This window comes from Phyllostomus hastatus, unplaced genomic scaffold (assembly GCF_019186645.2).
Source record: "Phyllostomus hastatus isolate PE091 unplaced genomic scaffold, TTU_PhHast_1.1 phas_contig_329, whole genome shotgun sequence".
NCBI classification, from domain to species: Eukaryota; Metazoa; Chordata; class Mammalia; order Chiroptera; family Phyllostomidae; genus Phyllostomus; species Phyllostomus hastatus.
In genome coordinates this window covers 5460786-5604964 of record NW_025333854.1, presented here as the reverse complement: position 1 = coordinate 5604964, position 144179 = coordinate 5460786, and the positions used below count along the sequence as shown (strand labels likewise).

General features: G+C 40.9%; 1 protein-coding gene across 1 annotated transcript; it reads right to left on the bottom strand.

Annotated features, from left to right (window-relative positions):
* Positions 1-34452: 34452 nt before the first annotated feature.
* Positions 34453-118078, bottom strand: FGF10 (fibroblast growth factor 10). Its single transcript, XM_045839959.1, has 3 exons — positions 116862-118078; positions 43660-43763; positions 34453-38892 (listed from the first exon to the last, which is right to left on the bottom strand). Exons 1-3 carry the CDS (start codon positions 117199-117201, stop codon positions 38695-38697), a joined length of 642 nt encoding a protein of 213 aa, XP_045695915.1. The 5' UTR covers positions 117202-118078; the 3' UTR covers positions 34453-38694.
* Positions 118079-144179: the final 26101 nt, after the last annotated feature.

Genomic DNA, 144179 nt, shown 5'->3' with positions numbered 1-144179 from the left:
ATCTGGGGGAGTTACCCTAAAGAAGTGAAACATCTAAGTCCCTCTGCAGGGGGCCAGAGATGAACTATATAGTTGAGGAGATGAGATCTTTTACAGAGAAAATAAAAACAGTAAGTCATTGATCACAATTTATAATTCTCCAGCTATAAAAGAGACCTTCTATTTTTCTGCATTGGTGAAATAAGGAGCTGGTTAAAATTCATTCAGTCAGTAAGATATGATATATCTCTTGCTGAGAACAGTGGTGTTTAATTTTTTTCTTGGTGATAGGCCCCTTTTGAATTTGATGAGCATTTGAAACTTTAGTAAAAAGAATATATTTTAGTTCATGAGATTGTATAATTAAATAATAAGACAAAGATGTATCTTCATTTTATGATACATATAATATATATAGACATATATGTGAGTACACATATACACATATATATATAAACAAAATAGTAAAAATATCTACTTTTAAACATGTTTTCTTAGAGATAGTGGAGGAACAGTCTTTAGTTTCACTGATGAGTGATAACTGAAGCCTAAAATATGAATGAAGTCATCCACGGGAAATAACACAAAGATGAATAGAAGAAGAGGAACCCTGAAAAGCACAATTAGCAGAGGGTGGAGAAGAGAAGCTCATGAATAACAATAAGCAGCAGTAGTTGGAGACAAAGACGATATGCCAGGAGAGTACTAGGACAGGGATGAGAGACTATCTCATCAAGGCTGGAGCGACTGATGATGTGAAGTGTCATTGAGGACAGGTAAGATGAGAGGGTAGCCATGTGGCTGGATATTCAAGAGGAACACAAAGTTCTCAAGACTTGAGGAAGTCATAGATTCATGAGAGTGGAGATTATGATTTTTTATATTGATTTTGAAATTCTCTGGGATAATAGCAGATTTTGGAGTGGAAAAAGTGACTGATTCAGGTAAGAATAAAAAGGAAATGCCTGAAATTAAAAAAAAAAACAATGACACTGTAATGGAAATGAAGAATGCCTTTCATGGATTAATCAGGAGACTGAGTGCAGCCAAGGAAAGAATCAGTGAGCTTCAATATAGGTAAATAGTAACTCCCCAAACTAAAAAGCAAAGAGGAAAAAACAAAACAGGCATCCAAGAATGGTGTGATAATTTTAAAAGGTATAACATATGTGTAATTACAATAACAGAAGGAGAAGGTAGAGCTGAGTAAAAGAAATATTTGAAGTAATAATGGCTTATAACATTTCAAAATTAATGACAGACACCAAGCCACAGATTGAAGAAGCTCAGAAAATACTGAGGGAGATAAATACCCCCAAAATGCACACCTAGGCATAACCTATTCAAAGTGCAAAAAAAAAAAAAAAGGCAAAGAGAAAATCTTGAAAGAAGCCAGAGGGAATGAAATATCCTACTTAGAGAGAAATAGGATAAGAATTAAATCAGATATATCATCAGAAACCATTCAAGCAAGAAGAAAGTTGACTGAAATATTTAAAGCATTGAAAGAAAAACTCAACCAACTTAGAATTATGTATCTAGCAAAATTGTCCTACAGTAGTGAAAGAAAAATGAAAACTTCTTAGGTGTTTTAAAACCACAGCCAAGTTTAGGTAAAAGTGGCTTATATTTCAAGAATATATGGAAAAATTTTCATAAATATATGTAGTCAAGGATTTTTAACTTAAATTTGTCCACAGTTCTTTCTCTTCCACTGGCCACTAAAGAGAATTCTGACTTTGTGAACTCAGTTTTTCCCTCCTCTTTCCTTCTGGGAGCATCCTACCTAACATGTAGAAAGGGAATGAAAGAAGTGATAGAGAATGAGGCTGGTTAACACTAAAAGAATTTTTCTTCTTTTTTTCTATCACATTTTTTTATTAAGAGAGAAATTAGAATGAAAACAGCAATATATGAGAAAAACTTATGGGCAGAGGGAGGAAATTTTAAAATAATTGTTGCTGTGGAGTATATCTTCTTTTTTAAAAATTTTTTTAAAATATATATTTTAGGATTTTAAATTTATTTTTAGAGAGGGAAGGGAGGGGGATGGAGAGAGAGGGATACACACATACACACACATCAATGTGCGGTTGCTGGGGGCGTGGCCTGCAACCCAGGTATGTACCCTGACTGGGAATCGAACCTGTGACACTTTGGTTCACAGCCCGCACTCAATCCACTGAGCTACACCAGCCAGGTAGAGTATATCTCCTTAATGGTGTTTTTGAGTGACAGAAGTAGTAAGTTGGCCAAAATGTCCTCATGGTTTTTTCCATAAAATAAGACATTTTTCATTTTCACCAATAACTTTATTGATTTGGATATTCTGAGTAATTTTGGCTATCTCCTGCTAGTGGTTTCTAGTGGGTAGAGGATAGGGGTGCTGCTAAATTTCATCTTCCAATGTATAAGACAGCCCCACAGCAAAGAATTATTGGCTAAAATGTCTCTAGTACCAAGAAAATTTGCAGACCCCTTTTGACATGTTCAATTAGATACAGCACCTTCTCCACACACTACACAAATCATTTTTGTGTGTTTCAGTTGCATTTTTACCTTTCTTGAAATAATAAAGTATACTATCCTGAAAATGTTTATCTTCATCCATCTTCAATATTAAAATTGGCTATACAAAAATTCACTAATTTTGATATTTTTAAATACCTGCTGATATGACTAACAAAACTGTTTTGAATGAAGTTAAAGACAATTAAGCACTACTAGAACCATCCTACAGAAAAAATGGACTTATGGGCCAACCCGATACATGAGTTTACTTATTGCTCTATGTTCTGTCTCTGGTTTAACATCAGTCCAGTGGGGTATGGCTTCAAGAGTTTGTAATAACTATATCTCCCATGACAGTTCTCATAAGATCTTCTCCAGGTTTGTTTGTGGAAACCACCATATGTTCATTAAGATTTTCATAATCATAGTGTGGGTTAGATATAAATTTTGCTTTGAGTGTGAATTTTGATAGATTAAAGGATGCATCTACTTGTTTTGGCAAGATCACGGTAAAAACATCTCATGGGAAGGGCTGCTTCTCTCCACTGGAATTATGATCTGTAGCATGTTTATCACTAGAATAATTTCATCTAAGGAAGATGTCAATAGAATGTTTTAAGTATTTCTAGAAAATTGGAGAGTTTTGAAAAACCATTTCACAAGAGGAAATATATTTTCATTTTAGCTGAATCAATTTGTTGTACAAGATTATCTGAAAGCTACATATATGCCTCTTTGATTCTATTTCTTCTCAAGGAGAAGATAGTGGATGGGTTGTGGGATTACAGAAGGCACTGGGATGATTTACCGTTTTGGGTTTGTAACTGATTTGGTCTTCTATTTGCTTCTCTTTGTGGGGGGAGGCAATTACGGAAACAAGAAGCTGAGTTCATTCCCTAGTGATAAAGCTTTTTCTTTGACTCTTTGTCTTAGCCATAGAGAGCAAATCCCTGAAAAGGCTACTAAGCTTGAGACAGGATGAGGGTTTGGGTCTCTGAGGAGGAATGGTGCAGTGCTGGAGTGAACCACATTGTAGTCATGGAGTCCTTAATCCAGATTACACCTATTCCCCCACAACTCTATGTAAGAGGATGGCAGAATCTGGGAAATCTGACCACTTGCTTAGTCTCTCTGCAGAGGATTAAATCATGTGTGGTGAAAGGCTTACGTACACTCATAATCCACTTATTTCCCTGTGGATGCTGAAGGGCATTTCAGTTTCCGTTGTTCTGGTGCACATGTGCGAAATTTCTCTAGGAGTAGAATTGCTGGGTTTTAAGGGATGAAAATGTTTTACTTTATAAGGCAGTGCCTAGTCATTTTCCAAAATGGTCCTAACAACTTTCCTACAAGTAATGGATGTGAGTTTATGTTGATCCACCTTACTCTCTAATACTTGGCAATATTAGCAAGTTTTTGCCAGTGTAGTGGATATAAAATAGTATCTCACTGTAATCTTAACGTGAATTTAAGTGATTACGACTGAGCCTGTGCATTTTCTTTAAGATTTATTCACATTTACATTCCTTTTGTGTGGAATCTCTGTTAAATATTTGTCTTAAATATTATAGCTTTACAGCAAACATTGACACTTTGTGGAGCACATCGTGGCATCTTTTAATTCTTCTTCACCAAGCCTTGATTATTCTTTGTTCTTCTACATAAACTTAGAATCAACTTGTCAGTTTCCTTGTAAAAACCTATTAGAAGTTAGATCAAAATTCAGTAAAAGCAAAAGTAAATTTAAAGAGTGACGTTTTTGAAACATTGAGGAGTCCTACCAAAAAAGGAGGTTGTCACATGCCATTTCTGGTGCAAATTGCATTGGCTTATATAAAATTATTTTAAAATTGTTGAGGTTAGATTATGTTTAGTGGGGTGGAATTGATCTAGATATTAAAAAAATTATATCAAACATTCATAATACCATTTGTACACAAATTTCCAGAACACAAAAGAGGACTGAAAACATACTGTTTCATAATTGTGAATTATTAAGTCACAATTACCCTTTTAACAAAATGAGACAAAGGTACTATAAAAAAAGATAACCATACACTAATATTTTTCATGAACATAGATGCAGAAATCATCAGAAAATAATTAAAATCAGCCATTAAAAAATATAATACTAATACTGAGTGGTATTTATCCAGGGTAATTAAGGCTGGTATAATATTCAAAGTCAATTCAATCAGTATCTCTGTGTAAAAAAAATCCACATGATTTTATTTATACAGAAGAACCATTTGACAAAATTTAGCATCCATTCATGAAAAAACTGTCAGTGGACTGTTTGCTGTCACCGTGGGGGCAAGATGAGGCTCATCAGCACTTGCTCACTCTTCCCCTCTGTCCTTGTTGACTTCAGAGAGAATTAATTGAAAACAAAGAGCTCTTGAAGACATCCAAGATGGTGGAGGACTAAGCGGAAGTTACACTAACCTCCTCCCTGGACCAATCTGGAATTATAACTCAGCTGTCGAGAAAGCATCCTGAGTAACCAACTAAACATGAGCTGGAGAAAAGCCTTATATCTAAGGACAGACAGAAGTAACCACTTCACCACAACAAGACTGCTGGGGAGTGCAGAGGAGGCACGAGAAGGCTGGCTGGGCTCCCAGGGGTGGCAGCTGAAGTTCTGGAAGTATATTTCAGTGTCTTGGGGGTTCCCCCTGAGAAGTGTGTGGTCAAAACCCCAAGCTGGGGTCCCCAGCCCACAGCACCAGAGCTTGAAAAAAAAAAAACCCAGGTAACACCCAGCTGTGAATAACAGCAGGATTTATGTCTGCTGGGGAGAGATGACTGGAGACACAGAGAGCCTCTTAAAAGGTCAATGCACAAAATTTCATTTGCAGCCACTTACCCTGGGCTTCGGCAGAGGCAGGGCAAAGTGGAGTAGAGATATTTGAGGAGAGTCTGGGGCTGGTGGCTCTGGAGAGAGAACTGAGGGAACAACCACCAGGATAGGTACTGAGTCATTCCCCACACTCCAGAAGCCATCTTTCTCAGAAAGCAGTCCTCTCTAAGTGGCATCAGCCAGAAGAGAAGCAATAGTGCCTTCTGCAGGAGTTATTCTGCCCTATCTTGTGGTGCTTAAGCTGAGCTGCTGATTACAGCTTAAGGTTATGTCATTGATTAGTTTAACAACTAAGGTGGAAGAATACAAAGAAGCAGCCAAAATGGGAAGACAGAGAAACAGAACCCCAATGGAAAGAACAACAGAATTCTCCAGAAGAAGAACTAGATGAAATGGAGGCAAGCCATTTACCAGATAGAGAGTTTAGAGTTATGATTATATGAATATTCAACAGCACAAAAAAGGCTTAGAAACCATAAAAAAGTATCAGTCATAAATAAGGAATGCAATATCTGAAATAAACAATACACTGGAAGGAATAAACAGTCACTCATATAAAGCAGATGATTGAATCAGTGATTTGGAAGACAAGGTAGAAAAAAACACCCAGGAAGAGGAGGAAAATGAAAAAATCTTTAAAAATGAGGAGAGCTTAAGAAACATTTTGGACAACATGAAGCATAACAACATCAGCATCATGGGAATACCAAAAGGAGAAGAGAGCAAGCAGAGGGTGGATAACCTATTTGAGGAAATAATGAGTGAAAAGTTCTCTCATTTGGTGAAAGAGAAGGACATACAAATCTAGGAAGCTCAGAGAATCCCAAACAAGTGGGACCCAAAGAGGTGGATACCAAGACACATCATAATTAAAACGACAAGTCTTAAAGACATGGAGAGAATCCTTAAAGCCACAAGAGAAAAGCAGGTAGTTACATACAAGGGACAATGAATTAGACTGTCATCTGATTACTCAACACATACATTTCAGCCCAGAAGGGAGCAGCATGAAATATTCAAGATGATGAAGGGCAAGGACCTACAACCAACGCTTTTTTACCCAACAAGGCTATCATTTAAAATTGAAGGAAAATTAAGGAGCTTTCTAGACAGGAAAAAGATAAAGGAGTTTGTTAACACCAAACCAGTACTGAACAAATGTTAAGGGCTTGCTTTAAGAAAAAGGAGAAGAGAAAGAGAAAGAAAAAAATAAAGAAAATAACCTAACAATAAAATGACACTAAATATGTATCTATCAATAATCACCTTAAATATAAATGGTTTAAATGCTCCAAACAAAAGACATAGAGTAGTTGAAGGGATAAGAAAACAACAATGAGGGAAAGAAGGGAAGGGTCAAGTCAAGGAACATGTATAAAGGACCCATGGACAAAGACAGTGGGGGAGAATTGAATGTAGGAGACTCAGGGTGGGTACGGCAGGGGAGGGTAAAGGTGGAAAAAATGGGGACAACTGTAATTGAACAACAATTAAAAAAAAGAAAATCTATATACTTAGCTGCCTCCAAGAGACCCATTTCAGATTCAAAGTTATACAAAGACTTGAAGGGATGAAAAAAGATATTCCATGCAAATGGGGGGGAAAAAACCTGGGGTAGCAGTTCTTATGTCCAACAAAATAGACTTTAAAACCAAGGCAAAAGACAAAAAAGGGACACTACATAATGATGAAGGCAACAATCCAACAAGAGGACATAACCCTGGTAAACATTTGCACACCCAACATAGGAGCACCTAAATATATGAAGCAAATCCTGATGGACCTGAAGTGAGAAACTGACAGAAATACAGTCATAGTTGGGGATTCTAACACCCCATAGACTTTAATGGACACATCTTCCAGACAGAAAATCAGCAAGGAGACAAAACCTTAAACGACACAAAGATCAAATGGATTAATTGATATCTTCAGAGCATTTCACCCCCAAACAGCAGAATATAGATACTTTTCAAGTGCACATGGAACATTTTCTAGGATAGACCATGTGTTAAGACACAAAACAAGTCTCAATACATTTAAGAAGATTGAAATCATATCAAGCATCTTCTCTGACCACAATGCTGTGAAACTAGAAATCAATCACAAGAAGAAAATTGAAAAACACAAAAAGACCTAGAATCTAAACAACATGTTACTAAACAATAAATGGGTAAACAATGAGATCAAGGAAGAAATAAAAAAATACCTGAAACAAATGAAAATGAGGACACAACAATCTGAAATCTGTGGGACATTGGGAAAGCAATCCTAAGAGGGAAATTCATAGCATTGCAGTCCTATTTAAAACAAAACAAAACAAAACAAAACAAAACAAAACAAAATGAGAAAAAGCTCAAATAAACAATCTAACTTCACACTTAAAGGAACTTCAAAAAGAACAACAAACAAAGCCCAAAGTGAGTAGAAGGAAGGAAATAATAAAGATCAGAGCAGAAGTAAATGAAATAGAGTCTAAAATAAAAAAAAATACAAAAGATCAATAAGTCCAAGAGCTAGTTCTTTGGAAAGATAAGTAAAGTTGACAAACCTTTAACCAGACTAATCAAGAAAAAAGAAATGACCCAAATAAATAAAATGAGAAATTAAAGAGAAGAAATAGCAACTGGCACCAAAGAAACACAAAAGATTGTACGAAATATTATAAACAATTTTAAGTCAACAAACTGAACAATCTGGATGAAGTGGATAAATTCCTAGAAACCTACAATCTTCAAAAACTAAATCAGGAAGAATCAGAGAATCTGAGTAGACAGATTATGCCCAATGAAATGGAAGCAGTAATCAAAAACTCCCAACAAACAAAAGTCCTGGCCTGGATCCTTACCAAACATTCCTAGAATAACACCCTTCTCAAACGATTTCGTAAAATTCAAGAGGACAGAAGGCTCCCAAACTCCTTTTACTTAGTCAGCATTGTCCTAATTCAAAAACCAGATAAAGACACTACAAAGAAAAAAAATTATAGGCCAATATCTCTGATGTACATGCATGCTAAAATCCTCAACAAAATATTAGCAAACTGAATACCTCAATGATATAAAAGAACATACACCATAATCAAGTAGGATTTATTCTGGAAATACAAAGTTGGTACAACATTCGCAAATCAATAAATGTGATTCACCACATAAACAAAATGAAGGATAAAAAACATATGATCATATCAATAGATGCAGAAAAATCATTTGATAAAATCCAGCACCCATTTTGATAAAAACTCAGAAAAGTAGGATTAGAGGGAATATATCTCAACATAATAAAGACCATATATGACAAACCCACTGCCAGCATCATACTCCATGAGTAAAAACTACAAGCATTTCCCTTACGATTGGGAAAAAGACTGAGATGTCTGCTTTCACCTCTCTTATTCAACATAGTACTAGAAATCCTAGCCACAGCAATCAGACAAGAAGAAGAAATAAAAGGCAATTTGGATATAAGTAAAACTGTCTTTACTTGCAGATGATATTGTACATAGAGAACCCCAAAGATTCCACCAAGAAACTACTAGAACTGATATGTAGCAGTATACAAAATTAATATCCGGAAATCAGTGGCATTTTTATATGCCAATAATGAACTAACAGAAAGGGCAATTAAGAAAACAGTCCCATTTACAATTGCTGCAAAAAGAATAAAATACCTAGGAGTAAACCTAACTAAAGATGTAGAAGACCTGTACTCAGAAAATTATAAGACACTGAAGAAAGAAATCGAAGAAGATACAAATAAGTGAAAGCACATGCCATTTCATAGATAGGTCATTAAAATGTCTATACTATCCAAAGCAATCTATAGGTTCAATGCAATTCCTATCAAGATAACAATGACATATTTCACAGAACTAGGGCAAATATTTCAAAAATTTATATGGAGCCACAAAAGGCTCCACATAGTTGGAGAAATCATGCTACCTAATGTGAAAATATATCGTAAGTTCATAGTAATCAAAACAGCATGGTACCGGCATAAAACCAGACACATAGATGAATGGAACAGAGTAGAGAGCCCAGAAACAAGCCCGCACCTTTAAGGTCAATTAGTATTCAAAGAAAAGCAAGCACATACATTGGGCTAACGATTGTTCAATAAATGGAGCTGGTAAAATTGGACAGATGTCGAAAAATGAAACTAGACCACCTTCTTACACCACTCACTAGAATAAATTCAAGATAGATCAAAGACTTAAATGTTAGGCCTGAAACCATAAAAATCCTAAGAGAACATAAGGTAACAAAATCTTGTTCATTGCTCATAGTAATATTTTATCAGGTGTATCTCCCCAGGCAAGGGAAACAAAAGAAAATATTAACAAATGGGACTACATCAAAATAAAAAGTTTTTTCATAGCAAAGGAAATCATCAATAAAATAAAAAGAAAACCATAGAATGGGAAAACATGTTCTCCCATATATCTGTTAAGGGGTTAATATCCAAAATTTATAAAGAACTTATAAAGCTTAACACCAAAACTGAACAACCCAAGTAAAAAATGAGCAAAAGACCTGAGTAGACACTCTCCAAAGAGGACACACAGATGGCCAATGGACATATGAAAAGATGCTCAATGTAACTCATCATCAGAGAAATGCAAATAAAAGCCACAGTGAGATACCATCTCACACCTGTCAGAATGGCCATCATCAATACATCAACAAACAACAAGTGTTGGCGAAGTCGTGGAGAAAGTACTCCACAGTACAACAGTACTCTTTTGCACTGTTGGTGTGAATGAAGATTGGTACAGCCACTGTGGAAAGCAGTATGGAGATAACTCAAAAAATTAAAAATGTATGTGCCTTTTGACCCAGTGATCTCACTTCTGGGAATATATTTGAGGGAATCCAAAACATGAATTTGAAAGAACATAAGCACCCCTATGTTCACTGCAGCATTTTTTACAGTCACCAAGATGTGGAAGCAGCCCAAATGTCCATCAGTAGATGAGTGGATAAAACAACTATGGAACATTTACCCAATGGAATACTACTCAGCCATAAAAAAGAAGAAAAGTTTACCCTTTGCAATGGTATGGATAGAGCTGGATAACATTATGCTAAATGTAATAAGCAGTCAGAGAAAGATAAATACCATATGATTTCACTCACATGTGAAATCTAATGCACAAACTGAACTAACAAGGAAAATGGGGACAGACTCATAGATAGGTAGCAAGGTGACAGCTAGTGGGGGTGGTTGGAGGGTGGAGGCATTGAGAAAAAACGAAAAAGGGCTCATGGACACGGACAACAGTGTGGTGATTGCTGGGGGGAGGAGGGTATAAAGGAACTAAATGGTAATGGAAAAGACACAATAAAGATTAAGTAAAAAGAAAAAACTAGGAAAAATGGTTACTTTTTCTCAGCACAATGAAGGAATATACCAAAAAAAAATAGAGCCAACATAATATTTATCTGTGAAGAACTGAATTTTTCCCTCTTAAGTTGGGGGAGAGGAATGTATACTCACTGTCACAATCACTAGTAGTCTAGGCTCACACAGTGATTTCAGCCCATCAGTAAGAAAAGTAAGTAAAAGTAAGTAAATAAAAGTAAGCGATTAAAGGTGAGTAAATTATGTAGAAGAAAGGCAGGAAAGCAAAAGTAGACAAGCAAATAAATGTCCTACAGAATGGAAAGAAAGGGAGATAACTCACGGAGGGCATGATTATCCATGAAAACTCTACAAACAGTCTACAAAAAGGGTGTTAGAACTTTTTTTTTCCCAAAAGTGAGTTGAACACAGTCACAGAATATAAGGTCAGAATACAACGATCACTTGTATTGGTATATACTAGTAATGAGCAATTGGATTGAGCCGAAAACCTAGAACACAGGTGGCAAACACAAGGCCCGTGGGCCAAATCCAGCCCTCCACCTTGTTTTATCAGGCTTGGCACCTTGGTTCGACCCAGCGACAGCACCGAGCTCCTTGCCCCTAGTTAAGGAGTGGTTACATTTATACAGTCCTAAAGTTACATCCAGCCCTTTGAAGGCAACCGCGAGGCTGATGTGGCCCCCGGTGAAAATGAGTTTGATGCCCCGGCCCTAGAACAAAGTTTAATGACTGGCCACCCATGAATTTAGTAAACTTAATTTAATTTTTTTCACAGAGTATGTCATGAAGATGTTTGGTCAGGATTTGACTTGGATGTTTGGAGCCCTTCAAAGAAGATAATTTCTCCCATGGATTGGACTTCTCATGGTTCGACATGCCCTTAGTGTCATTTCTCATCGCTGACGGTGCAGTCAGAACTCCTCAGTTTTATGCAACACAGACTGGCAGGAGCTGGTATTTTCAACAGTAGATCTGCATTGCAGCATCTCCTCACCCAAAATACATGCTTCCACCCTTATAAAGAAGAGACAGCAAGTGAAAGATTTCCTGAACAGGACTGTCAAAGGAGTCAGTTGCAAAGACCTTCGGATGTCTTGGAACCCAGCATGTCACTATGCATTTCATAAAAAAAAAAAATCTTTCTCAATTGCTTACAGGATGAACCTATTAATAGATAATAACTTGCAAGTAAAGCATAGATGTGGTCTGGATACGGTCAGCTTTTATTTCCTCTTAAATTTTCTTCAAACCATGACTTTAAGCATGGTGGGTTCCCAGCTCTTAATACAGATTTTTCAGCCTACGTTTTACAAGGTGCATGCTACAATATGACAGCGCCATGTTCAGAGGCTGCCAAGGTGTTTACCCCAAGCTTCCTTGATGATAGATGCGCCATCACATGTGTCTCCACTGCAGCTACAAGACATTGAAACTTTTCTCTTGGCCACATACCCTCAAGGCACTCAAAAGAGGAAATAATTATTTTCAGGCCACCACAATGACCTAAGTAGAAACAGCTGGCATTTCTACACCCACTCTTCTAGTAGAAAGTTAGCCACACTAAAAGCTATCCATTTGCTGGTTAAATAGTTATTTTAGGGGGCTTTGATATGTTCTATAATGATATGATTTTGTTTTCCTCAAGTATTTCCCTATAAATATTATTTTATTCATCTGTTCATTCATTCTTCAAATATTTGAAAACTTAGTATGTGTCCCACGCTGAACCAAGATGCACCAGTAATTGTGCAGAAAGCAGAGTGAAACAAGATTATACAGAATTATTTCTAAGAACTAGGCAACCCAGAAGAAATGAACTCTCCACATTCAGAGGCAATGAATGCTCAAATGAATTCCCTCTATTTACAAGTAAGGTTCCCTGTCTGCTGTCTGCCTGGGAGGGAATCGCTGTAAAAGACAGTTGTCCCGTGGCCCAACGCCATAGCCATTCTGTGACTTTGAATTTCATGGCCGATTTTATTTCCTAGTATTTTTTTTCCAAGAGGAATGACAACCTAAATATAGAAAACATTTAAAATATAAAATTTTGCCTGAAAAATAAAAGAACATGTAGCCTCCTGCAGCTCTGCTAAAAAATGTTTCAAGTACTGGGGCTGTAAGAAGGTGAGTCCGGCCCAAAAGTTCTGTTACCAGATTGTTTCTACAGGACAGAAGGGCAGCATCAGCTCGGAAACAGGGAAAGGGTGAGTCAGTAAGTGAAGTCGAAGTACTTCACGTCGGCAAGTCCTTGGATTCTGTTTACGCAAAGGAAAAACAAGGTCAAAAATCCCAGAAACATTTTGTGGGAAGCTTGTATAGTTCAAAACCAGTTTATTTGCTTTGGTGGCTAATTCCTTGTAAGCAAAATCTTATGTTTTTCCAGCCACAGTAGCCACACCATTGTTCAGAGGAGTGCACTCTCTGTATTATAATTTTAATAACGAGGAGTGAATAGTTACCACTAATGTGGAGAAGAAAAAACTTGAAGACAAACATATTTCTTTCATATGAGTGATGCCATTGGAAAAAGAATTTTGTGAAATCAAAGACAAGACTTAGTGCACATAGCTGGCATCTATTAGATTTTACAAGGCTGTTTTGAACTGACCGTTGACATTTGGGTGTCTCGTTAGCAGAGTGCATTATTAAAACCCCACGAGCTGACGATCTGGGTTCAGATGAAACCAGTAGAAATGGATGCAGATCCTTATAGGGTTTTACAGATGAAGTATTTGAACTGTCTAGCAGGTTTAAGCAGAGAATACCACTTTGCTGTTGTTTCTTTGGTGAAGGCTCTTGTGTGGCCAAAGGGGATGTATTTAAACCCCCAGAAGTCTTGGAATAGATGTGGGAACACGTTGCTGTTGAGTTCATTGAGTCTTTAGTAACAGCCCTTTTGGAATCAGCTTGAATGATGCCCTGGATCTCCCTGAACACAATAACAATTCTGAATTTCTTAAAACACAGAACGTGAGGTCACCATATCAAATTGTGAGGTTTCATTGGCCGTGGGAAGAAACTTTAGGAGGTATAAAATGTCTTATCAAAGAGTATCTAAGCTTAGGTAATTTTGCATTTCATTGACTCCTGCCAGAGGGTACGGCAGGGATAAGAAGAGGAGGGACAGGAAAGAGAGCGACGGAAGAGGTAGCTCCAGATGGGGTGATCGTACAATGGAGTTTGGGTTCCAGAGGTACGAGCTGTGGTACAGCGTAGTCAGCACAATGCAGTGTGGGTCCCAGGAGTACACGTTCTTGCTTTGGGAAGATATTCTGCCTTTATTAATACAGACTCCTCAGATGTAAAATCAAATGTCATGGAGCCTAAGTTACAAGATTAAGGAAAGCAGTAGCATATTGCTTTATCAGGAGCAGGGGAGACAGCAGGTCCCAGATAATAACCTGCTTTCCTGCTTCCAGCCATAGCATTTATTTTTTAATATGGTGATTGTATTTAAAGCACACTGGATTGTGAGGTCCTTGAGGAACAAACCATGTCTCACTCATATTTATACTCTCAGTACCTTATCCTATACCTGGTGGTAATGGAGTTCAAAAACATGAAGCAGAAATACAAAATTGTGCACAGGAAAACCATGAAGGGAAATATTTTAAAAATAAGAATGTTGAAAGTTGAGCACTCTTGGTAGCCTTGTAGTAGTGTCGGAGGGAAGAGAATCAGAAATGGTTTTCAAAGGATCTGGAGACCAGGGGAGCACGCTGGAGGAGGGTTGTTTGTCAGTCACTTAAGAGGTTCGTTAGTTCTCAGTTCACAGCCCTGTAAGACTCAAAGATGCGCTTGATGGTTTTGACTCCAGGTCCAACGAACTTGCCTTTTTCACACCACCACCACATTCACCATCAAGGTCATGGTCAAGACAGTCCAGTTGCAGAGTTTGTTGACACTGCCTACCAGGCACTGTTCTGGGCCCCAAGGATAGAGCTGCTAAGATGGCTAAGGTTCCTGTTGCCGTGTCACTGTCTAGTTGGGTGCCAGCATCAGGCTGAGACCTGATTAGTTCTGTTGCACTTGCATCAGTCTCGTCTCCATTCCTCTTCTTCCCACCCTGACCTACAGGGCCATGAAAAGAGAAAATTGTCACACACTCTTTCCACAGCACCAACCCTTGCTAGGAGCAAATGTCTGAAAGGCAAAGAAACAAGCAAAAAACTAGTACTGAGATAAGGAAGTAGGTTCTCAGTTTGCTGTTCTCAGTCCTATCACTCCATCTTTGTGTCACTTGGATGGATCAGTTTCAGGAAATTGAAATGAGTTACTTGGGCATCTTCCTAAATAGGAGTGGTTAGAAAAACTCATGAGAGGTAAGGGGTTAACAATCAGACAAAAACACTTCCTGGCAGTCCACGGTAGGTGCTCAGTTGCCACCTCCCCTACACAGTGGGTTGTCTAACTTACTGGCCTTTGGTGGACTTTCCTGTATTCACTGCATATTGCAGTGTGAGAGAGATGACAAGGAAAATGACATTTGTAAATTCTAACTAATGCACAGAATTGGTCCAGTGAAGTTGCAAAACTTGTGATCTAATTACCCTACAAGTTGTTGAGATGCAGCTGAATTCTTTCTTTTCCTGGGGGGGTGTAGGTCCAACTTTTGATGCAGTGACTTATAGTTGAGAGTTTTTGAATTCATTTTACAGGCTACTCATCTATGGTATGAGAGTTATGCACTACAAACATAAGAACAAAACCACAAAATTATTTGATAACCACCAAAGTTACTGAGTAACTTAAAACAAAAATATTCATAAAATTTCTTCACAGGGTTGAAAAACACCAGCATAGTAAAAAAAATTAAAAATCCACATGACTAAATTATTGCTGTGGAAATGATAATAACACATAGCATGCAGAAAACTAGGTTTTCCCCAAACAATAGGACTTCTTTGTTATATGAGTGTATGCATGTGTAAATTGAATATAAATTACTATAATTTACAGGCACACATACAAAGGAAAATCAAACCAGGAAGTAACAAAACACTTTCTCTAAAAAGATGTATTGACATAATTAATATAAAAAGTATATAGAAATTGTTTCTTCCACATCAAATACTAAATAAAATGAATAACTAATTTCATATTTAACTTTAATTAGCAGTATTCAAAAATTTGGGGTGAAATATAACACATTAAAAATTTTGGAAATATGAGTTCTATTACAAGATGCTGGAATCAGACTAGAAAGATGCGTCACTAGGTTAAACATAAGGAAGATATCAAAGGGACTAGTATTTTGAAAGGGAGGTATATGTGTGGTCAGTTTGAAGCCATCATCAATGCTACACATCAGCCCGTCATCTAAGGCACTCAGGGGAGCTTTACCCCTGATCCCTGTTTCTTTATAATGCCCCTTTGCTCATGGGGTAATACAATGTGTTTTCAAAGCATTTACATTATTCCCCCCGGAAGAAGCTCTTGGCGGTAAAGGTGAACCTCAGTGTCCCTGGAACAGAATTAAAAGCTTTGTTACGACCCCTTACATGGAATGCCTCATGGCTTGGAGAGGGCAACACCAGTCATTACTCAGAGTAATAGAAAACGTGTTCTCCAAGAGTCGGCGGGCAGTGAAGAACCAAGACGCTGTGCAGCCTTCCTTCTCCCCTTGGGGAAGCGTTTGAGTGTTCGGAGCTGAAGGATGGAAATGAAACACATTTGTGCCTCCGGTGTGGGGCACTGATTTTTCTCTTATGCTCAGGGAAGTGCTAGAGAATAACGTTGAACATAATATGTACATACAACACTTTCAAAATGGAATATCTCTGATATTGAACTCTACAGATGCAGACACACGGTAATGCCCAAAACGTGGAAATGATACACATGTTTCAAGGAGAAGCAAATGAAAACCAAACCCGTGTGTGAAGCGTTAAGAATCTCTCTTGTACTCTGCACTTTATGGGGGGGAAGGGCTCCCCTAGAAAATTACTTGGCCCTCAGAGGAGAAACTTTGTTTGTATGTAAAAAATGATATGAATGTACTTAAATAAGTAAAAATATTTAATTTGGTGTCAGCAGAATCCTATTGACTTGATTCTTTTATTTGTTTTTCTGGAAATTGCTAGTTTTTACTATTTTCATTGAAATGGTTAATTAAACACATTTTCTTTTTTATTTAAAATACATGTATTAAGTGTGGCAGAAAGACACAAATGGGTTTAATTCAAATACTGAATATATATTTATGAAAATAGTATTCCTAAAATATATATATAAAATGTGTAGTGGAAAGAATATAACTGTTCCCAAATGTGAAAGAGTGTAAAGAACAAACAAAAGATTCTGACAACTATGCCATTAATGTTGTTTTAAAATATGTCTTTAATAAAAATATCCATTGGAGCTTTGGACTCTGCGCATATTATTAAACATATGATTATTTCAAAAACATACATTCAGAATAACAGCTTTCTACGTGATTTTTGTCTGCTTAGAGTAATGAGGAAAGATGATAAAGTAAAATATGATTATGTGAAAACAGACAGGAAGAAGTAATTACAAGGATCTACCATCATATTTTAGTGTCAATATTGGAAAAATAATCTTTTGACCTGTAGAGTCTAAGGGAATCCCGAACCCATAACCTGAAAGATTGTTTGGGATAGAGGCAGTAAGGACGGGAAGAACTGTACATTTAAAGGCCTGGAGGCAACAAAGCTCATGGCACATTCGGGAACCTGATGTGAGCTCTCTGAGGCTAGAAACTCTGTTTGCCGGAAACCATTAGGAGCACTTCCCTTGTAGATACAGAGCGGGTAACTACGACCCCTAAAAGGTGATATGTAGGAACATCTTCCAGATAACATTAGTTTGGTTCTCAAAATTCTTGGTACCCTAAGAAAAATAGTAGAATCCTCCTGTAACATTATAATTTAATAGAATTGACATAATGCTGTTTGATTATTCATTTATTCATTAATTTAAGAACCAGTTAGAGGGGGAGAGGGATACTGTGGGAAAATAGAGGAACGGCCATCCAAGAACATGCATAAAGGACACACGGAAAAAGCCGAAGGGGGAAGGTTCAAGTGTGGGAGGCGGGACGGGTGGGGCAGGGAGGCATGGTGAGGGGGGGAAATGGGAACTTCTGTACTTGAACAACAATAAAAAAATGTTCCCTAATATCACATTACAGTGGAATAAGAAGTCAAATAAAAATTTAAATATATCAACAAATAAAATAAATAGTGATCGAGGACAGACCTAAAGCCAAGAATGACCTATAAACTTATGAATTGTTCATATGTATTAATAATCAAAAAACATAAGTCAAAATTAGTCACCATTCACACCACCAGATTTCTATAAATATCTTTTTTAAGTTCTGAAAAGACAGAGTGTTGGTGAGGAGGCGTTGTGAGCAGAACACCCCATGACTGTAATACTATCACTGTGAAAAGCATTCTCATTGCCTTGTAGAGTAGTAAATGCACCCAGTCCACAAAGCCTGTTCCTAGGTGAATGTGCACACTAGACAATGTCTATAGCAGCAAAAAACAGCAAGGAAAAGTAAACAAACAAAACCTCTAGATCCTTAATACTCGAATAAATAATTAGTGAAATTTTTATAAAACTATACAACAATGTACATAAATGAACTGCAACCTATTTATGGATGAGTCTCAAACCCAACCTTGGGGAAAAAAGTAAGAGGAAGTACATAGAATTTGAGTTTATTTATGTAAAGTTCAAAAGTAAGTTACACTAAACAAATTGTTTCGGAATACATTCATATGTGATAAAACCATCATGAAAAATGAGACATGACTATTCCAACATTCCTTTCCTGTTCTTCCTTCCATTTTTAATAGTACTATTAATTCTGCTCTTTACCTCTCTTTTCTTCTCATCTAACAATTACCTATTAAATCTTATCCTGTGTTTTTATTGTTATTCAAGTACAGTTTTCTGCCTTTCCCTCCATCCCTCTCCATCTTCCTCCCCTGTTTCCACCAGCCTTGTTATTATCCATATGTCCTTTATAATTGTTCCTGCAAACCCTTCCCTCTTTCCCCCCATTATCCCCTCCCCTCTCCCTCTGATCACTTTCAGCCTGTTCTCAATTTCAATGTCTTTGGCTATGCTTTGCTTGCTCATTTGTTTTGTTGATTAGGTTCCTGTTAATGGCGAGATCATATGGTATTTGTCTTTTATTGCCTGGCTTAATTCACTTAGCAAAGTGCTCTCCAGTTCCATCCATGCTGTTGCGAAGGGTAGGAACTCCTTTCTTTCTGCTGCGTAGAATTCCATTGTGTAAATGTACTATAGTTTTATGATCCACTCATTTACTGATGGACACTTGGGTTGCTTCTAGCACTTGGCTTTTGTAAATTGTGCTGCAATGAACATTGGGATGCATAGGTTCTTTTGGACTGGTGTTTCAGGATTCTTAGGATATAATCCTAGCAGTGTAATTGCCAGGTTAAAAGGCAGTTCCATTTTTAGTTTTCTGAGGAAAGTTTATACTGTTTTCCATAGTGGTTGCACCAGTCTGCAATCCCACCAACAGTGCACTAGGGTCTCCTTTTCTCCACAACCTTTCCAACATTTGTTGTTTGTTGTTTTGTTTTTGATGGCCATTCTGACTGGTATGAAGTGGTAGCTCATAGTGGTTTTAATTTGCATCTCTCTGATGGCTAGCAATACTGAGCATCCTTTCATATGTCTCCGGACCCTCTGTATGGCCTCCTTGGTGAAGTGTCTGTTCAAGTCCTTTGCTCATTTTTTAATTGGGTTGCTTGTCTTTTTAGAGTGGACACATGTGAGTTCTTTATATATTTTAGAATCAAACCTTTGGCCAAGGTAGCATTGGCAAATATGTTTTCCCATACAGTTGTTTCTCTTTTCATTTTAATGCTGTTTTCTTTAGCTGTGCAGAAGCTTTTATTCTGATGAAATCCCATTTGTTTATTCTTTCCTTTATGTGCTTTGCTCTAGGGGACATATCAGTGAAAATATTCCTGCATGGAATATCTGAGATTTTCCTGCCTATGTTCTCCATTAGGACTTTAATGGTGTCACCACTTATAGAAAAAATCATACACCATGACCGAGTGGATTCATCCTAGGGATGCAAGGATGACACAATATTAACAAATCAATAAATGTAATTCATCACATAAACAAAAGCAAAGATAAAAATCACATGATCATATCAATAGATGCTGAAAAAGCAGTTGACAAGGTACAGCACCCATTCATGATAAAAACACTCAGCAAAGTGGGAATAGAGGGAGTATTCCTCAACATAATAAAGGCCATATATGAGAGACCTACAGCCAACATCATTCTCAATGGGCAAAAACTAAAATCTTTCCCACTAAGATCAGGAAAAAGACAAGGTTGTCTACTTTTACCACTTCTATTCAACATAGTATTATAAGTTCTAGCCACAGCAATCAGACAATAAAAAGAAATAAAAGGCATCCAAATTGGAAAAGAGGAAACAAAACTGTCATTGTTTGCAGATGACATGATAGTATACATAGAAAATCCTATAGACTCTGCCCAGAACCTGTTCAACCTAATAAATGAATTTGGCAAAACAGCGATATACAAAGTCAATATCCAGAAATCAAAGGCATTTTTGTATACCAACAATGAAACACCAGAAACAGAAATCAGAAAAAAAAATCCCATTTGGTATAGCAACATGAAATACCTAGGAATAAACATAACCAAGGAGTTAAAACACCCATACTCAGAAAACTACACAACACTGAAGAAAGAAATCAAGGAAGACACAAACAAATGGAAACATATACTGTGTTCATGGGTTGGAAGAATTAACATCACCAAAATGTCCATACTACCCAAAGCAATTTATAGATTCAATGCAATTCCTATTAAAGTACCAATGGTGTATTTCACAGACATAGAACAAATACTTCAAAAATTTATATGGAGCTATAAACAACCCCAAATAGCTGCAGCAATTTTGAGAAAGAAGAGCCAAGTATGCAGAATCACATGATACCTGATATCAAAATGTATTACTAAGCCACTGTAATCAAAACAGCCTGGTGCTGGCATAAGAACAGACACATGAACCAATGGAACAGAACAGAGAGCCCAGAAATAAACCCAAGTCTCTACTGTCAATTAATATTCGACAAAGGGGGCAGCAGCATAAAATGGAGCAAAGATGGCCTCTTCAACAAATGGTGTTGGGAGAGCTGGACAGCTACGTGCAAAAAAAAATGAGACTCAACCACCAACTTATACCATACACAAAAATAAATTCAAGGTGGATAAAAGATTTAAATGTAAGTTGTGACACCTTTAAAATCTTGTCCTGTTTTAATAGTCAAATTAAAATGTCATTTGCCCATGATCCTCTTCCAGAATTTACCCAGTCTTGTCTGTAATATGACTTACATTGTTTGTCACATTATACTTTGTACAAGAGTATCTATTTGTCTGTGATTCCTTTTATATTGCTACCATCTCAGAGATCACCAGTCTGTAATTTTTACAACCAATTTTAAGTAATAAACATATATACTTTTCCACATAAAATTGTGTAATGATAGAAATATTTCCAAATCTCTATTTTCAAATTACTCTCACCACACAATGAATGTATACTTTTAAAAAGCTGTACTCTCAAGGTCACTGATCAAACTTTACTTTGAAGACATAGGCTATTTATTAAAAAAAAAACTACGTGTAGCTTACCATGTCAGATCAGATTGTTTGGCTACCATTTTGAACCTTGTAATGCAGCTAAAAGCTTGCTCTAGGAGTAAAAGTTCCAGTTCTGCTATTTTCTAGTTGTTTGCTTATGTTTCTGTTAGTAATGTTTTCCTTATTCTGACTATTTATAGAAGGCCTTAAAGCCAATTGTCCATGTTGTTAGGGTTAGTTTAATTAAAACTAGGTAATATAACCTGGGAATTCACTTAGTTGGCCATGCATAAATTCTACTGTATGCATAAAAGCAAGCAACTCTTGATTATCTCACTGTTTACCCTTCACTCTCCTTGGGTTGTCTCACCTGCATGGGTGCTCATGAGCATTGGACAAAGGACTATGAGAGGTCAACAGTCTCTTTGTGTGTTTTAGATATTAGGAATGTTTAAAATACATAACACAATTTTTCATGCAGAACACAGAGAATATTGTGGCTTGAACACCCCACTTTTGATCCTATGAATTAATCTAGTGATCGTCAGTGGAGGAGAAGGAGATGGAGAATCACCAAAGAAACTCACAGTAGACACACAAATATCCCTTCCTCTCCATGCCCCCTTCCTGGTTGAAGACCATGGCATAGAGTGTACTGGTCTTTTACTATGATATAAAGAAAAGAAAATTCCAGCTGCGTGAGTGTAAATGTGAACATATTTGGCTGTCCAGAATTTAAGACTATAAACAGCAGTCACTTCTCAACAAGATATTCTTTTCCTGTGTTTCTTCAACTGCATTTCTCCTTCCCCCACTTCTTAAACGATAGACTTAAAAAAACTGTAAAATTATATTTAGGTTCCAATTCCAACAAATAGGGAGAACTATCTATATGAAAAGAGATGGGAGGAATAACAACAGGAAAAGGAAAGTGGTAGGTCATAGAATTATGGATTTCATTTTTTATGAAGTCTTTTGTTATTATTCTGAAACCAGGCTGCCTGAGGTCATGTGCTGTCTGTCAGTTCCTATCTCAGGGCCTCTGTTTGATCATCACGTGGGTTGACCTAGTTGCTCTCTAAGATCCCTTCCAATGTTCACATTATTAAGGTGGATGTGTCTGGAAAATGTAGGGGCTAATCAGTTTTTCATTTGAAAGAATTATCAGTAAGAAATCGTTTAGGTTTCCTTTCAAAGTTCAGTCGGTTTTGCATGTATTGCACTTTTGCTGTAAACCAAGAGCTTTGCGAGGAGCTTTACTTGTTACGTTCAGATCTTTACAGCAACCTTCAAGAAAAGATTCTTAGTCTCCATTTTGCTGTAAGTAAGCTGACAATTGGGCAAATCAATGGCCGAGGCCGGGTTTGCGTGCAGGCATGTTGGGCCCCAATGTCCGTATCCTCTCCAAGGTACTGAGATTGTTGGGGCCAGTTCTGTAATAGGCCTGTGAAATAGAGCATGAAAAAATGTATTGTGTTATTTTACCTTTCGTTTTGTTGGATGGGTACGGCAACAATGAGAAAGGCCAGGAATGATAACGATTTTCATCCCTGTACAGTATGTGTTTATGTTACTTCAGGAATAGAAGGTAGTTCTTGTCTCAAACACAGATGGGGAATTTGAGGTTAAGCTCACCTGCATAACAAGTAACATAAAATCTTTTCTGCAGGTGTTTATTTTTAATTTTCCCAAATCTTTGAAAAAACTATTATGTGTGTGTGTGGGGGTGTGTGTACACTATCATGTATATTTATTCTTGAATATGTCATTCTACATAGGTGGCAACAAATCTGTTATGTATTTCATGCTCAATTAAAAAGAAATTTTACAAGATTTTTATGTATTATGGAAAAATCGGCATCTGTCCCCTATTTAACGAGGTCCATCCTGATGACGTTAAACAGGTTCTGGCTCCTGTTAAGGAAATTCTCTAAGTGTACATGAAGGAAACCTGGTTAAAAATAAGTTGTCAGCAAGAAACAGGAGAGCTTTCAATGCAGAAACTTTAAGAATAGCTTCACAGAGAAATATCTCAAACCTCAACGCTGAGACTGAATAAAATAGTAACCACCCCACCTTCACGTCTCCTCACTAATCCACACCAATGTGCCAATGAAACTTGAAACCAATCTTCTTTGGAGGCTTCTAGGAGTTGGTTCATTTTTCCTTCCTGTTCCTTTTCATTTTGGAACACCTTTCGGCCTCTGGGATCTGACTGGAGCCAGGGAGGGAAATGCCAAAATACTACAGGGAAAGCGTATTCTTGGGGAAGTGTAGATCTGATCTGAGGAAGCCAACTCTCACTATAAATTTTAAGTTAAAAAAAGCTCTGTCTGTAAAGTTTCCAGGGGGTTGAACACATGTAAGAATGTCCGATAATAAAACACAATTTAGATAATAAAGCAAAAGTAGCAAGTTGCCAAAAGCTTCACGGGGGTGAGGGGTAGAGTTTAAGCTACGGATCCTGATACTTGGGTTCTCTTTCTTGTTTTGCCATTCATTTTAAGATTTTTTCCCAGATTTTCCTCTGAATTTTCCTGACTTACAAATATGCAGCAGTGAGATCTCCCCAAGTCCAATTAGTAGGGACATACAGGCATTCGGAGGGTATGCACATCATTGTTTTCATTTGTGTGTTTATTCACTCAACAAATATTTCCTTGCCCAACTACACGTCAGGGGAGTTGGTCTAATTTCTGGGGACATAACAGTGAGAAAAATATCTGTTTAATGGGCCTTAAATGCCATTAGAGATGAAACAAATCAATGTATAATATGTTGGATATTATTGTGTCAAGCAAAGTAGTTAGGAAAGGACTTTCGGAAAAGTGACTCTTAAGTAAAGACCTGATGGAAAAGAGGGAATCACCCCGGCTGGCGTAGCTCAGTGGATTGAGCGCGGGCTGCGAACCAAAGCATCGCAGGTTCGATTCCCAGCCAGGGCACATGCCTGGGTTGCAGGCCATGACCCCCAGCAACCGCACATTGATGTTTCTCTCTCTCTCTGTCTCCGTTCCTTCTCTCTCTAAAAATAAATAAATAAAATCTTTAAAAAAAAAGAAAAGAGTGAATCACACAGACACCCTGGGGGAAGAGTCCCACAAGGTAGGACAAGCAAGTGCAAAAGTCCTGAGGTGCCCTCGTGTTTGTGGGTTTCATGAGTGGGGAGAACAACGTGCCGGAGGAGACTGAGCGGGGAAGAGAGTGGTGAGAGATGTGCTCAGCATGTAGGCCAGAGAGGGACCCTCCATTCCCAAGTCTAGGGTACATGCTTATACAGGAAAGGAAAGTAACCAGCATGTTCACGGGAACAGTTGCTGTTCTGTCATGATTTAGAAGGACAGCGAGGCTCTGCTACTTGAGTTTAGTCGAGTTCCATAGTCTTTCCTTCACCAAATTTGTTGGGACCGTTGGCTTGGATATCATTAAGAAGGAAGGAACCTACACAGACAAGAAGAAATAGAGAGCTTGTTTAAATAAGAGGAGTTAATTGGAAAAAATTATTTCCCCTAATTGAACTATGCATTTTGGATAACTTGATCAAAAATGCCAAGTGATGCTTTCAATTTCTCTCTTCTCCTCTTGCCTTGTTTCCCCTCTCCTCTCCCTTTGAAAAGTTCCATGTGGTATGATTTCATTATATACCATTTTTCAAAATGACAAGAGTATGGTAGTAGAGGACAGACTGGTTTTTGCCTGGTGTTAAGAAGAGGGTGGGGGAGGGGAGGAGTGGGTGTGGCTATAAAAGGCAACATAGAAATGCTTGGGACAAGGACAGCGCTCCACATGTTGACTCTATTGACCCCAGTCTCCTGCGTGGGATATTGTTTTATAGTTTTGCAAGAAGTTAGTGTTGGGGAAAATTAGATAAAGATATACAGGGCCTCACTGTTTATTTCTTTTGTAATTGCATGTGTATCTACGAGGATCTCAAAATGTTTAATTTAAAAGTTTAAAAGATGATGACCATTGTGATACCAGAGGACAATTGAGGCAGCTGAGCTCCCTCCTTCTTAATGCTCGCCCCTGCTAAAGCTGCTTTGGCAACGAATGTTCTATGGCATCTTTACTCCTTACTGTAGTAAAGAACATTTATCCCTTAGTGCTATAAAACAGCATTACTCATACTCTAAATTCCAAGCTGTGATGTTGCCCATTGAGAGCAGAAAAAACTCCCAACGGAACCAAAATGGTTTTTGGAGGAACAGGACAAAGTGATCTGAAAACTCACATCCAATAGAAAAGGGCCACGAAGTATTTGGGGACATTTTTGGTGAAGAAGGAATTCATAGGTTGCTCTCTTTTTTCTCCATCTGCCAAGAGACAGCAGTACAGAAGATTTTCCATTTTAACAATTTTCTGTAGCACTTGGTGCCATCAGAAGTTCCAGTCTTTTTAATTCTGATGGATGTGAAGTGATCTCTTATTGGTTTGTTTCCTTAGAAAGGTGTAGGTGTTCTGCATGCTCATCTTTCTCGGGGTTACGTGCTACAAATATCATCTTCCTATCAAACCTCACATGTAATACTTTTCTATGCTATATAATTTTGTCTTTCAGAAAATTTTATTAAAACTTGCCCCAAACTATCTGGCATTATGAAGCTTTAATCATGAAAACTGTGTGCTGTGGCTGTAGGAATAGACGTAAGTTTGAACAAACAAAACTAAGTAGTCAACAGGCAGACCGGACCCCCACACATATTTGAATTTCAGGTGTGAGTGACACGCCTGCGTGTCTCCGTTTGCCTGAGGCTATTCCTGCTCCAGCCTGTGCCCTGAGCCGATTGTTAGTAAGACCCCTTCCGGTTTCAAAAGCTTTTTGATTTGCTCAGAAAAGCTAATACTGTCATCCTATATACGTGACAGAGGTGGACCTAGAAGTTAAATAGGGATGGCATTGGCTATTCGTATTAAAAAGAATAAAATTTTATCCATATCCCACATCGTAACAAAAGTAAATTTCACAGGGATTGAAAGTGTGAACATGAAACAAATCTTCAAAACTTTCAGAAATGATTACAAGAGGAAGTCTTTGTATTAGGATAGGCAAGAACTTCTTTACAATGACAAGAAAGCAAATCATCTTACAGTGTTTTCTTTGGAGACTCTTAAAAGAGCACGTTGACAATATGTGGGAAAGTTGGAAGACGCGCATCTCTGGTTACACAGTGAAGAGGCCTTTTGACCCTTTGCACAAAGGGACTTCTGCAAGGCGCTTACCGCATCAGTGGTTACCAAGACTTAGAAACAACCTATATGCGCATCAGTTTGAGGATGGATGAATAAATTGGGCTATTTTCACCACATAAGATGCCGCGCAGCAATGGAAACAAATGCATGGACTGGGAAAGCTATGGGCCACTCTGAGAGAAATGAGCTTGCCTCAGCACTTGAGTGTCCCGATGCCGATGCCCAACCTGTACTGGGGACAGGAGGCCGCTGTCAGGAGAGGACATGAAGAGAAGGAATGGTTTCCTTTAGGTAAAGCTGTCACACAAGGGTGGGTTTACCTTCCTATTGCTTAGTCTGCATCAGAACATAGCATGCAAAAAACCAGTACGAGATTCAGAGGAAGGGGAGTGGAAATCTGTGGAAGAAATCTCAGTAATTTAATATGTATAGATGGTACCATTTGATTGACAGAGGTAGCAGTGATGTGAAACAACTTCTGATCAAAGTGAAAGGAGAAAACATCAAAGCAGGAGAGCACTTGAACACCAAGAAGACAGAACTCCTGACTACAGAAGAAATACACGACTTTCATATATGCAAGGGAGTCACTGAAATTGTTCAAGGTCATGCTTACTTTGCTTCATCATCCATGCAGGTGGAACCCAGCCAAGAAGTCCAGAGAAGGCTGAGACTCAGAATGGTCACCATGGAAGAAGCATTAGGAAAGGTCGCCAAGTGCAAAGCTGTGTCATTAGAGACCAAGGCTAGGATCATCCACACCCGTGTCTTCCCAGTCCCTAAGTACGGATGTGAAAGTTGAACAGCGGAGAAGGCTGGCAGCAACATTGATTGTTTTGAACGATGGTGTTGCAGGAGAGCTCTCCAGGCACCCTGGACCACCAGAAAGATGAACCGGCAGGTCCTACAGCACACGAAGCCGGAAACATCGCTGGAGGCGGAGATGACAGAACAGATGCTGTCCTACTTTGTCACATCATGAGAAGTCAGGGTCCTACGGAAAAGGTAATAATGCTGGGAAAAATAGAAGCACCAAATATGAGATGCACTGACTCCATTAAAAAAAACAAACCCCAAGCCCTGGCTGGCGTAGCTCAGTGGATTGAGCGTGGGCTGCGAACCAAAGTGTTGCAGGTTCGATTCCCAGTCAGGGCACACGCCTGGGTTGCAGGCCACAGCCCCCAGCAACTGCACATTGATGTTTCTCTCTCTCTCTCATTCTTTCTCCCTCCCTTCCCTCTCTAAAAATAAATAAATAAAATCTTAAAAAAAAAGAATGGATTTAAAAAAAAAGCCGCAGGTGTGAGGCTGCAGGAGCTGAGAGGGCTGTGAGAACATGGCAATATGGGGACCTTGCTCATTCATGGGGTCCGGGCTGACTCAGTGGCACCCAGCACACACACACTGAATACAGGCTTGCACAGAATCATAGAGGGCAGATCTTGGGCTTTTTCTCTTTAAATGGACTCGGTCACCTATTTCCTGCATTCGGCATACTGAGGCTGCTGAAGGCATATGAACACTTCAATGATTATTTTTGTGAAAGTGAATAAAGAGGAACATGATATACTTTTATATTTTAAGGTTTATTAGCAAGCTCAGAAATTAAAAAAACTGTTTATAGTATATTGTATTTTAGCTACCTAAAGTTTATAGGTAGCTTATATCACATATTTAAGTGGTATCTTAAATATAATGAAGATACCACAGTGGTATCTTATCTATAATGAGGTCTATCATTAGTATCACTGAAGAGTGAAAAAATTCAAGGATACATTTTAGAACTTAAAACACTTCCCCAATTTTTATCCTCTCCTATGTTAAACTCATGCACATTAATATAAAGCTATACTAGTCAATAGAATATTTTAGAGCCCCCAGAAAAGAAATATTGCACATTATAATGTGAACTGTGTATTATTTTTTCTTCTGTGAAACTGTTAGTTATACCATGTTGACTACAGCTAAGACTTATTTTCATCTAAGTTTATTTTTATATCAGAAGGCTTTGTAATCCCTATATCTATTTCTGACTTTGGGTTATTGAACTATTTCCTCTGATCCATTAAACCATTAAACTAACATTTACTACTGTCTCACGGAGGTTTGGGTGTCTGTCTCCACTGGGCTTGAAGAGGGTTTCTGTTTCTCATCTTCGGTGTCGCTGCCCGCCACTCCAACTTGACCGCAGCGTTAGAAGTGGGTATCTACATCTGCCCCGAGACAAATCATTTGCTTCCTGAAACTGGCAAGTGGAGGTTGATGTTGAGAAACCAGTCCAAGGACTAAGATTCAGGGATCTGGTGGTGCAGAGTATCCAAGGCGGAGGGGAGTGGTCTTGTTCTCTGGTCTGGCCTCATCTCGCCTTTTTATGCCTGAGCTGAGCATCTGTCTCCTTAAGTCCCACGTCTCTCCTTTTTGCCTCTTTTCATGCATCCCAGGTGGTAAAGTAGTTCATGGAGGGTGTTAGGTAGGCACGGATGGTGCTGATAAGTTATTTGGGGAGGCTAATTAAGGACGTATTTCCCTCTGCTTCAGGTTTTATTGAGAGCCTGGATGATATTGTTGATACTGTGAGTTGTCCCCTGGAGACCTTCTGAATAATTTCTTTAAAAATAGATTTCCTGTAACAATCACGCTTCGCACTTCATTCTGGGTTTCTGTGCTCATCAGAGTATAAACTGGCCAATACTAGCACACTGAATGACCACGCGGGGGCCCTTTGGCTTGTGAGAAGCGCTGTACCTCGTTTCTCTGACTGGCTTGTGCTATGTGGTAATTGTTCGGGAAACATCTGCTCACTGTCACATACTTCAGTATCCGATCTCATGGCATGACATTTTGTTCTGTGACATTTAGTTCCCGCTTGGGACTTGGAATTGGAAACCTAAAATTAAGTTCATTTTCCAACATAATAATAGGGAATTGTCCCGGCTAATGATGTTTGAGGTTCCCAGTAATGGAATTTCAACATAGCACTTTGGAAAAAAAAATAATAGCAAATTGTTATCAGTGATTTTCTTTATAAAAGACAAATGCTTAGGTCCCAGAAACTCTTTGGATGGGATACTTTGGAAGTTTCTTAGTTGTGAGAATATTAGTTTTTGACTTTTGGCCTCATGGTAAATTGCAGTGGGGTTTGTATACTTACACATGTCTCATTTACTATTTATACTGACTTTATTTTTCCTGTAAGGAAACATTCAGGAACTTTTTTTGTCTGTGTGTGGAATGTTGAGTATACTTTTCTAGCTTTGGGTTCTCCACAATGGGACTGTCTGTCACAGGCTCCCTTCGCTGGTTCTTTTGTAAGATCACAAGAGAAAGATCTCAGACCATGGCTGTTTTGCCTCTGTCTCATGTTGGCACAGCTCAGTGCCCACTGCCCTCGGTTCTTAGCCTGGCACTAGACTGGCGATCCCATTCTCACTTCCGATGCTGTTGGCACTTGCCAAACTGGTCCTCGGCGTCTCCCTTATTGGTCTGTTCCCTAGAAGCAAGTGTGTCCAAACTCCCCCATTGGCTCTGGAAACTCGTACACTGTTCAAGTTACAACAGAGGCAACCATCATTCAGAAGAAGGAATAGCTGGTTTGCTACCGTTTTGTCCAATCGTCCCCACCTTAAAAACAAACCGACTGCATGTTTGAGATGTCTCGGATCCAGTTCCAGAGGAAACAGACTCTGGGACGGAGATGGGCAGGGAGGAAGATGGCTGGAGAGTGCTTGGGGCACTCGGGTGGGAGTGAAGGAAGCAGGGTCAGGCAGAGGGAAGAGGGATGACCTGAGATGCAGTCCCAACTAATGTCTCCGCTGACCCCGCAGGGGATGACCCTGTGGAATTATCCCCGATTGAGCCAAGGGGCAAGGCTTTTCCACTCAACATGGAGCTGTGATTGGCTGTGGATCCACGGAGGGTAGGGTGGGTCATGCAACTTGCCTTCAGCAGCTGGGGAGTGAGTCCTAGGTGCTGAAAGGGGGTCAGGGCAGGGTGCCACCCACTTCTCCGCAGGATTCTAAGTGCCGAATTGCTCTCTTGGAAACAAAGATATAGGCGCACTTTTCCCTATTTCTCAATATGTGCACAGAAGGATCAAGAATTCAGCAGAAGGTGCCACACGGTGCAGAATGCACAAGCTCTCTCTGCCTGCTTTTTGCGCCCTCTATTCTTTGTGGGTTGGGCAATCACCACTTCTAATGTTGGTGAAAATGATGCTTTGTATTAGTTGGTTGAAAAAAAGGGCTGAGTCATTGCCAAACTGTAGCTCTACTGAGACAGATATAACTTTCCAGAAATGCTCATTCCTTCCTTTCAAGAGAATATGGTAAACCTCAGTCCACAGTCAATGCCACCTCCCTACCTGCAGTGAGAAAGCTGCGTCTAAGCCCGGGTTCTCTCCACGGCATGTCTGCCTGCTGTGTTCTGATGCCTCAGAAAGCCCTCCTTTCCAGGGGGAGCACTGTGGTTCAGACACATGCCCCCTCCCCTGAGCTGACCCTGAGCCCAGTATCCACAGTGCTAACCCACAGCAGGGGTTTAACTATGCAGTGATGGTCTAATTAATGGTCAGAAGAAAGAAATAATACATAAATTAAACCAGATATCTGTGTCACAAAGGAATCTCAAGTGAATGTAGAGATACTGAGAGCGACTCAGTCATGAGTTTGTCGCATTAGGAAATATTTTTTTTAATTTCTTTTTAAGATTTTATTTATTTATTTTTAGAGAGGGAAGGGAGGGAGATAGAGAGATAGAGAGAGAGAAACATCAATGTGTGGTTGCTGAGGGTTATGGCCTGCAACCCAGGCATGTACCCTGGCTGGGAATCAAACCTGGGATTCTTTGGTTCCCAGCCCGAGCTCCATCCACTGAGCTACGCCAGCCAGGGCTGGAAATTTTTAAAATAAATGTTCACAACGGACCCAAAAGAGGGCAGAAAATTGGCACGTATGGAGCACTTATTGCTCGTGAGCTGTTACACAGGAACAGTTAATAAATATGGTGACATTCAGTCTTTATTACTGTGTCAGGTGTATTCAAGGGTTTCAGTCATTCCTTCTTATTTTAAATGAGGCAACTTTTCAAAGTTTATACTGCTAGAAGTGTCAGGGCCAGCATTAAAAGTCGTCTTTCTGATGGGAAAAATACATGCTCTTCCTCCAAAAAAAAGTATTCATAAAGAGAAATGTGTCACTAAAATGAAAATTTCATTATTGTTAGAATTACATTTCTAAAAAATTGAAAAAAACATTGGGCCATCAATGGTGCAGTTTTAATTTTTTTGGTAGTGTGCCCATATAATGGAGGGAAGGGTGGTTTGGGTATCAGGAGACCTGCACTCATTCCCTGGCGGCGAGTTCTGGGCAAGGAAACAGTCCATAATTTTATTATTTATAAAGCTGGGTTATAACGTCAGAATGACAGAGATCCACACTGGAACTAATTTACTGCATTCAGTGTAAGAGATGAGTCTCCAACAAGTTGTCCAGTGACAGAACTCTGGTGAGCCTCCGGACCAATCTGTGATGTTTGGGGAGTCCCCCCGTGGAGGTTTGCAGCAGGGACTTCGCACGGGGCTCTCCCACAGTAAGTTTATGCTGTTGGGCGCCTGCTGGCCCCTTGCTCGTTTAACCACCAGCTGTGCAGAAGGAGTGTGGGAGCCCAGATGGTAAAGAATGGGGGTAAAATACGGAGCTCCAACGGAATCCTGGAGATGACTGGCTTCCCTGGTAAATGGTTAGAGGGAGAACAAAGCAATGAAGAGAGAACGTTTGGCAAATGTGTCTACATTTACAGGAGATCCTCATCAGTTTTTAGAAGTGGATTTACTAGAGGTTTTGGAGAAGGAGACCCTTTTCATCCAGCTGTCTTGTGGTTTCACACTGTAGCATCTAGGAACCTGTTCAGTGATGTATTTGGATTCAAGAGCTGGTTCTTGCAATTCTACTGGGAAAATTAAGACTGAACAGATGGAAGCTGGTGTTGTCCGTGTGAGTCCGGGGACCCATCCCTGGTGTGAACGGCCAAGAACGGCAGGGGTTAGGACTTCTAACCCACCACAGGCCCTGTGGCTACATTTTGTATGTATTTTTTCCCAATAGTAGGAATGAATAACTTAAATGATTAGAAACCATGAATTTTATCATTATGGAATATTTATATATGTGGAGAGAAACATGATTCAAAAATACAGACCAGGGCCCTGGCTGGTGTGGCTCAGTGGATTGAATGCCAGCCTGTGAACCAAAAGGTCGCCAGTTTGATTCCCGGTCAGGGCACATGCCTGGGTTGCAGGCTAGGCCCCCTGTTGGAAGTGTACAAGACGCAACCAATTAATGTATCTTTCACACATTGATGTTTCTCTCCCTCTCTTTTTCCCTTCCTTCCCCTCTCTTTAAAAATAAATAAATAGGATCTTTAAAAGAAGTAAAACTATAAGAAAAGACATGACAGGAGACTAACAGTAATTCCAGGTACCCAATATTAATTAATTGCTTCCAATAATCTCTGCTAAGACGACTGTGGTGTCTTGATTCATTTGAAGGAGCTCAAGCAGGTATTGGTCCTAATAAAGTCTACCTTTGAGTCGTAAGGAAGGAGCTTTCACACTGCTATGTAACATCACCTGGAGTTAAGAATGAGGAGACAGAGAAAGACAGATGGTTGCAGTTGAAATATGCTGGTTTGACTACTTGTCAGATCTTGGAGGATGGAATGCAGAATTCTCCTAGGGAAGATAAGGAGGAATAATTGCCAAACGGGCTTAAAAATACTATTAAAAAATTCCTATTTAGTTTCTTTTTTACTGCATGAGGCTAAGCTTGCATTGTAAAATGCACTTTACATCCAATATTCAATTTATCAGGAAAACGAATAGGATATTGTTTGTATCTTTACTATACACAGTGCCATTTCTGGGTTTCTTTTTTGTTTTTCTTAGTAAGAAAGCTCCCCCAAACAGATATTTTCTTATGTCTGAACACTTTGATCATGCCTGTCCCCCTCCAAAAAATAGCTATTGAAAAGTCTGGTGTTTAAATACCAGCTGTTAAATATTTTTAATGCTGACTTGAATTGATAAGTGACCCCTAACCTCAATGTTTCCTATAACCATAAAAAGCAGTCTTTTCTTGATTTACAGGGCCTCATGAAATGCTGATGTTAAATCACTCTCCTTGAAAGACTGCTCGGGGAATACTTGCATTGTCAGCAGCTTCAATTGACCACAGACATGATAACTAAATCATTTAGAAAATTGTGAGACTCTTTGGGCATTTAAGACATGTATAAGGTGATTACACCCACATTTTAGGAGGGCGAGGCCTCACCGCACTTGGTTTCCTGCGGCTGGGGTCGCTGCCCGAGTTCCGCGAAGGCACGTGTTCAGTTTACAGCTGCGATGCGGCCGTGGGTGCTTCGGTTCTCCGTTGGCTGCGCTCATCTCTGGAGATCGCAATTGCCTGTATTAGAACATGAATGTAGACGCTTTCTGGAGGATAATAAAAATATGGTAGATAATACTTGCCACATGAATATATGGTTGACATATGGCTTTCTCTTTGAGTACGGAACTGTTGTCCTTAGCCGCTATCATGGAGCCGCCACCACATGGGAATGTGCATTATTAGCCACTTAGGAATGAGATCCGTTCCCCTGATCTCATGGGTTTGATCCTGAATATTCCATTTTAAATAATATACAGGGTTTGCAGAGGTGTTTTTAGTAGATGATTCATTTCTAAGAGCATTTTGAGTTTTATTACTTTCTAACCAGCAAAAGAAAGGAAAATGCACGTTGTAAAGATTTTTGAAATTTCATTGAATGTACACAAGACATATAGTAAAAGATATAAAGCAGATTTTTTTCTTTTTATTTTTTTATTTTACAATTAAAAAAACAAATGGCATTTCATTTTTAGATTTTATTCTACATGTTGATATACTTGAAAATACTAGTACATACTCTTGGGATAAACTTAAAGAAATACTTATACTGTCACGTGGTGATATAGGTTGATACTTAGTAGAAAGGACCACCTTTTTTTACTTAGTGAAAACTCGCGTTCATCTCAATGATCATTCTGTAAAGTTTGCAGAATTACAGTGAGCCTGGCTATCATCAGGGCCCAGGTCTTGGCTTTAAAACGGAACAAAACAAGACAAATCCAATCTTCCCCGTTAAAAAGAAATGCATGATAGAATCAGATCTTGAAATCTCGGATCTGAATAAATAGGTGAAGGCTAATTAGAATGAGTGAAAAACGCAGGATTTAAAGATGGGTAAGTCAGTAGTCTCACTTAAGCAGATGTAGATAAGGTCCGTCGTCGTGTTTTTGCGCTGCCCAGCACTGACTGCCCTTTGGCGCACTGCTTTCCAGTAGTTCCAGTTTCGGAGGGTGCCAAAACCCACACTGGGTCGCCCTGGCCACCGCGTTACCGAAGCTGGGTCATCACAATGCCCATATCCCTGGTCGTACGGATTGCTCTAGAGGTTGGCGTGTGACTCACACTTGACCCATGCGAGTCCTGCCTAGGATGTTTCCATTTTAGGGCCTCGAGAAAAAGATTTTGGGTGTCGGAGTTGGAAAGAAGTACATTGGACACAAGCAGTAGCCAAGCAAATAAAGCCAATCAGAGATAAGAGCCACGTGAGAAAAGGAGGCAGGTCTTAGCCGCGTCATGCCTCTAGCCCCGGCGGACACAGAGCTGCCCTTTCTGTCCAGGGTTCCTTCCAAAATGCCCCCCCCCCCCTTCCTTTTCTTCCTGCTTAGGGTAGGTCACCAAAGTCCTATGCAGGGAAATAGAAAAGAATTCTTCATCAACCTGGCATTTGCATGTAAATGTGCTACTTCTAGTGAACTCGACAGCTTCCCTGAAATATATCGTGGCTTCCTACAGCTCTCTGTATTTCAACAATGATAAGGAAAAGATCAATTTTACTTTTGTGGATAAGCACAAGCCCTGAATTAACAAAATCGAAATCATTAGATCTGGGCGGCACGCATGTTTATCTGTTCAAATAGTGTCAATAACCTTGTGTGGGCCCTGGATCCAAGTTATTCCGTATTTTGTTTTCTCTCTGCTTTCCAAATCAAAGTCACTGGCCTGCTCTACCCTCTTGAAATCAGATTTTGCAGCCCCTTGGCCTTCCTCCAAAGGTCTCATTGTTTCACAAGCCATCCTCGGGTTCCATCCATCCTCCTTTATCCACTGTGTAAGCGAGGTGGACCCGAATATGCAGGAAAAAGCCGAAAGCATTTGGTTGTTATTAGAGTAAGGATAGCTGCCTCACACATGTAAAGCATTAAAGAAATCTTACAAATGTTTGAGGGATGTTTTCTCGGTTGTTGTTGTTTGGGGCTGCGGGGCATTTAACCACATCCTGCCATGCACACGACACAGGAGCCTCTGTCTTTGGGACCAGGTGAGGTTTAAGGCTAATAAAGCAAACAAGGACGATACTTTTATTTTCCTTTCCCAGCATTTTTATTCATTTATTTAAATGTAACATGCTATACACTGTTCAGCTGTCTGGGAGGTGGGAAGGGGGAGGGATTCTATGTCTTTGTGAGGAGTCTCCCCAGGAGCCCGCGCTCAGGCTGATGCACGTCTCTGGCTGATGTACCTTGACATTGTGGCTGGGGGTGGGAGGGGTTGTTGGGGGAGGACAGTTCCCACAGAGGCAGAGCTCCCAAAATTGTGATGATTTTTTTAAAAATATGCAATATTCAGGGCTGGAACTGCTTTTCCTCCAGTAGCACAGTCCAGCGACAAAGAGGACCGGGATTCTGTCTCAATATCGAGCAAAGATGCCATTTTTAAATGCAGGAGAACCTCATTGCTTCTTATCAGACTGTCTCTGCATCCCTGTCCATGTGTTTGTGTGTGTGCTGGAGTGGGGAGAGGAAAGGGAGATGGTTTTTATTTTTGGCTTCTGCAAGCTTTGATGCATGTTGCTGGAAGCTGTTTTGCTGTGTTGAGTACATGATGATGACTGTTTACACGGCCTCTGTGGTAATCTAAATGGCTACGTGAAATAGGAACCCAGTTTGGCCCTATCTGCTGTTACCGTGGTCATCCAATACTATATTGGTCTCATCAAACATTTAATTTGGGTTGTGGGTGGTCCATGTTCATGTGTCAGGTGCAATTATTGTTTTAAAATAAAAGAACAAAGGTAATCTAGTTCTGAGAGGAACGCAGTACACTATAGCTCCCAGACTCCGTTACCCACTAAATTTTAACCTGCAGAGTCCAACCGCAAAAATTAAACATTTTTAGTATCTCATTTGTCAAAAAGCAAGTTGGAAGCCAGGTTGCATGAAATCCAACTTAAGCCATAAGCCAAATTACTGCTTCAGATGCATTTCTTTTGAAATCCCAACATTTTGAAGGAATGAGAAAAATACGACCGTTTATAGGATTACTCTATGGGAAAGTTTCTTAATAAAGCTAATTGTTAAATAACAGATTAACTGGAAGAGCTGGTTAAGCATTGACACAATTAAGTTATAAGAGAAGATCACAAACCACCAGCCTTTCTAGAGGTTAAACTTTAGTAAAATGACACATTTAGTGAGTCTTTTTTCTTGTTCCAAAATCTCATGTCCAAACAATAAACAGACCTTTTCAAACCAAGAAATATGAAAATAAAACTGCAGCATCAACATACTCTTATAGTAATCGCTTGAAACAAATAGTTAGAACAAATAGTATTTTTCTACATTTTTAAAATCACTACAGACACTGCAAATAAGGCTTATGTATGTCTTTAGTAGGATACAACATGATGTACTGTTTTCTATGCCTGCTCTAACAAGATGACTTTCAATACGGTTACAGCCTTCAAATTTACAGAAAATAAGTTGCGTTTTGTTGTGTAAAGACTAGATCGTATGGCTAGAACAGGTTTCAGTATATGGTTACACATACACTTGGATACATCTGCTCAGGTTAATCCCCTGGGAAAGTTGCACTTCATACCCAGTCCCTCGAGACTCCCGTGGGGAAGACGCACCACAGGGGGACTTAGTGTTCTCAGGCACGAAGACAGCCCCTCATCACCTACCACTGGGACACACGACAGGAAATCACTAGTAAATTATAAGGCTAGGCTACTAAGGTGTACTTGACAATGAATTTTCCTTCTTTTGGTATATTCTTGGAGACCCATTGATGTATTGGAAGAGAAAAGTTTAGCCTTCTGGTCTATTTCTTAGGAAAGGAAGACTTAGCAGTGATACGTTTCTAAATGATGGGAGACATCTGTCACTCAAGCCATGCCACAGCACTGTCACATGGGTGTGGTTGGTGGTTCTCAGTGTGGGCGTGCTGATTACGTCAACTGGTGGCCCGTGGGCCACTCGCTCTGCTTCTGCAATGTCAGCTCCTCGTCCGGAAGTGTTTGCCAAGTTCTAAAAACGCTCTGTCCTAAACATGCATGTGGTGTGCTGAAGAGAAAGAAAAAGCAAATCAGGGGGCAGCTGCTGAGGATACTCTTTAAAACCCCGAAAGATATTTAACATCCTATTAAATAAATAACTTAGAAGGAAATAGAAAGGGATGAAGGCAGAATGCACAAGCATACCATACTATTTGTTTTGTCAGAACAGTTTTACACTAACTCGTGTACATTTTTCAGTCCTAGCCAATGCTTCCACGATGCCACGCCCAAAGCTCCTTTGGTTGTGCACGAACATCACCCGAGTGCTGTCCAGCACATGCTTGCGTGTCTCACTGCTCATTGGATCGTTAGGCTTGAATGAGCAGTGCAGGTCTTTGATATGAGTTCGTATTCCATAAATAACTTTTCCAAAGGTCATTCAACAGGTTGTCTCATGTTCTTTAAGTTCTAGCTCAGATGTTACAAAGCAAAATTCAAGCAAGAACCTAGCCATAAGGTTGTTCGCTTGGGAATAACTTCCTTCCCACTTGATCGGCCTCTCTCTCAATTATAAGGCATGATACGGACTACGTAAAAGAACATCGCATGTCAGCAGTGAGTACAAAAACCATCCAAGACTCCCTTTCGTTCGAACAAGCAGATGCCTGCTGTGTGTCTTTGCCTTTGGAGTGACTGTCTTTGTGAACAATACCCACTACTCCTGGCCAAAGAGCCTGTGGTTCTGCTGCACCCACGAGTGCTGCCTCCTACGAGTGGACCACCATTGGGAGGAAATGAGCTGAGGTGTTTTTCCTTCGAGTTTTCTGTCCCCTTCGCGGAGCTCCTTTTCCATTCAGTGCCACGTACATCTGCCTCCCATTGTGCTGCCAGTTAAAGGACGCATAGGTGTTGTATCCGTTTTCTTCTATCCTCTCCTTCAGCTTACAGTCATTGTTAAACTCTTTCTGCAAAGAAAAAAAACAAGATCTTTTATTCCTGTGGTGACAATTCCATGTGACACAAACCATCTGTAGAACGCCAGTTCAAGGCTTTGTTTGCTGTAGACGTTTGTCCATAAGTTGTGCAGTTAATACACAATGTCCACAACAGAAGAGTAAAACTCATAAGCATGCAGCAAACTCTATGTTTGAAGGCGCATGGCTTATTTTAATTGGCCATCGTAACCACATACTGGGGCCCTCTTCAAAAGCTGGCATGCCTTGAATATGACAGGGTGTAAGTGCCCATGACGATTATCATGACACAAACATACCACTAACAATATATGTGATGAGTCTGTGATAAAGAACAGTGTTAAAACCTTTTTTGGTCAGAGCAATAACTAGGGTGCCTCATGGGAAAAATGAAATTACAAAAAAAGGTGGGCTTTTTAAGTTTTCAAACTTGACCTGGAAATCCACAATGAATACACCCGCATGGATGAGAAAGCAGATCTCCTAGCAAACCATAATAGATCTAGATAACCGCGAGGCTGGGTGGAGGCAGGGGTGTCTTCCTCTTTTCTAAATTCCAGATTTCTCAATTTGGGAAACTATTTACAATTTTCCACAATTTGGAATTTTGATCCGTTTTATTCCGAGATCCAGGAATGATTGAAGGGTAGGAAATGGAGCGCTTTACTTTGTAAATTACCATATCAAAGAAATTATAAATATGGTGACTAGCACTGCCTATATTGGATAAGCCTGAAGACTTTGATCTTGGGAAATTCCACTCTATGGCTATCATGCTTTGGCTTCGGTTCAAGTGACCATGTGTTTTTAAGGGAATCTTTTGGGACAAGGATTGATGTCTTATTCATTCCATAAATCCAGGATCTCACTCTGGAGTTAATAACCAAGGGAAGGTACCTCACTAATCCCTAGACTCTGGCTTCAAAAATGTCCTTCTTCCCTTATAGCCAAACTATAATTCTTGAGTTAAGAAGCTCAAGAATTGGGGCTTTTTCTCTTCTGGCTCTGCCTCCTCCATCCAAACCAATGGCATTAGAGGCATATTTCAGCTGAGGTCTCTGCTGGGCAGTTCAAATAGTTCCTCTCACTCTTTTTGAAACTTCTACTTAATTTAAAATTCCTGAACATATGTATCTTAAATATCCAGGTTTCTGTGGGTTAGATCATAATTTTGAAAATTGTCAGAATCATCCTAAACAGGTATAGCTTATTTTAATGTGGTTAGTTTAAGTTTGGTTACCTGGAATTAATTTATACTGTGTGCTTCTCTTGTATAAGTAATATTTAAAAGTAACATTTGAACGATGATTTATATGGTTAGAAGTAAAAAAAGGTAGATGGTTTTAGGTAAGGATTTTAATATGATAAAAATTCTGCACTTTTAAATCATTAGTAGGGTTTTTTTTCCTACTTATTCATCTTAGTTTGCTTAAAACGATATGGTTTTCAGCCCTGGCAGGGTAGCTCAGGCAGCTGGAGCATTGTCCCGATACGCCAAGTTTGCAGGTTTAATCTCTGGTAGGGCACACAGGACAATCAGCCAGTGCACGCATTGATAAGTGGAACAACAAATCAATGTCTCTCTCTCTCTCAACATCAATACATGAAAAAATAAATAAAAATATAAGGTTTTCAAAGCAAAGGTGATTTTTTACATGGATAATTATATTAATTGCAATAAACTGGGTGCCGTTTAGACATGGGAGGATTAAGATCATTTTAAGTAATTTTATATTTGAAACAGCTGCGTATAGAAACGTAGCAGTGGATACTTAATTATTTTTCCTCCCTGAAATACATGTGTGGGCCAATGCTTCTTAAAGTGAGTACACCTGTAGCGGCTGCCTCTTCTCAGGTGTTTTGACTCTTTAGACCACAGCTCAAATGCTGTAACAGAGTATCTGTAGGAGGGGCCAAGGAACTAGGTTGTTTGTAGCATTTAGGCAAATAATAAGTATTTAAGTTATTATTTTTTTAAAGAACCTAAGTTACCCTGGCTGGTGTAGCTCAGTGGATTGAGTGCAGGCTGCGAACCAAAGTGTCGCAGGTTCAATTCCCAGTCGGGGCACATGCTTGGGTTGCAGGCCATGACCCCCAGCAACCGCACATTGATGTCTCTCTCTCTCTCTCTCTCTCTCTCCCCCCCTTCCCTCTCTAAAAATAAATAAATAAAATCTTTAAAAAAAAGAACCCAAGTTAAAGTAAGATCTCAAAGTAGGGCTTTAGGTTAGAAAAAGGTTTTGGACTTCTTTGAGATAACGGTAAATTTCTTTGGTCCTTACACCATGTCCTTTGAGGGCCTGTTAAGTTTAAATTCAGTTTTATAATTTATTTTCTCAATTCTGTCAATCAAGAAAACACTAATAATACAATAGATGCATTGTTCAGAAAGTGAATAATGAAAATATGAGAGAGACACAGCTTCCAAAAGGAAATAGAGGAAAATATGCAAGAGAGGATAGAATAAGGAGCTGGTTTAATCAATCACTCTGGGTACCTAATTGATATTTTTAAGAAGACTTATGAAATCAATGGAATTTGTCTACCCCCGCAATGAAGGCAGGGATTACAAGTGTTGTCACATGGCATAAAGAATTACATTAGGTGTGTACTCATGTATTTTGATGGTATACCCTTTAGAGCAGGGGTGTCAAACTCATTTTTACCAGGGACCCCATCAGCCTTGCAGTTGCCTTCAAAGGGCCGAATGTAACTTTAGGACCGTATACGTGTAACTAGTCCTTAGCTGTTAAGTGAGAGCTTGGCGCTGCCACCGGGTAGAAACGAGGCGCCGGGCCAGATAAAATAAGGTGGAGGGTCGGATTCTGCCCGTGGGTCTTGTGTTTGCCACCTGTGCTTTAGAGGCAAAGTTCCTATTCTGATTCCATCCTGAACAGGACATTCAATTTGACAAGATTTTCCCACTCAATTTGAAAAGCTATAATTTTTCACTCTTCCTGATGGTCATGCAGAATCACAGGAAAGTGCATTACGGCTAGAGAATGGGTTTCTTGCTGATACAGGCTGGCAGTGGAAAGCATAGATTGCCATGGGCTGAGCTAGTCGGAGAGGTTGTTAGGCTTGAGCTTTGCACAGCTCCGTGGGCTGTATGGTTCTAAGTGCCGAGAAAATAGTGGAGGGCAAGGCAGACCTGCCCTCTTGAAGTTCACCTTCTGCTAGGAGAAGAGAGTCAACTGAAAACACATCAATGAGAGAAATGTCTGGTAAGAACCACTGCAGATCATGAAAACGGGGCCGTGCGATAGAAAGCAGCTGGGCACCTACTTTAGGTGGAGAGAGAGAAGGAAACAATTCATAGACCCCAGAGCTCGGGAAGAAGCACTGGTGCAGCGCACACGCTGAGCTGGGGTGGAGAAAAGGATGGGGGGGAGTGGGAGGAACAGTGTTAAACACTTGCATGGCGTGGCTAATCTGAGAGTTATTTATCGCTCCTTGGTGTCCCCTTTTTTTAAAAAGTGCACTTTATCAATTAAAAATGATTCCAATCTTTGAATGCAATGAATGTTTTACATTTTCTCTTCAATCTAAATTCACAGTAGCTGACTTGAAAGCATTGGTCTTGACTGTGTGTGTGTATCGGAATCTCTCTTTACCCAGTAACTCTGGTAGTCGTAGATTAAGGAGGGGCCTGGGCATGCTCACTGGAAAAAGAAAAGAAGGCCTCGAAAGTGATTATGATGTGAACCCTGAACTGAAACCACTTTTTAAAATAGTCTATTACTTTTCTAGGCTCCTTGATAGAGCAACATATAATGGAAAATTTAATTAAAATTCTTCTGGCTCCCCCTATTTCAAAAGTATTTACTCCAGAGAAAGGGACTGAACCAAAGTACATCTGACTCTCCGATTTTAAGTGGACCTGATATGAATGAAATACAAGACTATTCTACATCCAGAGCAATTATGGAATCATGTTCCCACGATTGGCAACCTGTGGGTGCCAAACCAGTAGCATCAGGAACACCTAGGACCTGGTTCAAGTGGAAATTCTTAGATCCTACCATGGACTTACTAATTCAGAAGGTCTGGGAATGTGTTTTAATAAATCCAGTGATTTATTAAGTCTGTACACATACTCAAGTGTGAGAGCTGCTGGCACTCCCGTCCTATGTTAATCAACAAAATAAGTCTATTTACACATTTTAAAGTGACATTTCTTAATACTTGCCATGGAACACTGGGATGTATCTACCCAAAGCACCCACTGTTCCAGCTCGATGACAGAATTAATCACCATTGTCTATCGTCTAGGTAAATAAAGCTCTGGAGCTGATTCAATAGCATGTGAAATGATGAATGTTCTTGCTACATCTCCCCATTTCAGATTTTAATGGCATACAAAACATCTGAGTCCCTGTTTTATCTTCAGCTGTAACACACATGTTACATGGTTTTCTACTTGATTCAAGATCTTTGTTTTCAATGATCTTGTCGGAGTTGTCTGCGGTGCCCATGCCCGTCTGACTAGATGCTCCTGGGAGAGTCTGACGGGAGAGCAATCCAGAGCACGGACTGACGGACGGCAGCAACGGCCTGTGTGGCATCCTAAAGGGTGAACAACAGGGGGTTATGGAGAACTGCCCTGCCAGCCCTTGAGACTCTGCCGACCGGCCCGCTGTGGCTCTGTTTACTAGCTGTGGAATGATAACAAAGCTATTCAATGTCTGGGGGAAACATTCCAAAACTGTGGTAGTCACTCACTGCAGTGAGTTTTGAAAATAAAAGCAGAATACTTACTGAGCCATAGAGTTTCCCCCTCTTGTTCATGGCTAAGTAATAGTTGCTGTTAATGGCTTTGACGGCAACAACTCCGATTTCCACTGACGTTATCTTCAGGATACCTAAAACATACAGCGAAAAAAGGCCATATTAAAGAGTCACATAAAGTTAGTTGAGAGAAAGGAGTATCAGGAGAAACTACTAGTGAGTTTATTTTTGATAGTTCTAAAATCAAACTGGAAATTTTAAAAAACTGGAAATAAAACTCCAGCCTCTTTCAATGTGCCTAAAAACCCAGAAGCTGTATAGAAAGAAAGTAGTAGTTCTTTAAAAGAATTCCCCTGTATTTTACTCTGAGCATATAGGAGGAAACATTGTTTTAATTAAAATGCTTCCTTTGCTAACTCTGCATTTTCAACCCCATAAATATTGAAACAACTCTACTCATCTTAGCCTAGATTTCACAAAAGCTTATCAGCTCACACATCTGTAGTATGGTATTAAATTAAATCTATAGCACATGTCAATAATATGTAAGATTTACCTCAATCTGTAAAAACAGTGGTAAGCTATTTCTTCTTTGTAGGACACTTAGATAAACTAAATATTTTGGCTACATTTAACTGATCAATTTATTTTTGGCAAATGTGTTGACATTTCAAGGTACAGAGAGGCTGATCCCACATCCACCTCGTCTTTGAAATAGCAGAATCACCACCCTAGGCTGGGAGAATACCCATCAGCATTTTTAAAGTGTTTTTTTTTTCTAAAAAGAATGGAAAACTGGGGGACTTCATAACTTACAGAGAAAACACCATTCTCCTTAATACCCAAGTTTCGGTTGATGCATCTAGAGATAATTTTCTCTGAAACGTTTGTAGGAAACTAGAGAAAAGGCATTTGATAGTCTACTCAAAATATTCACCTATTTTATGTCAAGAAGACCTTGGATACTAACTACTTACTTCTTATTTTACAACTCTTGGGAAAGCTTCCTCAGGGTAGGGGAGTGGTGTGGTGATTATCAAAGGCCTCGGGATCCGGAATGCTTGGGTTTGAATGCCAGCTGAGCATGCATTGGTGAATGACTGGTATAGAAGTCACTGAACTGCCCGTGTCTTTATCTCATTTGTAAAATGGGCAACCACAGTACCACCCTCATAGTCTTGTTGTGAGGATTAAATCAGATTTAATATGCATATTAAATAATTAGAAATTGCCTAAGGCTTAGTGACTTTTATATTATTATTAGAGGGAAATTTTCCTCCAAGAGTTCTAGATTTGGGAACTTCTTTACCAAGTTAGTAGTCCTGAACAGAACCCACAAATTCCTATTGGTTTAGCCCATAAAATCTGGAAGTTGATCGTATATTATCCTTCATCCTATATTAGCTATCATAAGAAATGTCATCCTAAATATGGTTGAAAAATTGTGTGTTTATACACTCCCCAGTGGAAAGGCGTGGCTTGTTTTCAAGACAGGAACGCCTCCTTTACTTTCACAGGTTGATAAGCTGTGTGGAGGCCAGTAGAAATGCTTGAGTTCCCCCATTGCAAAGTTGACATCAGCAGAGAGACACGGGCCAGAAGTGCATGCCGTGGACCTTTCTATCCAGGTATCCGGTCGGAAGCCTCCGACCTAACACAGCACATATTCTCATCAGTAGAGTAGGACAGATCTCGACTGACAAGCCCAAACTAAGGAAAGATTGGACAGGGTGAAGGGGACATTATCTATACTTCTAACATCCATTTTCTTTATGCTGGTAGTTACCTTTAAGGTATGAACTCATAAACACACGTTCATTTGCATATTGTAAAAAGTGATTTCTTGTAGTTTATTGCTTTAATTCTCATAATGGTCCTATGATCATTGTAGGAGGTATTGCTATTCTCAATTGAAGATTAAAAAGATGGAGGATACTGAGGTTGGATAACTTACACACAGCTCAGTAATGATGGAGCCAACATTCACACCTTGACTTTGAGAATACCTTGCTCTCAGGCTCTGACCTTTCTGCCTCTGTATCATATCTCCCTGCTCTTTCCTGTTCCCACACTGTTGGGAAACCATGTGACAAAATGACTCATTGAGATGACAGTCTTTAATGGGCACGCAACAGAGGACAATGCCTGAGTTTCACAGAAGGAAATCTAACATTATGTCATAAGCGGAAGTCATAATTTTCAGTAAATCCTCTTTTCTTTTAACTTGCAGGGTGTATGATATTTGATGAGCCCTTGAGAAGTAAATCTGAGCAGGTGGCCATTCCTAGGTGTCTTCCCAGTTTATGCTTCTCTTTCTTCTCCGGGAGAGAAGCATCTGACCCCGTTCTCCCCAGCCATCACTGGACCAAGATGATTTGGGCTATTAGGATAAAAAACTGACTGTGCTTGATAGTAACTTCCTCCTTAAGTATTTTTTCCTGGGCACAACATGACAATGTAAAAGACAAAACTTTAATAGAATGGATATAGATGGGGAAGCTAGGTGTAAAAAAGAAACAGCAAGTCCTATTGTTGTCTTTTAGAGAAGCAGAATAGGAATATACAAAGGTGCTTTCTCAGATGAGGAATATACTTTTCAAAAACTTAGTTGTGAAATTTGGAAGCAGCTCATAAATGTCAGAGCCTCATGAATTCAGAATCAGTCATGTCTGTTACTTTTCTCTAAATATTTTAATTCAAAATAGATGATAAAGCTCTATAGTTTGATAGTGTTAGTCAATGTGCTGAAGTAGATCATGACTAGTATAACATAATTCACAAATCCTAACTTCTCTAAGATAACTCTTTCTCTTCCTCGTGAATTGTTATTAGTGTCCTAAAAAGGTCTAATATATTCTAATACAGGAAAACCCATGGAGCTCCTTGAGTCTGCTGCCACTCAGACTGCTGAGTTTACACTATACACGTCACTGATTACGTGGCTGTACGCACGGGTGCGGGGCAAAGAGCCCCAAACATGGTCTTCCTTTCAGAACCACTGTGGGGCTCATCTCTTCAGTTGTGTCTCTTCCTCAAAGTACCATAGCAATTGCAGCTGTCTTTATTTTTTATGAGAACAGTTCATAGTTCATAACATGTGCTCAATATATATATTTATTGAATAAATAAATAAGTCCAATGACTGCCTGAGTACAGGAAGGTTGAGTATTCATTAGAAGCAGAATTTTTTTTTAGAGAAGCATATAGTTTTGTCAACACAAAGGGATTAGCTTTTATATAGATACATTTTTCTAGGTTAACTAAAGGTTTACAGCTCTGTGATGTTATTAAAAATAATTTGGAACTTAAATGTTTAAGTTCCCTTATTTCTTTATTCAGACACAGAGATGATCATCAAAATTTCATGGTTCTCTTGCTGACTGAGTCATCACAATCAGCTCCGATAACCTTCTCTGCTGTGAAAGTAGAATGCTCTCAGGAGCTCCTGAGTACCGGCATTAGAACCAGCGGACAGACCATATATGTAATCTGGTTAGAATGAAACCAAAAATGTGGGCAAACTTTGGTAATATTCCTTTCTGAATAAAGGACATGAGGTTCAGTGTAGAAACCCTAACATCTCTTTTTTATAGGTCCTCCCATACATTCAGAGAGGCACATCTTCGCCAATGCGATGTTAAAATTCTAGGGAAACATGAAAATATTTAGCTTTATGTCCATCACAAACTATATGAGTTGTATCTTTCGTGTCTACGACAAAACAAATGTAGTAATTTCCCTATGTTGTAAAAATTATAATAGATAATTTGCAGATGATCAAGTGGAGTATAGTGTGGCTTCCTAAACATTGGTGTTGACGAAATTGAACAGCAATTATTTCTCTCCAGCTGGTCATTAGCGCATTTACACCCTGGAATTTGTTTCAAACACGGCTCCGCTCACAGTTCTTGACAGTCAAGCGCTACTTTACATTCAGGAAGTCCAACAGATTCCAGGTTTATATGATCACGTCCAGAAAAAAAAAACTGTATAGTAGTTTTCAATATCTAAATAATTCCCATCATCATTGTGAGAAATACTGAAGATGCTGAATGTTTTCACTTCTCGTTAAAGTGAAACAGAGCTAAATTAAATGAAGCCTCAAAACAAATGATGTGAACTGCCGGACTCCCACACAGCACAAAGTCCCTTCCTTCCTGGACATTGCGTTGAGGCCTGACCAGACTTTTGCCTGGTCACCGTCTTCACTAGGCTGTGCCCCCAAAGGTGCCCCAGCCCTCGTGCTAAGCTTTTACTTAAGACAATTCAGTGCTGCTGAACTGCAAATTATACGTCATCCCAACCCGCCTTGCCCAACCACACTTAGCAGTTCTCTACCCACCCCGTCCCGTGATTCTTCATTTCTGCACAGCCTCTAGGTTCTGGTCCCGCCTTTTCCAGTGCCCCACCGTCCCTATAGGTTCCCTATCTGTTCTCCCTTTACAGCTGCAGCCGCCTTTTTCTTAGTTGGAGTTGAGCTCTGTTCACACTGCCGTCTCCCTCCCTGCCGCAGTCTGAACAGAATCTGCTTTGTCGCCTTTAATGAGCATCTGGTGCTGGTTTTTGGTTTATTTGTTTGTTTGCTCGACAATTACATGAGCTCAAAAAAAAATATCATGGATATTACGGGGTAGAAAACTGTCACCAAATTCATGGGGAGCATGTGCCCAGTAAAATAGTCCACAAGTGGTGCATGCAGAAAGGAAGGAGGGAATGGGTGTGTGAAGAGTAGGGAAGGGAAGCACCTAGTTGCGCAGTAACACAACTATGGGGTAACACAACTGTATTTGCATTGCCTAGTTTAAGGACCCCCATGTGCTTTAAACCTGTGTGAGATTGCCTGTTTGCTCAATTCAAGAATTTCAAAAACTGCATCTGGATCTAGCTGAACTCCCTTGAAAGAGTGTCAAAATATACCTAATGTTTGTAATAGGTACTTATTTTCCTCTCATTTCTCTCCACCCTGCTGCCCATGTCTATGTGACTGTCTGACTCTCTCTCTCTCTCTCTCCCCGTCCTCCCCGCCCCCACACAATGAGGCTGGTAGTGACCTCGCATGAATTTTTAAAGGAAACAGCAGAGTCACATTTCATGTGATGAAATTTATGGAGGAGCTTGGGTGTGCATGAGAGGGAAGAAAGAGGTCTCTCTAGAAGAGCAGAAGACCTTGTCTTAACATCTCAGCTCTGTTACTTAACTAGCTGTGTCAACTTGGGTGATAGGTCGGTGATACTCCCAGAATCTCAGTTTCCCTGGGGTTCATTGCCTGCAGCTCGCAGGACTGCACAGAATCTCAGTCATGGATACTGAATGGGTGTATTTACCTTGTGCTCAATCAGAATGGCTGGCAAGTTCATCAGTCTTTTAGACCAGTGGGTCTCAAACTTGAGCCTGTGTAAGAACCATCTGGAAGGTGCCAGAGAACTTGACTTTCCAGCAATTTCCCAGGCCATGATGATTCTGCTGGGCCACAGACCACACACTGTTCTATAAACTATGACTCAGAGATAGAGCAGGCCTTTGACATAAAAAAGTATTGACAGAAACATGTGCAGAGAAGCAGAACCACAAACAGGAATAGACACAAATAATTGCAGCAGCTCAACATCAAAGAACAATTTTTAAAGAATGTGGAAAGAAGTACTGGGTTTGTGTTATGCTTGTTTTTGATAAGTGTGGGACTCCAACATCTGCATCACTATGATATCTGGATTTGGAATTTGTTTACAAATATATTGCGTTGTTTTTTATAGTCCGTTTTTCAGACTTGCAATAAGATTATTATCAGACTCTTTATTTCTCCTTAGTAAGAGTGTGGAAGTGTTGGTGGCAGCTTAATTGTCTTCAACTACCCCGTTAGATATTTTATAGACATTCTTATAGGATTAACTGTGTTGACACTGGGAATTAAAGGTGTACAAGGCCTTTAAACTATTCTCAGGCCAACAAATTGCTATAAATCAGCAGGCATGCACTTGATTGCCTACCCGCTACCCAGAGTTAAAGGCATACACTTGCTTTAGTATGATCTCACCCCCTTTAAAAGGAGGACAGCAGAGCGGGCTAATCGTTAATCTATGTCTGGTCTACCATGTACTATTATAGACTCTGGTTGCCTGTTCAGCATAATGCAATAGAGCTATTTAGTTTCTCTATTAGCCACAGTTCTTTCAGATACCCTTGACATTCATTTAGAATTGTGCATGGAAAAAGGACCTGCATTTGCAGAGTATCCTTATCATTTCTATATGAGAAGATATATCTTCTCCAATATGCTAACGACCAAAATGACCTTTTACATTCTCATCTGGTACTGCAAGTGATCAAATAAACGCAGTGATTGCTGGCTTCACTGATATGCACAGTGGCATATTCTAAAACTAACCTCAACTTAAAGGCTATTTTAATTGACCATTGTTATAATTTAACTATCGTCATTGATCTAATGTTCAACGTATCAAAAACTAACCACACAATCTATGAACAGTAATCCCTTGTTGTAAATTAATTGTTAAAGTGTGTTAAAGATTAATATTCTGTGGTATCTTTACTGCAAATGAAGTGGGACTCTGGGTTCTTTCATGTTGATCATTAGTCAACAAATATTTGCATATGATCATCTAATGTGTCTCCTTCCGACACCGTGCTAGCTCAACAGATTTAGTAAACTCAGCACCAGCAGAGATTTTGTTTGTCCATTTAACTTTATCAAACTACGTCAGGAAATAGATAATTATCAGTATTACAACAGTGCCACGTTTTCAAACATTATCTTCTGTGTTCTTAGATTATATTCACAATGAGACATAAATTACATGTTTCTAAGAATAAGAATTTGTTTAAAATTCTTGAGAATTGTCCATAGTAAGTGTTGATATAAATATGCCTTAGCTGGCATGGCTCAGGGGAATGAGTGTTGGCCTATAAACCAAAGGGTCACTGGTTCAATTCCCAGTCAGGGCACATGCCTGGGTTGCCAATCAGGTCTCCAGTAGGGGGTGCTCAAGAGGCAACCACACATTGATGTTTCTCTTCCTCTCTTTCTTCCTCCCTTCTTCTCTCTAAAAATAAATAAAATCTTAAAAAATAAATCTAATTAACTTGAAAAATGAGAAAAGATTGTATGTCTCATTTTATGACATGAATACCTAGAAAAGCTTGTGTGTCCCTGGAGATAGGATCTCTACCCCCAATCCCAATTACCAGCAATCTGGGAGAAAAAATACTTGAAATACTTACATGTTTGAGTCATTCACTATGACCCAAGGTAATTGACATTGGATCCCACTTAAAATTGTTTTAAATTTATTTCTATTCTTTGCATTTTTTGTGGTGTTCAAGTATAGTTGTCTCCATTTTCCTGCCACCACTTCCCCCCAGGCGATCCCCACCTCCCACTCTCAATCCTTACCCGCTCCCTCGCTGGTCCTGGGTTCCCAGGAATCAGTGATCATGGCAGGGCATCGGGGGACACACCAAACAATCCCTAGGTTTCATCACACTCGGCTCCGATTCCACAATTTACTAAAACCTAGCTGTATCTTAAGCCTCCAATGGTCTGAGCTTTTCTCACTAAATAAATGAGACTGAGTTTTCTTATGTAGTAATTTTAGTTGATCTTGAGTCTTTGAAATCTGTGCTTTAAAATTAGACTGATTAGAAGTTTTGATTGAATATAGCCGACTTCTCAAAATAATTTATGTTGACTTAATCCCTTGAGGGAGGAGGGAGAAAGTTTTACAGCAGACATGCCCCCCCCAAGGCCTCCTTCCCGCAGGAGATCTCATGTAGGGAGCTGGCTGGCTTCTGGTAGAGCGTGACACCTTTCTACTGTCACTCCGAATGCTCTGTAGGTGTTCCCAGCAGCAGGAACAAGGCAAGGGTTTGTCTCTTACATCTGCATTGTTGGGTTTTAAATCTCTTCCCACAAGGAATGGCAGGTTTCCCTTCCTCCCCCTCCCCAGACTCAGAGAGGAGAGACAAACCACACAGGATTCCCTCAGGCCTGTTCCCCCAATGGGAGATGCAGGGGGTGTGCTCAGAGCAGGGCCCAAGTGGGGCGTGGCCGGGCTGCCCAGCCCAACAACACAAAGCAACAACATTTCTAAATTTCCAGAATTTTTTGAAGAACTGATTTCTTTATTTAAAAAAAAAAAAGAGGAAAGGGCAAAACTAATAAAGAGCTTTATAAAACTTTATATACAAATATATTTTCTGATATAAATATACATTTATCTTTCAAAAAGTAATATTTTCAGTAATTACTTTCTGCCTTGCTCCTGACCTTATTACCATTAAAATAAAGTGTGCTGGGCTCTTCTACATGTATCTTCCTCTTCCCTTCCTAAACTCTTCTGTTGTATGCTGTTTCTCACCCTCTATCCCACTGTAAAAATGGCATCCATCCAAGCCCTCTACCTTATTTTTAAAAGATAAACATATTTGTATGAGGAAAATATACTTGTATATAGTTTTATAAAGCTCTTTATTAGTTTTGCCCTTTCCTCTTGTTTTTTTTTTAAATAAAGAAATCAGTTCTTCAAAAAATTCTGGAAATTTAGAAATGTTGTTGCTTTGTGTTGTTGGGCTGGGCAGCCCGGCCACGCCCCACTTGGGCCCTGCTCTGAGCACACCCCCTGCATCTCCCATTGGGGGAACAGGCCTGAGGGAATCCTGTGTGGTTTGTCTCTCCTCTCTGAGTCTGGGGAGGGGGAGGAAGGGAAACCTGCCATTCCGTGGGAAAGAGTTTTAAAACCCAACAATGCAGATGTAAGAGACAAACCCTTGCCTTGTTCCTGCTGCTGGGAACACCTACAGAGCATTCGGAGTGACAGTAGAAAGGTGTCACGCTCTACCAGAAGCCAGCCAGCTCCCTACATGAGATCTCCTGCGGGAAGGAGGCCTTGGGGGGCATGTCTGCTGTAAAACTTTCTCCCTCCTCCCTCAAGGGATTAAGTCAACATAAATTATTTTGAGAAGTCGGCTATATTCAATCAAAACTTCTAATCAGTCTAATTTTAAAGCACAGATTTCAAAGACTCAAGATCAACTAAAATTACTAAATAAGAAACCTTAGTCTCATTTATTTAGTGAGAAAAGCTCAGATCATTGGAGGTTTAAGATAAAGCTAGGTTTTAGTAAATTGTGGAATCAGAGACGAGTGTGATGAAATCTAGGGATTGTTTGGTATGTCCCCCATGCCCTGCCGTGGTCACTGATTCCTGGGAACCCAGGACCAGTGAGGGACTTATCCACGCACCTCTAGATTCCTTACGGTCTGAAACAAATAGTTCGTGCATGTTCTTTCTGGTGTACTCCGAGGCTCCTGTAAACACCCAAACACTGTTGGCAGCCAGGCAAAGATTTTATACCTACTTAATGTTTCATAGGCTAGTTTCTCTCATCTATTACACAGAAACAATTCATCCTAGTGGAGCTCCACCACTGCATTTTATCAGTTAAGTAAGAAAAATTCAAAAGCCAACATAAAGGGTCAGAGGAATCACTCCGTGGCATCTTTTGCTAAATGGTCATCTTGGCCATACATCTAATCGCCCTAAGCGTGTTCCTGTAAAATGTCTGCCACATTGACTCAAGTTCTTATGAATTGCTTTAGGATAACTAAGTACAATATAGAATCCCCTTTCTCCTCATTTTAGTGACAAAAATAAAATGGGTCAGTAGAGCACATCTTGATATTGGGTTTCTGGCAAGAAAAAAACTTATCTGATGCACCGAAGTGTTCACGAGTTAGCTAAGCATGAACAGTGCTCGGTAGTTCAAAATGCTCAACGTATAGCAAGATTTAAGGTACAAGCTCAAGGCTCACTTTGCACATGTGTATTGTAAATTTGCCAAGCTTTCAACACGGCAGGGGATAACATATAATTAGCTTATTCACTCTTTCAAGGGTTCTTTCCATAGTCACTTAAGAGTGAGTCATTATGATACTTGCTAAGAAATACAAACACTACTATCAGTTTGTATATTTTTATTTGTGCAAAAGACCAATAACCCATATATTTGCCAGAGTGAAACATGAAGTTGCCATAGATAAAATGGTGTGTTTCTGTAACTCGTGATTTTGAAATAAGAAATTCCGCCTTCCGCTGAAAAGGGGAAGTTTAATCAAGGCACCCGTGAAGATCATGGTCCTCTGGACGGAAGCCCACCCTGGTCTGGCCACACACCAAGGCAGAGGTGACCCTTTACCCTAAGGCGTATGGAGGTGTCCTGTCCTTGCCACAACGCACAGCTGGCAAAGAACACGAACCTCTGAGGTCGGCACTAGAAAAGGAGGGCGCCGTCCATTTCTAATCACTAGGAAATCACACAGCCGGGATTTTGCAAAGCACATTGGAGGGGACAGTTTCATAGAAATTAAGGTAAAGAGTTTTTTTTCCCGGTACTTAAAATGATGTTTGAGACCGTACAAAAACAAAGATGGAGTGTCAGTGTAAGGGTAAGACATTCTTGCAGAGACGACACGGGAAAAGCAACACTGGGCCAGGAAGAGATGTTCTTAGAGACTATGACCTTCACCCCATGTGGGTGGGAGGAAGGTATTATTCCTTCTTGACTGACAAGCAGCTACAGAGTGATATTAGACCCAACATATATCCTTTATTGTTCTTGGTAATTATGCATGGGAAATGGAATGTTTTAACTCTCCATGAACATTTTTGTTGTTTCATTAATCCTTAAGTTGATAAGCTATCTTTAAAGAAATTACTAGACAAAATGAATTCTACCTGACTCATGATATCTGTTTTCCCATGGTGGACAAAGAGCAGAAATTGTCCCGATATTATACCTTATTTAAGAACCAGTGCCTACATTGGTCTGAAGTAGCAAACTCTCAAGCAAGTGCACAAATACTTTAAGAGAAAACATCTACCTGATCCAGTTTTGAAAGTGAAAACTGATGGCTAAGGGAACATTATATGCAGGGGGCGGTTTCAAAGAAACACTTAGTGTTGGTACCAATCAGGAGATCTTTAAAAAATGTTGAGAGACAGATAAGTGGAAAATATATATATATTTCAGGCAAATGTTATTTCATACTAGCCTTGGTTCAAGTCCTAGCAAGCTGTTCTGAATAAAATGTGCTGAAAGTCCAGCATTTAAGAATAGAAGATAGATTACAATTACTATGTACTTGAGTTCTCATGAATAGAAGGTATTTCTGGGATCCAGATTATAAGAAAAAGACATAAAAAGGAAACCAAAACCCACAAGTTAATAGGGAAGAAACATTGAGAGAAATAAAATTACTAGACTAATTTGATTTTGTACTTCTTGCATTAAAATATGCATTCAAACCATGCTGATTGTAAATGTCTCATTTTACTCAATTCATTTTTTCCCCAAATTGTTAAAACCTTTAAAAATTCCGGGGGAAAAAGAACAACATTCAAAGAAAAGTTATCTTAAGCTTCTTTGTGTTATACCTCAGTTCAGCTGGATAAAATTCTACTGAGTTTGAAGAAATGTTTCCATTTACATCTATTTGTCAAAATTTGAAAAAGCATTTCCCCTCAAAGAAATATATTTTTAATATAATTTAATTCATACAATCAATCATAAGAAGGAACTTGAATTGACTTGCTCAATTCTTTTTTTTTAAGATTTTATTTATTTATTTCTAGAGAGGGAAGGGAGGGAGAAAGAGAGAGAGAGAGAAACATCAATGTGTGGTTGCTGGGGGTCACGGCCTGCAACCTAGGCATGTACCCTGACTGGGAATCAAACCTGTGATGCTTTGGTTCGCAGCCCGTGCTCAATCCACTGAGCTACGCCAGCCAGGGCTGACTTGCTCAATTCTAATAAGCTTGCATTGTCAAATAATTATGCTCACCTAAAGTAACATGACTAATTTATAATAATTTATGGTGATTAAAATTTTGGTGCATCAGTATGGGATAGGGAAAAACAGAAGCTAGAAAGGACCATAAAAAATTGGAAATAAATTTGTGAAATTACCATCAACATGGCAAAAACAATTCTCAGTAAAATGCCTGACTTTTCGGCAAGTCAGGTTAATAAATTAATGGAAACATCTATGAAGAAGAATGAGCAACATTCAATAGTTTCATTCAACTGCTCTTTCAAAGGTTTCCTCCTCTACTACTGATTCTAGAAGGTCAGGAAAAAAACTGTGATTGTAATATAATTCAATTTAGCAAAAACACTGAAATGCTTCAGTGTAGATTATTCTTGGGTAAGATTCAAAGTAAACCCTATTTGTTTTCATATAAGGATCTTTGTAAATCGTGTCCAAATAGATGTCAAATTTAGTCTCATAATATAATTTTAGAAGGGAATATACTTGAAGTTTCCATATTTTATGAAAACAGACTCAGAAATCAGGACCCATAACACAGTATGCATTTCATAGTCATGTTATTAAATAGATGCACATCTGCCTTACACAGAGAAATCGGATAGAAAAACAATTTTAAAAATTAAAAAAAACAATCAAATAGAAATAAATTAAAGTAGTCACGCCCTTACAAAGTTTAAAAAGATTGATTAAACTATGTCAGACCATGGAAATGGAACTCAGGATAGGACTCTCCTAAGCAGCTTTATGGAGAGGGCACAGCTCCTGTGTAGCTGAACTTATTTTTTTATGCATTGTTGCAAGATCCAGGTATGGTTTTATATCAGGGAAAATATTCAGTCTGCAGATTTCGGATTCTTTTAAAAGTCTACACTTTGATCACTTGGCAGACGGGAAGAGTACGGTGAAGAAAGAGAAGAGAGAATGTGGCTGGAGGTAGGAGGAGACTCAGCTTGCCCCTCGTTTACCACGAGTGTGGCTCTTTCGTTGCCCCATACAACACACATAGCAGGTATCCATATAAAACCATGGAACAAAATGAATTAGTTTATCTGAAGAAAGTAATATGCAACGTACATTTTTCAACTTCGGCAGACTTATTTTCCTCTGGAAAGAGGAAGGGACAACTGATCTCCATTGGCAGGTGTTCCCTCTGTGTCTGAACGTGCCAGCTCTTGCCAGAGTACTCAGTGGGGTAACAACATCAGAAGCCCCAGAAGAGAGAGGAGCACATCACTCTCCCCTCCACCTCCTATACCTCAATTGGTCTTGCATCCTCAGCATGATCTCTCGCCTGAAGACGGGTGCCTCACATTATTCTGTGTATGTGTATTCAGCTCAAAGATGGGAGCACATACCCTTAGGACTGGTTACCAAAGGTAACCCTGTGAAAATCGCATTAGATGACAGCCATCAGCCGAGCATAAAAAGATCCACCGAGACTTGCATGGTATAGGAAGAGAAGGAATATAATGAAGTCCGAAGCCTAAATCCAGAATTATTCTACCCAGTCTTTTCCTACTAAATTGCACTTGCTTCAAATTCAACCACAGCAAAATTCAAGGACCACTTTGTTCCCCTCCCTCACGTAGGTGTGCAATCAGAACCTGCTTTAAAGGGTTTTTAAAAAGAAGTACCCTAACCGCAAAGCCTAAAGCCTTTGCCTCAGAAACTTGGTCAAGGACGTGGAGGTAATGCGGTCCGTTGCAAATGTCCAAATATAAACAATCGCTTGTTGATTCTAAGTCCCTGATGGGCCTTTTCATCTTGAGTGCTTAACAGCTCTCCTCTCCGACTGGTGGGAGATCCTATCTTTAGCCCCGTAGCCAACAAACAGCCCTCTCATTCCTCTGTGCTCTCTCAGCCAGTCCTCAGTCCAGAGAGGATGACGAAGTCTTTTCTTTATGTCAAGACATAAAAGCTACCGGGTAGAGTGCGACCATTTCACCCGCTGCCTTGTTCATCGTCATCGGTTCCTCTGTATTGTTTCTCTAATCTGCCAGTTGACACAAACAGCCGCTAATAATTATGTCTGATGTACGAGCGATGTGAGCTAATTGCACAGACTTGTGCCACATGTTTTATCCAATTACACCAACTCGATTTCCCCAAAGAGAGCTTCAGAGACATTTTCTTAGCTGTCTTCACACTCAGATTTTCAAGGGATGTGCACTCTATGCTGTTAAATGGCTAGACTTGAACGTGGTTTTCACTGTGTTTTTCTTTCACCTTCATTCAACCCCTCCACAGATTCCGGCACCCCTGTAGAGTGAGGATTGTACTACTCATTGGAATCTGATAGGTTTCTTTTTTCAATTGCCCTTGCTAGGTAACTACTGTGTAAGGCAATCACATTGGGAAGTCAGATGTATTTTTTACTTTTAAAATGAAGCAAAATATTGACACACGAACTCTTTTGGCAGACATAATTTTCTGGCAAATTTATTAGAGGCTAAAAAATACCAATTATTTTCTTTGCAAGACACTTTCTCATATTCTGTACATTTCCCTTATTCCTTACTATAATCTGACAATCTCATGCATGTTAATAAATACTTTTTAAAAGTCTAAGAGAAAGACATATAAGGACAATTATTTCAAGTAGACTTCAATCCAGAATAACTTGACATATTTGAAGAACTGATGTTACTGGAGATTTTGCTGTTACTGTTAGCAAACAGGTACATGTCGTTGATTTCTTTTGACTTTACCAATTCTAGATTTTATGTGTGTTGAATTATCAGATCTCAATGGGCTGACATATATTGATCATAGGCTTTTATGTTGACATATGTCTTCTCTATCAATACCTCCAATTTAAACCAGCACTCATATCCTCATGATAATTTAAATTAAAAATATCAGAAAGTGGACATGTACCCAAACAGAAACATTCACTTTGACATTTAGGGCCCAGACCTTCTAAATGCTGATAGTTCTGGGAAAGTTACTATCTAGTCTCCAACAAAGACGAGCTGTTTGTTTTAGGTGGCAAACTCAAGTCCAGCTAAAGCACCCAGCCCTGAAGAATGGGTGATTGGCAATATCTTGATCCAAGGCATCTTTTGTCTCTGCCGAATCTGAACAGACAACTGTGAAGCTGTACCACGTGCCTCTTCCTCCGATGGGCAGCCTGGCTTCCCACAGAGACATGGAGTTCCAGCATCTTCGCGTCCCTGGGGGATCTGCCCCTACAAAGTTTGTCTAGGATGAGCCACATTAATAGCGGTGTCCTCTTGTTATTCTTAAGCTGTCTTTTTATATTTATAAGCTCATACTCATGAGTTCAGTATTTTGCACATATTTTTGCTAATTCAATATCTTTTGGATACTTATTCAAAAACTGTAAGTTCTTTAATCTATTAGTGAGTAAGCTTTTTAGCACTGACAAAAGAATTGGATTTTCAAAAGAAAGTTGGTTCAGCCCTGGCTGGCGTAGCTCAGTGGATTGAGTGAGGACTGCAAACCAAAGCGTCGCAGGTTCGATTCCCAGTCAGGGTACATGCCTGGGTTGCAGGCCATGGCACCCAGCAACCACACATTCATGTTTCTCTCTCTCTCTCTTTCTCCCTCCCTTCCCTCTCTAAAAATAAATAAATAAAATCTTAAAAAAAAAAGAAAGTTGGTTCAAAGAGCATGATAAACAAGTGCAAGGACCCAGTGGTAGCTGATACTTCTCTTTCTCAACATCCGGCTTAGGTTACAACTGAGCAGGTGCCCAGCTTTTACGTCCGGGAGCTGTGAGGTTGACTGCTTACAGGGTCTCCTTGCCTCATTAATCCTTCCTTAGAATCCTCCCAGGTAAGTCCCACATGGATGGGAAGTCGGTTTCTGTAGCTGTTTCACCTCTCACCCCGCCACACATCTGGGAAATGTTCAGCTTAAAATCAGGTCCAAGTCTTTGGGCATTAACTACCTCAAACAATTCAGATATCACCGGCAATTTGCCTCCACCTCAGAAAATTAAAAGCATGTTTGAGATATAAGCATGAGTATACCACTCATGTTACTCACAATAATTGAGAGCCATTCTTTTATTATAATGGGGAAAAAGGGATATTATCAGATGGAATGGGTAGGGCAAGGCCAAATGGTAATATGGCTCTTCTAAAATAGCCGCATACACATTTTTATATAAATGCTAAAATATAAAGTGTATTAAATGCTACTGTTTTTCTTTATGGTTGTTGTACTGTTGTTATGGTAGAGAAAACACACACCCTATATAAATAGTATATAATCTGGTCTATTTTTTAGGCAAGTCAAATTTATAATTTAAAGTTTTAAAATTATAGATTATGATTACTAGCTCAGCTAATCAGACATCGTTGTTTTTGGCTAAGCTCATTGCCTATTTTGTTTAAAAGAGAAAAAAATTACTTAGATCTTTTACTTCAGACTCTAATCCAGTCTCAGTGACTACCTTTGCATTTATATTCTTTTTTTAAGATTTTATTTATTTATTTTTAGAGAGGGAAGGAAAGGAGAAAGAGAGAGAGAGAGAAACATCAATGTGCAGTTGCTGGGGGTCATGGCCTGCAACCCAGGCATGTACCCTGACTGGGAATCGAACCTGCGACACTTTGGTTCACAGCCCATGCTCAATCCACTGAGCTATGCCAGCCAGGGCTGCATTTATATTCTTCATAATTAAAAGTGAGTTTGTGGGTAACACTATAAGCAGTTATGGCTGGTAAAATTATGACAGTTGGTTATGACATAATTTATGAACTGTAGCTAAAAGTAAGAGATGGGAAAATGGGGCATGACTATGAAAAATTAAATTGGGAGCTATGTTTAAATTTCTTTGTCAAGGTAGAAATTAAGCAAGATAGGAACAGCTGTTCCTTAAAACATTTATATACTTATTTTAAGAGATTCTTTGTTGCTGGGGTACTCCACAAAGACTTTGCTTCAATACATTTTTCATCTTGGAGTTTTGCTAAACTACTGGGACTCAGTCTAAGAAACTGCTTGTATTTTACCGATCAACATCCAAATGCTTGCCTATTCATTTTATGTGATTTTAGTTTTTATTAAGTGATTGCATTGATAAATAAGAGAAAGAAAAAAGGAAGAGAAAATTGAAAATGTGGTTCTTTGTTCTTTCCTTGGTGATTTAGAAATTTTTCCCATGTGATTTCCATGTTTGGTTCAGTGTTTTCTTAAAAAGCACTGACATTTAAAACATTCTTTAAAAGGTCATTTTGAAGGCATGTGAGCAAGTTGTAGTAAGGGTGTTGTTTGTGCAATTAGGGTTCCTTTCTTTGTGAGGCCTTCCAGCTTCTCAGATGAATGAGGATCTACTAGCTCAGTTTTCATCGCCTTCTGTGTCCTTGGGTCTGCGACACAGTGTTGTTGATCCCATTTTGCATGCAAGAAAACATATGGAACTGAGAATTAAAAGCAGTTAACAGCCAAGCTATTGTAACACCCATAACCACAGACCACCAAGAGCAGGAATCATGCTAGCATCATGCGAAAAGGAATGTGAGTCTGTGCCATGGGGCGCTATGGTTACTCAACACTGAGTGATGGGTTGACATTTCCATGTGGACATTTTGGGGCTTGAGCTGAAGACTTCTAGGCTGTGTTCGGATGTCGTGGAGATCAACATAAATAACTGAAGAAAAACATGATAAATGCTTCTGTTTCCATCTCCCTCCTCTCAAGAAACAACAACTAACAGTGTTAAAACCTGTTGTATGTGTAAAAGACAAGTATGAACTCCATTTTACCCAGGAATACTACAGAGAAATGTTTAGCGACTGGTTACAATCTCTTTCTGCTCTTGGTGGGGGATCCAGCTTTGGCTTGGCAAATTGTGAGCTGTATGAATTAGGAAGGGCCAGTTAACCTCCCAGAATCTCCTTCCTCATCTGTAAAATAAGGAGGTTGCCCCAGAGGTGATTATCAAAGTCTTTCCCTGCTTTACAATTCTATGATCCATGAACAAGAGCCAACATTACAATTTGGGATTTGGCACCTGGTTTTATGCTTTGCTAGTGCCATGGAGCTGCTTCTTTCATTAATCTCACATGTTGCCTTTCTCTGTGTAACCTGGTTTGACTTTGCTGTTTTTATTTGAGAGGAACTAAGCATGCTATCCCTTTGGCAACTGCAGGTGGTTCTTAAAAGAACTTTTTATCAAACTTGAAATAAATGGGATGCCTAGTGATGATGCCCTCTAGTGGGTGAAACCATATCTTCCCTAGATATGGTCAAGATAGAGCTTCTCAAGCTTCGCACAGATCCCCAAGGCAGATGGGGCCTCAGCTTCTGAAATTCCTAGCTCCCAGGGATTTCAATGCTGCTGGTCCTAGGACCACACTTGGAAAAGCAAGAGTTGAAGTGGTGAGTGTTCTTTGGTACATACTTGTTTCAAGTAGGGAAGGAAACATAGTCAGCATTGCTAAGTAGTAAGTTTCTAGTTAGTACAAGAGGAGGAAGAAAGAGGAGAAAAAAGAAGGACAGGAAGGAGGAGAAGAGAAAGAAAGAAGGATAGGAAGGAGGAAGAGGAAGAAAAGGAGGAAGAGGAGGAGGAAATCAACATATTAAAAGGGCTCAGGAGGCAACGCCACATTGCTGATGGTCACTGGCCACCTCCAGAAAGTTTCTAAGTGCAGCTGGGCTTACTATGATGGACTAGGCTTGCATTCAGACATTCATGTGTCCTTCTAATATTTTACTGTAGTTTAGTAAAACTTAGTCAACAGGCAGGCCTACAAAAAATTAGAACTAGTTGAACCTAAGTCAATTAAAATCACTCTGGACAGAAAATATTCACCATACTTGTATAATGTATTCTATAAGTTAGCTGTGTTGATGGAACAATGAGTAGAGACGTCTGGGTGCACTGACCTGCTGCACAGTTGGATTTCAGCACAGTGACTTAAGTTGAGCAGCAAACAAAACAAAACAAAGCAAACCAAAAATAAAAAAGCAAACTATACCTATGTATGTATATTCAAAGCTCTGTGCTAGGTGCTAAGGCTATAGACCTAAACAAGGAAGACAAAAGTATTGTTTTCTCTTGAGTTCATTGCACAGAGCGGAAGAGGGGAAATGAATAACATGATGAAGTGTAGGAGATGAACAATAGCCCTGTTTTATGAGGTTTCACTATGTACTTGACCCTGTGCTAAGCACACTCTGGTTGTTACCTCGATAGCCCCACTGCACACCCCATTATATACATAAGGAAGGTGAAACTGGAAGAGCTCAGAGTCAAGATCAGACTCTTACATGACATCACATGGGGAGGCTCTTAGCCACCAGATCATGTTGCATTTTACTGTTTTCCAACATGTTAACTCCAGTTGACTAACCGATGAAGGAAGGGGGTGCTTTCCCTCTGCGTGGCTTGATTTTCATACCCTCAGCAGCTGCCCCATTAGTGCAATGAAAGGAGATGATGCCGAGACTGTCAGTTTGAGCAATCAATGATGTGTGTCTGGATCCCACTGTCTCTACATTTGTGTTCTATGTGTGGGGATTATGACGACAGGAAGAGGGAGGAGCTGGCAGGGGAGAAGGCAGAGCCTTCTGGATTTTAGATCGGATCCCTTCACCAGAGCTTTCTTCTCTGACAGTATCTCCACTGGGCCTCACTCTTCCCTTCCAGAAACAAATGCTCACAAGCTACGGAGAAAGGCGGTTCTCATTCCTTTTGCTCCGACAACCAGGAATGGCCACCATTTTTTTTATAATAGTGGTAAAGACTATTTCAAATGTATCTGCCCACTGTTTTGCTTCAGTAAGCCTCAGTTATCTTGAAACTTTATGATGTCCCAAATCGTTTTTCTGTATGAGAACACAAATGTCCTATGGCTATGCCCTTAACTTGGTTTTCCAACTTCTTCCATTGTACCCTGTGTTCCCAGCACTCCAGGGCACAGGCGGCAAACACAAGGCCCGAGGACCAAATTGGCCCTCCGCCTTATTTTATCTGACCTGGCGCCTTGTTTCTACCCGGCAGCAGCACCAAGCTCTCACTTAACAGTTAAGGAGTAGTTACATCTATGTAGTCCTAAAGTTACATTCAGCCCTTTGAAAGCAACTGCGAGGCTGATGTGGCCCCCGGTGACAATGAGTTTGACACCCCTGCTCTAGAGCGAGAATCCATTGTAAAAAATACTACTTCTTCTAGCCCTTTCTTTAAGTGTGTTTGGAATATATCTAGGCCTTTTCTACAAAGATTTCCTAAAATCCAATGCCAACATGAGATTTCTTTCAGTTCACTAAAACATCATGTCTGCTCCCTTCTCATCCCACTATGAAGAGGCATATGGTCACTTCACACACACACACAAACCCTGAATATAGACATGCCCCAGAAGTGTATCAGTAGGAGCATCATTAGAGGTCATATCAAAGAATGTCAGTAATTTGGATGGTACAGGATGGGTGGACACAATGGTTAAATGAAATGCCTAGCTTTGTACAATGGGTAGCTTGCCTAGGTTTTCTTCAATCCCAGCTTAATATGCTTTCCACTAGGCCTAGAAACATGATACTGTGCAAAGTAGCTTCCAGCTGAGATGGCCATGCCAGGAGAACAAGAGAGCTGACATCTGACATTGTTTGTTCTGCTGGAAAATGAATACACTGGTCATGAGTAAACCAAGGAAGGCTCCGTGCAAATCAGTCATAAACGCTGGGGGAAATCATAACTGAGAGGGAGGAAAGTCCACGTAGCACAGGAAAACATTTTCTGTCTCTCTCTCCCCTAATCATTGTCACTTGAACACTTCCCCCTATTAATGATACAGGATTTTTAAAGATATGATAATATTTGGTGTCATTTAATCTCTCTCCAATAGTGCCCAATTCAGAATTTAACTGCAACATCATGTAGGGTGCATAACAGTGAGGATAAGCTAAAAATCTGCATAGTTTATCTTTTTTTAACCATCAGTCATAAGGACTTATGCTTCCAGGTGGGAATCTGTAGATCACAAAGTAACAATGATCATTTACAGGGGTCACTCGCCAAGACACAGTCACACATCTTAAGGGTGAGAAGAAATGCCAGACCATATCTTCCCTCAAGCAAGTGCTAGACTGGAGAAGTCTCCAGGTTTCTTTCTTTGTGCTGAGAAAATGTGATTGTTGAGGAGCTTCACTTGGTCCGCATTCTCCAACCCTGTTCATAGCTGGTGTTCTACTCAGTATGTATCTTAGTGTATATTTAATGAAAATCTCTTTTAAGATTCAGGATACTTCATCAAAATAAAAGAAAATTTCAACAAAGGCCTTGGAAATTCTACTGGGAAGACACATTCAGATTTTATGATCACAGAGCTCATGTCAAATATAATTTCTGCCATGTTAAATTTATTCATTGATTGACACTGTGAGGGTTGTTAGTAGAGAGCAATAAAGTTCTATTAATTTAGGTCACTATTTATATCCACTGTTTAATACGTGGATGTTGATCATGGAAAACAAGTCCTTTGCAAAGTCACCTGGTAGTTAAACTATGTTCTTAGCTGCTTCTATGTCTAGCTTTAATTTTATGTTTTCCTCCTTATTGACCACACATGTTAGAACAGTAGAGATTGTGAAAATAACAAAAATATTCTGTAGACAGCCTTTATAGAAGATGCTGTATTACAAATGCATACCCATTTTAATAACTCATATGACTTTACCTTCTTGAATATTAAAAATATCCGAATACAATTAATGAATTTTAATAATGATAATGACTTCAAATATCCTTGGAACCTATGTCCTTCATCATCTAACTCAAACAGAGAAAGGGTCTATCTTAAATGAGACAGAATACCACCATCACTGCTGCTGATATTGTAAAACAATTCCCAGTCCTAAAATGGCCCTAGGATCTAATGGTTGTATTTGTGAATGTTATTAAACTTTCTAAACAGGTAAGCACATACTGTGTTAATAATTCCAACTTATTTTTGCAAAAAGAAGAACCTCTGACACTAAAATATGATAAAGATAAACAAAAGAAAGCTACCATTGGATTCCAAATGAAGTAATAATTAATTAATCATTAAGTCAATAGTATGGCACAGGAAGATGCCTATGGTCAAATGAGATGTATCTATCAATTCATATACAGTTTACTATCAGGTAAATTATACCCACTAACACAACCAGTATTCAACATTAATCAAGAAATTTGGATCCGTGTGCTGCAACAGGAGACAGAAATTAGAAGGATCAGTACTGAAAAGAGGAAGCCATATTTTCATTACCTTCAGATGGCAGGGTTACCTAACTAAAACACCAAAACAACCTGCAAACCTTAATAGTTTCTTACATTGCTTCAACACAAGGTTTAGAGTTTTAAATATCAATTAAAACCACTCTATTGAAAGAAAATGAAAATCACAAATGAAAACAAAAATAATTACAAGCAAACTATATAGGACTTATAGCAAGAAACAAAACTTTGAGAGATTTATAAAACACATATAAAAAGATGAATGTTATAAACATTTCAGGTTTTAATTTAGTAAGTACTTCATGCAATTTCAATGTTTTAATTTGGTAAGGGGACCTTATATTTCATTAGAAAAAATAGTTGAAAAAGTCAAATTTCACCTTTAAAATACATCATTTTGAGGCAAGCATTTTACTCTCAGATATAAAATATACTATACAGATATAATAAGTTAAGCAATGAGAGTGGTACAAAGAGATTGATGGGTAGAATAGAGAGCTAAGACACTCACTACCCTACATACAAAATATTTCCTCAAGCAGAGGGCAGCGGATAGGTATTCAGAATCATGACAGGAGCGCATGATACCCATCAAGTGGCTCAAGAAGATACCAGTTCCATCCTCACCCTCCAGTTGTTACTCCTTGTCCTGCTCCCAGCCGGCTGCCCCTGTGAGTGGTGCCCCAAGGACTCTCAGGGTGAATGTTCTTGAATGTGTGGCTACTAAATGTCTTCTCAAAGTAAGAGTGTTAAAAATGAAGGGGGATGTGAAATCCATTCTTACAAATAGGATTTTTAAAACTATTCTTGAATGAAACTCACCAGCAAGTCAAAGCCACGGGCTTCAAACTGGTATTAAATGTTAGTATGAAACAGATTTCTTTATTCAGTGTTCCTCTGTTTGTTATAAAAACATAGAAAGAATATATTTCACCATATTACACAGTGTCCTCCTTCATGGTTAATTGAGCAGGTAATTTGTGATTTTTTAAACATTATTTTTTTACGCCTGTGAATCCTGAATCTCATAACATTACTAAACTTGCCTCTTCTCGCCAGCTGCTGAAAACCTAAGAGTCACTGTTTATGGTTCATTTCTCATAAATTATAACAATTGAAGGGTGAAAATTTGTCCCGATCCATTGTTAACACCATCTACAACTCAATTATCGTTTTCCTTTGCTTCATTTTACTTCTTTATTTTACCCATTATCTTTTTAAAAATTTGTATTCATTTATTTATCTATTTTTAGAGAGAGGAAAGGGAGGAAGGAAGAGAGGAAGAGAAACATCCATGTATGAGAGAAACATCGATTGCTTGCTTCTCACACATGTCCCAACCAGGAACGGGACAGGCAACCCAGGCACACGCCCTGAGCAGGAGTCAAATCCACAGCTTCCCCTTTGTGGATGAAGCTCAACCAACTTAGTCACACCAGCCAGGGCTAACCATTGTCTTTACATGCTTTCTCAAATAGTTTTTAGTGGGGATAAATAAATAAAGGACCATTATCTAGTATGTCAAATACAGTTTACGAGTATGATAGCATGAAAAGGTCAGAAAAAGATTCATTATAGGGTACTGCGCAATTACCTAACTATTTGGGCAACAGAAGAGTTTTGGTTGGATCCTTCACTTATATCAATAATAAAATCCAAATTAGTGAAAGCATTACCCTTGAAAAATACCACCAAGATATAATCAGAAGTAAAACTACAGGGAAATAACCTGGCCTCCGGTGTGAGAGAACAAAATACAAGGACGTGCTCTCAAAGTGCAAATTTCAGTTTTCAATATACGAAACATGTTTGTCCATCAAAATGCAAACTTCATAAAAAAGAGAAGATTTTTAAAAGGTAACTTTTTTTACCGTAAGTTTGACAAGACAACCCCAGTCCATTAAGAGCTCATACAAATCGACGGAAAAGAAAAATGAGGAGGGATGAACGGTGACGGGCGGAGACTTGACGCGGACTGTGAGCACGCAATGTAGTGTGCACGTGGTGTGCCTAGCACTGTGCTCCGGGCCGTGGACCGGGACCATTCTGGGCCCGACAGGGGCTGGGAGGGGAGCTTGAATGGGATGCGCTGGAATCGTCCTGAAACCATCCCCCCGCCCTGGTCTGTGGGAAAACTGCCTACCACGAAACTGGTGCCTGGTGCCAGAAAGGTTGGGGAGCACTGCCTGAAACCGATATAACTTTATTGACTAATGTCACCCTCCTAAATGCAATAAAAAAAAGAGAAAAACTAAAACTCAACAGAAAATTGGAAAAAGGAGAAAAATACAATTTAAGAGAAGACACATATAGGTTCTAGCCATCCAAAATATTTAACCCTTTTTTTAGTAAAAGAAACCCCAATTAAAATAGAAAAATATTTTGCTTACTAAATGAAGAGGAAAAGAACCAATAACCACCATTGGTATGGATCTGGTAAATTGCTGATAGGGCTGTAATCATAACATTTTTAAAACAAGTAAGCAGCTTGCTGGAATAGCCTTAACACTCTTATTTCCTTTCGCCAAATAATTTCACTTTTAGAAATCAGCGCCAAAGAAACAGAGATGCCAAAAAAGGTTTGTGCATTAGAAGTACACAGAACTCATTGTATGTAATACTGACACACTGAAAACAAGTGAAATGCCCAACTAAGAGTATGTTTTAAGTAAATAATTATTCTAATATATAATTGTTATATTTCCACTAGCAGTCATAGAACATGTTAGAAACTGTATTTGAATTGAGATTGCCTAACTAGCTCTTGTACTTAACAATGAACTTAAAGCATGCTCCGAACGTCAGAACGTGGATATCTGCTCAGGGAAAGTGAACATTAAACATTAAACATTATTTAATAATTTGAGGAATTGCTAATAATGTAAGCTTTAAATACGGTACTAGAGCATCACAATTACATAAAAGCTACAATTCAATATATATATATTTCTACTGTATATATAGTCTCACATATAGTATCACATATAGTATGCACCACAAAGTAGAAAGATAATCCAAAATAACTGATTATTTCTGAGTGGTGGCTTTCTTGGTCATTTTTATTTTTCTTTATCAACATCTATATTTTCTACAATGAGTTTCTAGAACTCTTTTTTTCTGAGTACAAAATTGATTTGTAGAAAAGATGGCTTAATAACCAAAGTGGAGGGACACGGAGAGAAGTGAGAATTGGGCAGGTCTGTGTACCTCCCTGAGAGTCCCCCCAGCGACAGGAGCACCTTTTGCCGTCAGAGGCACGGAGGCCAGGTCTCCTAGGACCAGGGGCGCGGATTCCACTCAGACTGACAAAGGCTTCTGTGGGCAGTCAGCTTCCTAAGGCTTTGATGTGTTGAAAAGATCAGCGAAGCCTTCCCCCTTGCCTTCCCCTCTTGCAGTGCAAGTTCAAAGAAACATTTATTATCAAGAGACTAAATTGCAACAAGAGCCTCTCCCCAGTTCTGGATTATAAAGTGAAGTTTATCTATAACTTTATTTATCAGAGATGCCCTACCTAACAGCTGAGCTGAAGTGCTCTTTAACTTTATTAGCCATTTGTGACTAGTGCGCTGTTTCAGCATCAAAGACGACAGAGGCATTTTGTTGTTTCTCCCCAAGGAATGTCAGGAGATGATGGAGAGAATTAACGTAGGAAAGCAAACCGTATTTGGATTGAGATTCCCTAAGTAGCTATTGTACTTAACAATGAACTTCAAGCACGCTACGAATGTCGGAAGGTGGATATCTGCTCAGGGAAAGTCAAATCAGTCCTTCAAATTTCCTGTTCATTTAGGACTATGGATATTTAATTTTTAAAGGCCCCTTTCCTTTCGCTATTTTTCTTTTCTAAAAGTGACCAAAGCAAGCAATGAATATGATTTAAAGAGGTTGTTTTTTTAAAAAATTTCCAGAGTATCTAATGTGTCTCAAAACAGTACAAAGAACATCCTAAAAGTCTATTTCTCTTCACTTGAAGCCTGTGCGTCTTAGTTTCTCCATGTTGTCAAGCGATGATTTCAATAATTCAATCACTTCAGGAGAGAAGTGTATTTCAGGAGCCAGTAATACAAGCGAGTCTAATTAATCCACCGTCCAAAATGTTACAAATACGAACATGTAGTCAGTGTTTACTTTTTGAAAGTACAGACAACAACACTGAAAGCAATGCGGGGTTGAGGAAAATAAAAGACAGAGCACAAAATAAAAATAATTCATATAAGTCACCCTAGAAGAGAAACGATCCTTCTTTATATGAATGGACTGGGCTCTTTCCTAGAATTTTCCATGTTGTGTATTTGCTAATTATCTAAAATGCAGTGATAACCTCCTATCACCACTCTAGAGGCGAACCAGGGGCCTTATTAGGCCCATGCTGGGAATTTTCCACTTACTGGTTTTGTCCACTTTGAAATTCTTTGACTGGTGCCCTCTTATCTTAAAGGTTTCCTCTGGCCATTTGACCCTTATCTTTAACATCTCGCTCTCTGCCCTTTGCTCTTCAGCTTCTCACCTTCTTCCTTGGCCCGGAGCCTCCCCCTCTTGCAAGCTCCTTGTTATCTGGCACAAAGGACTAACGAGACAGGCCATCTGCCCATTCAGCTCAGGCGCCTATCAACACCCGGTCCTTGCCTCTGCAGCCTGAGGTCTCCCTTCTCGCACACCTCTAAAAGTAAGAGGCAGCCTTGTTCCTTTCCCGGCACATTGAGTTTCTTTCTCCACTAGCTGGTTCATAGGACAGGCGATGCTAAGACATCAGAATTTCTGAGAGACTAGGAGAGAGGAATTTCAGACTGTACCCATGCCTCCTCCTCACTCGGCCTGTGCCACCACGGCCCAGGGAGGATGGAGTCTCCCACTTCACACCTGCCCACCACCTCGAACTGTTGAGGAGGAGTGGCAACACCAAAGGGTGGGGGGGGGTATCTACAAAGGCAGTAGCAGATGAGGCCGAGACAGTGGGCGCCAAGGCCGAGAACAGGAGCGCGCATCCGCACGGGATTCAGAAGGCGGAGTGAGAGTGGCCGAAGCCGGGATGACATTCTTGGGTTGGCTTCTTCCCCAATCCCTTCAAGAATTCCCTCGCGGTATAAAGTTGAGTAAGAGTCATAAACGTTTGAAATCTGCCCCTGTACCCATAAAGCACCCATCTCTTCAATCTCTGGATGCCCTCCTTGAACTCTTTATTTTTTAAAAGATTTTATTTATTTATTTTTAGAGAGGGGGAGGGAGGGAGAAAGAGAGGGAAGCATCAGTGTGTGGTTGCCTCTTGAGTGCCCCCTACAGGGGACCTGGCATGCAACTTAGGACTTGAGTGGGAATTGAACCAGCAACCCTTTGGTTCTCAGGCTGGCGCTTAATCCATTGAGCCACACGAGCCAGAGCATAACTCTTTAAAAATCACTCAGCAGCGACCTAATGTCAAAATATGTGAGACGTAATAAACTTCTGAAAGTCTGAGGACATGACCTATGCAGCATTAAGACAAGAAGTGTTACTCCCAGGACAGTGCAACGTTTCTTGATCACGGTGGCTACTGATGTCACCTGTTGTCAATGTGATCGTCCTCCTTGTCGTTATTCGCACTGCCCTGACGCAACTGATTGCTTGCCTGCAGCTCGTACTGGACCCGTGAAGGGGCGTCCTCACCAAATACGAAATTCTGAAAGAGTGTCTTTTGAGAATTTAGGTTCCAATGGAGTAGCTTTCTTTTGATACACAGCTTCTTCCCTTTCTGGGATTTAGAATATATCATCCCTTTGGGTACATTCAGGAAGAGAAATGGGAATTGGCATTTTATGCATTCTCCTTTACCTGGCCCCCCTCACAGGGTGCCCCCCGCCCCAAATGAGGACGTAAAAGATCCACTCAGCCCAGGAAGGAGAACATTCACTTTTCTACATAAACCCTAGAAATGAATGCGAGGAGCACCCTGGATTAGGAGGAATTTATATGAAGATCTGAAAAAACACAGTCCATCTAACGAGGGAAAAATGTGTTCTAATAAATGCTTCCTTTGTTCCTATTTTTGAGCATCTCTGGGGTCTGTCCAGAATAAAGGTCTAGTTTCCAGAATAAAGGTCTGAACATAGATTCTTGGCGAAATATATGGTAATATATATGTTTGCTAATCTAAGACCTGTTATACTGTATGTTTTTATAATAGAATTTGCTTTTCTATTCATATTATGGAGGTGAACTGAACATATCTTTTTAGAAATTTGATATATATCATAAATAGTGGGCTAAATAAAGTTGGTTAGGTTTACCTTTTCGGGAATTATTAGAAGGGAGAAAGAATTTAAAGCAAAACTACATGCTTGGTTTTATGTTCTGATTTACTGGATAGAATGTAAGACCAGCCATATACAGGTCATGATTTTACATATTTAGTGAACAGACCGACAGAGGTCTGAGCTATGCTCACACCCCCACCACCCCAGCGTCCGGAAATGAGGACATGAAACTCACCAGAGTTTACAAGTAGGTGAGTTACTCTGAAACTCGGGACATGGGGCCAAAAACATAACGTATGAATGTCCACCTAATAGGCCACCCCTATTACAGGGCAATCACCTGGGAAGAGATTTCATGCCATTATGTGAAGACCTACTTCAAGTAGCGCCCTGCCAGGGTTACTCGGAGTGGACTCTTAGGATGTAAATGCAGGAATAGAGACATTCCTGAAAATCGCCTAATGTGACGGGGACAGTGGATTGATCACAGAATTTGAAATCAGATAGACCCGAACCCCCAGGTCTGCCTTTTTTTATTTGGGGTGATAGCAGACAGCCCTCTTTCGTAACGTTTATATAGGAAATAAATGATCTGATGCATGGACGGTGTTCAACAAACAATAGGTATTCTTATTCCTGTATTCCACCTAATCCCGGAGGCTCTGCAGAGGAGCCACTGGTGGTGGTGAGGCAGGCAGCGCCGCCTTTTCTAACATAAGCTTTCAAAACTAGGTCTCCGTCCCTTCATAAACCTGCTGCACTTTTAATACTTGTGAATTTAGTCCCACTTGGGAGTTAGTGAATTTGTGTGTTCAGTCCATGTTGCCTGTTGCTGTTTATTCCTTAAAGATTTGTCTCCTAAATCACATTGTATTATTTTAGCTTCCAATGTGATCTTCATCAGCATTACAGACAAACCAATGAGTACTTGTCAAGTACTGCATATGCATTATTTACTGCAGGGTACAAAGGAGTAGAAGTTGCACTCCGGTATCTGTACCACGGGTGTCACACTCATTTTCACTGGGGGCCACATCAGCTTTGTGGTCACCTTCAAAGGGCCGAATGTAATTTTAGGGCTGTGTAAGTGTAACTACTCCGTAACAGTTAAGTGAGAGCTCAGTGCTGCCACCGGTAGAAACAAGGTCCCCGGCCGGATAAAACAAGGTGGAGGGCCGGATTCGGCCCGCGGGCCTCGTGTGTGCCACCTGTGCTCTAGACCTTACTCTTAATTCAGCCCCTGTGAAGAGGCAAAACATTTGTGAAAACTTAATAAAGGTTAGCTATAGATGTCACAAATCCATCTATAATATATGTTTCTAAATAAATAGTATGGACCATCCATTTAGTGGGAGTTCAAGGGAAAAAGGATTTTGGGTTGGGAAAATTACAAAAGGTTTTATGGAAAAAGCAGACTCCATTATTCAAAGTATTTACTGACTGCCGGCTTTAGGTCAAGCACGCTAGTAAAACCCAGGCAGGAGGAGAAGCCAAGGGACGTTTACAGTAAAGGAAATGAAATCTGTTATAACCTTGCCCACACTGAAGTTCATCTACATGTTCAAAAGGTCAATTACACACTTACGGCTATTTTAGTCATTTAGGTGGGGGACTGTTTCTCCTTGGAGGAGCTCAGTGACATCTGTCCAACCAAGGATGCCCCTTTTTCTATGATAAGAGCAAAAAAAAAATTCCTGCTGCAAGCATGCAGTTCAGGGCGGGGCTGTGCAGAAGGAAGCAGGGAGTGGGGTGGATCCGGATGCAGCCCTCGGGGCCGGGAGTCCAAGATTTCTATCAGAAATCTGGGCAGAGAGGAAATGAAGGGACATCCCCAAAGAATGATGAGACAGGTGAGGCTGGCAACACAGGAGAGGAAGCTGCTTCCCCAGCCCAGGGGCCCAGGGCAGTTCCTCGTCAAGTCTGGTTCAGAGGCCAAAGCAAACGTCACCACTTGCAGAAGACGGTGACACCACTCAGTGGAAGGCACACTGTTAGCGAAACAGCATTAGGAGCAATTGTACTTCTCACTAGGTTGCTATAAAAAGGCAGGAGATATCTGAACATTAAAAAAAAAAGACCCCAAAGATTAAAAGAGTGCTTTTTGCTTCCTAAATTTAAAAGAAACAAAACAGTCACAGGGATGTAGAGTACAACAAAGGAAATATAGTCAATAATGTGGTAACTGTGGTGCCAGGTGGCGCCTGCGAGTATCGGGGGGACACTCTGTGACGTACACAATTGTCTGACCACTGTACTGTGCACCTGAAACCAATGTGAAAATAATGAATGTCAACTGTAGTTGAAAAAAAATTTGTTTTTAAAGATTTATTTATTTATTTTCAGAGGGGGAGGGAGAAATAGAGAGAGAGAGAAACATCAATGTGCAGTTGCTGGGGGCCATTCCCAGGCATGCACACTGGCTGGGAATCGAACCTGCGACACTTTGGATCGCAGCCCGAGCTCAATCCACTGAGCTACGCCAGCCAGGGCGAAAACAATTTTTAAAAATTAAAAATAAACAGTAAAAAATGTAAGATTTAAGATGAGTTATAATTTGGGAAAAAGTTATTTTTTTTCCCAAAATTAGGGTTTTACTGATTTTTTGTCCTGACTCTGACCCAATTCTGCTTCTGGTTACAAATAATTTTGTATTTTCAATACTTATTATTGAGAGAGTACAAGTTTTCCTTCAAGATGATTTTCTGTGAAACATTTGCTAATAATAACAGTAAGTTTCAGCATTGTTCTGATTTTATGGTGTGTACCGGGTCAGTGGTTTCTAAGGGTCAGTAAAGGAGAGGAAGTTTTTGGACTTTCAAAGGATTCCATTTGAAAAATAACTTTTTGAATTTGGATAAAAGCACTTGTGTGCTCCCACTGACTCCCCTGATCCAGGCTACAGTGGTCTATATGATTACTTGTGGGCTTTTTTCTCTCCATATTGTGTAAGGACCTCCATCCAGCCTGCGCACTTGGAGGCTTGGAGGATGTCCATCACTGTGATCCATGGTTACGTTCCGCACTGTGCATAGCCCAAAGAAGCGTCGTATCTCAGGCATGTATATTATTTTTCAAATACACTTGGAGATTTTGTCATGATAAAATGATAAATTTCTTAAAGCATTCACACTAGCTTTTTTATCATTATGTAAGCATAATAATTCCACGTGGGAGTCTGTAAAATAGCTTAACCTTAAACATAGGCTTTGAATGCCAACAAGTTGGGAATTACTGACATATTATTTATTTTATTGAAAAATAATGAATGATAGAATGAGAAAATGAGATTTGAAGATACACTGGGGAAACATAAGTAAAATAAAACTGAAGATTGTATTTTTTGAGAGCATGAGTTTCAACCAGATCTTTTATTCTTCTGTTTATAAGAGTATTAACGCATACAAATTTTCATGATGATTAAATTTCCATTCATCTCAGCTCAAGCGAATGACCATTTTCATCAGTTCCTGCCCAGACACAGAATCATTCTTTGCAATATGTTTGGCTCTCTCTCATCTTAAAAACAACTTTCCTTTGACTTCAAATTTTTCTCCCCTTCTCAGCAAAATACAAGTTGTCTCTACACCCCCATTTTCTTGCTTTTCATTCTCTTCCTCAGCCCCATAAAGTCGGGCTTCCACTCGGCACTCCCACGAGGCACCATGCTGCCATGTTGCTAAGTTCCCCTGGTGTCCCCCTTCCTCTCAGTGGACTTTGAGAGAGCTCTCCCTCCTTACTGCCAGAAACAGTTCTCCCTTGTCTTCTAGACACCACCCTCTCTGGGTTTCCCCCTATCCCTTCGGCACCCTTTCTAAGTGACTGTTCTACCTTCTGCCCTTGCCCTACTCAATATGGAGATACCGGGTTGACTTTGGACTAGACCCTGGTGTCTACTCTGTCTCTGCAGGGATCTCCCAGGTTCATGGCCTGAGTTACACACATATCATGGTGAAGCCCAGATGTACATCTCTATCCCTGATTTCTAACCTAAGCTCATCAACTCCAACCTACTTGTCAGTTGGCCTTAAATTTTAGTAGTGATCCTCGTATCTACCCAAATCAAACAATTGAGTTTCTCCCCAAAGCTATTCCTTGCTCCCATGGGCTTCCAACCACCTCAGTGCAATGCAGTGCCATTCACTCTTTCTCTCACTTCTTTACTGCTCACCCCCGGAATAGGGATTTGTTTGTTTCACCCCCAAAATGAGTCTCGACTCGACCACTTCTCTGCAGCTCTGTTGTGAGTGCCGCCCACGGCCGTCATTCCCTTCCCCTGAATAATGCTTTCCTTTTGCCCCCTCACTGTTTCTTGTTCCCCCAATGAAGGGATTTAAAACACATAACTCACACCATGTCATTCGTCTCTCTTCCTTCCCTGGCCTCCTATTAAGTTAGGATAAATGTCAGGCTCCTAAGCATGGCCCAGAGAGCCACAACTGATGTTTGAAACTTTCCTCCCACTCTCCCCATCCCACTCCATTCCCCAGCCCCCCTGGCCTTCTTTCTCTTTCTTGACTTAAGTCCTCAGGACTCTTGCGATTGTATCCTGTACCCGAGCTTTACTTCCTATAATTTTGACACGGCTGCCTCTTTTTCATCCTTTAGGTTTCAGTACAAATATCACCTCCTCCTAAATGAATAAATCTTCTAGGAAGAAAGTGTCTTAAAGTAGTTCCATCCTTAAGTTTCTGTAGTGATAGAAAGGTTCAATAATGTAGGCTGTCCTGTATGTAATTACTGAGCACCTAAAATGTGAGTACTGATATTAAAAAAATCTGAATAATTTTATCTAATTTTCACTAATGACATAATCTAAATTAAAATAGTTGCTTGTGACTAGTGGATACCATATTGAGAATGCAGTTCTAGGACAGCACCTTATTGTATATTTAACAAAAATAAAATTAAATCACATTTTTCATTTTAAATTTATTAATCTACATTAAAAAATAATTTCTCTTTTCTACAATGTAGACTTCATAGAGCAGGGACATTTTTATTTGTTTGCTCCTATATACTCATTGCCTAGAAGAGGTTCTTGCACATAGTAGGTACTCGATAAATATTTGCCAAAAAATGGACAAATGAATAAATGGATGGATTCATCCTCTCTGCTTCTGGCCACAGTTAGCCCTGTGCCATAATATCTCCGGTTTAGACTATTAATAGTAGTGCTCTCTCCAGACTGCCTTCACATACCTGAAGGGATACTCTGTGTGATGGCTCACCCACGGCAAACCTTCCTTCTCTTGTTGGGAATCACTCCTTAGTGTTTTGTTTTTCTTTTTGTATGTCTTTTATACAAGACTGAAAGTTGTATAAAAGACATACAAAAAGCACTGGCTCAAGGCTTTTATTGTTCCTATACAAAAACAATTTCCCTTTTTCTTCCATTTTTCTTACATATAACAATGAATTTTAGTGTCTGTGTAAGGTGGTTTTATTTATGTTGGGGCCATGAAATTATATTTTTATTGAGCTAAATATAGGAGTCTGCCATATAACCATTCTGCAATATGGCATTTTTCTTAAGACTGTCATGATTTGGTATAAAATGCAAATAGAAAATGTCTTACAAATCTGAGGATGGTTAACAGAAGATCCCAAGGATTCCACCTGCCTTCTAGCTGTACCATGGATGAAGAGGTTAATAGGGCATTGCTAGACTTACAGCATTTCTTTAAGGAAAGGTCTGAACTATTTTGAAGAGTTGTGCATTTAATGGTGGGCCAGCAGTGTTATTAAAACTGTGGTTTTCTTTCATGAAACCAATAGTAGGATGGTAATAGTAGGATGAAATATGCTATAAGTATTAAACAAAGGGAACAGTAATGAAACTCACCAGTGGAATAGTCCTGCCATGATTGAAGAAGACCTAGGAATAGAGAAAGGGTAGTATCTTGGTCCAGTTGGACTACTATACCAAATATCACTGCTTGGGTGACCTATAAACAGCAGAAACTTGTTGCTCATAGTTCTGTGGGCTGGAAGTCTGAGGTCATGGTCAGGGGAAAGCCCTCATCTGGGTCGCAGACTTCTCCTTGTGTCCTTACACGTGGAAGGGACTAGGGAACTCCGTGGAATCACTTTTCCAAGGGCACTAATCCCTTGCATGAGGGCGCCAGCCTCATGACCTAATCACCTCCCAAAGTTCCCACCTACTGATACCATCACCTTTGGGACTTAGGATTTCAACATGCAAATTTTGAGGGGACACAAATATTTAGATCATAGCAGGTACTTAACATGCAATCTGGACTTTAACATCATTCTGACAGTAATTATGCATTTTGTGTTTGCCCTATCCTCTGAGCTGTACAGAAAATTGGGCACAAATTTCAATCACTCCCATCTGAGATAAGGTAGAACCTATGATTCTTCCCATTACTTCTGGAGGGATTTAGGAGTAGGTTGCCAGATTTAGTGAATAAAAGTACAGAATGTCCAATTAAATTTGAATTTCAGAAAAACAATGAATGGACTTTTTTAAATGTATTCATATCCCATGCAATATTTTGGACACATTTATGCTAAAAATTATTTGTTGTTTATCCCAAATCATGTTTAACTGGGAGTCCTGCATTTTATCTGGCAACATTGGTTGGGGAGAATTCTGGGAGGTAGTAACTTAAGCATCTTTTCATCACCTCCAGATCTAAATTTTTGCTTGCACCAAACTCTCAATCTTGTATGTCCACTAAAAGTTCAGTCTTACTTTTCATGCATTTTTGTTTCTATATGAGAATACTGGGTACACTGTGAGACAGGGCTTCTTTTCTGTAATGGTTTTCATATGTGTGTGTGTGTGTATGTATGTATCTCACTATATATCTCACTATTATTTTGGTGAAGTCATTTTATTTCCCTTACTGGAATGCAATGTCTTTATCTTGAAACTACGGTAGACTTGGCCTTGTTGTGTATATGTCATCTCAGTTTGACTCATACTTGGTTTGGAAAATCATTTGATATTCTAATTTTGCTCTGGTTAAATGACTTTAGAATACACTGAAAAGCTGTTTGGGAGTATGTGCCAATCACTTTAAAAATGTGTATATTCTTTTACCTAAAAAGTCAGCGTTTGAAGACTACAGGAAAGTTGATGGGTTAACACCATAGTGCTGGGAACCATATAGACTGAAGTTCAAATCCTAGTATTGTCATCTACTAGCCATAGAAAATGAAAGTCTCGTTTGTTTATCTGAAGCTTGTAGATAATAAGAATATTAAACTAATAGAATTATTTTTGAATATTTTAATCTTGATATGCATATATTTCCTAATACATATAGGAAATATGTATCATACATTAATGGTTAAGTAAACCATGAGATGGCTATAAGTCAGATCTTATAGGAGTCTTAAACTAATATTTATAAATATTTTTAACAACATAAAAAGTGTCCATGAGAAAAACAAAACTATAACCAGAATAAAACATATTATTCTCAGTATGACATCCACTAAGGGTAGCTGCACAATCTAGAATTCACAATCATAGGTACAGAGAAAGGGGTGAAAGGAAATTGATCAAAACAGAACAGCAGTCACTTCTAGGTAGTGGAATTAGGAGTAATTATGGTACTGATGCCTCTTTTTCTTCTACATTTCTAACAATGGACATGCAATACTATTAGCAGTAAGAAAACTGTATGTGTGTATATGGAAACATATACATGCATACATAACACACATGTAATACATAAGTGACTATATATAATATATATGCTCATATATTTTTATTTTATATGTATTTTATATATGATTTAAGAAATATATTCAGTTTAACATGATCAATAAGAATTCTTAAAAATGAAAGAAGAATATTTTTATTCTATCCTTATTTCATTGCATTAAAAAAACAGCATCTGGATTAAACAGAGGGCTTGGAAAATCACTATAGTCATTCTTGGTTTTAATTCACATTTTTGGTGCAAGTGCAGTTATTTTTTTTAAAGAAGAATGCTGATTTTAGAAACTTCCATGCTGAGAAAACTTGTTTGTATTTGCATCATTAGGTATTTTAGAAAATAGTTCCCAATGAAAATTGTTCTATGTATTTTATTGCATTTGTTGAAGAATTTTAAAATTAATGAAAATACACAAATACCCATTTGTTGAAATTAATCTTCTAGGTTAGATTGCTAACTCTGACATTAGTAAATGTTTAGTTAAATTAATAAAAATAAGCTAATTGAGTTTAGGCCATGCTGAAATTTGAATTATCTTGGATTTTAAAATATCTTATTCTCTTTTTTGAGAGACAATAATAATTTATGAGTTTTTTAATTTATCTTATTAAAATACACTAATCAGCTGCACAGGGCATACTTTAAAGACATAATGATATCTATCAATTTCTTAAAGGAGTAGCTTAATTTATCACCTAATGACAGAGACAGGTAGATAAATAGGAAGAAAACAGATAAGCTAGTGATTCATTCTTATGTTCCTTTTTAAAATTTAATTTTAATTAGAGTTGGTATATAAGCCTCTATTGGTTATATTAGTCTCAGGTGTCTGATACAGTGATCCAACATTTTTATACCCCAATGTGATCACCCCAGTAATTTTAGTGATCATTTGTTACCATGTAAGTTTATCACAATATTATTGACTATACCACCCATCCCCTCTTCACCCATCCCCCACCCTGTCCCTTCTGGTAAACATCCCTCTGGTCTCTGTTTCTATGAGCCTGGTTTTGCTCTGCTTTGCTTGTTTGTTTTAGATTCTTAATATAAGTGAAACCATATGGTATTTGTCTTTTTTTGCCTGATTTATTTCACTTAGAATAATACCCTTTAGGTTCATCTATGTTGTCCCAAGTGGCAAGTTCATTGTTTTGTTGTGTAATATTTCATTACACATCTTCTTAATCCACTCATCTATGATGGACATACATACAGATGGCCACCAGACATATTGTATGAAAAGATGTTTAACATCACTAATCATCAGGGAAGAGGGAAGTGCAAGTCAAAACCACAATGAGATGCCACCTCACATCGGTCAGAATGGATGTTATCAAAAAAGTCAACAAATAGTAAGTGTCGGCGAGGATGGGGGGCAAAGGGAACCCTAGTGCACTGTTGGTGGGAATGCAGACTGGTGCAGCCACTGTGGAAACCAGTACAGAGATTCCTCAAAAACAAAACCAAAAATAGATATACCAGGCAACCCAGCAATTCCACTTCTGGGTATTTATCCACAGAACAGGAAAACACTAACTTGAAAAGGTACAGGCACCCCCACGTTCTTTGCAGCACTATCTACAAAAGCCAAAATCTGGAAGCAACCTTGGTGTCCATTGTTATATTCTTGATTCTGGGGGGCATGCTTGCTGTGAGACAGGTCATGTATTTTGACTTCTCCCATTTGATGTGACCCAGTTTGTTTTTAAAGTTAAGTGGTTTTTCCAAATATTTAGAGACAGAAAAAGCTCTGAGGCTTTGTGAATTTTAAGTAAAAGGAGTTACATGACCATAAATACTGTATGTGCTTAATTAAACAGGGAAACATGCTACAATGTGTACTTTCTTTAGGAAAGGCAGAAGTATGTAATTTCCAAGACATCTCATTGTTGAAATCTTATCTACTCAAAAAAAAAAAAAAAAGGAAGTTTTCCAGGTTACCAATGACTCATTTCTATTGATAGTTCGCTACCATTGGAAGTTTGGTATTTGGAGGTACTGAATTGAATCATGTAAACCTCCCCTTTGTAGATAATTAGGAACTATGTTTTAATTTTAATTCAGAAACTAGTGGGTAATTTGTAGAATAAATTATTTTACTGTTAGTGATTCTATCCCAGGCTAAGGCAGGCCAGAAATGAACTAGAATTTCAGTCCACGAAAGAGAAGCGCATTTGGGCATGCACTGACGTGGGCAGGTGATGCCATTCAGCACTGGCTACCACGTCAGGACTGATGAATAAAGATAACACCATGCATTTGATGTGCCAGGGCAGGGTGCATTGAGTTTATTGTCAGAACTCAAGGATTCAGTACAAGAGACACTTGCATCTTCAGTGCAAAAGCTACCACAAAGGGAACTTGTGCCTCACCTTTCCTGCCTCCAAAAAGGAACACAACTGCAGAGGTGGCATCACCCTTACCTGGGCCCAGGTACAAGCCAGGCTCTCATTCCAGGAACAAATGGTCAACTATGCAATTCAGAAATCCTACACAGCTCCTGTCCTGACTTGTTGATGGAGATACTGATTTTTGAGATCAGCACCCGACAGCCTCAGGATATCTATCAAGGTACAATATTCAAAGACTCACTTAGGTCACCAGGAGTACGTCATGTGGACACTGTCTTGGGAAATGTCTAGGTTCTGTAATTATGGGAACCGGGGCAAGTTGATCTCTCTGTGACTCTTTTTTTTCTCATCAGTTAAATAGGGATACTGACAGTATTTAACAAGGATTTTTCTGAAATTTAAATGAGTTAATATATAAAAATGTGCTCAATAAATGCTAACAGAGTTGCTCTGTTACGATTAAAAATAAACTTTCAGGCTTACTTAGTATGATGTCCTATACTTGTCATTAGAATGGGTAAGAGCCAGGTAGTGCCCCATTGTGCACAACGGCTCTGGTGTCCAGAGCCGTGGCACCCAGCAGTGGGCGCTGGGGCTGCTTCCAAATCCTGGCTTTTGTACATAAATGGGACAATGAACATAGAGGTACAAGCCAAAGAGACAAACTAATAGGTAAAGAGCAGGCTGACAGCTCTGTGGGGAGCAGGCTGTTGGGGGTAAGGTGATCAAGCCAAAAAGAGAAAAAACTCATGGACATGTATAACAGTGTGGTGATTTCAGGGCAGGGGAGTGGGTGGAGGTAGAAGATGGTATAAGGGTGATAATGGTAATGGAAAATGAAATAAAAACAAACTCTTAAAAAAAGAATGGATAAGAGATACTTTCTTAAAATTAAATTAAAATTGACTTAATCTAACAGTGTAATATGTAGATAGAATGAAATCATATCGCTTCAGTGTTCTCATCTTATGGAGATAATACCACTCATTTCATGGAGATCTTATGATAATTATGGATTAAATCGAGCAGGTAAAGTACTTAGAACAAAGTCTGGCCAATGTCTCTTCTTGTTAATATTAGTTTCCAGGTCTGTAACCCACCCTCCCCTTCAGCATCCACGAAAGAATCCAATGCCAAGACTTATTTTTATTGACCACGTGACCTTTCTAGAGTTGTTGTTAGTTTTTCTTTGTTTTGCTTTTTTCTTATTGAGAACGATATTCTTTGTTCTGTTTTCCCCCCTCTTCATGGTTCAGTAAGCTCAGAGTTAAATGTTATGTTTAATAACAACCCCAACATAGTTTCTAGTAAATCTACTGCAATTGGGCCCGCATTACATAATTCCTATTTGTATTTCCTTATTTCAGTTTTTAGTTTGCATTTACATTTTATTTTCAATTGCCTCAAATCCTTTAGTAATTCTGTAGAAATAAAAAAAAGAAATTCTGAGGGTACTATCCAAATATCATAATGAGTGTTTCTTAGATACCTTCTAATTGGAAGATTCTGTTTGTAAATTTGGATATATCTGAATTTTTCTTTCAGCAACAGAAGTTGGGAAATGTGGAAATTTTTAGAGGTTTTGCAGACTCTTCCTATTAGCTTTGCAATTAAGTGAACTGTCTACTAAGTCAGTCATCAGTGGGGAGAAAGAATGTAGTAATTTCTCATGAAGAAAAGGTTCTATTGCCCTGGCTGAGGTGGCTCAGTGGATGGAGTGCCGGCCTGTGAACCAAAGGGTCGCGGATTTGACTCCAGATCAGAGCACATGGTGGGTCGCAGGCCAGGTTCCCAGTTAGGTGCTGAGAGACAACCGATACATGTTTCTCTCGCACATGGATGTGTCTCTCCCTCCCTTCCCCTCTATCTAACAATAAATATAAAAACTATTTAAAAAGTAAAGGTTCTATTTTATTTGCTTGAACACAGCTTAGCTTAAAAGAGCACTTCTAATTTATCCAGCTAGGTCATATGGTTCTATTTCTGAAATAAAAGGAAATTGTAACAAGTGTACTTATTTCATAATAATTTGAAGATTGTTTTCTTCTATTTTTGCATCTCATACCGACAGCAACAGACCTCGGTAATAAAGCAAAGCTTAGAATAAGGTGGTGAATAACGAGCTATAATTATCTGGCATCCTTTTCCTAGTTTAGATGAATTAGAGGAGGTTAGATCTACCTTACCTTTTGAAAGTTAGAAAGTTCCCTTTAGACCACTTAAAAAAGAACACAGATTTTTAAATTGCATCTCTAGTAACATTGAAATCTTCTTTTCAAGTAAAACTCTTCACTTAAAAGATTGGTGGCATGGTGTCCCTCTTCTCAGTCCTTACTGAAATATTTTTGCCGAATATACTCATATATGTTGCCTTAATATTATAATTATTGGCATTCTGCAGACTAGCTAAAAAAGGCATATTTTTAAGTAGACATCCTTATTAAACCTTAGTATAATATAATCTGTGTTATATTTAATGTATCTTTCTTTGACTCTTCAACTACCTCACCCTCCTGGCTAATTACTTTGGCTTTTTAAAGTCAATGATCAGTTTACTCTTAATTCTAATCCCATCTGAGGATCTTAAGAGCCCTCAGATTTCGTTTATTGACACGACCGAGCCTTACATATCACCTAATGGATATACCTGATCTTTCCATCCCGTTCAGAAGGTGTCTGTGCAAACCCCAGTCTCCATATAAATGTTAGAACTGCTGAGAGGCGGGGATGCTCGGTTGTGGCACCAGGTCATGGACGGGAACGCACAGGACTTGGTTCCATTAGAGAAGTTATAATGCAGCTGCTGCTTTACGGCTCAGTCTGCGGCGGATAAAACCCAGGACCACGGGTTCAGCTACTGCCTGCCCCGAGCCACACGATCTCCTCTCCAAAACACATGTAACATATTAACAGTCTGATAATTAGTGCACATTCCTTCCTGCTCCTTAAAACCTCACTCCCAGATGCGGCTTGGGTCGGGTCTTGGTTTTATTAGCTTTCATGATTCACTGTTGTAATAGCAGTTCCCTTTTCCATTCATTAGGCTTTCTATCTGGCTTGGAGGGTGGATGTCGACTTCGCCTTGAATGAGGCAGTCACGGGATCCTCCTGGCATGTACCTGGCCCCCAGGTGATGTGTCACAGAGGGCACCTCTGTGGCCGCCATCACAGGAGAAGGAAGCTAGGACGTACAAGAACATGATTTGACTTGTACTTGGAGTTGCAGAAGTGGGGGAGGAAAGACGACGACTGATTTAGGGAGCAGAGCCCTTGTCCCCCAGGTTCTTCAAAGGCCTGAGATTTAAAACAGAAAACTCTGAGGCACGTGGCCCCAATCTCATATGACAAATACTCTTCCCAAAGTGGGTATTTATAGAAAAGGCGAAGCGCGTTCCTGTTCTATTTTGGGTAGCGACGTCTTTGTTGTGGACATGATTAAGGAATGAACAGAAAGAGGACACAGTGCTTCGGGAGTTGATGCAAATAGGCTCCAGTGGAAAAGGAAGTCTGTACCCTGGCTGTCGTAGCTCAGTGGATTGAGCGCAGGCTGCGAATCAAAGTGATGCAGGTTCGATTCCCAGTCAGGGCACATGCCTGGGTTGCAGGCCATGGCCCCCAGCAACCGCACATGGATGTTTCTCTCTCTCTCTCTCTCCCCCTCCCTTTCCTCTCTAAAAATAAATACATAAAACATCTTTAAAAAAATAAAAAAGAAAAGGAAGTTTGTTGAGAATTCCACAGTGTGGGTATATCCTGCTCTCTGTCGTGACAATCCACATTCAAATGGAACCACTTCCTAAGAAAGGAGCGAACTAACAAGCATCTCAGATTCCTGAACTCAAAACAAAGCGTGACTAATTAGGTGTCAGTGCACCAAGGTGTCATGAAAACAAGGACAATTTCCAGGGGCCCATTTTTTCCTACAATGCTTTAGCAACGCCACAATAATAACAGTGTCTACAATGTGGCATAAAAGATTTCTTATGTGCGACCCTGCCTGGATGTTTTGGGAGTAGGGCGCACTTACATGTAAAGCATCGTGATTCAGTTTTCCTAATCTGCATTTGTAAGTGGAATAAATTGAGATAAATTATCTTAAGTGGTACTTTGGGCCAGATACTCAGAACACATCACTGCCTTTCCCAAGAGGCTGGGTCCACTAATGCTTTAACAAGGGAATGCTGATCAGACCATTCTCCGTGTCAGGAAAGGGTGGGAGGTGAAGTTGTTACAATTTCCCCTAGGAAATCAATGATGGGAATCTAAGGATTGGATTTCAGTTCCATTCCTAAACTCGCACCAACTCCATTCCAGCTCAGCCTTCATAGGTCAGCCAATAGGGCCAATGGGGACAATAAAAAATACTCTTTGCCAACTTAGTTTTAGCAAATCTGAGAATCAAAATCAATTAGATAATGACCATTAGCAATTCAGTCGAGATTGGCCAACTTCTTCCTTTGAAAGGGAGTGGTTCCCCAGGGCAATCTCTGGAAAAGGGATCTCGCCCCCCTATTAGTAACAAAAAGTTGGGTACGTTTCAGTTGATCAAAAAGCCAACTCTCTTTGTCCTCTTTGGGGAAGAGAATTAGACCCAAATTGAACTGAGATTTAAGTCTAAAAGAAGTAATTTTATTAGCGATCTACCTAACACTTTATTACACAATGCATTCGATGTTGTAAACATGCTTTTTGGCAATCTTCTTATTTTAGTGCAGGAACTGAGCTGGAAAACACTGGACAACATTTGGATAATGACAATCTCATCTTGTCTCTGTGGAGAGCACTAATGTAAACAAAACGAGCTCTTTTACTGGCAGCCAAATGCACTGGAGCTCGTGTCTGTTCCTTTTCTGGTCTCCACGCCCCAGGGATGTTTTCTGAACGCAGAAATGCCCCCTATTTTTACTCCCTGTGAGGGTCTGATACGGCACCATCAACCGTTCCTCGGCTAAACCCTTTGGTGAAAAGCATTTCTCAAGAAAGTCATTAATTTATCTGTTATTTTTAAAAGCAGTGCCAAAGCTCTCGGATGCTTTACATGGAGGGGGTGTCCCGGGAAAGGTGTCCAGGATGGTTTTAGTGGTTAGAGAGGCAAGAGGCCCTTATCACGCTGATGCGGTATTACTCAACGGCTGCTCTGAAGGAGCAAGAATGAGGTGAGAGAGAAGAGAATTACACACTTCAGACTAACCGGGTGACCTCGTGACCCTTTCCCCGCAACATACTTGACTTTCAGAAATCTAATGGTTCACTTCCTGCTCCAACGGCCAACACTTTTGGGAGGAAAAAAAAGTCTGTTACAGAAAATACACGTGTGTAGGTGAGGGATACCATGTAGATCACAAACGCTACCTGTCATTTCCCAAGATTTGATTGAAAAACAGACACTCTAATTAGTTATATAAATGTCTAACTACTATGTTATCCCCCTGGATCTAATATAACATTGGATGTCAACTGTAGTTGAAAACTTAAAAAAAATAAAGAGAAAATACATGCTAATGCAGTTTGGAAACACGATGCGGTATTTGGCCTTGGCACCCACAAAACGCAAGTCGAAGTAACCGGATGTGAGATCTAAAAGGGGCCAAGGACGCAATCTACCTCAACTGCCTCATTGTACTGCGGAGGGAACCCGGACCTGAAAAGATGCAGCCACGCAGCTCGCCAGGGCCGGGGTAGGAACCAGATGGCCTCGTACGCTGCGTGCACTCCTCATCTGTTTGCAGACATACAAATGGATGCCTAGGGAAGGGACCAACCATGAACTCGGTATCAGAGAAGAGGATGCACTGGAGAATTTCCAGTAGAAATTTTGTTTGACACTTGTATGAATTAGCCACCAATGAGTGAGAGGCTAGTAGGATCTGTTTTGCTGAGAAATAAAAAGCATCTGGGTTCAGGAACCTGCCTGAGGCCTCCTGCCCTGTTCCATGGTGAAGCCAAGGTTCAAATTCAGTGTTACCTCTGGTGTCTTTTTATTACCCAGGATGCCATTTGGCCTCTCTTTGTGAGGTGCTTAAGGAGTTTAATGACAAAGATGGCAACGTGGGGGGCAAACATTCTCCTGCTTTCTCAGCTTCTTGGTCACTGTGGGTTTCTCTCTATGGTCAAGTATGGTGCATTTTCACGAGTCAGGTTATCAGGACCCTACCGCTCTGTAAACTTTTCTGCCACGGAGGTACCTGGGAGGCCCTGTGGGAATCACTCATGTCCCTCTATCTCCTGCAGAACTTACCATGCCCGCTAAATTATATGATGACGAGGCAGAGCCCGTGGGAGGAAGAGTGGAGCCAGTGCATTTCAGGGGCTGAGTGACTTCCAAGTCAGGAGACTTGGTGGGAGGCAAAGCATTTCCCAGTCAGCTTAGACCATGGGGCCCCTGGTGCGTTTCTGCCCTTCCTCCGGTGGAGGCCGAAAGAGTTACAGATAAGAGCACTGTGACTCATTGCGAGCTGGGAGGCTTCTACATGGCAGAAGCTTCCATGGACAAGGCACCGACCACACACTCCGAGGAGATCTTTCATCTGTGCCTGTTGGCTTTCTCTGTAAAACTTCTGCACGCTAGAGAGGCTCCCAGCCCGAATCACGAACACTCGAGCTCCGGGCACACAGCGGGCACGCAGTGTGGACTGCTGGGCTGGAGCCCGGAATCTGAAAACGAGAACCGCTCCGTGCGATAGAGGATTCGTGGTCCACGTTTTGATCCTCTTGGCTCCTAACGATGTGGCTTACTCCGCAGACCTTTGACTAAGCACACGTTAAGCAAACAGAAGGGCTGAGTCAGAAGCTCTAAAACACAAAAGGACGTTAGAGAGCACAGGCAGCTCGCTGCTTTCTTGCTCTGCTAATAAAGGGCTCCCTCCCTCCAGACTGTTTATGTGGTGTGCACCGAGTGTCAACAGATGTGGACGGACTGCAAACCCTCAGACGTAATTAACCTCAGTAGCCTCGTCATGCAGTCCCACCTACAATCCACAGGCCAGCCTGTACCCCAGAAGAATCTCACAGCTAGCTCACCCCAGGATTGCAACATTTCATGAAGAATCTGTGATTAAAGCCAGACATATAGACATAAGAAACCATGTGGTGCATATTATCTCCACACATCGGTTTGAATGGTACATGTTCTATCCATGACAACACTGAGAGTTAGTACATTGTATCTTAAATTGATGTATCTATTTTGAAAGGAAACAAATGGAATTATATAATGAATAGGATTAGCCTCCCAAAATAGAAGATTTCAGAATGATATTCTCCAAGAGGGGACTGTTTCTTTTCGTGGCGCATTTGTTTTCAACGCGATGCAGTACTCACAGTCCCAAACCTCCAAGCCGCAGCCGGCACAAAGACGCAAGCCTTTCAGCGTGGATTCTGTGCGGTCCCACACCCCAGCAGAAGCCTCTGAACAAGAGTGAGCATCTTGTGAAGTTGGGGTACCACCATGTACTTCTCTTGAACCATCCACAGTAGCTCGCAGAGTGCTTATTTTCTTAGTTTCTCTTTTAATTTGAGGGTTTTCGTTCTGCTTTGGGAATGTTCCGAACCTGCACATTTTTACGAAAGGGATCTTGCAAGGGAAAGTTATGTTGACACACACTGGAAAGATAGTGGCGCAAAAACCACATGGGTATTCAAAAACACGGACACGTTTTGGATCTCCTAGGGAACATAATCCTTAATTATTTTACCGAGCATTTGGTCATCGTACAGCTTTTCCGGGAAATCACAGAGCCTCCCACCTTGCTGGGGAGGGGGGGCTGGAATGACAGAACATCGCTGGGGCCCATCCTGCAGACTGAATGGGGGGGGGGGGCTGTTCATTGGACGTCGCAGTGCGCACCTGTACAACAGCATCTGCATCCGGCCCCATGGAGCCCCAGATAGCTCATGCTGGCTCGGGGGTGGTGGTCTCATTTGGCTGCACTGGAAAACCCGAGTCCATCTTGAAAATATGGGATCTGTGTTTATCCCTGTGGTTGTTTAAACAGAGGTGTCTATCGGGCTGCCCACAGGCCACGTGTGTCCCAGGATGGCTGTGGATGCGGCCCAACACAAAATCATAAATGTACTTAAAACCTCTTTTTTTTTTTTGCTCATCAGTTTTCATTAGTGTTTGTGTATTTAATGTGTGGCCCACGACAACTCTTCTTCTTCCAGGGTGGCCCGGAGACGCCACAGGATTGGACACTGCTGGTAGAATGTGCCATCTTCCTGAGCTGAATCACCTGCTTGGAATACCTGTAACCTTTAGGAGCCCTAAGAGTTGCTCTTTCAAATCGTTCCTATCCTCCTAGTCCTGCAGGCCACAGAAAGCTTTGCATCTACCACTGTCTATGCAGTGGCTGGGCTCATCATGACATTTGGAGAATTCTGAAGTCCAAATGTTAGAATTTATTATTCGACTATGAAATGATATTGTCTTAACCATATGAGAATCCTCTTTAATTAAAACAGATTTTATTTAATTGTTCAATATGTACTGTGTCAAGAAAAGTACTTTTGAAGGGCAAGGCATTTAAGGTGTCCATGGAACTTTCCGACATTTGAGATCTTCTGATGGCTTTTGCTATGCCCCAGAAGCTTTTCCTGCTGACCCTCCACTGCCCCTTCTCTGTGGCCACCATGCATTCCGCCACACTCGTCTGGCCCCGGATCCCTGAACACACTGGCCGCATTTTTCTCTACGTCCGCGGCCACCATCTTGAATTCCTTGCTGTCTCTGCCCCTTCTCTGATTGTGTACTTCTTCCTGGCTTCTTCACGCCTGCCTCTGTATTGATTTCATCTACCATTTCGTTTGCAATCAATAATTAGGTATTTTTATAGATCCTTATTATTACACTGTCAACCTTGGGTTCTAAATGAGACCGTAAGACTCTTAAGCTTGGGAGCTAGAACTGTATGCCCACAGGTTCTTAATGAAGGTTTGCAGCTTCATTAAGCAGATATGACAACAATCATTATCACTTCCATTCGGAGGAGCAAGACACCTCCAGCTGCTCCAACCCAAACTGAATGATTGACAAGCAATATTAAGGGCATGGCTTTATCTACAAAATACTCTCTTGATGATATTTTAAGATTTTGATCTATGGAGGACTTCTGCTGATGAAAACATGGATAAACTCCTAACTTTTTCTAACTTAGACTTCAAATGTTTTCTGAATAATTGCCCTAGTTATCTCACTGACCCATATAAAACATAAACCCACGGGCCCCGAAATGTCTGTGTTAATAGGCACTCCATGTACTTACAGGCAATAATGAAAATGAAATGGAAAGATGGCCTTGTGGATGCAACTCTGTCAAGATTATTCCTCTGTGTTGAAATACTGACTGGAAGGATGACAATGAAGAGTTTGCTGGTTCAGCTAAAAAACGGCTTCTGCTGTCCCACAGAAGCTCTCTGGGCCTCTTTAGCTTGTAGTTTATTGCTTTCTGAGTTCAAGACAATTTTAAGTTGGAGAAAATAACAGCTGAGATGTTTCAGACACTCATGAGAAACTTCTATTTTAATGCGGAGGCATCTGAAGGCCACTCAAGGGGTCCACCCATCCCTCTCCTCCCCAAGGGCAATGTCATAGATTTGAGAATTCTGACAGTCTTCAAGAACTACTGGGTGCATGGAGATGACCCAGAGTGTTAATTAGGAGAGCAAAGCTTGGTGCCTCATTCTGAAAACCCAATGAGAGTAGGAGTTCCACTCCAGATGACTGATCATCAAATAAGAATTTGGAAGGGGTCAGAGCATCTGGAATTATCTCTCCAGATAATAGCTCTGTTTAGGAGCCAAGCCAAGGAGGAGAGAGAAGCCTGTCTTGGATAGTCTGGCAAGATTTAGAAATGCCGGACTTCGACAGATTCTTTGTGCCTCGCAAACTCATTATTACATTGCACTTAATAAATCTGCATTTGATATTTTCTGTACGTTTACTTGACATGTTCACTGATTTTGATTTGTCTGCTCAGCAGTTCTGCAGTTTCCATTTCCTAAGTACCTGGATACCATTTCTCATTTCTTTCATCTGCATTTTCAGAAAGCCTCTCTCAAAAAATACACACCAAGTCACCTGCTACCACTCTCTCAGCTGCTCCCTTCCTAGAAAAGTGATCGGTATTTCCTTTGTCCAAACAAATCCCGTGACTTTAGGCTTTCTACTTCCATTCCTGAAGGTCCCTTGAGGGGAATACACTCTCTTAAAACTCTCACTATACCCGACAACACACACAGAAGGGGGACGGCATTCTCCAACGATGAGACTGAAGACCTAGCTTGGCCCCATAGCTACTTGCTGTCTTTGTCAACTTTGACAGATTATCCCTTAGTTGTGCTTTAAAAAATGAAAAAAAAATACCCACATCTGTTTCATAATATTTTTGGTAGAATTAGCTGAGACATATGTAAAGCTTCTATGACACGGCACAGAGCATAGCAGCTACTTTTATATTTCCTCGAATTTGACAGCATTAGTATATTCACAGTAGCTTGGTCCTTTGTGTTTTGTCATTATTCTCTCTCCTATGTAGATGTATCATGGAGTATCAATGGATGCTATGTGCTAGAGAATAAATACTAAAGAAAGTATATTTTGCTCCCCTAAACATGAGAAATTGTTTCATCCAATCTACCCTTCTATGTGCTATTCTCCTCCTACCCACAAGGTACCTGAACTCTTGGAGATATTCTATGTGTTCTTTCTCCGCTGCCAAAGAGGTCCTCCCTGACCCCGGAGAAACCTGAATCAACATCACTCTTCTCTGAGTGTTCCTTACCCCAGCTCTTCCCTCTTTTTGTGTCTCCACTGCTCTGTTGTTTTGCTGTTCTACAGGGTTCTGTGCTTAAGTGTCTGTCTCTGGCTACAGACTGTAAGCCCCACGTGGAAGACACCAGTGACTGATTTTGCTGTCTCCAAAATATTCCACAGGGCCTATTATGTAGTACGTTCTCAGAAAATATTTGTTAAATAGCACCCTGGCCAGTGTGGCTCAGTTGGTTGGATCATTGTCCTGTAAACAGAAAGGTCACAGGTTTGATCCCCGTTCAGGGCACATCCCTAGATTATGGGTTCAGTCCCTGGTCAGGGCAGGTATGAAGGGCAAACCAATCAATTCCTCTCTCTGTCACATAGATGTTTCCCTCTCTTTCATCCTCCCTTCCCCCCTTCCAAAAAAGTCAATAAGCATGTCTTTAGTTGAGGATAAAAATATATATACGTTTGTTAAATAATGAATGCATTTCTGAATAATTATGCTCTGTAACTTTTTCAGTACTCTACAATAATATCAATTTTCCTGGAGTTCATTGTGGGGGAAAACAACAGATGAATATAATTTACCAAAAATTACATGTGATAAATAAGTTGTGTTTCACTTGCTCAGATCTCTAAATATCCATCATTTCCTACCCTATGAATAATTTTCAGTTTGTAACACAAAAGATAATGGCTCTTCAAGTGAAGACTAGCATTAAAATAACTGATGCATCTCGATTAGACATAACTTTCTTTTAATATCTAATTGTGAATGTCATCAGGAAACTTAGATAAATAGAAGTAATAAAATTTCATAAGGAAATAAAATGACTAATTATGGTGACCCAGCAAGATTCAGCCTTTAGATATTCTTAAAATAATAGTGATTTCAAAAAAAAATAGAGATTGGGAGGTTTAAAGACATTTCAAATAAAGCTTGACTGCTATAAATTTCCTGTAAGAATGTGGACTGAGCAAGTTTCACACAAATTGTCTTATATGCTCAACAATTACTTAAAAAGATAAGTTTGTAGAAATGTGAAAATAGAGTGTGAAGGATTTGTCCAGTTTAAATGCGACTTTCCAGTAAGATCATTGACAATATCTTTTGTCACTGATCATGAGACCTGGTCTGCAATACGAAGATAGTAATTTTTGGCCACCATATTTGTCCTATGTCCTTAGGGAATTTATCATTGACTTGGAAGGTAGAGGGTTACTGTCTACATACCCACTTGAAATCACTCATAAATTTGTAAACAGTCTTGGTCTGCTGGGAATTTCAATTATTCTTTTTGTTCTCATTAGTTATCTTCTTGGTTTCCACAGATACATTTTTCCTCCTTCCTTTGTCTTCCCAGCTCTCTCGTATACCCACCACTGTACAAGGTGAGGTAGCTCTGGGTCAGAGGGCAATGAGGTGGCGAATGAGCCCCAGGTAATAAACATGACTTTCTCATATTTGAGTTATACTGTAGAAGTCACGAAATTTTTCAGAAGCTCACAGCTTCGGACTAAAAAAAGAAAGACTTGAGGAGGCTCAGACCTGGGCTGCAGACCAAGGCCTAGGTGGCTAAGAGACTTCCAAACTCTAAGTTACATTTTTTTTCTTTTGCAATTTAAACTTTCAAGAAGCAAAGAAAATCCAATGAACATTTCTTCCTGAGACTCCTCCTGTAGGAAAGATGGACAACTCCTTTATGATGGGAAACTAAAGGCCTAGTGTTAAGGGGAGAGGTACTGAGTGACATCCTCCCTGAGCGGACAGGCACCTGTGTTATCACAAAGGTGACAATGCCGCAATCCTCTGCATATTAATATGAAGATACACATGTAACATCTAGGGAATTTCATGATACCTAACAGTAAATTAATATAGTTATTCTCCATACATAATCAGACTGTCACTCACCTAGCCCATGGCCTATGATAATAATTTTTTTGTTGTCACAGCTGGGAAAAGGGTATTACTGGTATTTGGTGGCACCTAGATCGGGAACACTGCTATACACCTTGCAGTTCTTAGGCCAGCCACTCACAACAAAGAATCTTCCAATCCAAAATATCCATGATGCTGTGGCTAAGAAACCCTGATCCAGGAGACACGGTGAGTACAGCAGCAATATTATTGATTAGACATCAGAGGAAAGGACTCTAGTTTAAATGCAGTATCATCAGTGTGTATACATAGGTGATGAAGATATTGCCACCTGCCCTGCCTAATTGAAAGAGCTGCTGGGAAAACCAAATACGATCCTATATGTAAAAGTATTCTGTCAACGAAAGAAAGTGTCCAAATGAATTCAAGCATAATATGAATTCCTTTGATCTGAGAAAATTAAGGTAGAAATATAGCACTATAATCTCTGTAGGTGGTTTTCTGTAGATGGTTATACCATGGAAAGTGGGAGGTTGTAGGATACAAAATCAGCCATATTTCTATATACTAACAACCAACTACCTGAAAAAGAAGAAAACTGTCCCATTAATGGTAGCATCGCTGTAAAATACTTAGGATTGCATTTAACAGAGATAAACAGCCTGTACACTGAAAGCAATATGGCATCCATGAAATAATTAAGACAGTAATACAAGAAGAATGTAAAAGGTTTTAAGCAGGATATTTAGACTCATTTTTCACGAGGAGGATTCAATATAAAAGAAGCTAAAATTAGATAACCAAAGGGTTAAATTAAAAACATTTAAATATGCATATATCTAGATGTTATATCCAAAGACTAGAATTGGCTGTTGAGTATGGTAGATTGTCCAGTTGTGATGATTATTGTCAATGTCACTGTGGGTGTCAGAGATGTCCAATGACACAGGGTGTGGTTTCTGGGGGGAGAGTAGAGGTGACCTCCATGACCTTGGAAAGCTCCTTCCAAACCTACAACCTCCGCCAAGACTTTATGCTCTGAGATTAGTGGTCAAGAGGCCCCGGCAGGTTGTCCTGGAGGGTCCCAGATGTGGCCCCATTCTGGGGCCCTTCAGTCAATCAGCTCATTGCGGTCTCTTTATGCAATGGGGTCCGTTCAGTTCTCAAGTCATTTGCCAAGGGAAGACCTCCTCTTGGTTGTTGTTCTTGTCTTCTTTTCTTCACAAATTCTGATTCTGTAATGCTATTTAAAAACTCATTTAGAAGAAAACTCAAAATCCCCTTCTTGCTCCACAACACTCCTGTCCCACCAGGCCATGACTAACACGTACAGTATGCTTGCAGTGACAATTGTTGTCCCCTAAATATCCTCACACTCAGATTTCCAGTCTTATGACTCTGAGCCTTGATTAAGACACAGGTCAACAGTAAAATGCCGTTGCGTCCCCGGAAGTCTTCAGCTCAGGGTGTGTGGTGGGCAGGCCTGCACGTGGCAGTTAGCTTCAGCATGGACAGCCACCCATAGTGCCGTCAGGAAGGAGACATGTGCAAGGAAGGGGAAAACGCACTACACAGCTCTTAGCCCAGAGTGTGAGCGAGGGCCATGTGCAGTAGGCAGAGAAGGTTTGACTCCTCAAACTACAGAAATGAACGTCAATATGAGAAATGTTAAACGTAATGTGTCTTCGGGACAAGTTATCCCAGTCGGACAATTTCTGGGCACATGCATTAAGATGAATTTTTTTCCTCTTTCTGTTACTATTATGCCGATCATCTTCAGTTGGATCCTTTTGAAAACTGCTCTTCCGGTGCCATCATAGTATGTCGATTTCAGCCAACCCACTATAAAAGTTCACTCTCACACCTCTCTGTCTATTATTTCCTGTGTCGTACTGTTTTATTTTTCTCCCCCTCCCTCTAATGGAAGCCAATTAGAATAGGGAGGGCAAAAGGTTATATATACATCTGGCCCCTCAATTTAACATCCTGGTTTATCTTTTATGCTTTGTTGAAAACAATGGTGAAAGGTGGGCAGGGATACCCTACTTGTATATATTTTCAGTGCAAAAAAGAATAAAGTCTGCTACATCTCAGACACATGTGGCATCTGAAGTAACTCAGACATGGCAAAATTAAGGGAATCATTGCTTCTTCGCTTCATGTTTAATTGTCCAAGCCAGGAGAGGAGGTGAAGAAAGAAGGCAGGACCTGCATGGGCTGGAACTCTTTGAGGGCCTGGGCCGGAGTAGGTATGGCTTTCATTATATTTAAGTGAATTAGTCTGTTTCCTTTAAACAGGCGAGATTAACAAGCCACCATGGGCCTGCTGTAGGATTCTGACACTTTTAGTGGCTTGTGACGTATGATTTGTGAATATCAATTTGCCTTCAAAAGTAGAAAGCAAATCTACCATTAGCATGAGGTATGCCAAAAGTTAATTCTAGGTTAGTTTGGTTGAAATTCATTAGGAGAGACATTTGCCAGGATGAAGAAATAAATCTTTCATTTGATTAGGTATTTGGATCATTTTTAAGTTCTGCTTTGGACTTAAAAAATGGCTATGCGTAGATGGGGGAGTTGAATACAAATGACTCTAGGAAACAGAATACTCCAGGTGTTGACCTGGGGCACTATGGGAACACTCAAGAAAAGGAAAAAGACCAGCAATTCTAAGTAAACTCTCCTAAAACTTTCCTTTCTCAGTGAAAGTGAATGTCTTTGGGCAGTCTGGCATCGAGACAAATATTTTCCAAACTGCAAGAAAACAGAATAAATATTTTTTCCTCATATGTAATTGGGTTAAAAGTATCATATTTGATATTAAATAAATGATATAAAGAATTTCAAGCTAAAAATTAATGTACGATAAAACTTTATTTTTAAAGTATGTCCAGTTTATCACTCTTTAAAGAGGTCACTACTGGAAAAGCACAGATATTCTTCCTCTCTCTGTGTTTTTTGTTTTTGTTTTTTTGTCATTGGGAGTATCAAGACACAAATGATCAGGAGGAAGATTTTTGCAGCTTCAGGTGCAATTTGTCAATGGTAAGGAGTGATATTCTTCAGTCTTTATGTAGGTGAAGTTGGATAAAGAAAGCATGGGATACTACACAAGGCTCTTCTAGCTAGAAAATGTAATACGCTGATGTACCATAGTGTTCAGTTTGCCTCTGCTTGACTACAGGATTTCAAAGTAGACTTTTGTATATTCCATCTTATGGAAGGGCACAATATTATAGTGACTGATTGCATGGGCACTGAAGTCACTCTCACCAGGTTCAAATCCTAGCTCCGGCACTTTATCAACTGTAAGACTTTAGTTAAGTTTTTCAGTCTCTTAGTGGCTTCAGATGTTCCCATCTATAAATTAGAAAGACACTGACATTCACACCCTAGTGCTGTTTGGAGATTAAATGAGGATGCATGTGAACTATTTAGAACTAACTAAGCATTTGATACCATTAGCTATTATTATTATTTTATTCCATTATAAAAACAGCACTGAAAGGGTTGAGACTGTTCAATCAGTTTAAATCAATCATCCAATGCTGCCTAAAACAATCCTTGTTATATCGGTTTAAAAAAAACCAACTTCTTCATTCAGTGGATTCTACCAACGTCCAAAATGATAAACAATGACCCATGAAGAACCCATATGCTGATTAAAACTGAACTGCCTCAAGATGTTTTCCATGATCAATATAGAACAACAAGGATTTTTATGTAGTCACTTTCTTTAAGAGATTGTAGGAGTATTACTGAATGCTTCATTTGTAATATAAATAAGATGCATTTAATAATATAACTTATTCCAAGCTGTAATTTTTCTCTTTCTAGTCTTCAATGCCACTGCATCACAAAATGTCACTGTTACTGGTTGAAAACGCTGTTCATTTGGTGCCAGTGTCAGTCGCTAAGTCAGGGCACGGGATTCTAGGGGAGTCTAGAACAGCACGCCTTGATTCTGTAGCCACTGTCCCCGGGAGGAAAAGCGACATGACAATTGATGGATGGCCTCTTTTGTGCCGAACAGAATAAGTTGTGCTCCCTTTCGGATTCTGTAATAGTTCAAATCATCTGAAGTATTCTTTGGAGCACGAAGTATCAGGGCAAAATGCCTTTGGCCGAATGCCTCATATACTCATAGCACAACAGGATATAACAAATAATTTCAAACCCCACGGAGTCTTTTTGGATTGTGAAAAACCCAGTCACAGCACTTTCAGTTGGCCGGTACAAGAACCTCTTCGGGCTAATAAATTAAGGCCAATGACAGTGGTTACATACTGCTAAACTCTGCTCAGCAGATCCTTGTTAGTCTTATGAAATGACTTTGAAGCCTTCAGTGCAAAGGAGAAATATGTGTACATGTAGAGGAAAAATAAAGATGCATCAGAGGGCGTGCTCAGCGTTTTTAATTTTTATTAACATTTCCAGCGTCACAATCCTCGTGACCTGGCAGGGGACACTTTCTGCCCTATAGGGCCATCCATCTAGTCTCGGGTGACTTTTGGAGGTGTAAAGAAATGTCAGGATACCAGGAGGGGCCCTTACCTTTCCCACCCATGGGACACCCAAGGTGGGCATGGTCGCAGCTTTCCTGCAGGCCATTTTGTCCCAATACCTGACCAAAGGGTCATTTCCAGGAACTGAAACAAAACAAATTTCCACAGCTGAGGGAAAGAACTTCTCACCACGAAGAGGAATTGCTCTCAGGAACAGTTAAGACGTGAAGGGGCTGCTTGCATTCAAAAGAACGTTCCCAAGGAAACGATGGAACCTCATCAATATTCCCCGTCCCCCGTGTCGAGCTTTGGAAGCTGTGCCACAGGCTCGAGTGGTCACGTTGAGGGCCAGGCTCCGGCCAACACTCTTGGGGTTAGAGGCGGTTAAACACACATTCCTGTGGCTTTAAAAAAAATAGGGAGGAGCCCCGAACCTCGGAGAGTGTGTTTACACTATTGTCATTTGGTGTAGCATCCAAGCCCTTGCTCCTAAACAGCAGAGGGAGAGCTCTCTGACCTGGGGACAGGCAGCCAGCTTTTGTGGGTACCTCGTCTTCCCGCCCCTCACCCAGCTTTAGCACGTTTACAGTCGTGAGTTGAAAACTGATCTAATCTCAGATTTACTGGAAAATCTCCTACCAACCAAGAAGTATTTAAACATTAGCATATGTTTTAACTTCCAAAATGACTTCCTCTTTATACTGGCAGTTTCTCCTGGGCCATAGTATGTGTCAGAATGGAAACTCCGTGAAGGCGGACCCTGTGTAAGAAATTCATTCTGCCGAGAACACCTTCGGCCTTTCGTCCCATCACACCCACACTTAACAGTGTCAGCCTTAATTTTATTGTTTCTGAGAGGTCGGTTGGGATTAAGAAATGCTTGGGGTATTTATTCAAGTTCAGGTTTCCTTGCGTGCACCCCTTATCCATCCCTTTTCCCCGGAGCAGTACTTCTGGAATAAGACTTTATAATTTGTATTTTCAGCACACGCCCCAGTCATTCTGATCACATGGTCCATAGGCCCAAATTTGAGACATGCCTAGGACTGGGTATTATCAGCTATTAAACATCTGGCCTCTTTCTGCATTTGCTTCAAACCTCCCTTCTAAGTACGCGTTAGAGGAATCTTATTTTTATGAAGGGAAACGGTGGGGGCTGGATCTCAGACTGGAACTCACAACTGTCTCTCGATAGCCATGTCATTGTTAAGAAAGTTTCAAAGGCCTCCTGTCGATTTGGAAGGACCGATGCCATTCTTCTGGTTTTGGAGAATATGAGTAGAACTTTTTGAGTGCCACCAGGGCGGGTGGATCGGCCTTCCTCTCTAGCTCGCTCAAGCTGATCCTGGGCCCGACCTGGTAGCCACGGCCCTCGCAGCAGAGCGCCCTTCGTGATTGCACCCCCCTTTCCCAGGATCACCACCACGACCTGTCTTCTCAAATGACTGTGGCCCCGACACTTGGTTAACAATGAGGGTGACAGAGAAAAGGGAGTGAGCTCATAACACGACGTTTGGAGGTGCCACTGTCAGCCTCAGCTCGGAAGAAGTCCCGGTGCCCTAAGACGGCGCCGCACCTTCATCTACTGCCAAGACTTCTGTGGCCCCTCCGAGTGGGAGAAGCTAATTTTCTGTGGAAGGAAGGGCCAGGTTTGGAACCATGCTTTTTGCCAGGCCTTAAAAATTCCAGTGACGCATAAATAGTCATGATACTAAATTTTGAGAGTGGCACTTGGGTGGAAGCATTTTTACATGCGAGAAGCCGAAACGCAGGATGTTCCATGGATGTTGTCCATCATGAGCGAGGACGGATAGTGCAGGTGGCAAAGGAAGCGACAAATGTGCGCCAGCTCCAACAGAATTAAACACTGAGATACTTCAGGAAGGTCACTCGCATTTTCATTGTACTAATTATCCATTTGGCAAATGGGTCTCCTATCACCCTTCACTATAAAGGATCCGCTTTAGGTTGGAAAGGTTCTCATGGGTTTAGCATGTGACTTGGGGAGTCTGGCCCTTGGACGCAGGAGGAGGAAGAGAACAACTCTCTTTAATGCAGATTGAATTTATGACCCAGTGAAAAAACAGACCACCTGTACAGCCAGGTTCTGTGCGAAACCATGGAAGTCACTCCTTTCTTCTCGTAGTGCCCAGCAGCAAATATACTCCGCAAATGTACTATACTGTTAAACAATGTTTTACAGATAGTCACTTAAACTGATGAACGACTTAGACCCAATTAAAATTTGAGGTTCCATTACGAGCCTGAGACTTTGCTAGATATTTTTGCATAAATTCTTCTAATCTTCATTCATCAGCTGGAGGCTCAGAAGCTCAGAGACCTATCTCAGTGACACAATTGATCAGAGGTGGATCAAGTGTTTGAACTCACACCTCTGAGTGAGTCACTGCTTAGTACTTTCTATGCTGAGATACCGTTTTGTCCAATTATCCTGAATTTGGACCGCACAAAGCCATCATGGGTTACAGTATTAGTTTCCTGTGGCTGCTGTAACAAAACCACCACAAAATTGGTGGCATAAAACAGTAGAAACTCCTCCTTTCACAGTGCTGCAAGCCAGAAGTCCAATATCAGGTTCACTGGACTGAAGTTAAGACACCGGGGTCTCTAGGGGAGAACCAGTCCTTGGGACACATTCCTTCACTCAGGGCTCTTCCTCCTTCTTCAAAGCCAACGAGACAGCATCTTCAGATCTCTCCCTATGCTTTCACCATCAAATCGCTCTCTACCCTCTGGGTGTACACCTAGTCTTCCACTGTCTCTACGTTGTGAAGACATTTCTGGTGGTGTTTGGACAGTCCAGGATAATCTCCTGCTCTCAATATCCTTAATGTAATCACACACGTGAAACTTTACTATATAATGTTTTATGTAGTAAACATTTACTATACTCATGTGACAGTCACAGGTTCCAGAGCTTAGGACCTGATATGTTCTAACGGCCATTATTCATCATATTTCAGCCCACCTCCTAGATCCCAGAATTCACATCCATCCCATATGTAACCAAGTTCACCCCACTTCCAAAAGTTACCACCCATTATGGCAGAAGCTCCAGTCCAAGAATCATTCAAGTATCATCAGCTCAAAACCCCCAAATCTCATCATCTAAATAATCTAAATCAGGTATGGGTCAGACTCTGGCTATGACCCATTCGAGGCAAAATTTCTTTATTCTGGATCTGTAAAACTAGACAATAAGGCATCCGCTGCAAAGCACGAAGGTGGGAGAGGCATAGTACAACAATTGCAGACATTCTCATTACAGAAAGGGAAAAATGGAAGGAAGGAAAGCCTCACCAGTCCCAACCAATCTCAAAATCCAGCAGGGAAAATTAAATTATGTTCCAAGGCCTGGGACTAGCCCGCTGTGCTTGAGGCTCCTGGGCCTGCAGTCAGGTGCTCCGCCTCTGCACCTGCGGTCCTGCCCCTGTGCCCAAGGCTCTGTGGCCACCCCAGTCCTTCCTTTTGCTTGAAGACTCCATGTGTGTGCAGCTGAATAGTATTAACAGCTTATTTCCTGTCTGTAGAATTTCGGGAGTCTGAGAGCTTTCTTTCATTTTGTCCTAACTCTGTCTCTTTCTGTCCAAGCTGGCAGCGTTTCTGCTGATACAACATTCTGGAAAAGTTTGTGTGTCTCCTGGGTATACCGTCCCCCTGAGATCTTTCCTTGGTAATCTCTATTCCTGGCTTTGCTGAGATGGCTGGGGGAAACCCACCAGCCCCATGCCTCATCTTTCAGCACTGGCCTGAGGCCATCCAGCCACATCCTTGGCCTTCTCTTTAGAACTCACTTTCCGAAGAGTAAACCTCCTAATTTAGCCTCTTTTGCAATCTGGATAGGCTGAGAAATTCACAACTCGTCAAGAGTTGGTTCTATTTTGTTTAACATATGTCTTTCTTTACTTCACCTCTTTCCTCTCACATTGTACTAGAAGCAGCAAGAAGAAACTGGACTTTACCTTCAGCATGTTTCTTGGAAATCTCATCAGCTAAATCTCCAAGTTCATCTCGTTCAAGTCCCGCTTTCCATGCAACTCTATGGCCCAGTTCAATACAGCGTCTGCCCCATTATGACAGGCATTGCCTTCCGTCCAGTTTCCAGCAACGGGCTCCTACCAGGAGCCCTTTCAATAGTTATGTTTCTGCCAACATTCTGTTTATGAAGATATACATGTTCTCTAAAATGACCTAGGCTTTCTCTACCACGCTCTTCTCTTCCTTCTGAGCCCTTACCAGAGGGCTTTCAACATCTGTATTTCTACCAGAAGTCTGTTGAAGGCAATTTAGGCATTTTTTATCACGTGCCTCAACATCTTTTCAGCCTATACCCATTATCCAATGCCAAAGCCACTCCACATTTTTAGGGATTTGTTGCAGGAGCACCCCACTTTGAGTATCAAAATCTGTATTGGTTCCCTGTGGCTGCTAAAACTAATTACCAAAGATCGGTGTTTTAAAACGATAGAAATGTATTCCCTCACAGTTCTGGGAGCCGGGAGTCCGGTATCAGTTTCACGGGGCCCAAATCAAGCCGACAGCAGGGCCGGTTTCCTGCCCTCAGGCCCAGAGGGCAACACTGCTTCTCTCCTGTGCCAGCTGCTGCAGCTCCCTTCCTTGGCTCAGGGCTCCTTCGTCGGTCTTAAAAGCCAAAGCATTGTGCCTACAAATCTCTCTGTCTCTGACTCCATCATCAACTCCTTTTCTGCCTTCCCCATGGGCTTAACCATTTCCTGTCTCTCTCATGATAAGAACAAGTGATCCCATGTAGTGCCCACATGGATAATGCAGGATAACCTCTTCTCGAGATCCATAACTTGGTCACATCTGTAAAACTTTTGTCATGTGGAGTAGCAGTCACAGGCTGCAGGGATTAGGGCCTGGCACCTCCGGGTGGCTATTATTCGGCATTCTGCATCTGTTATCTCCTAACAGGTATGGCCCTGGAGTTGAGTCCTTCATCTGGAAAATGGAAAATGAGCATACTGAACACAACTATGAATTACAATTTAGTTCAATACACTCATTTCCTCGATGGAGTCTCTGGGGGCGAGATAACGTGAAGACCCGCTGAGGATTGCACAGCAGGTGCGTCGACACAGCCAAGACTGTGAACCAGGTCCCCTCCCTCCCACTCTTTGCAGTTCATTATTCTTCTTTACATGAATTACCAAGGACCGCTTGCTCTTAATGGTTACCAAATTACCCCAGGCCCCAGACACAGCTCTGAAACCAGCCACAACCATCTCCAGCCAGCCTCAGTTTTCGGATGGAGTCCAGCCCTCACTTGTCCCCACCGAACAGAGCCAATAGTAACCTCAGGCGAGTTGGAGACACAGATGGGGAACGATCCATTGCAAGGATCACACACGCTTTCCGCTCACACGTTTGTATGAAGTTAAATACTTAACATTCGTTTAAGTAATTCATGGCTCTCACTTATTTTCTAAGTTCTCAGAATCGTCCGACTTAGAAGTGAAATGTTAAAACACAGTTGACTTCAACCATAGTTTTTCAGCTAGGTGGTGTATTAATCACACTTTCTGGGACAGGCGACTAAACCAAAGAGAGTCTTGATGACTTGTGTCAAGGACGCAGTTACAAAGAGCAATTTACCCGATAAATACATAGAAAGGAGCCATTATACGCCAAACACTGTATGAAGGCCTCAGGCAAAGGTCGGTGGGGACAGCCAGCCCTCCCGCTCTGCAAGCTCTCTGTGTGTGAGGAGACAGCTGGGGAGAAGTAATCAAATGCGAGATCGTGTTAAAATATTGGACACAGGGTGCTGGGGAGCACAGGTTTGGGGCCAATAGAGTGGTCTGGAAGGCTTCCTGGAGATGACATCTACCTGACACCTGAAAGGAAGGAGTCCTGGGGACAGCGAGGGCGGGGACATCACCCCAGCCAGACCTGGTCGTGTGCGCCAAGGCCGCACCTGAGGGGGATGGCACGTTCCGGAACTCAAATGAGCTCAGTGCATCTGTAGTGGGGAGGGTCGTGGGAAATGAGGTGGGAGGGGGTCGGCAGGGAACACATCATGACACGCAAAAATATGCAGCTGTTATCTGAGGATGCTGGGAAGACACAGATTTGCTAGGAAACCAGCTGGTTACATTGTGCCTCACACTAACCAGACAGGCTAAGACAGGGGTGACTTTGTAATGGGTCATCTGAGAATGAATAGGGTCCCCTTAATAAAACGTTAGAACAAGGGGTGCGCACGGGGACTGTCCCAGGCACACCAAGACGGAGGGTCACACCAGCTAAGACTGGCCTAGGTTAGAATTCTGAATCACCGATGCTGACTCCGTGTGCCTGGCTGGCTGGCTGGCTGCAGGCAGGCACCCTAACTGTTAAACCCAATTTTCTCATCTAGACACGGCATGGCAGTAGCAATGGTTAGTTTATCCATTTCCGACAACCAATTAATGAGAACATTCAAGCACTTTACAACCTATAAAATAAGGCGATAGAATACCAATTTTTCTGTCTAAATTGTTTATTATCCCATGACTTAGGTATCTTTTCCATCAAGTGGTATAATTAGAAACAACACAGTAGTCATAGCACAGAACAGTAGAGAGAACTAACATTTCTGAGCTCTCAACATGTGCCAGGCCCTTTACTGGGACCTTTGCCTTTAGAGGCTCATTTGTAAACTTACAAACCCATCCTTCCGACAATGATTGAGGCGGGTGCTATTGTTATCCCCACTTAACAGCTGCAGAGATCAAGGCCCAGGCAGTAGCTTGTCCAAAGCCACACCGTTTGGGAACCTAGATTCCACATGAAGAAGTGTGTCCCCAAAGCCCAGGGTCTTGACAGCGGACTTGGTTGCATACAGGCTGTCTTGTTCTGACCTTAATTTGTTTTAAAAAGAAGTCGTTCTGCGAACCAAAGCATTGCAGGTTCGATTCCCAGTCAGGGCACATGCCTGGGTTGCAGACCATGACCCCCAGCAACCGCACATGGATGTTTCTCTCTCTCTCTCTCTTTCTCCCTCCCTTCCCTCTCTAAAAAAATAAGTAAATAAAATCTTTAAAAAAAGAAGTCGTTAAGCATCCTCTTTCCCAAGATGAAGAGCTCTAGTGTCCTTTGTTTCTTTTAGACATTTTAGAACAGGAATGACAAGGAAAAATACCCGAGGGCAGCAGGTAATTCTGAAGCCTTAGGAGTTTCCTCGGGGACCTGCTGTGAAGGGGCAGACCCCCCCACCCCAGGCAGACCCCCCCACCCCGGACATACCATGTGTTCACATCTGCAGTGGGGCCTATTAAATTGTGAAGTTATGACCATTTAGCAGATCGGGAATGCTGAGAACGATGACATTTGGTGCATGTCAGAAGAACTACAGTCTCATGCTCCTAGTATAAAACAGATACTGTTTTTGTTTTCTGATCAAACTATAATTTTAATGTATTTAGGTATTGTCAACTGTAGTGCAGTTTATATTTTTCCCAAATATTGCCCTGCTTTCTCCTTGTTTATTCTTTACTTCCAAAAGTAAAATAAACAAATAAAGGCCAATTCTAAGTGAAAATCGTGCTAACCTAATATTTTAGCAAAAAAAAATTAAGTACTCAAATCAAAGGATATTTACGTGCTTCGCTCCCAGGTGATAACACATTTCAGTGCATTTTGCTTTGTGTTTCATAACGTACCCACTAGTCTGTCGCTTCTGCTCCAGCCCATCGGCCTGCCTGTTGCTTCTGGAAAAGCTCACAGAAGGTTCCCTGCTTTCTTTAAGGATATTCTCCCTCCTCCCTTTTTATCTGAGTCTCTGGCTGGTCCCTTATCCTCAGCGTGACCCTCCCCAAGGCGCTCACCCCCCCTCCCTCCCTTGCAGGTTGCTGGGTTTCTGCCCTGCTGCTTTGGCGTGCAGTCTAAATGGCCTTATATTATCTCCCAGCTCCCGGGGACATTCTCCTGTCTCTGTCTCTGGATTGCAAACTCTCGGGGGGCCTGGGCCAGAAAGGTCGCAGTCCTGGGAGGAGAAACACGACACTGGACTGCAGGATTTACTGAAAGCCGAGCAACTGCGATAATCCGGGTTCAAAACCATATCGTAACTTGAAATACTAGCTTTGTTTTGAAGTGTTTAAAAACTGAGTCACTTTCCCTTTTGCCTTTTATGAAATAATCGGCCTTCTCCCGGCCTCCGACAGTGACCCATTTGGGCCCTGTTTTTGTTCTTCACTTTCTTTTGTTCTGTTGTGTGGTTGCGCCCTTGAGCACATTTGTTCCCTTCTATTCTTTCTTTCCGGCTCTTCCCTCGCTCCAAATTACTTTCAATTTTCAAATATCTGCAGCTCGTCTCTCAATGAACCAGCTTTTTCTCAAGGCGTCACCATATTATAAACGCTGCAATTCTAAATCCTCAGTAATTTCCGAGGTTCCAGCATTTCCCTTTGTAAAAAAAAAATGTCAGGTGTATTCCTCATTCCTGCCTCTTTCTTCAATTCCCGTATTTGAATTCCCACCTCATCAAATCATCCAGTGGCTTTTCTAAGGCTTTCCCTTCACACAAGGGGAAGCATCAGAGTTATTTTTTTTACACTATCCACTTGATGAGAGCTTATGATGCACCAAGCACCATTAAGCTATTACGCACATTAACTCCAACTTCACCAAACTTCTCACCCTGCCTGGGCTCAGCGCGCCCTTTCCATACTTTTGGGGGACACATGAGACTCGCCCCCTCGGGTTGCCTCCCTCCCACCTTCAAAGGCTTCTCTGGCCATGGGGCTCAGGAGAGCTCCCAATTGTTTTGTTGCAGAACCCCCAAATTTTCATCACACATCTCCTTGTTTACTTGCTCAGTTTTTCTGGCACCGAGGAAGAAAGCTCCGTGAGAGCAGACCCGGCATCGTGTTCTCCAGCAGTGTACTTAAGTGTCACGCGGGCTCTGACACAAAGCAGGCACTCCATAAATTTCTGTTGAATGAAGGAATGACCTCATTAAATCTTTACCATGTAGGAAAGAGGTAGGGACTGTGAATGTCCTTGTGTTACCGATGACAACTTGCCCAAGTCATATACTATTCTCTGGCAGTGTGGAGCCTCCAATGGACTACCCACCCCTGTGTCTCCAAAACTCACTTTCAATCCAGGCCCAGATTTGGGACTTGGGCTCACTTTTAATTCAAGTCCACACTTTTAGTCCCCCCAGCCCACTGCCTCCAGCAGGAGCTTGGACGTAGCTTTCCTTCCTCTGATACCCTGGCTGAGATGACTCCAGCGGGATTCCTTTTAGATCACAGGTTCTCATTTCAGTTCATTTAACAGGCAGTCAAATGCCAGGGCTTGGGTTATATTTCCCTCACACCTTTCTTGTCATGTCAGCCCTTGCGCATTGCGACTCATTAGCTTGATTTCTTCCCTGGGAGTTCAAAACCCTTGTCTCCATCACTCCAAGCCAAACATCTCCTCCCCCCTTCACGGTCTGTCTGAATGCTCCGTGGCCTCTTCTGCTTTTCCTCTGGCTTTTAACATCCTAATTATGTGCCTCTTACCATCCCTCTTGCTTCAGCTTTAAGGCACTTCTGTAATTTTGTTCATTAAACATCCCTAGCACTTTTTTTTTCATATTTGTGAATCATAGCCTTCTACAGAGATATCCAAACAAGTCCCCTAGAAGTTTGTTTTATTACAGTGGTAATGACAGTTATGAGTAGCATTGTCCTTAAATACAGCTCACGATACATCATAAATGGTATGCAGTTTAGCACCCATGCATTACCATTTTCCCCATGTTGTGAAATTGTAATTTTTCTTTTAATCACTCCATCAACACATCAAAGCTATTTAGGCTATGGAAATTTAGATATATTTATATCTATATCACTCTGTAATTTGAAACCAATTGTAAAAAGAAGGTTGGCATTTCATTATTACAGTAAGAACCAGTTTAACATATGTAAATAGCCAGCTTCTGCATATAATGAAAATAGTTCGGCAGTCAGTGGAAGATTTGAACACAAGTAGGCTTGTATAGAATTCTAACTTCTGTTGGCACCTCCAAACCTTTCTGATGGAGAGGTGCACATGTCTCCATTTGGTCAGCCTGGAGTGGGCACGCATGGGTGTTGTACAGATTTCCCCTTTGATAACCACTATTAATGAGAATATGGGTTTCATCTTAAGGAGTTATATTCAGGAGGGTTGTACAGAGAAGCTTTATCATGTAGGGGGCATTCTGGAACTTGGAAATATTCAAGACTTCTAAATCAGTATTCCTCTTCTTTGAAATAAAAGATGGCTAAAACAGAAGAGGAATAATTATTTGACTTCCTCAATCATCCTCACTTTCTTCCTCTTATACGAGTCCAGATAAGTGCACAAGATAAAGAAATTGACAGAGTAGCTGGTACGCGCTGCACGTGCTAAAACAATTAGAGACAGAGGGGAAATGAACCTGTGGGCGAGTTATGTGGAACAGAACACTGAGCCTGGAGCAGAAATGCAGAGTGATGATTTAGTCACCGACAGTCACCATCCATTCTCAGAAGGCACTTCTCTGTGATTTCCCACCTTCACTGAAAGGCAAAGCTGTGAGAAGTTGGCCTGCATGCTGGGAGAAGGGTGACTTCAATGGTGATTCAAAATTAGAAAAGGCTCCCTTTGGAGTCTGTTGAATTTGCTGAAGACTTTTGTGCACAGACAATTAACTATCTATTTTGGATGCTACACACCCACAACTGTCCAGGCCACTGGCTTGCGCTGGACTGTGGGATGCTAAGCATTGATAATGGATGAAACTGTAGGCAAGGGGTTTAGAAGCCAGAGAGAAGGGAAAAAAATGGAAAGCAAAGGAGGGGAAAATAATGGGGTGGTGAAGGGGTGATAAAGTGTCCGGGATTCTCGAGGTCTCAGAGGCAGGGTCGTCACAGGTGGCCAATATTTCAGAAGTAAAACTACCTCAAGGCAGAACTCTCAGCAAGAAGTTGATGGGCCTTGAGTTGTAAATACTCGATGAATATGTCAAGTTATCCTGATACAGGGCAACGTCTTGAAAAAGGTTAAGCATGACCTACCCCGGATATTTTCAGTGAAAAACATTAACTCAAGGGCCATGAAAGAAAATGACAATGACAGAAAAATGCCTTTTTTTTAAAGTTCTTAATTTGGTAGTCAACTGTTACTATGTAAAACTAAATCGCAGTTAAACCGTACTATTAACAATTAAATTATAGCGTTGATTTAATTATTAGGTTACATTCAGTTCACAATGACTTGAAGTTGGGGATATTTCAACTGAATACTTTGCCTCTTCCATTCTGATTAACTAAATGATTCATTAATATCTCAATGTCATTGTTCATTGCAGGAAGCATGCCAGACATTCGAAAATTCCTCATTAATGATAACATACACACTGACAGATTAGATATAGGTAAAGCTGGACAGACTGAGGGTGAAGAATTATGAGGCGAACTATAAAATGAGGCAACGCTTTACTGCCGGCACTATGGATCTATCAGATGGTAATTGGATGCACGTGTTAGCAGCAGTAAAAAGTCACTGTCCAGTTGTCCACCTTACATGGGAATCTACTCTGTGCGTCGTCTTTGATTTATTGTTCCAATTAGAACGCAATGTTCAAAGAAAGAACGCAACTGACCTGATTTAAAAGCCAGGGAGCCTTGGAGACCATTATTTGGTGGGTCACCTGGCTCCCTTTTAGATAGCTTAAAACTTGCTATTTGTGTAAAAACTGTGCTAATTAAATGCTGGGTTTGCCACCGTATCTGGAAAGCATGACCATTTTGTATTCATTAATTCAGGGTCAGAGTGTCGCTGGTGGCTTCCCAGGATGTAGCCGTGTTTTCTCTCACTAACACTAAAGGCGCATTTCTAGGTTATCGCTTGTTCTACTGACTGACAGGCAGGGGTAGAGTTAACAGGCACTGAAAAAGAAAAGGCTGACAATTATGAAAAGTAAACATTCTAAATCTGCAAACCCAAGTAACAAATACCATTGGTCAAATGGCAAATGTAAATGACCTTCCATCACTGCAATATACCATGAACAATTAAAGTACTTCTGCATAAAGGACTTGAGACAAAATGAGGTTCATTACTTTTCCAGACAAATAGAACTGTATTAAAATTACATAAACATGAATCTTATGTGCCATGATACTGGAAAATTAAAAGAGAACTTTAATTTCTTGGAGGGAAATGCTAATATTTTACTGACTTACATTAAGCAAACATCAACTATTAATGCTGACAAATGTTGGAACAGTAATACTAAAAACGTCATCTGAATTACTCTTCATTGCAAAGTTCACAGAATTAATGTTAAGATAGATTAAAATCACTTTGAACTAATACACATGCATTCATCTTCCTCCTGAAGCATAATAAAAAGATATCATTTGTACTACAGTTTTGGATAAGCATATAGACATTTAAGGCTTAGGAAAGATATAGATATTCATAGGCAGCTCATAAATGTAAGGAACATTAGCTCCATTTCAAATGAGCTGTCAACTTTTTTCCCAACATTTTGGCTTGTGGAAAGTCAGACATTTGGATAATAAATGGGGTTTGCCTCTGAACGTTAAGGTAATTGGGCAGGAATTTAAAGTGCTCATTCATGTTCTATAAGTTCATTAAACATGGAAAAAAATGGACTGGAATAACACTTTGTGCTCTAAACTGGATAGTAAAAATGTACAGGAAACGTGCATACAATGGAGTTTCCTTCTGTAAGACATGATTCTTCTTTTCGATTCCGTGCTGAAACATCATTGTGAAAAACCTGTTTGGGAAGACTAGTTCATACTTTTGGGTAATCGATGACCCAAGCCCCAGAGATTCAGGCGTCTCTGAATTCTCATCCTTTAGTATTGGCACGTGATTTCTGTTTTTTTTTCTTGCTTTTTTTTTTTTTTGGGTAGATGGTTATAAATCAGGTTTATGAAGAAGAAACTCTCTGTAATTGTGCATTTTTAATGGATTTATGATAAAGCCAGCAAAGTGGAGGGTCCCCATGGCAGGAATGCAGTAAAGGTAACGGGACCAGTGTCACGTAAACATTAAATACAGTGCCTGCCCCCTTCATAAATCCTTGATGCTTGTGGTTAAATGCTGCTGGTTATAAATTACGCAGCCAAACTCTGGAAACACCCACAACTTAACTAAGACACCAGTGGACGCCTTCAGGTCTCTACTGGCTTCCTTCTGTTGTGTTATTTTTAGGAGACAACATATGACTCCCCATTTTCCTCAACAATTGTTGTCTCACTTGTTTATTGAACTTCCTACAGTAAGCTTTCATCTTGATTAAAAAGCAATAACGCAAACCTTTAATCCTACACAACAATCTTGCGCTTTCGTGGGGTCAAGTGCCCTTTTGGTTTGCAGACTCATTGGAAAGCTTTTAGCCTCTGTCTATGGATCTATCGATCAATCTTCAGGACTCTTAAGATGTTGCTCCATTTAGATTCCTATATCAGAGGTTCCTGCAAAAGCCCAATTTCACACTGGTATTTACAATCACATTATTTTATTGCACATGGAATCAATTAAACATCCTGCCCTCAGCTGTAAACAATTACTGTATACAATGACACTCATGGAGTTTTCTTAAAATAGTCCTGCATTTCTGATGCCCTCTGCTGAAATGCGTGAGATTGACGTACGTGTGTTTTGCGTGCACGTACGCGATCACGTTCCCAAACGTCACATCGCCCAAGTCGTTTCACCCGGAGGGTGCCCAGCGGAGTCTGATTCCTTGCAGCCGCCTGCAGCGACACCTCTGAGGTGGTCCCTTTCTCTTCCACCGTCACTTTACTCCCGTTCCAATTTAATCTGAAGAGCTGCTGGTATTCCTAGCAAGAAGCAATGATGCTTTTGCTTAATTCGGTTTTTTTTTTAGAGTTTGGGGGCATCTACCGTAATTCTGATTTGTGGGTATCAGTGTTGCCGGTAGCAGAGAGGTAGATGAAATAAGGAGGGGTACAACCCGCATAGACTTAGGCTTGAATCTAAGCTCTGCCAAATTCTAGTTGGTGACCTCGAATCATTTACCTTTTTCAGGCTTAGTTTTCATATTTGAAGAATGTGGGTAGTTATATCTAAATCATAGGACTCTTATGGGTGTTCAATGAGATGAGGCATGTATTACGTATTCAGTACATGCTGATTTCTCTGTTGTCTCCCATGCTCTTTTTCTGGGAAGACACGTAAGCACAGTAGCTTTCCATTTTGAGAATATCCAGCCTTTGTTGTCTCAAGTTGAGGGCTGCATTTTCTTTGCACTAGACGCCCCTTTTCTCCCAGTGACGACCATGGGAGAAGCTCACAGCTGTTTTACTTATGCTCAGAAATAAGTCCACCAGTCCCCGTTGCAAGGGTACCGAACAGCTGTATCCAGCCTTCCTAGGAGGCCAGAGCTGGAGCTGAGTGGTAACGTTTCAAGGGCAAAGCTCTAGATGTAAAGAATGATAAAACAAACCTAAATGAGCCTGAGCCTATCTAGTGACAGACACACCACAGCTATTCTAAATTATTCAGGCTTTCTCAGACTTCTAACAGGAGAAACATAATTCATCTCTGCTCTCCTTTATCCCACTATCCTATAATGGCTAAGAAGGAAAAAAAACGCCCCCTCCGAAAGAGACATAATAATCACCCAAATTGAGAAGAGTTTCTTTAGCACATGTAATATTTTTAGAACCACCCAAATTCTGGGAACCAACTTTGGAGATAGAAGTTAAAAATGATTTTGCAATGCTTAGGGGTGATTTCCTTACTTCCCTTTTGTTAGCATTTTGTTGGCAAAGAGCCAGTAAGACAGTTGTTTAATTAAGCTTCTGAACATCACAAACACGTAACCTCTTAGATAAGCTGTTATTGTATTTTAGCAGCAATACTAGGGTCAAAAGTAACAAAGAAAATTAAGCTTCAAATAAGCAAACCTCAAAAGAACAGCTTTGTGTATTGAGAATAATTAATAACTTGTTTAGGAAAATGTTACTGAAATGTGGTTTTTGGACAAGGAACTAACACTCTTCAGGGGTTAGATACCCTAATATCTAACAGGCTACCATCTGGTGAGCGGGCTGGCTGGCTGGTTACCCCGTAGGCATGGCAAAAGTTTGTTCACATGTAATTATGGAGCATTTAGACAATATCTTAATGATACCATGTAGTTCAGCTGCATCAGTCCAGCTGGAAATTGTAGCAGCATTCTGATTACCTGGCCACATGTGGAATTAAGGCTTTTTCAGCCTCTGCTTTTCACGTGCTATGTCCTTATACAGATGTTCTTTAAAAGCCCAGATTATTTACTGCTTGACATTGTTTAACAGAATGAGACCCTCCCCCCCTTTCATTTTCAACCACTCGTTAAGACTGTATTACTCTATAAGATATTGTAACTTTAACAAGAACTATTAGTGTACTTTATCATCTGGAAGAGGCATGAGCACATTTGGACAGTTACGATGAAAATTTTTCACACTCGTTTCTATGCAATGAAAGTCGTGTCCCTTTCTCTTTGCAGATAATTCTTAACCGTAAAAATGTAATTCAACGTGCACCCTGGACATCATTTCATGAAGCCATTAATCACACGGGGATTGTTATTTTAGAAATTAGTAATTCAAGTTGCATAAATAAACCAGTGTGGATGGGCCCTTGAAGCACGTCATAAAGACACTTATACAACAATAGCAGAATCCAGTTAGTGTCAGAGAGAGAGAGAGAGAGAGAGAGAGAGAGAGAGAGAGAACGTTTTCTCAAGGGTAACGTTTCAGAATTTTATTACACTTCTTCGAGTTATCTTTATGAACTAAAAATACAACAAAGAATTTCAGTCCACGGATATTATTTATTTTCACCTCTCAGCTCACTGTTCAGTGTGTGGGCCACTCCTTCCCCATCGTCCTGCCTGGGCGACACCACAACTATTGAACGAAGTGTCAATTTTGTAATCAACGGTGGCATCTCTATAGAGAGAACCTAATGAATGCAGGCAATCATTGAAAAAACTCTATCGTACATGACATCATTCTAGCCACTTTCTATATAAATCAGCATGGAAAGCATATGTAGGCACAATGGGCTTCTCAGATTTTTAGTATTAAACATAAAATGGAATACTTCAAAACCCCTTCTACAACTAGTATTCCTTATAAACACGGTGCTCAATTCAGTCCACGGAAGCAGCAGCTGAGGAAAAACAGAAGTTAATGTTGAAAGTGTGCGAGCCCCCTCACACGAAAATGAAGTCTTCGTTCCTGCCCATCCTCATTTCAGAAGGAAATGTGAAGTTCTGGTTAACTGTCTCTCCCGTCCACACCAGATCTTGTCCGGGCCAAGGGACCTTGAAACGTGGGACCCACGTATTTCACTACCGGCATGCAGGGTTCAAATTCCCCAACAGCTGCCACCAGAAAGTCCCTTTGAAAGGTGACTCGAGAGTACCATTGAGACGATGCCAACTGGTCCTTAAAGGCATTGAAATCCCTTGGTCTGTATGTAGTGCCAGGGCATCGGCCAGGGACCCTTTCAAATAGCAATCAATAGAGGGTGAGTACGCCTCCCCACTTGAAAGTAACCCAGAGAGGAAGCCAGCAGAGTCATCTGGCTTTGCTGGACTGACTCGAGAAGAGATGCAGTATCCACCCTCCCCTTCCACGGCCCCCACCCCCTCCCAGCCCACACCCCTGCAAGAAAGAAAGGAGAAGAAAAAGAGCCGAAGAAGAAAAGAGAAGAGAGAGCGGCGGGGGGCGGGGGGGGGGACAAAAAGGAAAGAAACCCAGAAATCCAGAGCATACTTGGAGTAAGGAGGAAAAACCCCTCATGCTCCGGGGATCAACTACAGCCATGGAAACAGGCGTCCGACTTTTACTTTGAAAACGGAAGAATGACAATGGAATTTGTGTGAGGTCTGTGTGAATCCGGCCCCAGATGTTCCCAATGCCGGAGGAGCAGGGCTCTGCAATCTGAGAGGTTGCAGGAGGAACGGTACCACGGGACGCCGCGCAGCAGCGCAGATGCTACGGACCGCGCAGACAGGAGCATCATGTTACCGAGGGAGAAGGCAGGCCCAAGACTAATAGCGGTGCCGGAAAAGCGGGCTTCGTGGACTGCAATCACTCAAGCCAACATGAGGGACACCACCTCCCCCCCCCCCAAAAAAAAATCAAAACCAGAAAAATGCTTTCGCTCCTATCTAGAGAGGTGGTGGGGGTAACGGGATGGGGGTGGGGAGCGAGGGGAATGGACTTTTCTTCCTTAAATAAAGTTGCCATAAAGCCCTGTAATTGACAGCGGGTAATTATTTTCAGCTTGAGGAAACTGTCCCAAAACTCTTAATAAGATTGCCAGCGAAAAGAAACAAACTGTGTTTACTTGAGCCGTTTTGCGAAGGGAGGGGAAGGGGACCTCTGGGCTGAGGTAGGGAGGCGCGATGGAGGCGGAGGGGGCGTCGGTGCGCGGCAGCCCCTCTGCGGGGTCCTGCGAGGCGCGCGACCAGCCCGGAGACAGGGCAGACAGGGTGACACGGAGTTGGGTGGGGGGTGTGTGCAGCGAGCCCCGCAGGGAGGGGTGAGGCCGCACAACGTATACACGGGGCGCGCACGCGGGGAGGGGGGGGGTGATTTAGTGTGAAAGTATTCCACTTAATCATTTTACAGGGGTTGGGGACGTAAATATTTAGCTGGCCACATCTGGAACAGATTTCCCCCCTCGCGGGGTGGGGGTGGGTGACTGGAGGGAGGCAGTGCACAGTTGTTACTTACTGTACGGGCAGTTCTCTTTCTTGGTGCCGCTGACCTTCCCGTTCTTCTCGATCTTGAGAAAGTACTTGGTGAAAGAGAAGAGCTTTCTCCAGCGGACATCTCCTTGGAGGTGGTTGTAGCTCCGCACGTGCCTCCCGGCACTGGGGGGAGAGGAGAAGGAGGAGGAGGAGGAGGAGGAAGAAGAGGAGTTGGTGGCCTCTGGCGACACCATGTCCTGACCAAGGGCTTGGCAGGTGACAGGGACGGAAGACACCAAGAACAGCAACAAGAAGCAGCAGCAGCAGCAGCCGGGCAGGTGGGGAAAGGCTGAGGCACAATGTGTCAGTATCCATTTCCACATTGTACTGAAACTCTCGGCGCTGGAAATTGTCTTATCAGAACGAACATACTGGAAGGGTGAGACCCGGTGCGCGGCAGGGAGACAGCTGGAGGTGGCGGCCGCTGGTTAGCTCCCTCCGGGTGCAGATCCGGCCAGCAGGCAGTGCACCACCATCCATAACTCCTCGCAAGGGCCGCTGCCTCTTCTCGCTCCCGTCCGGGATCCGCTGGGCGCCCCTGCAGGCTCCGGGCGCTGGTGGACCGGGGTGGGTGGCCGCAGTCGCGGGAGCGGCTGGGTGGCGATCGTGCAGTGGGTCACCAGCGGTCTTCACTCCCCCAGGAGTTACTTTGTTCTTTTCTTCACTCCTTTCGTCACCATGTTAGACGAGAAAAAGAAAACAGTCTGAAAAACAGATGACAGCGCGGGGGACGAGACCCACAGAGGCCGGGGCGCGAGGCTAGGGCAGCGCTCCGCCCGCGCCCGAGGTCGCACCCCGCTGGTCCCTCTCGGCGGAGCCCCAGCCCCAGACAGCTCCGGCAGCGCGTCCCTCCTCCTGGGCTGTCAGGGCTGGGGGCGGCTGCCCGGTCACCGGCCGCCGCTCTCTTCTGCCTCTCGCTTTCTCTTTTTGGTGGTGCCTGTGGCTGTGAGGTCTGCAGAAAGTCACTTCTTGTTTTGGGGGGACGGCAGTTGGGCAGTTGGTGTTTTGTTTGGCCCCGTGTCCCTCCACCCCCCCCCCCCTCCTTTGGAAAGCCGGCTTGTAAACAGGTTGAAGCCTGGAGTCTAAATGTCAGTGATTCTGAGCCAGAGGTGGGCTCTGCGTCTGCTGGTCAAACCTCATTTGCAGGGTGGAGAAGCAGGGGGAGGGGGTCAAACGGCGGTGGGACATCTGAAACCCCGGGCTGCTGGGAACGCCAGGGAGAGGGAGGGGGGAGGGGGCCGAGAGTGGGGAGCCCGGAGCGAGGGGAAGGGAGCGCGCTGCCTCTGCGGGGGCTGGGGGGCTGCGGGTCCTCTCCCCGCGCCCCAGCCGCAGCCTCCACCCCGCTGCGCCTGCAGCTCCGGCTAATTGCTGCCGAGGCGCGCTGTGCTCCCTGCGCAGGCCACCAGCGCGAGCCCTGTCCCCAGGCTTTCCCAATTTTGCTGCCTTCCAGCCGGAACCAATCCCCTCCGGGGAGCCCCTTTCTCACTTGTTTTCCTGCGTAGGATTTCTTTTTTTTTCTTTTCCTTTTTTTTTTTTCTTTTGGCAGCGAAGTACTTGAGAGCCACCTGGAGCCTGGTGCTTGGCTGACTTTTTCCCTCCCCCTCGCACTCCCAGAAGGAGGGGAGGGCGGTGGGAGAAAGCAGAAGATGCTGAGGACAAACTCTCCAGACCAGCAGATTATAAACGGGTCGAAGCGAGCACAGAAAAAAAAAAAAAAAAAGAGAGACATAATTAGCTTCCTTTCCTCCTCTCTGCCAGCTTCCAAGGAGGTCTCTGCTTTAATGAGTCACTGATTTCTCCTTCCGCTGCTGGAGTAAAAAGTTCACACTTGGGCCCTCTCTGACTTTTCAGCTCACGGAGCGTAACCGTCGCCTCTCTGGGCGCAGAGGAAACCGGGGACCCCAGGGATGGACGGGTGTGTCATTGCCAACCTGAGTCGTGGACTGAGCCACGCGGGCGCTTCCAAGCGAGCTCACTTTATTAGGACCGCGAACATTTAACCACGCAATTTGGCTAATATTCTGCTGTTCTCTTTTCCACGCGATTTCCTTTGCACTTTGCCATAAAGGGGCGTTTTGTTTTTTTCTGTCTTCAAATTGAACGTTTTAAAGGGCTGTATTTTACAATGTAGCTGCACCACCAGTCTCTCTGGCTTGCTCACAGTCACCCGCCCACCACGCCCTCATCGCTAACAGAAACTCGCAGGAAGCCCAGGCAAAACCAAGTCCTTGGTAAAGGAAACCTTGGCCAAGAATTAAGAGCCACAGCAAGAAATACTGTGATCACCGGTTCCAATATGAGTAAGAGACAGCACCTTCAAAGGGGTCACTCCTTTAAGAATGACACTGCACTAGGGAAAGCCTGCCTGGGAGGAGTGGCTAAAGCTGTACTGGTGTGAAATATTTCTATTTTGTAAAGCACACGGACTTTTGTGTTAGGTTGAACCATGTGAAATTGGCGGCTTTTCACCTACCCCTCAAGAACCGGCGATTTCATATGGTTCCAACTAATATCTCAGCTGCTATTCTAGGAGGAAGAAGAATCACTTCAAGGGGAACCTGGGAGTTTGCCCTCTGCAACTGGAATTTGGAGGCACCTGGTCAGAAGAGCTCATGCAGGTACAACAAACCAGAACCCCTCCACTGTCAGTTTGGCCCCAGTCTTCACTGTGAACAGGAGAAGATACAAGGAAGGAAAAGAATCTCACTTCTGAGACGGGCATCCAGAGTGATTGCCCACTGATGTTGTTTAGGGACCCGAAAAACGACTTTGCAGGAATACCCCTATATTTTCCTGTGCATGTAGAGCCTTTGCAATAGAAGCATTTGAAACTAGAATCGGAGGTTTTAGCTGCATTATTTCTAAGCCGCTGCAATGCACATTCAGAAGATTTTGACAATAGGGTGAACACCACATTTTACATTTTTAAATGTAATATAATTAGCTCTGATTTCCATAGCTATTAATTGGAGAGCTAAGCAAATACACAGCATATGTCAAACAAGTCTTGTTCTTTCACTGCAGCATGGATATTTAACAATGAACTCACAGTGCTAATTTCAACTTTCTAGTTTGCAGTTTTCTGCTGGAACTGACAAATGCCTGAAAGACAGCGTGGTTTTCCTAAGGGACTAGACCCTCAGCCCAATGGTTCAGCAGAATCCAAATGTTTGAACTGACAGCTAATTAAAAGTATATGTTTTTTTTTTCAAATTATGTCTGATGAAACCATACAATGAAAATTCTGTCATGAAAAACTGCAAAACACAAGACGTTATTTGAGGTTTCTCTACACTGGACATTGACACTATTGATGCCACTTGAGAACCCTTTAACTTACAAGAGACACCCCACCCCCACCCCAAAAGGAGTCTCTCTCTCTCTCTTTCTCTCTCTCTCCCCCCAACCCCCAATCTTTCTCACACATATCTATCTACCAACTTTCTGAGCCAGTGGAAGAAGCTATTCAGACCCTTAAGGTAGAAGTTTTCTGTTTTTATTCGGCCTGAAATTAGGGGCAACGCATCTTCCAAACTTCTCCATGAAAAACCTGTTTGCGGCAGGCAGGTGCACTGTTCAGAGTTCTAGAGCCCGGTCCCCTGCTTTCCTGTACAGCACGATGACAGGAAGGGCATTTACAAAACGGCCCAAAGGAAAAGCTGACATAGCTTTTTAGATTATATCTCATTCTTTTTTTTCTTTTCTGGGCAGCCTTTCTTTTCCAGCACAGCCGAATCCCTAAATAGTCCACTGCTTTGCATTGTTAGGTCGCCGCTTAGGTTAGCCAGAGAAAGCCTGAGAAAAGTTCCGCAGGAAAGATGCTCTATTTAACGGAATTCAATCTCTCCCAATAGATTTGAATCACTAACATAAATGTATGAATGTAGATTATATCTCTGTAATGAGGCCTGAATCATTCTCAGTTACTTCAAAGGACTGAAACTCTACCTTCCTTTTTTTTTTGCAGCAATAATCAGGTCTTAATGGGTTCCTTTATTAATTGTTTCTCTGCAGCAATTGAAAAGGACAGTACAAGCTTCAGATTAGAGTGAGACCTACTCATTCGAAAAGGCTGTTTTTCTCTCTTTTTTTTTCCACCCTCTGGAAGGCATGCTTTATTTCTCTGCCCTAAACAGCTCCAGTAATAGTAGGCTAAATCTTGATTTGGGGGGAACTAGATGTGGCCTTTTGTTAAATGGGATTCCTTGAGAAATGACGGAGGCTTTTAAAAGTGAGGCCAGGGCAGCAGCCATTGAGGAATCTTAAAATGTGGCCATTTAACCCCCAAGGAGCATTTGGCATCTGCACTTGCAGATCCTTCGGTAGCTATTCTGTGTGAGTAGTTTATGTTTGAAGTGTGCATTTCCTGGGTTCTTTCTGTACCTGGGCAGTCTCTGTGGTTTATTTATAAGATGTGTGTTCTATTAGCGTGGTGTTATTGGCAGTGCCAGGAGCTGATTCAAATAGTAACGAAGTAAGGTCAAAAGCCAGCCACACTGTTTTACAAAGTGGACATGTGCAGGCCTCACTTGCCAAACCTGGGGTGTTGCCCCCATGGGTGTGCCAGTAGGAGCATGTGCCCAGGATCTCTTTGGATGCAGAAGGGGCCAGTTGGAAGGCATTGCTGGGGCTTGCAGTCTTCCCAGGAAGTAGCTACAGATGATGCTTAGAGTCAGAGACATTGGGGGCAAATAAAGTAGTGATACCTGAAATGTTTTTTGAAGCTAGGGATAGCTAGTGAAAGGAAAAGAGGTCTTAGCTCACAGAGAGTAAGGAGCGCAACACTTCAAAGTCAGTGGGAATCTTAGCGTGAATTGAATGCATCACATTCATTTAAAAAATGAATGAACCGGCACACCAGTCAGTCAGTGGTGGGGCAGAGTTTAGACAGCAGGTGCGAGGCTCTAGGCTGCTGTTCTATTTTTTTAAGCACCTGTTCTATTTTTTTTCTTTTTCTCCCTCCCTGTTCCCCTTCTCCTATCCCTGACCACTCATCATTCGAACATATCTTGGATGCATGGTAGAAGTGATAAAAATGTCGGAAGGCTTTGCTTATAGAAGAACAGTATATCTTTTGGGCAAAAAATTAGCCAGAGAAAAGTAATAAAATAGTTGCCTATTGAATAATTAAGTTCCAGTTGATGAGCCAAATAAATAGTGATACATATTTGGCAAAGGGGGCGATTTTATCAGAGCCTGTGAAATGCAAGCAACTAGAAAGCAACTCATAGCACATATTTTGAGAATATTCAAAGATTTTTTTTCCATGTAATCTGGATGTATAAGTTCTTCTCTAGAAAATGTATAGCACCTTCTAGAAAAGTAAATTTATAATTTGATTCTGCTTTCTGTATTCTAATAATAAAGTAGCAGGGTACTTCAAAGCATAGGTATGGGCTTAAAATATATATATATGTGCACACACACACACACACACACACACACACACATATTTTGTGTTTTCAAGGTAAGGTAAGTTTTCTATTCCCTGGCTTTCCAACACACTTAATGATTGAGAAGAAAAAAAAAATGGTCCTGAGTTGAAAAAGACAGTTTGATGGAAAAATAATTCTCTGTAAGAATGTTTAAATCACTCCATAAATCCCCAACATTTCCTGGAACTGAACCCTGCGTCTTGGCACCGAGCACAAACATGTTGGCACCAAGCTGCTGTGTGTCTCCTCCCGGGTGACGGTGAACAGGACCCTCCCCTGACGAAGCCGTGAAGTTTCGGAGGAGCTCTGTCTGCGCCCAGTGCTCTCAGCGGCCCCTCTGCGGGGCTCCGCCTCCTTTCTCTTCACGCCCTCGGGTTCTTAGTCCTGCGTCCTGCGTCAAAATTTTAAACACCCTGGTATCAGTTACCATAGCTATGTTTTTCATTGAATGGGCAGGTCATCATGTGTTCTTTTGAGTTGCCACAGACATCGATAATGTGTTCATATCTTCATCCATTCATTTGATGGATCTTTATTGCATTAATGCTGATTGGCGCCTGTCATGTGCCAGGCAGGCGTTACGCCCTGAGCGCAGTGTCACCAATGGAAACTTACTTGGTAAAGACCACGAACCCATGAACAACAGAGGGTCATCTTAGGCCTCAGAAAGCAGACGGGGAGGTTTGGGAGGTGAAAGAAGAGCCCCTGAAATTTCTTTCTGGTTTTCCTAGTCTGCACCCTCAGAGCCGAAGGAAACGGTGGCTTCTGTGTCCTGGCTTCCTGAGGGATTGAGACTCGGTCGTGCCCTGCTCTGCGCCCCTGGCACCACCCCTCACTGTTTCTGCTGCAGGCTGGGATTTGGGCTGTATCCTTTCCGCCAACTCCATCCGACTCTCTCTTCCTTCTTTCTGCGCTCAGACTCCCGGATGCACGTGTTTTATGCTTTCTCGCATGTTCTTTTAATCACTCCCCAAAGAGTTCCCTGGTCCATCTGCTGTCCTGTGTGTCTCGTATTAAAACGTATGTAGGATCAAATATAATTTGACCTGATACCCCTACTCCTTCTTTGACAAATTGTGCCTCTGTTACGCCGCCTTTGAGGAAGAAGATGTATTAACTATGAGCTACTGTTAACTGAAATAGGGTTGTGTCGGGAGAATGCAACATTTGTGGTGCTGGTTTTTCTTGGCTTGGGCCCCAGATCCATTTTCTGCCCTTCCCTGCCCAGCTGTGCGCTGACATTGCTGCCTCCCCAGCGTCCTCTGGACAGCTGACATGCGGCTGGTTTTGCCAGTGGGAGAATGGAGCTTCAGAGCATCAGAGCACAGGAGGAGAAGGAACTCTGGGCATTTCTTCCTTGCCTCCTCCTCTTTGTTTTCTGCCAGTGGCTGTCTCTCCCCCATCAACACTCCCCACCGCAGTCCCTGCAAAAATATCTCTTCCCCTTGCCTCTGAAGCTCAAGGGGGGACAACTTCCTCTCTGTTGCTGGTCAGCTGACATCACCCCTCCTTTGCTCCTTCCTTGGACCTGCCAGCACCTCTGTAACTGGCAACTCTGCTTGAGTCTCTTCCCCTGAATCCATCAGTTAAATTCTGTGTCTTAGGGCACTGACTATGACTGCACACGTCTCCGGCAGTAAGTAACCAGAGCATAGTAGTCCTGGGTGTGTGTGTGTCTGAGAGCTGCTAAGAGGACAGCGTGACTGCGTACAAAGTGCACGCGGGGCATTCAGTGCGTGCTCGACATGCTGTGTCCTTTGAGCTGTATGAAATATAATAAATGACACACAGCACTTGTTCCCCAAAAATATAACCTAGCATTGAGTTGTGATTGATGATTGATTATTTTTTGAATTACCGAATGATTTTGAGATCCAAAGTCCAAGGGTAAAACATTTTGACTGCTAAATAGTCAATGAAATACTTTTACATAAACAACTTTTGCCAAAGAACTTAATAAAGTCAAAATTATGTTCATGACTGACATACATTTGTGGAAAGCTGTAGTAAAATCTCTGTAATAAGTTATCATTCCCTTTTCCAGTTTCCGATGGAAATTTTTAAGGTTTCTTAATATAGATTTTTACTAATCTTAAAAATCACTAATTCTTTGTGAGTAAATTTGTCATATTGACCTTTGTTTATAGTTTAGCATTATCAGAAGAAGATAAATTAATAGTATTATTTCCTAGTCCACTTTGTTTTTATCTATAGATAATTCTTTAAAAATGGAGATGAACGCAGCCTTGCATTGTACAGTTCAGCGTAAAAGTGTGGTAGAGTACCAAAACTGCTAAGATGAAATACATTTGCAGCTAATTTTGTGGGTTGATGACTGTCTAGACAATTCCACAAATTTTACAGACAAATGACTTACAGAAATCAATGTAGCTTAGAGTCCATGGAGCTCTTTCATCATTTCAACGGGTCACCTAAACAACGATAATATTTTCAAATAGGACATAACTTCCTTAGTCTCGCTGCCCTTACTTTACGGGCAGAGATTTAAAGAAATGCATTTGAAAAAGAAGAAGGGATTTTTAAAGGCCTGGGAAGGTAAAACAAGCTGCCCAGGATGACAGAGTTGGCAGAGATGAGGCCCCAGAAAATCACGGGCATTTCAGCCTTCGCCTGCCCAAAGGAGCTGATACACTTGCACAAATTACCGTGACCCCTGCTGAGGGGGTGGGGCAGGGAGGGAGAAAGGGGACGTTTGGGAATCTCCAAGGCCTTTAGCATGTTGTCTGAAAAATTCTTGGGGTGTAGTCCAACATGTGCCTTTCGAAGAGTGGGTCCTCATGGCCAAGAACATACTGGGCTGTCCCCAAATTAGGAGAGCATCTCATCAATCCCTTGAGCCCTAGCTAAGGGCTAAGGAGACTGCTCTCAGGGTAATGGTTCAGACATAACATCGTTTGATAGTTCATTTCTGCTCAAGAATCAATACTGGCACCTTCTTGTCTATACTGTTCTGGCTTTCATATTTCCTACTACAGGTATCAGTGGAGGTTTGGATATTTGGGTTTCTTATATTTAAATTCTATTGGCAGAGGAAGAAAGGACTTAGAAATGTTTCAGTGACTAACTTGTAAAAAAGAAATATTTTTCCTTGAACCAAAGTCATTTAATTTGTGGGCAGATTAGGGTATATTCTTTCTACTTTATAGCACAAGATAGCAATGTTTTCTGAATTTATTTATCTACTTTATTTTGATTTTACTGTTTTATTTATACTTGTCGAGGTTAAAAAAATAGGGAAATGTATGAGAAATATTTTAATCTTATAGTTTCTATAATTCAAAACATAATTATGGGAGATCACCTTACGCTTCTCTCATTCCTATTGTTACACATGCACTCACCCACACGCACTCGCATGCCTTCAGGAACCTCTTATTAGGCATCTAGGCTTGCTGTCAATGGTTGAATAGCAAAGCCTGTCAAATCATTTGCAACTGATTACAAAATATTTTTCAATTCTAAAGAATGTATTAGTAAGATGACCAGCAGCTGAATTGAACCATTTTCACTATTTTTTCCATTTTTATTGAGAAATAATTGATATTCATCACCATGTAAGTTCAAGATCGACAGCACGATGGTTTGATTGGCATATATTGCAAAATGGTTAACACAATAGGCCTGATTAACATCCACCGTCTCATATATATACAATGAAAAGAAAATTTTAAAAATATTTCTTCTCTTAGCATCAACTACCCACTTAACAACGTTTCTACATATCACACAGCAGTGTTAGTGTGTTAACTGTAGTCATGTTGTATGTGACAAACATAGTTCTCATGTATCTCATAACCGGAAGTTGGTACCTTTCGACCACTTTCCTCTGAATACATCAACAGATTCTGTACTACTTCAATATTGACTTGTAACATTAATTTTACTTATATGATTAGTGCTAGATTCTGTCTCAGAGATCAACTTCTAGATCCAGGAATAACTGTAGTAAAAGAATTACTTAACAGAACAGGAAAGGTAGCTCACTGTCATAGGAAGGCACCTATGAATACTTGGTCTGTCCAGGAAGTTTAAGTGTTACAAGAACAGACCGTGAGTTCTTTGGCATTGACAAACGAGGTAGAGGAGGAGTATTGCCTTTAAGTGTATACAGTGTAGTCCACGAAGGAGCAGTCACCTGACCAAATGGCAGAGCCAGAACCTTCAGAATTCTGCAGAGAGAAAAGCACTGAATCCCCAGACTGAGCACTTTGAACTTCAGAAATGCCAGGTGGCAAAATTTGGGAGTATCTGTGTTGAAAGGACCTAAGGGGTCAGGGCAGGGGTGCATTTCATTGATGTGGTTTTGTATTTTTCTCTTTCGGGTGCCCGATTTTATTATTTCCTCCAGAAACTTCTGAGTTCTGAATGTACACTCTGAAAAAACCGTGTCCTCTGTTTCTCTGTTCCTTTCCTAAATGCGGGCATTGACCCCGTGAACCTGCCTCTTCTGCTCTGTAATGGAGTCTTGGGCAGCCGCAGCAAAGAGAGCCTTTTTCTCTGACGTGGGGCTGTGCTCTGCCTCAGGTTTCCCTCTCCCTCCTTTCCCTCGGGACGGAGACCTGAGTCCTGAGCTGCTTTCGTGCCAGGATGAAAAATAATTTGGTTGTTTTGCTTAGCAACCGAGGCTGATGGCTTCACATAGGTGCCACATAATTCGTGGGGACAAAACCTTTCAAGCTACGTGAGGACATGCCCAGCGAGCATCTCGAGCGTCCTGGCGTGAGGATTCTTTACACCAGATCCCAAACTGACCCCCTAAGACCTGAGGCCCGAGGCCAAATCACTTAAAAGTAGAACAAAGAGGGCCGTAGGGAAAAATTTCCCCACTTGCTCAAGGCTAAAGAGTCAGAATGTAGGTAGCACACTGCCAGCATCTCCAACGCTGCCTTTGCACTTTGACTTTGTCAGCTGAAATTTTGTTAACGCATTATTAAATTAAGTGAAGATTTAAATGAAAACCAACACAGTAAACCTAAGGACAGAATCTTCCATTATCAAAGTCCAAAATAAAATTGTCCTGAGGTTTAAAAAAATTTATCCTAGCGAGGCCAGGAGGAAAAAGTGACTAGTTTATCGTTTGGTAAATAAGCAAGGGGAATGAAATGCAGACAGCGAGAAAGCCACATATTTGGTACAGCTAGAAACCTCAGATTTTTTTTTCTTTTTTTAAAAAAGCAACTTCCAGATTTAGCAATATAAAGTCTAATTAGTTTTGGTACTTAGGAATGTTTTATTGATAAACACGACCCTTTCCGTCCCACTGCACATACACAAGGCTGTATCCACGCGACAGAAGATGAATGTTTCAGGAAGAAATTAATATCTGTATAAAGTTTTGTTAGCCAGTTTCATTTACACCATTTTTTTGTCTTAAAAATATTTGCTTCTGTCATGTGGAGGGAATCCCTTTTTCCCCCTGTTTGAATTGTCTGTATTACCAAGCGAATTTCCCAAGGCCTCTGCCCGGAGTGGCTGCTAGGGAAAATGGGACATTTGTGGCCGACTTGATGTTGGTGGAGTGGGAAGAGAAAGTTCTGTGTGTCCCAGCTCCCACGAGGAAAGGGTAGAAGCTGGAAGGAAATCATAGTTGAGCGGGGATGAGGGCAAGGTGAAATATTCCTTCCCCCCGGCTCTACCCTTGCGAGGGCCCAGTGATGCTCTGCTGGCGAGCAGCCAGGGGGCGCTGAGCTGGTCTCTGCCCTTCATCACAAGGGCAAGTCTAAGGGCCTGAAGCCCACACGCTCTGCTCTTCGGCGGGGAGAAGAGGGTGAGGCCTGTCCTCCACTCTGAGAGTCGCTTCCTGAGCAAGAGGCCGAACGCCTGGGTCGGAGCGTGACGGAGAGAACAGTGACCCCCGTGAGCGCGTTTCCCATGAGTGACAGCGTTAAGACCAGTTCCGTCAGTCATTACTTAACTGTCTTGTCCTACTTTCTTTTCAGTGCTATTGTATACACTTTATTACAGTTGGCAAGAAGAACATGTATTTGTTTCAGAACAGAGAGAACCTGTAACCAGGAAATTTTTAGTGATTTTTTTTCACTTAAAAAGGTTCTAACATGTATAGAGTATGAAGGTGATTTGTTTTCAATTGAGCCTTGGTTTGAGACCTAAACCAGTCTGCCTCAGCAGACGCTGCCTGTGCTGTGTGCTGCTACATATTATCTGGGGTTAATTTTCTGGCAGAAGGGTATTCCCTGGGACCGTTTCTTACAGGTAACACAATTTCTCAGCCCTCCCTGTTGGGACTTGCACGCTGCTGGAGAATCCCGAGTCTGTCCAAGGTGCCAGGGAGATGCAGGATGAATGACACGTGCTGATGGCCTGCGCGTTAATTCTCCCGGCCAGCAGTGTCGTCCGCCGTGCTCGTGTGGTGGGGAAAGACTCACTCACACTGCTTGTTGGGCTGATACCCTTTGTAACTGTTGCATTTTCAGGTGAACAGGAACAGAGGGAAGAGCACCAAACCAGGAAGGTAGGAAATCTAGGTTCTATTTCTGCTTCTGACACATACGATTCTGTGGCCAAAGGTGAATAAGTAGGAAAAGGGATAGATACATTTTGGCTCCAAAATTCTCTAATCTGTGAGACTCAAAATAGTAAAAGATCCACTTTACCACCCTGGCAGTAGTAGGAACAAGTGGCATTTAACACTGACAGCCTGGTCTTATCACTTGAATATTTTATGGAATAATTCTGGAATCATGGAATGATGGAACATGGCCCATCTATTACCAAACTCTGTTTTTGCTTTTTCCCTTTCAGTTGCAACTGAGACGACGATGGTCCTTAAGGGGAAACATCACTTGCTCGGGATTATCTGGGCCCTTAGTTACAGAGCCCGCAGAAGCTGTGCGCCCAATTTACCAAGTTTTGTTTTTGTTTTACTATACAAATCTTTCGCAGCAAACAGAATGTAAAATTGTTGTCGTTTAGAAAGGTACTAAGTAATAGAGTGAGAAATGTAGTAAGGAAATGCAAATGTAACTAAAGGACATGGACAAAACAGTTTTTTTTTAACTATTATGCAAGTTTCTATAGAAACTTTGGCATAAATCTGGGTACTTTGGGATGGGAAGGGGTTGGAAGTCAAGTACGTGGTACTTCATTGAAGATAAGAAATCGGGAGATACTCCTGATCTCTGCATGAGTATTTGTCTTTGTAACATTGAGAGTTGGCCGTGGCAGTGGACAATGGGTGGCTGCACAGTCTCAGCCAATAGAAATTAATTGACAAGGAAATATCAAAAACTGCATGAATAAGCAGGAAATGATATAATCTTTCACCAGGTAATTTTTAAGAATTTATCCCAAGGACATAATCCTTGGCTTTCTCTTCTTCTATATAGAAAAATGACTTAATTTTAAATATCCATTTCACCTTGGAACTTACTGGACTTTATCCCTGCCCTCTGCTAAGAATAGTTCTTTAAACAGACAAGTTTGCTTTTACTATCACCCAGTGTTTCTCATTTTTAATACACTTCCTTTGCTTTTTTTTAAATAGGAAGCTTACCATGGACATTTTAGAAAATCCTACTCTAATGCTTTCACTTTATCTGTGTGTGTTCTCAGTATGGCAATATAGCATTCTCCATCCTCTAGAAAGCTCTCCTTCTTTCTTCATCCCATGCGTAGGGTTTCCGCACCTGGAATTCTTAACCAACACTGATCTCACTCCCATTTCAGTGGCTCTGCACTTAGATGGAAATAAAAGTCATTTCACTTGATAAGTTTCCCAATCTTATTTTTGTAAAGTTACGTAATTACTAATTTTAACATCAGCACATTGCAGTATTCCGGGGCCCATCATTGCATGTCAGTCCACGTGAAATGTGTCTCCTGGTATGTTGCAGTGCAGGGGTTACGTGGCAGGCACTGCTGGCTGCCTGTTGAGGAACAATACCAGCCTTTCTCTTTGTGGTATAGTCCGTAATGCATTTGGTGAACCCACCCTCCTGGCCGTGTAGATTCCTCTCTTCTTAGGATGGCCATTGTCATATGTGGACGTGGTCACTGGAACTGTGGCAGAGTTTGTGCTTACAAAGTGAGGAGCAAACTGCAGGTGTTCTGATCTGAAACACCAAAGTACACAGTCATGGCCTTGACCGTTGGAAAGTGAGGAGCAATTCTGTAAAGCGAAGAGCCAGAGAATATGAGGCCCAAAACCACCGGGTAAGCTCTACATAATTCTCTGAAGCACATATGTGGGGACAGACCCTAACTATGGGTAAAATAACTAGGCTGAGACTTGAGCTACTGAAAAATTTGTACAATGAATCCAGTCAAATGGAAGTCAGAGAAATATAACAGAATCCACAACCTATCACTCCTAATATCCACCATATAACCCATATTTCCTCAACATATGAAGAACCAAGAAAACACGACCCTTTCTCAAGAGAAAGAACAGTTCGTAGATACCATTACCAAAGTGAATTGAATGTTAAAATTACCACAGAAGGACTTTAAGGAATTGTACTCCATGAAGTAAGTTAATATACAGAAAAATATGCTCACAATGATTACAAAGGTAGGAAATAAAAATGGAGATAAACATTCAAAAAATTCTGAGTATGAAGAAGACAACAACCTCAATAAAATTATCAATAATAGAATGAAGATTTTAAGCCAAATAATCAGTGAAACTGAAACAGGCCATTGCAATTACCTGAAAAATAAAGAGGAAAAGAGTTTGAAAACATAAAAAGAAACTCTAGGAGTTACAGCATAATATAGTATGTTCTAACATGTGTGTAATTGATTTCCCAAAGGAGAGAAAGAAGAATATACGGCAAGAAGAAGAAGGAAGAGGGGAAGAATAAGAACAAGTGACCAAAGTTATGAAAGACAAATTAGTAAATTCACAAAAGTTCAGTGACTTCCAAACTCGTATGAGCTTAAGCCCTATATCTCTTAAGTAAGCTGAATTTTTACAGAAAATTTTACCACAAAGTGAACTACAGGCACAGATGTCTTCACTGATGAATTCTAAGAAAAACTAATGAAGAAATAACCTCAATGTTACACTACACATTTTATGAAAAAGAGGACAAATTGCCCATAAATTGTTATGAGACTACTAGAAAGTCTGAGGAAGGCATTGCAAAAAAACAACCACCATAAAACCATATCCCTCATGTATTTAAATATAAAATAACTAACAAAATATTAGCATAACAAAATAATAGCATAAAACATCAGCTCTTGACTAAGCAGGTTTTTCTTAAGACTGCTAATTTGTTTTAACATTTAAAATAAATCTATATAAGTCATTATGTTAATGTAATAGATAAGAAAAATAGTATGATCTTTTCAATAAATTCATTTGAGAGAAAGCGGAGAAAGCATTTGAGAAAATTCCACATCTATTTGTAAAAAAAATCTTAGCTAACTAGAAATAAAAGGGGATTTCCTTAATCTAATAAAAGACATATGTAAAAATCTACAGCTAATATCGTACACATTGGTAAAATGTTAAATATTTCCCCACATAATGGAAACAAGTCAAAAATACAAACAGTCATTACTTCTATTCAACATTGGTTGAAAGTTCCAGTCATCAGAATAAGACAAGAAATAAGAATTTTATATAAAGACCAGAAAGGAAGAAATAAAATTACTTTTAATTCACAGATGGTATGATTATTTATAAAGGAAATCCTAAGGAATCTACCAAATATACTAGAAATAGTAACTAAGTTTGACAGTGTCACAGAGTATTAGAGTAACATGAAAAACCCATTGTACTTTTATATATTAGCAGTTAACAACTGAAAAATTAAGTATAAAGGATTCCACTTGCAAGCATGTCACAATACATATAGAACCTAAGGATAAATTAAACAGGAGATGTATGAGATTTCTGCACTGAAAAAAAATAAAACATTCTTGAAAAAAATAAAGAGCTATTGCAAATGGAAAGGTGCATGATTTCAAAATGGGAAGATTCAGTATCCTTAAGATGTTAATTCTCCCCAAATTCAACCCCATCATAAACTCAGCAGACTTATTTGAAAAAAATCAACAAATGATTAAAAAATGTATATAGCAACTCCAATACCCTAAAATATTTAAAACACTCTCCAAGAGGAACAAAATGGGAGGATTGAAAGTCATGGTTGTTCTGCACAATGAGGACAGCCTGCTACAGCAAAGCTTAACACTGGAATAGAATAGAAACCTTAGAAGTAGATCTACACTTACACAGTGATTAGATTTTCAACAAGGTTATCTAAGCAATCCAATGGGAAAGGAATATCTTTTCAATAAGTTCTGTTGCAATAACTGGGTATCCAGATTAAATTAAAAAAAACTTTATTGAGATTGAGGATTTTTTGTCTAACATGTAGACAGGTTAGAAATCACCATGCCATCCTAACAAGTTAAGAGCTGAACAGACTACTACAATATTTTATGAAAAAAAGTCGACAATATACAAGAACAAATAGGCAGGTATGTAAGCAGAGAGATGGAAATTTGAGGAAAGAAAAAAATACATGCTAGAGGACAAAAATACTGTGACAAAAATGAAGAATGCCTTTGACGGGTTTATCAGTAGATTTGACATGCTGAGGAAAGACTCCCTGAGATTGGGGATGTGATGATGGAAACTTCCAAAACTGTAAAGCAGAGAGGAAAAAAGGGTACAAAAATAGAACAAAATATTCAAGCACTGTGGGACAACTATACAATGTATAACATATGCATAATCGGAACACAAGAAGGGAAAAAGAAATGAACAAAAGCAATAAAGTATGCATGATTGAAAATTTACTCCAATTAAGGTCAAACAGCAACCACAGACTCAAGAAGCTCAAAGAATACAAATAAGAAGAAAACCTCTAAAATCTACACGTAGGCACATTATATTCAAGCTTCAGAGAAACCAAAGATAGAAAAAAAATGAAAGAAGTCAGAGAGAAAGAAATACATTATTTATAGAGGAGCAAAGATGAGACATGATTCTATACATAGAAAACCCTAAAGACTCCATCAAAAGACTATTAGAATCAGCAAGAACAATAACAAAATCCCAGTAAAGTTGCAAGATACAAAATCAATGTAGAAAAATCCACTGCATTTTTATATGCTAACAATCAAATACCAGAAAAAGAAATAAAGAAAATGCCATTTGCAATTGCAGCAAAAGATAAAACACCTAGGAATAAACTTAACAAAGAAAGTGAAGGATGTGTATGCTGAAAACTGTGACATTGTTGAAAGAAATTGAAGTAGGCACAAAGAAATGGAAAGTTTTTCTATGTTGATGTATTGGAAAAATCAACATACTTAAAAAGGCCATGTTACCTAAAGCAATATACAGATTTAATGCAATACCCATTAAAATCCCAATGACATTTTAAAAAAAGAACAAAAATCATCAAATTTGTATGGAACCACAAGAACAAAGCAAAACTAAGAAAAAAGGAAAAGCCAGAAGTATCACACGTCCTGGCTTCAAATTATACTACAATGCTACAATACTCAAAACTGTATGGCATTGGCAGAAAAACAGACACACAGGCCAATGGAACAGAATTGAAAGCCCAGAAATAAGCCTACACATATATGGGTAACTAATTTTTGAAAAAGAAGCAAAAACATATAAGAGAGAAAGAAAAGGTGTTAAGAAATAATAAATGGTGTTAAGAAAATTGGAAAGCCACATGTAATAGAATAAAACTAGACTGCCATTTGAAACTATACATAAAAATTAATTCAAAATGGATTAAAGACTTAAATATAAGACCCCAAACAATAAAATACATAGAAAAAAATATAGGTACTAAACTTATGGACCTTGGTCTCAAAAAGGCTTTTGGGAACTGACCCCAAAGGCAAAAGAAATAAAAGCAAAAATAAATGAATGGGACTACATCAAACTAAAACACTTCTGCACAGCCAAAGAAATCATCAACAAAACAAAAAGGCAACCAACCCAATGGTGATGTATTATAGAACTGTACAGTTGAAATCTTGACCCGAGGTCTGTTGTATTTTCGCTTCCAATAGCCTGTACCTATGTCTACTCAAAAGAGAAACGACATTCGCTTGTGCTCAAAGAGAGCTATCGTAGTGCCTGGTGTTTGTTGAGGGTGACTGCTAGCTAATGCTGCTCAGGAGTGATGCAAGGCTGCGTCTGGCTCCACTCAAGAGATCCCTGGTGCAGCCAAGTTGCAGCCTCCTCCCAGAGCAGGGGCTGTGCTGATATTGCCTTCTTGGCTGGCTTTCCTCTCCCTGCCCTGCTTCTCCCACTCCCTCACTGGCTTTTCCTGGGAGCTCTTTCTTCATGAATCACTTACAGATGAATTCTTGTCGCTGAGTGTATTTCAGGGAACCACAGTCTAAGAAAGTTACACTAAAAAATACTGCTCTTAAATGCTTACAACGTCATAGTGAATTCTTTAGGCCTCTGCTTTGCTAGGTGACGACAAATCAAACTGTTTTAAAAGGGGATTAATGTCTTAGTGTTCTGTTAAACTTCTTAGATTTTATATAAATCTGCTGTTCATAATGGCTTACTCTGCACCAATGACTTTAGTGGTCAAAACTTAAAATCCTATTTGAAAATCGAGTCACTAAAGAGTATGTTAAAGAAGAGCCAAGATTTATCAGCTTTTTCCAAATTAGGTTTCATTTGTTACTACCTACTTCATATTCCTTGAAATTTTCTCTGGTATACTTAATTTCTATCTAAGCTAATTTGTGAAGCCCATTTGCTTGCTGTCTGCTCTGTCCTAGGTCTTTTAAACACCCTGCTGGTTTGTCTCACCCTATACCCCACCTAGAACAAGAATAGCCAAAGGCAGTCCATCCTGGCCATTCCTTCCCGGTTCCCAGTCCTGACCTGTTGATTCTTGGTGTAGCGTTGCTTGGATTTTTGGCTGTCTTGGCTTTGACTCTCAGACTTCTTTGGATTGACAGAACATTTGGACACCTTCTGCAAATTGACCCTTGGCATCTCTTGTTGAACGTGAGTAGGTTTTGGGCTCTGGTGCCATGGACCACAGATGCAAACAAGAGGCACACTGACCTTGTGAGGTGCCCCTCAAATGCCAGCGAGGTAGGCCGGGTCTGTCCAGGCCTTCCTGCAGAGAGGGAGCTGGGGAGTGGCTTCTGTTGGCTTTCCCAAGTGTCATTGCTCAACTAGGGTTCTGAAGACCGAGTTCCATGAAACGTGGACTCATGCCTGTGCTTACAATTCTAAAATACGTTAGTTTCCATTTCCTGGGATCACCTTGTAAATGCTGGCAATCCATTCTCATTAGTTCCAATCTTAACTCTGTTTTTGATTTCAAGAAATCTTCATCAACAAAATCTAGGTATAAAACCTCCAAGTATTTTGAACTATACTTGTAAGTTTTAGGGAAATAAGCTTTATAATCAATTATGTGAATATCATGGCCCCTTCCATAAGGTGGTTTGTAGTCTACTCAAATATTATATTTGGTTGACAAATCAGAAAGTTTCTTTCTCTGGGCCTCAGAGCTATACACAGTGGATAAATGAGTGTGTGGATGAGTGAGTGACTTACTGTCAGTGTTTGCTCAAATTTTACCTCTCATAGAGAATTCTTTCTTTAGCTCCTATGCCCAACATAAATTTTAACCAATATGTGTGTGTGTGGGCGGGGGGGCTAATTTCAAACTCCTAACAAAGATTCCAGGAGTGCTGGAATTGAGGTATGACTGGAAGATAGTTTTAAGCAACGTGATACACACACACACACACACACACAGACACACACACACACATACTGTACTTTTTCCAAAATGTTAAAAACATACAGATATAACTTATGCTTTAGTAGAAGAATCCAAAAGCCAAGGCAGAATGAGAAGCTTGACCCCTTGCAGAGTTTTTAGATTCAGCGACAAGAACTAAAGGTCAGAGTGGAACTGTAAGTCTGGGTATGGTGTGGCATCCAGTGCTGACACCAGCCCAAATCTGGATACCCTAGAAGCCCGCGTGGATCCCGGAGATGGGTAGGGCTCCTTGTGTGAACTAGAAGATCCGTCGCTATACTCGGAAGCACGATGGGCTGTGTCAGTCACAGCCAATTATCCCTCAAAAGCTTATGAATTGTTAACTGGAAAGTGACTTCTTGAGTAGGCGTCACATTTCCAAGCTTTCCTTGTCGCCGGGTATTCCCCATGTGACTGAGTTCTAGCCCATAGACTCTGCTGTGAGGTCACAGTGCTACTTCCAGGCCTGGCTCATGAAACTCCCACATTGTGCTCCTTGCCTTCCTGTTCCCTACAGTGTAGACCTCTCCCAGGTAACTGTGGAAGCCACACGCTGGAGAGGGCAGAAGCGTCATCAGGCTAAGTCTCTGAATGACTACGTGGGAGATAGCTGCCCCGCCAAGCTGTGGCCCCATCCAGTACCGTCCTGTGATCAAGGAATGCGCTTCCGCTGTCTTGAGCCTTATCCAGTATTGAGTCCACTTGGTATGACTGGGAGTCTACTTTTACGAGTTTAGATTCCCATCCCATCCTGCAATGGAACCCTATCCTCTTTCTACTGAGCTTAATAAAATGGGATGAGATATTGCAAAGGCCACTGACATATGGCTACACTGTTAAAGTTGGGAGCATTAATGTTGCCGATGAAAAGGTCAGGATGTGTAATCTGAGGCTGATTTTCTGAGCTAACCAGCCCAGCAGTGACGGTAACGACAGAGCTCGGGTGGAAGACTACATTGCAGAGTTACAATACAAACTCATGTGGGAGCTCAAGGAAGACCCTTCTTGTTGCTGAGGTGGTGGGAAGGGTCGAGGCAGCTGAGTCCTTGAATGACCAGATGGGAAGTTGGAAGTAGACATATTCATGTACTGATGTTAATGTGACCTGAGGTGCATCACGGATTGATGAGACGCGTGTGCACTCTATGTGCTATCCTATAATGAGGCACAACGCAGACATTTGACGAGTGTTTGCATCAGTAGATGAACAAGAGCCGTGCTGATGATAGCTGAAAGCATTTACGGAGAGCACTCTAGTTAAGTAGTCCGACACCCTGCAACAGAACCAGGCTTTTAGGAAAATCTAGGCATATGGATCCTTCTATTATTTACAGATGTAGTAAAGTGTCAGAACTTGAAGTACTCCTTCAACACTTAGATATTCAAAAATATTTACTGAGCATCTGTTTTGTGTATGGCATGGTGCTAGGCCCTGGCAATATGTGGAGGATTAGGACAGGCGGGATCCCTGCCTCTGCCTGGGACTTGTTTTTCAGTAGGGAAATAATAAGAGAGATGCTAAATGTTGAAATTAGGATGAGACAAACACAAAGAGCTACTTAATAGAGAATATCAGGAAACGTGGAAATGAGGAGGGGTCAGACATGGAAGGAGTGTTCTAGACAAAGGAAACAGGATGCCAAAAAACACTGTGGCAGGAAGAAGTCTGGGAAGTTCAGGGAACTTGGGAAAAGCTGGTGTAGTTGGATCCTGGACTGTAAACAGTGGAGCCACTTAGTGTAAGATTACAGATGTTGCTGGAGCCAGATCAGTGAGAACTTACAGGTCACAGTGAGGATACCAAGGTTTTTTACTTTTGCTCTACAAATAATGAGAAGAAAGTGACAGTTGTAAGCAGAGCGGTGAAATGATCTGAGACCAAGGGAGGTGACCAGTTCAGGAGGTTATTGCCACAAACCCAACAAGGAATGGCGGTGGCCTGGGTAGGGGTGGTAGAGATGCAGCGAAGTGGGTGGCTTCAAGGGACATTTCAGAGGCCGACGCAACAGGATCTATGGCGCTGGTTGAAGGAAAGGGGAATTCTGTAACTGGGTAGATATGGGATGACTGGGATGGGCCAGGCGTGGGGCAGAAAATCAAGTGGTCTCTGACAGGTATTTTCTGAAGTGCCTATTGACTAGGCAGCAGGACACCGTGATGTTATCATCACCACCGTGCTCGCCCTTAGAGAAAAGAGTTAGCCCTTTCTCTAGTGTACTGTGCAGCTCTGTGTAACGTTGCTCGTGCGTTTCACCCAACAGGAAAGAGAGATGTGATATGCATGCACACGCCTGTATCTGACTGGCTCTGTGTCCCTGTGGAACCTTTCCTAACACACAAAGCTACAGATGTCACTTTCTGAGATGCCTGTCTGTGTCCCTAACACCAGCTAACTGTCTAACACGTTAATTTGCCAGCAAAGATGGTGTAGGGGAACCTCTCAGGGGCACTGAAAACCAGCTCAGCGAATGGGCTTCATGATCAATATGTAAATTACCAGCCTGTCCCTGTGGGAGTTAACATCTGAGAAGAAAAACATAAATATTCTTCCTCTGATACAATCAAATCCATTTATTAGGTTTCAGATCCATTCCTTAGACCGGAAGTTCTCAACTTCGGCAGATACGAGTGTCACCCAGGGAACTTGTCAAAGGTACCCTGCTCCGAGCCTTACCCCAGATCAACTGATCCAGATTTCGGAGGAAGGGCCCGGGCACGTGTGGCTGCTTCTCTTTTGTTCTCCCCCAGGCACTGACTCTAACATGTAGCCAGTCTTGAGAATCCCGGATCTACACGGCATGTCGTGCCATGGCAGCCATTGAGCTGAAGCCACCCTCTTAACCTGTCTTGCTGGGTTGGTTCAGCGTTTGTTTAAAAAATAATTTGAATTTGAATGCTTTAGAGTTCACCCCAGGTCCTGCCTCTTTCTGTTACCTTACCTGGCTGCGGTACAGAGACCTCCTCTGTCTCTGGTGGCTTTTGAGCTCATGGTCCGTGAATTCTAGACCATGGAGTATTATCACTGAATATATATATTGCAACTAGAGGTGGAGGGACTGAGAATAGGGTCGTGGACAGTGGGAGTGCACGTGACAGCAGCTGTTCGCGCAGAGCGTGTGCAAACCCAGGCAGGGGGGCCCTCAGGGAAACATTGATTCTGATCCCGCCAAGAGGCAAGACTTCAAGTAGAATCTGAGTGATGGAAATAAACATTTTCCCTTTCCCAGAGCTAGGAGAGCAGACAGGTGGCATTGTGATGGGTAAGGGGTCTTGAAATATACAGGCTAATAGAGTCCTCATAATTCTTAAATATCTTGATTAGTTTATCTTGTTTTATTTGATCCTTCTCTTAATGTAAAGATGTATCATTCCCCCTCCAAATATGTCTGTTTTCAAAATGTGAGAGAAAGAACACTTTTAGCTTTATATCCACGATGTAGTTTACTAACTACTCCAGTAACAATGTCCAGAGAACTTGGGTAATTGTTTGATTTCAGCAATGATGTCATTGATGTCTAATTGCCGAACTTATTTTTTTTAATAGTAGCTAAGTCTTGACTTTAAGTGTGTACTTTCGTGGGGATAATAGAACTCTCAAAGAAGGAAAACACATCTCTAGCTTTAGTTTATGAACTTTAAAAGGAGTAATGCCAGAAAAAAATTTAAAAAACAATCAAGTTCTTTCTGAGTAATCCAGGCGCACCGGGCAGTCCCCACAGCTGCTCTCTCGGCCGAGCTGGTCAGCAACACAAGTGGTTAGAGACGGCTGGTGTGCACCCCACTTCTGAGCTCTCCCTTTCATCTCACGAGCCACCCACGGTCACTGTCATGACGACGGGTTTCATGGAGGGGGACTTCCCAGGGCAGAACAGCCTTCTATCATTCACAATTCAGTATTTCAGCTGAAATGTACTGAAATATAAGGGACTGCAGGATAAATTTAAAGTAACCGTTTGGCATGCTTGAAATAGTGATGTAAAGGTCTTGGTTTTCTGACGATGACGAAGGAGGTGCTGAATGTTCCAGAACAGGCTTGTGCCAGCTCTTCGTTTATTCCCCATCGATTATAGAAATGAAGTCTGGTGGGATTGTAGGGCAATGAAGAATGTGTTACTTCTGTTGTCTAATAGGAAATACATTTTCATTCAGAATGTGTGGTTTTAAATCACTCTTATTCATGTTTAAAAAGGCCCCAAAGTGACATTGATAAAATGGCTTAAAGAAAAGGGTGTAAAACCTGGGCAGTTAACAATGTCACAGCTTCATTTGGCCATCATTTGCCATTGTGGTAATACAGTTTATTTAAAAACTTTTCAAGCCCTGGCTGGCGTAGCTCAGTGGATTGAGCGCGGACTGGGAACCAAAGTGTCCCAGGTTTGATTCCCAGCGAGGGTACATGCCTGGGTTGCAGGCCATAACCCCCAGCAACTGCACATTGATGTTTCTCTCTCTCTCTCTCTATCTCCCTCCCTTCCTCTCTAAAAATAAAAACAAATAAAATCTAAAAAAAAAAAAACAAAAAAACTTTTCAAAATTCTAAGCTGTTATCAGGGCTAGCTTTTCCTAATGTTGTTCACAGAAGTTTTAGTCATATGTCATCTCCTTGCATCAGTCTGGTACTTGTCATTAATAACATTTATCTATAGCACTGCCTTATATTGACAAATGATACATTATATTTTAATGATAGTATTGGGTACAGTTAGTGATTAGGTCATTATTTTTGATGATATGAGAAGAGTTTCTCAATTTTTAGAAATCTGTTTTCGAAACCAGCATTGAAATGATCTATTCTATAATGAATTGCATCTATGGCTTATGCCCCATTTAATCCGCGGGAAAGAGCCAAATACAATATCCTTTGTGTGGAAAAACTTAAGTCGTCCTTGGAATCTGGTGGGCTCACGGCAGCCAAGCCCAAACAAGGGTGGAACTTTGCTTTGGTTTGCAAATGGTATCAGATAAAAGTTGTGGCTATAATACTTGATATCAGCTCCTTTCCTAGGTCGAATGTTGGCAGAAATTGTATCTGTTGTACTTCACTTCAGACCAGAAGCTCATGGGAATTTCTGGACAGTTCATTTTACGCTTTTGTTCAATAATCCGTATAGAACGAGTCTTCACAATTCTACAGCATTTTGCTTATAGGCTCTTCATGCAGTTAAAAATGATTTGCTCTTGTAATCAGTGCCTTCCTTCTCGCTTCAGCGTCTCACGGATATTCTCATCAAGCTGGATCTTTGTTAGTGTCATGGCCATGACCGCTGTAGCCACCTTTTCAAAACAAAGGAAATAAATAATTCATACACTGGAGAACAGGCCCCTGCATAACTGAGTGAATAACTTGTTTTGAATAGATATTAGGAATCAACAAATGACGTTCCGTTTTCAGTTCTCATTGCGGCACATGGATATTCATGTCTATTATGTGACTCAGAGAGTAAGTCACAGCTATTTAAACTTCAGAGTGCAACCTTTCCAAGAAAAGATATTTCCCCCCTACTAAGATTTTTCTGAAAGTTTGGCTTGGGCATTTGTCTATTTAGTCATGATGCATATTGATGAACAAATTCTTTGAATCTTTATTAAGATTAAAATGTATAATGGAACCATCATGAGATGGTAACCTCTGTCCAGCAGAATTTACAATTCATACAATATGTTTGGGATTAAGAAATCATTCAAAAGTGCAGTGATATATTCTATTTCCCTTTAAGCTGAAAGTTATTTTGAAAGTGTATAAATAAAAAATGACCATTAAAATTCAAATTAATACATCTTTTCATCACATTGCGATTTGGTACTAATAATTAGCTCAAAGAACCTCATTTGCATATGTAAGTCTACACTGGGTGTTCCTTTTCATCAAGCGGAATACTTACTAAAAAAAAAGGCATTTGAAGAGCAAATAATTCTAATGTCATTCATCTAAAGGGTATTTTAAAGAGGACCACAGGCAATTTTCTATTATTCCGTCATTCCTCACCAGCGATCAAGACTTTCCAAGAACAAGGTGTTCCCAATTATAAGATGATGTGCTAGGGTATAAAGAAATAAGGCTGATATATATTTCTTTTTCATGTCTAGATGTTGCCTTTATTCTTTATGACCTTATTATTATTACCTTTATTATGTTTCAGTCTGTAATAAGACAATAATAATATTACTAATTTGCTGAGTTAGGGTGAATGAGAAGAATCTCATGGCTGATCATCAGAATGCCCTATAAAGTTTGTATGAAAATATAATGCCCATTTCTCACCCATAAACATGTTTACTCCCTTTTCTGGGAGTCAGGTAGAGAGACATCTGTATTTTTTTTAAGATTTTATTTATTTATTTTTAGAGAGGGGAGGGAAGGGAGGGAGATAGAGAGAGAGAGAGAGGAACATCAATGTGCGGTTGCTGGGGGTTATGGCCTGCAACCCAGGCATGTACCCTGCCTGGGAATCGAACCTGGGAACCTTTGGTTCCCAGCCCGTGCTCAATGCACTGAGCTATGCCAGCCAGAGCTAGAGACATCTGTATTTTTAAGATGCTACCCAGTCAAGGCAGAGTGTCACTGGATTAGATTCTCTAGAGCATGAACAGTTTAAAAAAGGGAAGATGCAGTGTTATATATTTTCGTCAAAATAAAAGTTTTATTAGCATTGGAACATATTTTAAAAAGTAAGTTACAGTGCATGGCGAGAGATAAAACTCGGTGAGCCATGTTGAAGGGAAAGGGGACGAAGTGAGGCTGGCGGGTGGGAGGGGTCTTACCCTTCCTGAGTGTCAGGAGGCAGCAGGTGGGGACGGAGCACTGGTTCCTGCCTGACTTGGAACATGATCTGATCGGAAACGTGTGTTCCCCCAGCAAGAAAGCCCAACACAAGTAGTGTTACATCTTTAATCCCTGTGCAAGGTAATTCGGGAAGGGGATTTTGGCAATATGGGGGATGGAGACTTTAACAACTTCATATAACAACCAGAGATTTGTGTTGTCGGGCTGAGTTTTAAGTTCATTGCATTTATTCATAGAACTCTGTTCTAAGAGAGCTTGAGAGCTAGTGTTGATACAGAGAGAACATTAGCTTAGTGTAGCTTAGTCTTTCAAGACATCACGTGTACTGGACATTTAATTTGGGTTTGTTAATCTGGGCTTATTCAAACAACAGGTGATAGGAAGGCCTAATGTAACGGTGAAATACCCCACGTATATAAAACACGCTATTCTGTGTGAAACGGATCTGTAAAAGACAATTTCTTGGACCATTCTCCATTCTCGGTTGATGTACTCCGATTAAAAGCAGCTGAGACGATGACGTCACAATAGACTATTAGAGTAAAAGGGAAAACCTAGGCAGGGGTGGGGGCAGCCAGCAGTCAGACAGATTTCAAGTGTCCTCATCAACGTTCAGGGGAGGATTCTAAAGAAGCGGCATTGTGGGGGTGATAAACAATCAAACATACATGGGGGACATTGCTTTTCAAGGAAACGTTTAGGCTAGACTCTTCCAGAAGGAATGAGGTTTCTTTTTAAACTCTGGGGTAGTCTCTTCAGACCACAACCAGCCACACTATAAAGACAAAAGAATTTGAAAGAATGCAATGCTCACTGGGAAAAGGTCCAGCTATCAATGCTGTTGTTGCTGCTGCTGCTGCTAATGGAGAATAGCATTTACTATGTGCTAAGTGCTATTACCTGTTCGAAGCCCTTTACCTGTATTAACTTAGTCTGAATAACACCCTGGGAGAGGTGCAGCATTATCTCCGCTTTACAGCTAAAGAAACTGAGGCATTACTTCACTATTGTATTTAATCAATAAACACTAAGAAGGCACGAGGGAACAGAAAAACATACTGATGAGAAGTTAACTGCATAAGATAAAGATGGTGACACCCCTGTTTATGTTTTATTTGCCCTAAACTTTGATTAATTTAATGATAATTGAGTACCTATTATATACCAGGATTCATGCTACAATCCAGATACATAAAAGGTGGACAATTCAGATGCGGTTCCTAATATTTCTGGCATTTATGATATCATTGGCGAGACATATAATTTTATATATAATTAATATTTTTTCACTTTTGTTAATTTATAAATTGAGATCC

What these genes read in the sequence shown, in the direction of transcription:
- FGF10 (XM_045839959.1), bottom strand. Translation starts at nt 117,201, where the DNA reads ATGTGGAAATGGATACTGACACATTGTGCCTCAGCCTTTCCCCACCTG. An exon ending in GAAAGAGAACTGCCCGTACA is followed by an intron (nt 43,764 to 116,861) that starts GTAAGTAACAAC and finishes TGTATGTTTTAG; the next exon opens with GTATCCTGAAGATAACGTCA. An exon ending in GGGGGAAACTCTATGGCTCA is followed by an intron (nt 38,893 to 43,659) that starts GTAAGTATTCTG and finishes TTTTCTTTGCAG; the next exon opens with AAAGAGTTTAACAATGACTG.